General features: G+C 35.5%; 10 protein-coding genes and 3 long non-coding RNA genes across 19 annotated transcripts; 4 read left to right on the top strand and 9 right to left on the bottom strand.

Annotated features, from left to right (window-relative positions):
• The first annotated feature begins 43,455 nt into the window (after window positions 1-43,455).
• Window positions 43,456-45,230, top strand: LOC110937045 (protein FAR1-RELATED SEQUENCE 5-like). Its single transcript, XM_022179456.2, has 3 exons — window positions 43,456-43,729; window positions 43,811-44,380; window positions 44,469-45,230. The coding sequence occupies exons 1-3, from the start codon at window positions 43,478-43,480 to the stop codon at window positions 45,126-45,128; spliced, it is 1,482 nt and encodes a 493-aa protein (XP_022035148.2). The 5' UTR covers window positions 43,456-43,477; the 3' UTR covers window positions 45,129-45,230.
• Window positions 45,231-50,217: 4,987 nt separating this feature from the next.
• On the bottom strand, window positions 50,218-50,860 carry LOC118490386. Its single transcript, XM_035987995.1, has 2 exons — window positions 50,615-50,860; window positions 50,218-50,529 (listed from the first exon to the last, which is right to left on the bottom strand). Exons 1-2 carry the CDS (start codon window positions 50,834-50,836, stop codon window positions 50,218-50,220), a joined length of 534 nt encoding a protein of 177 aa, XP_035843888.1. The 5' UTR covers window positions 50,837-50,860.
• A 764-nt stretch (window positions 50,861-51,624) lies between these two features.
• Window positions 51,625-52,032, bottom strand: LOC110937054. Its single transcript, XR_002590515.2, has 3 exons — window positions 51,962-52,032; window positions 51,834-51,872; window positions 51,625-51,737 (listed from the first exon to the last, which is right to left on the bottom strand). It is a non-coding gene; the product is annotated as an uncharacterized LOC110937054 (long non-coding RNA).
• A 13,749-nt stretch (window positions 52,033-65,781) lies between these two features.
• LOC110909935 lies at window positions 65,782-66,869 on the top strand. Its single transcript, XM_022154688.1, has 3 exons — window positions 65,782-65,794; window positions 65,887-65,949; window positions 66,505-66,869. Exons 1-3 carry the CDS (start codon window positions 65,782-65,784, stop codon window positions 66,867-66,869), a joined length of 441 nt encoding a protein of 146 aa, XP_022010380.1.
• A 4,619-nt stretch (window positions 66,870-71,488) lies between these two features.
• Window positions 71,489-74,831, bottom strand: LOC110869042 (protein FAR1-RELATED SEQUENCE 5-like). Its single transcript, XM_022118344.2, has 5 exons — window positions 74,608-74,831; window positions 73,524-74,319; window positions 73,170-73,428; window positions 72,328-72,885; window positions 71,489-72,169 (listed from the first exon to the last, which is right to left on the bottom strand). Exons 1-5 carry the CDS (start codon window positions 74,627-74,629, stop codon window positions 71,540-71,542), a joined length of 2,265 nt encoding a protein of 754 aa, XP_021974036.2. The 5' UTR covers window positions 74,630-74,831; the 3' UTR covers window positions 71,489-71,539.
• A 2,480-nt stretch (window positions 74,832-77,311) lies between these two features.
• On the top strand, window positions 77,312-79,913 carry LOC110869063 (zinc transporter 6, chloroplastic). The gene is made up of 3 exons (XM_022118359.2): window positions 77,312-77,879; window positions 78,712-79,019; window positions 79,303-79,913. Exons 1-3 carry the CDS (start codon window positions 77,474-77,476, stop codon window positions 79,615-79,617), a joined length of 1,029 nt encoding a protein of 342 aa, XP_021974051.1. The 5' UTR covers window positions 77,312-77,473; the 3' UTR covers window positions 79,618-79,913.
• A 2,731-nt stretch (window positions 79,914-82,644) lies between these two features.
• Window positions 82,645-93,781, bottom strand: LOC110869072 (6-phosphofructo-2-kinase/fructose-2,6-bisphosphatase). Its single transcript, XM_022118370.2, has 22 exons — window positions 93,417-93,781; window positions 93,260-93,323; window positions 92,044-92,336; window positions 89,200-89,364; window positions 88,801-89,016; window positions 88,625-88,720; window positions 87,942-88,040; window positions 87,824-87,853; window positions 87,672-87,725; window positions 87,386-87,439; window positions 86,199-86,276; window positions 85,996-86,087; window positions 85,867-85,924; window positions 85,688-85,762; window positions 84,636-84,683; window positions 84,429-84,526; window positions 83,788-83,863; window positions 83,618-83,680; window positions 83,453-83,544; window positions 83,162-83,294; window positions 83,010-83,075; window positions 82,645-82,884 (listed from the first exon to the last, which is right to left on the bottom strand). Exons 1-22 carry the CDS (start codon window positions 93,594-93,596, stop codon window positions 82,807-82,809), a joined length of 2,208 nt encoding a protein of 735 aa, XP_021974062.1. The 5' UTR covers window positions 93,597-93,781; the 3' UTR covers window positions 82,645-82,806.
• Window positions 93,782-102,431: 8,650 nt separating this feature from the next.
• On the top strand, window positions 102,432-102,829 carry LOC110869087. The gene is made up of 2 exons (XR_002552924.2): window positions 102,432-102,554; window positions 102,624-102,829. It is a non-coding gene; the product is annotated as an uncharacterized LOC110869087 (long non-coding RNA).
• A 2,134-nt stretch (window positions 102,830-104,963) lies between these two features.
• Window positions 104,964-109,772, bottom strand: LOC110869095. Of its 7 annotated transcripts, XR_004866213.1 has the most exons (8): window positions 109,638-109,772; window positions 109,039-109,150; window positions 108,840-108,932; window positions 108,560-108,774; window positions 107,971-108,082; window positions 106,828-106,941; window positions 105,523-106,452; window positions 104,964-105,431 (listed from the first exon to the last, which is right to left on the bottom strand). It is a non-coding gene; the product is annotated as an uncharacterized LOC110869095 (long non-coding RNA). The 7 variants fall into 7 exon arrangements; XR_004866196.1 differs by having other exon boundaries at window positions 107,971-108,774; XR_002552930.2 differs by having other exon boundaries at window positions 105,523-105,571; window positions 106,220-106,452; window positions 107,971-108,774; window positions 109,039-109,737.
• A 695-nt stretch (window positions 109,773-110,467) lies between these two features.
• On the bottom strand, window positions 110,468-112,226 carry LOC110937061 (gamma-interferon-responsive lysosomal thiol protein). The gene is made up of 5 exons (XM_022179471.2): window positions 111,864-112,226; window positions 111,134-111,199; window positions 110,925-111,065; window positions 110,747-110,839; window positions 110,468-110,638 (listed from the first exon to the last, which is right to left on the bottom strand). The coding sequence occupies exons 1-5, from the start codon at window positions 112,137-112,139 to the stop codon at window positions 110,474-110,476; spliced, it is 741 nt and encodes a 246-aa protein (XP_022035163.1). The 5' UTR covers window positions 112,140-112,226; the 3' UTR covers window positions 110,468-110,473.
• Window positions 112,227-123,526: 11,300 nt separating this feature from the next.
• LOC110910029 (transcription factor asR4-like) lies at window positions 123,527-124,020 on the bottom strand. Its single transcript, XM_022154771.1, has 2 exons — window positions 124,012-124,020; window positions 123,527-123,937 (listed from the first exon to the last, which is right to left on the bottom strand). Exons 1-2 carry the CDS (start codon window positions 124,018-124,020, stop codon window positions 123,527-123,529), a joined length of 420 nt encoding a protein of 139 aa, XP_022010463.1.
• Window positions 124,021-125,671: 1,651 nt separating this feature from the next.
• On the bottom strand, window positions 125,672-126,849 carry LOC110937069 (gamma-interferon-responsive lysosomal thiol protein). The gene is made up of 5 exons (XM_022179480.2): window positions 126,566-126,849; window positions 126,386-126,448; window positions 126,171-126,311; window positions 125,995-126,087; window positions 125,672-125,917 (listed from the first exon to the last, which is right to left on the bottom strand). The coding sequence occupies exons 1-5, from the start codon at window positions 126,830-126,832 to the stop codon at window positions 125,747-125,749; spliced, it is 735 nt and encodes a 244-aa protein (XP_022035172.1). The 5' UTR covers window positions 126,833-126,849; the 3' UTR covers window positions 125,672-125,746.
• Window positions 126,850-140,024: 13,175 nt separating this feature from the next.
• LOC110869119 (ran-binding protein 1 homolog a) lies at window positions 140,025-142,290 on the bottom strand. The gene is made up of 4 exons (XM_022118411.2): window positions 142,023-142,290; window positions 141,766-141,917; window positions 141,531-141,656; window positions 140,025-140,530 (listed from the first exon to the last, which is right to left on the bottom strand). Exons 1-4 carry the CDS (start codon window positions 142,169-142,171, stop codon window positions 140,301-140,303), a joined length of 657 nt encoding a protein of 218 aa, XP_021974103.1. The 5' UTR covers window positions 142,172-142,290; the 3' UTR covers window positions 140,025-140,300.
• Between the last annotated feature and the right edge of the window lie 1,889 nt (window positions 142,291-144,179).

The raw sequence follows: 144,179 nt of genomic DNA, 5'->3' as shown, positions 1-144,179 counted from the left end.
ACAGAAGTTTTAATAGCTTCAATGATCGAAGGTATGACATTCGATATTTCTTGAGCTATTATATTTTCTATAGTGTTTCTATCAAAAGAGTTTCCATTACTATTCTTAATTTCTTGATCACATGCCATTTCATTCGACATTTGTATTATAACATGTTCAGATATAATTATCACAGAACTAAGCAGTTATACCAGCATATTTTGTTTAATATCATTATGGGCATAGCTATCAGTATTATGTGATGATAATTAAGGTACAAATATACATGTTATATCTTAACATTTTCTCTTACTATATATCTTATCAAAATATAAGGAAAACGTATATCTTATATATGTTGTTTCTTCCTTTGGTATAATAGCTTTTATATTGCCTTAATTTATTTATATTTCCAGGGCTTATGGCTGGATAGATATATAAAGATAAAAGCTTTATATGAAATTCTGGGATTTTCCGTCTTTTGACCCATTTATTAAGAGATGGTGCTAATACAGATATCCTTAAGGTATCTTTTAAATTAAAGTTGGGTATCAAAATAGATCTTAAGTAAACATGTTGGTTTGTTTCTTCTGTTATATAAAAGTTTGTCCTTCTACAGAAGACATTGGATTATTATACTGTATATATATTATCAAGAAAATTGTGTCTTGTATATATATATATATATATATATATATATACGTATAAATATAAAGTTTTTGAAATTTCCTTTATAATATTAACTTATAAAAATCTAGTTACATAATTAATTGTATTAGATATCCTGTTTATTTTCATAACCTTGATATTAATCAAATAAATTTCTATCAAATTTATTGAAGATAATATTTTAGAATAAAAGAATTCATCAAAAGGAATAAATTTAATAGAGATAAAATTTTCTGGGTTCTTTTAGAGAATTTCAAATCTTGACAGGTTAACTAAATTTTGGTTATAACATAATTATAATTTAATTCAAATTCTACTTATGTAATAATCAATACAAAGTCTGGTGTTTCTAAATTCGATTCTTAATATATTAAGAAATATTAAGAATGAAGTATTATCATAATATATATATATATATATATATATATATATATATACATATGAATTAAATATAATTTAAGAATAGGAATCGAACTTATCAAATAGTAAAAAGTGTTTCCTTTAGAAATATATGTATATATATTTTAAATCATCTCGTTATATCGTACTAGATAATAATTTTTTTTGTACATATTTTACTTCATGGATGAAATATTAATTATAATATTGATACAAATCGTAGATATAAAATATACATACATTTGACTTACAAATAAATTTTAAGTTATTTCCTGTGGACACATAGGTATTATGTATTTAAAATTATTTAATTACGCAGTATCAAGTTGTCGTACGTATTTTGGTTTCATAAATATTGTTTTATAAAACATTTTATATTTTCTGTGGTATACGTATATGTGTTTAAATTTTAAAATTGTCGAACTATGTTTATTATAAAATCCTTTCTAATATAACTTTATTCAAGAGCCAATTATCTTGTTCTTCCAAAAATATTATTATTATTATTATTAGTTTAATTCAAAACAGAATATAAATAATGGTGATAATAGCTGCATATCTTAAAAATTTTTCTTTAGAGAGCAATTTTTTTTAATATTTTAATTATCATAAATATTGACTTTACACATAATTTTTGAATATTACGTAATTTATCAAAATTTTAATATTTAATAATGCGATAAAGAATTATAAAGTGATTTACAAAGTATTTCAAATTATTGTATTTAAATAATATTATATTTTGACAAAATATATGTGTTATCAAAACTTTGCTAAATACACATCTTTAAATTAAGTAAGATATCTTTCTTTCAGTGAACAACATTTTATATTATGATATTTTAGTGATATCGTACCTAAAGGTATTATTTTACATATCTGGTTAAGATATTAATATTAATATCATAATAATATATTGGTATGGCATATATCACAAAAAAATTTGAATATTAATTTATGAATAACTTTTCTTTTTATAACTTGACACATTGTAAAATATAATAGGAATTACATATCCTGAGGATTTTAAATGATATAAGATCATTTAAAAACATTACATATTATCTAAATATTTATATCATGATATTTACAAAGTATCATATCTGAATTGCGTTTATTTTATATTAATATTAAAATATTAATATTAACGTTGTATTACTACTATGAAATTTATTATGTTTCCATCTATACATATGGATATAATAGATACATCAGATATTATAAAATTTACTTTAAGACATGATATTATTATATATCATTTATATATATACTATAGCATAAGTGTAAATACAAATATGGGTAACACATATTGCAATTTAAGATTCGTCAACTGGCATAAAAATCATAATAAACATATTAAGATTTTTATGTTCACATAATAACACATAAAATAATAATTTCCTAACACAAATGGTTAAGGGTTTAGGTATTGGAAGAACACCTAAAGGGCTTAAACCAGTGGCATGGCTCTGATACCACCTTCTGTCACAACCCCCGACCCCTATCCCAGGGAGCGGGCGGCCGTGAGCCAGTTTTAGTGGTATTGGTGTTTATCAATTTGGCAGCGGAAATTTCATCAGGACCGTAGTTAGGAAATATTTTTATCAGAGTTAAACACCAAATATATTTAAATTAAAGAAAATGGGATAAACCCAGCTTTCTTTGATAATACATTTATAAGTGGGACAAAACCCGATTTTCATTTTGATACATCTATAGGGAATGATCCCAATTATTGAAAACAATTCTCATTTTTAATTAGGTAACTTTTATTGCCACTTTTCTAAGCCTTCAGTGCTCTCCAGCTGGCTTTTATTGGCTTCACACTAAGTTACCTGAAACACGTGTTTAAAACATTTTATCAGCAGGAAATACTGGTGAGTGAATCCCAGTTTAATCAAGTTTTAAATAAACAGTCACAGTGAACAGTATTGAGGACGCATCCGCAATTACATTTGTTTCCAAGTTATATTAATTACCACCACATGGTATTGTCGTTCCGACTTATGGTCATGTTACTCCTTTACCAGTGGTAACAAATTTTGTATACAAAACCCCAAATCTACCATCTGTAATTGTATTCTTACAAATACTCAATAACTGCTATTCGCATGGAAAAGTATTTAAGGTTTTGTGAAAACAGTTAACAAAAAGAGGATTACTCACATTGCTATTAAGGGTCTTTCCTTTGTGACTTCCTGGTTATAATCTAATTAAATAAACAATGCACACGTGTTAGTATAATAACCCATTTTAACATTAGTAATACCCTCCCCGAGACGGCATTCAAACGACTACGTCAGGCAGAACCACGACAGCCGTTACGGAACCCTAGATCAATCAGGCATAGTATCTAATACGTATCCAGGGGTTATGATACTTACAACGAGGCAGAGCTTCGCTAATTAGGGGGTACTATACCCGAGTATAGTGCCTACTATAAGAAAATTGAGAGAGAAAGTTGAAATTTGAACGAACAGACTGAAGGCCCGATGCGTTCAATTTATAGGGCTGATCTTTGGATTCGTCGCGCCCCGCGTAGACCATACTAAGGTCTTACGCGTTCCGCGTGGGATGGTAGGGCGGCACGGTGTTGCTGAGTCATCGACACGTGGCGGCTTGTGATGTTTTCCGGATATTGAGCTGTCGCGGCCCGCGTAAGTCCAAGACATAGTCTTCGCGGCCCGCGAGCGCCCCTCAGAAATTGTTTTTATTTTATTTTTAATTATGTCAAGGTATTCGGGCCCATTTTTCGTATACGGGGTGTATTTTAGGACATATAGGGGTATTCTAAATATATTAGGGGTGTCGGGAATATTTTTGGAGGGTTGATATATCTTGGTATAACTCCTGGATTAAAATAATGCACTCACATTAAGTATAGTAACCCAATTCCACTTTATTCCTACGTCACGAGACAGAACCCCAACGAATCTAGGCAGAGCCTTGACATACGTTACGAGGCCCTACGTCAGTCGGACATGGTATCGGTGATCAAGGGTTAAAACACTTAAAACGAGGCAGAGCTTTGAAATTTATAAGGGTAAATTACTATACAAAAATAGAGCATGTAGAGTAACATGGAGGAAGGATTTTTGAGATGAACTTATGAAAATACTCCATCATATATATAGTGGATGTAGTGTGTGGAGAACACGAAAAGTTTAGGCACGTCTTCAATACTTCTCTTGCAAGTAAAAATTTTATTATTATTTTATAACGTTCATGTACAATGCATACGTACATATGCACTTTTAAATTGTAAGTTTTATATTTTATTATTATACATATTATAATTAATTTAACTACTTCACTTATCTGACGCGTATAATTTCTAAAATATGACGTTTTATAAAATAATGAATATGTCATTAGAATGAGAATAATCTTATCTACATTTTGAACCATGTTTCATTAAAAATAGAGTAGGTTCAATTATAATGTATTTTTATTAAACGGTTCCCACGTTTGCCAAAATACTTTCTATTGGTCAGCTTACCCATGACTTATTCGTATAGAAATTTTATTTTAAATTTAAAAATTTTGGGAATGTTATAGCATTGGTCGATCGTATCAACCATCTAACGGTGGGACTGGAAGGGTGTCTCCGAGAAGTAAACCTCTTGCACCAGAGGATAAACCTTCTCGCCTCTCCTCCTTTGGTACCTATAATAACCCAAAGGGCATGGAACGTGGTCCCCGAAGTCATCATACCGCCGAATGGTACGCCATACACCCGGAGCCTCCGCAAGGGATAGTGCAAGGAGTCCCGGTGGGTGTTCCCCCTCCTCCGCGAGATGTTGAGGAAAATGAAGCCACCTTCTTCCTCCCAAGGGAGATAGAAGAATGGCTTTAACAACATCTAGGAAGAAAACCATCGGCCAAGAGTCCTACTACATCGGGAAACTATTCCCGAAATTTTCTCAACAAAAAAAAAGAAAAAAAAGTAGAACTCTTTATGATAACTTTTATGTACCTCCTGACCTATCTAGTTAAGATTTTTCGCTTTTATTTCTTTTTACTTTTTCTAGGAACTTGTGTAGTTCTCTCTATGAATGAAATGATAGTTTTAAGGTTTGGATGGTGTTGTAATAAATAAAACACACTCGGGATGGTCAAGGATAACAAGGGAAACGAGAAACATGGCCCCATGCACGAAAACAGGGCCATCCGACAACAATTTCTTCATTACAGTAAGCTCAGCACGGGCCGTGTCCAGCCAACACGGCCCCGTGCTGAAAATCCTGCAGAAAATTGCCCAGTTCAGGTAACTGGACACGGGCCGTGTTCACTGAACACGCCCCCGTGTCCAGGCTTCTGTTTCTTTTCTTTAATTTTTGTTACTGGCACCTGAACAGGGGGCCGTGCCCGGTCACCACGGGGCCGTGTCCAGACTGCCAGTAACATAAAATCATGCTTTTAACACCATTTTACACATTCAATCAACCTAAAATCTTATTTTTGGAACACATTGAGGACAATGTGTAATTTAAGTGTGGGGGGGGGGGGATGCTAAAACCTTGAATTTTGCAAGTCAAGTCCTAATAACAAGCCTTACACAAAACTCTATTGGAACCGCTAGTCATCCCAAATTTTTTTCAAAAATTTTCAATTTTTTTTACTTGTCTAAGTATAAGTTGGGAATTCTAATTCTAACCAGGTTATATTTTTATAAGTTTACAACTGATAGCGTTGTGATAAAAAGAACCAACATAAGAAAATTATGAAACGGCATGACAAGCTTAGTTAAAATTTGATTATATATACTTGATCACATAAAAACTCATTCCCACAAAAGTGAGTTTTGAGCCTTTATTGAGCATAGAAATATACATCTTTACACTAAATGCTCATTTTTCGTTTCTTGTGTGAATAGCCGCTTGGTTCTTACGACTCTAGAACTTGCCATGACAATTCATTCATGGTCCTTACCAACTTAAACCCAAGTAAGTAAATGATGGAGGTATTAGGACTAACCCTTTTTCTTTCAACACCATTATTTTCATTTTTTTTACCTACCCAAAAATCCCCCTAGTCAACCCCTTTGAGCCTAAACCTTTTCATTTCTTAACCCAAAACCCTTTTACCCACCAAAACCCTTTTTTTTATTTTTAACCCTTTATTTTAGTAACAAAGTTCGGTTTTCATGTGACTTCCTTGAAAAAATATATATATTTGATGATGAAGTTGGAAATAAACAAACAAAGCTCCTCAAACAAAGGCTTGTTTGAATAAATACTTCACTAAAAATAAAAAGTCACAAAAACAAAATGTTTTACGAAACCGACGCTTTTTACGCCTTTCGCCCTTTTCTACTAACCACTAACCCAACCACCCACCTTTAGCCCAAGCCTAACCCTTCACCCAAAAAGTCCTCTTGATATTTACAAAGGTATAAAGTTAAAAAGGAGGAGGATTGATTGCTTGGCAAGCTTATGGTAGAAGTAAGTTCCATGCCGCTCTCGAGTGATTCATTAAAAATACACTTTCGGCCGAGTGTGAGTGATTTCTCCCGTGAGGTATGTGAACTTGTATATAAATGGAATTTTAAAGAGGTATGTTATGCCTTAATAAATAATTTATCTTATAAAATGTTTTTAATAAATCATGACGAATAACATTGTAAATAAATAAAAATAAAACCTAAATGATCTTGGAAAATCCCGACACTCTATGGTGCTGTTTGTTTTTTCTGCACGAAAACCTCTTCTGCTGCAGGCCACATCTGCAGACATCTGCAGGAGAAGAGGTGGACCAAATGTCTGCAGTCTGCAAGGAGAAGAGGGTTTGTTTTTTTTATATAAAACCTCTTCACCAACACACACACAACACACTGGATCTCTCTCTACTCTCTCTCTACAATCTGCACCACCGCCATCATCATCACCGCCACCACTTCACCACCGCCACCACTTCACCACCGTCATCATCACCACCGCCGTCATCACCACCACTCTCTCTCTACTCTCTCTCTAACAAATCTGTCTCTACTCTCTCTCTAACAGATCTGTCTCGGCGGAGGTGGGGGTTTCGGAGGTGGAGGCGGAGGTGGGGGTTTCGTTTCTGATCGTTTTGGGGTGTTTCGATTTAGGGTTTCGGCGGAGGTGGGGGTTTCGGAGGTGGAGGCGGAGGTGGGGGTTTCGGAGGTGGAGGCGGAGGTGGGGGTTTCGGAGGTGGTGGCGGAGCAGTGGTGGTGGTGGCGGAGCAGGGGTGGTGATGATGATGATGACGGTGGCGGAGCAGGGGTGGTGGTGGCGGAGCAGTGGTGGTGGTGGCAGAGCAGGGGTGGTGATGATGGTGGCGGAGCAGTGGTGGTGGTGGCGGAGCAGGGGCGGAGCAGGGGTGGAGGTGGAGGTGGTGCCAAGAAGAGGTAAACCTCTGCTTGGAGAAGCTTACCTCTCATCTCTTCCCCAAAAAGAGGTTGGGAAGAGGTTAAAAGCACTTCTCGAAAAAAAAAAACAAACACTCTTCTGAGGCTAAACCTCTTCCCGCGTCTGCACGGTGCAGACAGAAGAGGCCAGGAAGCTCTTCTTCCAAAAAACAAACACCACCTATGACAAGCCCAAAAACCATCTCTTCTACCCATTCCATTTGGGAGTGAATAAAGCCACATTATAAAGAGTTTTGCTTGAGGACAAGCAAAGATTCAAGTGTGGGGGTATTTGATACGCACAAAATGCAACATATAAATTATATCAATTGTGGCATAAAACTAACCCTTTTTTAGTACTAATGTTGGAAAAAGTATGCTTTTGTCTTCCTTTTGTATTTTCAGGATTAAATGAGCTCAAATTAACAAAAGAAGCAAAAAGACAGCAAAATCTAACATAAATACAAGAAAAGAAACAAAAGTGGATTGCCCGACCCCTCGACAGCATCCTCCCAAGCAAAACAAAGAAGACAGAAGACTGAACACGCCCCGTGCTCAGCGAGCACGGGGCCGTGCCCAAGAAGCAGCAGAAAAGACAAACCTATAGAAGCTTCTATTGCCCACCACGGGGTCGTGCCCAGCGGACACGGGGGCGTGGTCAGAGTGCTGCAGGCGCATTTATTGTAATTGCGAATTACAATTAATGAAGAGATAGAGTGTCAGACAGGCACGGGGCCGTGCCCAGCAGGCACGGGGCAGTGCGCAGGCTTCTGTTCAGCCAATAAATAGGAGTGCTTGGAGCCATTTCTACTCATCCCTTGGCACACCACCTCTCTCACACTTCACCCACCACCATCACAACACCAGCATCCACCACCATCATCCATTGTCCATCATAGAGTGTGTGAGTCGTCTCGGGATCCAAGATTGATCGTAAGAGTTCTTGACAATCAAGGCCATGTTTGCCTAAGTCTCTTACATCACTTGGTGAAGACAAGTGTCTAGTGTAATACTTTTTATTTTTAATCTTTTCGCACTTTTTAATTGGTTTTGTATTAATGACTTTAATAACTAGTTTCTTATGTTGAAGGTGATTCTTCCTTATCGTTTGTCCGTGGTGTCTTGGCATTATATTACTATCTATATAAAATAAAAGATTTTCACCATTCATATCTCCACGATCTATATGGAGGTATGTTGGCTACCTGGTAGGGGGTTAAGGGAACGGTTTGGTAAGAGTCTTGCCGCTGTCCAGCGTTTAGAGATCCTGCAAGGGACCTGGGTCAAATTTAGTAGGACCTCCTTCAATACCCAAAGGTATTGGATGGCGGGGGTCCAAACTCTTTGACCCCCTCATAAGTTAAACTACTATTAATACTATAACCCGGCTACTTAGGACTGTATCCCTGCTGACTCAGACTACTTAGTCGAGGGTAACACCACCTTCAAAAGAGGGGCCTACCATAATTTGCATTAATAACTTAATTAATTATCTTTCAATAATCTGACCCTTTAGGATTGTATCCTTGCTGACTCAAACTACTGGGTTGAGGGTAACATCACCTTCACAAGAGGGGCCTACTACAATAACTAAGATAATCTCTTAAACAAGTGCAAAAGTGCGAAATAATCAAAGGTTACACTATACACGAGTCGGATCCAAGTGATTCATCTTGTCTATCTGTTTTTATTTTTATTTTATTTTTCAGCATTTTAGTTAGTTTTATTTTCTTAGTTTTAAAATCTTTTCTAACATTTTGTTTTGATTAGGCGTTGAGGATAAACTGGTACTAAAAGCTCTTGTGTCCTTGGACGACCTCGGTATCTTACCAACACTATACTACGTCCACGATGGGTGCACTTGCCCAAATGTGTGTTTAGTGTTAGTAAATATCGTGTTTTATAAATTTAAAACTTGGCTAAAAAGTGTAAAAAAGGGCTTAAAATATATACCTAAGTCATATACACACTGACACGCATCAGTGTGTAGTGGTGATGGTGTTCGGCCGAAGACAAGCAAGAGGGAAGAGAGGAGGGTGAGTTTGCTATGTGTGTTGGTGGAATGAAGTTCTTAATCCCATGAGTTTACTTATTATCCAACTCCACTATTAACCATCATACAACGTGTCATCTAGATATCAAACAAGAGTGATTAAAATAATCAAGAAACAAGGGTGTGTCCCCACCCTTGGGGAACCGTCGATATGAGGGGGGGGGGTAAGGGTTGGGTGGTGTAATGGTTAGTTAAGTTCTAGTTGAAATCCGATGGTTTAGTTAGTAGGTTAAGTATGCTATCTAATATAAAGGGTGTTAGGGTGTTCGGGGACCCTAACTAGCTCAGAAAAGTGAAAACTATGTCTTTGGCAACATTTTTATGTTCTGGGTAAAGTCCGGTTGTTCGGTTGGATATTGATCCGTTAAAGTGTTAAGTGAAGCTATAAAGTGTCATTTATATTGTTTTTAGTGACACAATAAATTACCAACACTTTGGAAAGTGTCTAGAATTATTTTACCAAGTTTTTGCACTCTACTAGTTATGTTAAACGCTGAATTTTTGCATGTAGTGCAGAATTTTGTAATTAAAGCATGTTTTAGGCACTTCCGATCACTATAACTATCACCTAGTGACATTGTTCTATGGTCCTCACCTCCCTACACTCCTTACTAGTGTAGTAATCTATTCCCGGCTCATACTGGCCTCGGAGACAATTTCTGTCTAGTGCTGCAATGTCAGCATGTTTACTGGGTTATCCGCTCACTGTGCTAACTGTGCTTTTGTGCATCAAGTTTGTCACTAATGTTTTGTGTGTAATAAATGAAGTGACAGAAATTAAGTATGATGCATGAGTATGTATGTATCAGAAGACAGAAAGCAGTTTATTCATAATTGTAATCAAGCACAGTAATTAAGCACTAATTAAATAGTAATTAATTTGTACGGATACCTGGATTTGTGAGGGTTGTCACATTCTCCCCCCGTTAAGAAAATTTCGTCCCGAAATTTTAAGTTCTGCTTCTGGTTGCAGGGGTCTTAGGAAATAGATGGGGGTACTTTTCTTTCATTCGATCCTCACGTTCCCAGGTGAATTCTGGACCATGTCTGGCATTCCAACGAACTTTGACGAGTTTGACACTACTCCTGCGTGTCTTGTTTATCTTCTAATCCGTAACCTCAACTGGTTCTTCAACAAAGTGGAGCGTGTTGTCAATATGAATCTCGTCTGCCGAAATGATAACAGTTTCTTGTGTTGCACTCTTCTTCAAGTTTGATACATGGAATGTATCATGAACACCATTGAGTTCGGTAGGTAAGTCCAACTTGTATGCTACTAAACCAACCCTTTTCAGAATCTTGAATGGACCAATATAACGCGGATTCAACTTCCCACGCTTTCCACAGCGTGCCTGTTGGTGCACTACATCTGTCGACTTCGTCTTGGATCGAGTCATACATTGTATTGTATAGATTAGGGTACGTTTTACGAGAAAACATGAGATTGTATGTGTTTAGAGTGTTAGTTTCGCTCATATGGACATAGGGTGAAGGTTCCGCTTATTTGTACTCATGTAGTTTCGCTTATATGGACATGTCCATATAAGCGAAACCATCTGGTCTATAAATAGAGTCCATTTGAGCGAAACCAGGTAGAATGAATGCCTTGTATTCCACACCGAAGTGCTGCCGATGTGAAGAACTGCGTGTAATCGAGTGATAATCAATACAATCAGCAGTTTTAGTGAAGATTCAGCTGTTTCTACCTACATTTCTTGTAATTCCGCACCTGAAACGTAGTTGAACGCCTCTGAACGACTCAATCGGGTTAGAACATGATCCTACAAGTGGTATCAGAGCTTGGGGGGAGGAGTTCTACAGAGATTAGCTGGATTTCATCATCATTTCTTTCTTCTACACCTTCTTTCATCAATTCAGAAAATTTTATCGGTCGGAATTCGCTCAAATTTTCACAGACTGTGCGCAATTGAACATACACAAATCCTGGAAAGTTTCGGACCTAAATACGGACTAAAAATGGATCAAATGACCTTCGGACTTGGTTTTGCTTATTCGGAAACCTGATAGTTTCGCTTATTTGGTCAATTAGTTTCGCTCCTGTGTCACATATTTGAGAGGTTTCGCTCCAAACTGCATATTGTAGTTCCGCTTTTGTGTACAAAATAAAGGTTCCGCTCCAAAGTGTTTGATAGTTCCGCTCATAAGGTTCCGTTTGTAAGGACTTATTTAGGGTTTCGCTTATTTGAACTAAGGAGTTTCGCTTTTAAGGACATCTAGGGTTTCGCTCATTTGATCATCAACAGTTTCGCTCTTGTGTACAATTCAGACATCTGGTTTCGCTTATTTGTCACAGTTTTTGAAATATGTGTCAAGTCATCATGGATACCGAGTTCTATAACGCGTTCGCAACACCGTCTGGTCCAGCCGCCGTTGTTCAAACCATAAATATAGAAAACGAGACGGGAACCACTCAAAAACCCCCGAAATTGATGAGTATCAAAGAATACTATGGGTGGAAAGACAGATTCGAGAACTGGGTTCAGGCAAACCATCTTAGGTCGTGGGAATGTATCTTGAAGAAATACGTGTTGCCTCGAACAGAATTGCAGACTACCAAAAATCTGTCAGAATTCACGGAGCAGGAACGGGTTATGTACAAAGCTGAGAAAATGATGATAAGTCTGCTTCAGCAAGCGATCAAAGAAGACATCTTCATTTTGCTACAGCACGACAAAACTGCAAAGTCTATCTGGGATGCACTTAAAGTCAAATTTGAGGGAAGCGAGAACATGATAAAGAGCAAGAAAGCACTGCTTAAGAAAGAGTTTGATCTGTTCAGCAGTATACCGGGTGAAGATACAAAGAAGCTGATTGAGAGATACTGTCACCTTGTGCAATCAATGTCGATGTTAAGTATTGAAAAAGATCGTGAAGAGTGGGTAGACAAGCTTGCTGATGCACTACCACAGAAAGAATGGGGAACATATTTGATGATACTGAAGAATACGGGTGTTTATGATGGGTTAACGATTTCTCAGTTCATCGAAAAGATCGAGAGTCAGGATCTGGAACAGCAGAAGATCGCCAGGATGAACAGTCCGAGTGGTCAACAGGATGTGAAGATGTACTACAAGGGTAGCATTCCAGTTCCAGAATCTGAGAGAAGTCCGAAAATCCAAACTGCATTCAGTGCTGGAGATTCATCAGAAAAAGCTGATCAGAGTTCAACCAAAAGCAGCAGCGGATTCTCATCATTTCCAAGTGTCAATCCTAAAGAGTCAAACACAAGCTTTCAGTTTCAAAGCACGAAAACTGGAAATGGTTATGTGATTCAGTGCAACATAGCTCTAAATCTTCCAGAAGGTCAAAGTTTTTCTAAGGAAACTGCGAAAGACCACATGGCTCTACTTGGTTCTGTATTGTTATCTTATGAGGGTCTTATAGCTGGTCGGATCGGAAATCCTATGCTTACCAAAGAGGATTATGACCAAATAGACGCCGAAGAAATAGAACTGATAGATATCAAATGGTGTCTTGCAAGTGTACCCAGACGTGCTGAAAAGTTCAAAACAATTACCGGGAGAAATGACTTTCTTGATGCTCATGTATCTACTTTAGGTTTTGATAAATCTAAAGTTACTTGCTTTCGATGCAGGGAGAAAGGCCATTTCAAGCGAGAGTGCAAGGGTAGAGAAGCTAATGGTGCTCAGAATCCGTTCGGAAAAGATGATTACTACCGGAAAGCCATTTATCAGCAGGTTGGTCAATCACAAGATTCACAGACGGCTCATGGTGGGAAGATTGAGGATTCGAAGAGAGCATGTTTGGTGGATTTTAATTGGAGCAACTACATATCTCTTGATAGCAAAGCCTATTTAGTTGATCAAGATGATGAAAGTCTACCTGAAGGCTTCAGCTGGGATATGTTTGTTGATGAAAAGGGAGAGTTCAAAGCTTTCATTGCCAAGATTGTCAGAGAACCAGACATGTTTACCACCTGGATGAAATCTATTGGTGTGACTGTAGAAAGTGTGGAGGAACAGTCTGTTACATCTGACGAAAGCTCAGAAAGTGCTGATGAAAGTTTACAGAGTGCTGATGAGAGTGTTTAGAATGATGTTACTTCAGAAAAGGAAGTTGTTTTTGATCAAACACCGTCTGATTCTGGTGTTTCAGATGTTGATTCTGAAAAATCTGTACAGTTTGATCAATCACCAGTTGATAGTAACAGTGATGATGAGGAAGAGAAACATATAAATATTGCTAAAACTCATCTTTCTCCTGAAAGCTTTCATTTCTATTTTGCAGAACGCATGGAGAAACTGAAGGAGAAACGAGCTGCTAAAGAACAACAACAAATAAAATCTGAAGATTTTGTTCAAAACAGGAGTGTTGAAAGTGTTGCTGAGAAGAATGTAGAGAGTGAACAAGTGAAAGAAGAAGAAAAGATGTCTGAAGCTGAGAAGGTAATAAAGACAGAATAGGTGGTTGAAGTAGTGAAAATAATCGAAGTTGAAAAGATTGTTGAAGTTGTAAAGCCTTGTGAGAAGTGTTTGGAAGCTTGCAAGGGATGTGCAGCAAAAGATGACATAATTGCTGAATATGAGAAGAAAAAGGAGCAGTTACTGTTCAATCTCAACTATGTAAAAGAATCTTATGATGTCTTGAACAAAACAGTAACTAGCCTCCAAAAGACAAACTCAGAAAGAGATCAAGCACTAACGATGATGAATGTTGTGATGATGACAAAGCAGAAAGCCATCAACTTCTACATCGAAGAAAGTGCTAAATGGAAACAAGAGTTGGAGACAGAGAAAATTGAGAATGAGAGAATTAGACGTTTGTTACAAAGTTATTCTAGTTCTGATTATCTCATTGATCGTATTTACCCAACTGTTGCAGGTATGGAAGCTTTTCAATACGAGAAGCCAAAGAAGAAGAAAGATTGTGGTAAGAAACCGACTGTTAGCTATAACAAGTGTCCGCCTCCAATTTGGGAAGGTTACTCTCCTAGAAAACCAAACGAGGAGCAACTTGAAAAAGCTGTCAATATAAAGCTAAAAACCGACAATACTGACGTTTTACCAGATAACATTGATGTCACTTTTACCTCGTCCGATACTGATCATGAGTCTGAGTTAATCAAAAAGGTGGTCGATCAGGTGTTGGATACTGATGAGGAGTCCGAGTCAAAGTCTGAGTCTGAAGGGTCAAATTCGTCGGTCAACAGTGAAAATTCGTCGGTTAAACGGTCTTACAGTAAAGAGTTTTTGTTATCAAAAGCCAATTTGGATGATGAAATATTTGAAGTCGCATACACTTTAAATGATTCGGACAAATTATACTATGACAATGTATTTCCAATAAGAAGTGTTCGTTTTGATATGATCAAAAAGGTTTTCAAAATGACATAAATTAATATTTCTGAAATAAAAGATTTAAATCTTACTGAAAAATCTAAAAAATACACTTCAAGAGTTCAACAACGTCTAAACAAGAAAAAGGGTTACAATTCTGGTTCTGGTTTTCAAAAGAAATCTAACCAAAATCGTAGCTACAAAAAGAAAGGTTTAGGATTTGTTCCACCAGAAAATCATAAAAATGAGAAAAAATCTAAAACAAAAACAGAATTTGTGTCAGGTGGAAGCTCAGAAGATGAACAGAAGAAACCATTCTGGAGACAGTCAAATCAAGAGTTTCTTGCTGAGAAGAGAAAGAATGGAACTGAAGTGTATCATTCAAAGGAAATTCGTACCTGTTACAAGTGCAATGAAGCTGGTCACATTGCATGGAACTGTCAGAAAAATGCCAAAACAAAACAGGGAGTTTCTAGGAAATTGAAAGAAAAGATTGTTGATGTTGAACCACCAACCGAAAAACTTAAAGTTTTTGAAACTCAACTTATGAGGTTGGTGAGTGTTCAAAGAAGAGTTTTTACAAAAAGAAAGAAAAAGACAATCAAGTGTGGGTTGCTAAGAAGGTTGATGTGAATGTCGGCGATGAATCTGGTTCCACAAAGCCAGAAGAGCCACAGGTTGAGGAGAAAATTTCAGTGAATGATGATGAATTTCCATCACTGAAGTTTAAAGAGGTTAAAAAGAATGTTGGCAAGATTGATATCTCGAATCAGTTTTACACAGAGAAAACTAAATTTAATGTCGAGAAAACATTTAATGGAAGTGTAAAGAAAATTTTTGGAAAAATGTTAAATGGGAAAGCAAAAGGGGTTAAAGACTTTTATGCAACTAAAAAGGCAACATACAACCCCACAGCGCAAGAATTAAAAGCCATCAAGTCTGAGAAGACTTGGATGGAAGTCTGTTTCCCATGGAGCCTTAGGACTACACCGGAGATCCCAAGTTTATATCGTGGATTAGGAATCGGCATCATTCTAGTGTTTGTAAAGTTTGATTGAAAGATTTTGAATGTGTTTAAATTGTACAGGTGAAAGGACTATGCCGGAGCTTCCAGGTTGGTAAAGCGCGAAGCAGGAATCAGCATCCTGATTGGTAAAATGATGCATGTAGACGTAATATTCCTACAAGTGGTATTTGGTTAGTCATACTTTCAAGTGGTATTGATTGTGATCTTACAAGTGGTTATTTTTACAAGTAGGTACAGAGGTTGCTTAATTGCAAATGGTAAATCAGGGACATTAAATTGTACTTGATTTACTATATATCTGGTTGAAAAACAAGATGATGAACCATTTCCCCATACTTTACAAGTGGTAATCTCACAAGTGATAACAACAAACTCATTTTCCAGAAAAATCATTTCGATTAAAACAAACTTAAGTGTTTTGAAATCTGAATGAGAAAATGGTTTGTTGATAGGGGGAGTTCTGATTGTTTATGCATAGTGAATGGCGATTTGATGTGATTCGATGTCAGTTGTCAATTTTGTACAGTTTGTGTGTGTTCAAGTGGGTCTAGAGCTTAGTTGTTTTCAAATTGTTTTAATGTGTTTGCATTTTAGGGGGAGTAGAAAATTTTCAGAAAATCCAAAAACATTAGAAAATTTGAAAAATACAAAAACATGATAAAATCAAAAATGAGTTTTGTTGTGAAAAGAGGAAATGATAGTACATCAGTAGACTGTCACAACATGCTAAAGAATTGGAAAGTTAAAATGTGATAAACAATCTCACTGCGGATATGCCAGTAGGTTTTCGCACATTTAGTAGAATGTGACGAGATATAAACTAAATTTTCAAACTTGCCTGTTCTGTGGGTTAACAACAACTTGAATATATAGGTAACCCCTGAAATCTTGTTTGAAAGATCCCTTATTCTGAGATACTAGGTCTTTATGCTCAGTGATATCTGGGGTATTATCCCGGGACTTCTGCTGTATGGAAGTACTGACCTAGTCCCCGGATAATGCTTTCCACAAATGCTTGAAACATAGCATCGCCCTCAGCATGCTGATGAAACAATAAAATTGATAGTCGCTGCTATTGTAAACAAAAGATTCTCTAAAGGGGACACACCAAAAAGTCGAAGCCGTCATCTCTCTGCGTATACGGAAGTATCGACCTGAGCTCTCACGGCCCTCGCATCTACCCCTGAACAGATATCATCTGTGGTATACTCACCTGTAAGACTGAATATTGGGATCTGGATACGAGAGTATATTCAAGTAGTAGGACACACGAATAAGTTTAAGTGTTTAAAACATTAATTTGTATCTCGAAGCAGTTGAAATTTGTGTGAAAATTTAAGTGGACAAACATACTGACAATCTAGGTGAATTGTTTAGAACTTAAAATGCAATACAGCTTAACGGTGTTAGTGACTTGTTTCATAACTGATATGATCCTCTTACACAAACTCACAAAAATATTGTTTGTAATTATTTCTGCATCTTGTTTTTACAATTGGTGTCAATCTTAGTCTTTACAAGTAGTGTCATTTACTTTCTTTCAGAAAATCCAAAAAGATTTTGTGTGTGTTTTAGCATAAATTTTTTTGAAAAAGTCAAAAAGATTTTCGACAACTGAAGTTGGAAAGCAGATTTTCAAAATTCCAAAGTGCTAAACATGATGATTTTGTTGTGAGGGAGAGTATGTCTTAATTGTCAAAATATGCTTTTAAATCAACAAGTGATTCATCATATATGTGTGAATTGAGAAAGAGTGATAGTTGGTGCATATGTTATGAGAGGAAGTCATCTGACTATGTCAGAATTTGGTGCAGTACAAATGGTTAAATTTAAAAGATTTACTTCTGGATTAAGTATATGCAGGTTTATCCAAGTTTCGATCCTGGAAATTGAAGACTTTGAAGTTTGAGCCAGGTTTTGATCTTGGAACATGAAGAGTCAGACAATGATTCTGAAGCAGATGTTGCTGAAGAACAAAGGAATGCCAACAAATCGAGAGGGGGAGTCTGAAGATAGAGAGAGAGAAAAGCCCAGAGACTGATCAAGACTGAAGATGTGAAGACACAGCATTGTCGTGACTCGATGGACGACTCTGTCAACATCTGAGGGGGAGTCTGTTGGTGCACTACATCTGTCGACTTCGTCTTGGATCGAGTCATACATTGTATTGTATAGATTAGGGTACGTTTTACGAGAAAACATGAGATTGTATGTGTTTAGAGTGTTAGTTTCGCTCATATGGACATAGGGTGAAGGTTCCGCTTATTTGTACTCATGTAGTTTCGCTTATATGGACATGTCCATATAAGCGAAACCATCTGGTCTATAAATAGAGTCCATTTGAGTGAAACCAGGTAGAATGAATGCCTTGTATTCCACACCGAAGTGCTGCCGGTGTGAAAAACTGCGTGTAATCGAGTGATAATCAATACAATCAGCAGTTTTAGTGAAGATTCAGCTGTTTCTACCTACATTTCTTGTAATTCCGCACCTGAAACGTAGTTGAACGCCTCTGAACGACTCAATCGGGTTAGAACACGATCCTATAGTGCCACACCCTTCCAGGGTGAAACCTTCAACAAGACCATGTCTCCTACCTCAAACTCCAGAGGTTTCCTTCTTCGGTCCGCATAACACTTTTGACGATCGCGAGCCGCCTTGATGCGATCTCGGATCTGTGCAATCTTGTCTGTGGTTTCCTGGACCACTTCTGGACCAACTAACTGTCTATCTCCTGCGTCAGACCAACATATTGGTGATCAACATTTGCGTCCGTATAGAGCTTCGAACGGTGCGGCTTGAATACTTGCGTGATAACTATTATTGTATGAAAATTTGACCAATGGTAGGTAAGTATCCCAACTCCCACCTAAGTCCATAACGCAAGCTCGCAGCATATCTTCTAATGTCTGGATTGTTCGTTCGCTCTGTCCATCAGTTTGTGGGTGAAAAGCTGTACTCAGGTTCAACTGAGATCCGAATGCTTCTTGAAAGGACTGCCAAATCCTTGACACAAACCTTCCGTCTCTATCAGAGATGATTGAGAGAGGCGCTCCATGACGTGCAACGATCTCTCTCATGTATATTTCAACTAATTTGCTCATGTTATCCTTCTCTCTGATTGGCAAGAAATGTGCAGATTTCGTTAACCCGTCTACTATTACCCAAATAGTATCGTGACCTTTTGGCGTTCTTGGCAACTTTGTTATGAAATCCATTGAAAGCTGTTCCCATTTCCATTTGGGAATCTCATGTTGCTGCAGAAGTCCTGAAGGCTTCTGGTATTCGGCTTTTACTTTGGCGCATGTTAAACACTTGCTAACATAAACAGCAACATCGCCTTTCATTCTAGGCCACCAATAATAATCCTTAAGATCTTGGTACATCTTATCCGCTCCTGGATGGATAGAGTACCGTGATTTGTGAGCTTCATCAAAGATAACCTTTCTTAAACCACCAAACAGAGGAACCCAAATCCGTTTCATGAAACATAACGTTCCTTCCTCGTTTGGTACTAATTTCTTCTCCATTCCACGGAGATATTCCTCTTCAATGTTCCTTTCTTTAAGAGCTTCTTTTTGCGCGGCGCGAATGCGCAGGGAAAGATCCGTCTGGATAATCATTTCTAGAGCCCTAACCCTTCTGGGCTTAATCCTTTCCTTACGACTTAGGGCATCGGCGACCACATTCGCCTTCCCTGGATGATACTTGATCTCGCAGTCATAGTCGTTCAGCAATTCGACCCAGCGTCTTTGTCTCATGTTTAGCTCCTTCTGGTCGAATATGTGTTGCCAGCTCGTATGATCCGTGAAGATTGTACACTTCGTACCGTATAAATAATGTCGCCAAATCTTTAGCGCAAATATCACTACGCCTAACTCTAAGTCGTGCGTGGTATAATTCTTCTCATGAACCTTCAACTGGCGTGGCGCGTAAGCTATGACTTTCTGGCGCTGCATTAACACGCAACCCAAACCTTGACGCGAGGCGTCACAATATACCACAAAATCATCAGTTCCTTCTGGCAACGACAAAATCGGTGCGTTGTAGAGCTTGTTCTTCAGCAACTGAAACACTTCTTCTTGTTTGATTCCCCAATCAAACTTCTTATCCTTCTGCGTGAGGGAAGTCAAGGGTTGAGCGATTTTCGAAAAATCCTCAATGAATCTTCGATAATAACCAGCCAAACCTAAGAATTGGCGAATCTCAGTTGCCGTCTTTGGAGTCTCCAATTCTTGATCGCTTAGATCTTTGTGGGATGCACGTGGATTCTGTCTCCATTAACCACATGTCTAAGAAATTGGACTTCGCGTAGCCAAAACTCGCACTTTGAGAATTTGGCATACAACTTTTCCTTTTTCAGTAGCTCCAAAATAGCCCTTAAATGCTGTTCGTGCTCATCCTTCGTCTTCGAATAGATCAAGATATCGTCTATGAACACAATCACAAACTTGTCGAGATACGGCTTACAAACTCTGTTCATTAAATCCATAAAAACAGCTGGCACATTTGTCAACCCAAAAGGCATCACTAGAAACTCGTAATGTCCCTATCGAGTTCTAAAAGCAGTCTTGGGAATACTTTCCTCTTGTATTCTCAGCTGATGATAACCTGATCGCAAATCGATCTTCGAGTAGTAACTTGAACCTTGAAGTTGGTCGAATAGGTCATCAATTCTTGGCAAAGGATATCTATTCTTGATCGTTAACTTGTTCAACTCTCGGTAGTCAATGCACATACGAAAACTAACGTCTTTCTTCTTGACAAATAGAATTGGAGCTCCCCAAGGTGAGAAGCTTGGTCTGATAAATCCCTTGTCTAGCAACTCTTGAAGTTGTATCGACAATTCCTGCATCTCAGACGAGGCAAGTCGATAAGGTGCCTTAGCCACAAGCGCGGCGCCTGGAACTAAGTCAATGTGGAACTCCACTTGCCTTTAGGGTGGCAATCCTGGCAAGTCTTCTGGAAAGACCTCAGGATATTCCTTTACTACAGTGATGTCTTCGATCTTCGGCTCGGCAGCTTCTTTATCCATGATGTGTGCCAAGAAGGCAACACATCCCCTCTGCAAACACTTTCGAGCTTTCAGACAGATGATGATTCTCAGAGGCGTATCGTGCTTCTCTCCGTGAACCACGATCGTTTCTCCATCTTCTGTTGGGATGCGAATGATCTTTTCGTGGAAAATTATCTCAGCCTTGTTGCTCGACAACCAATCCATCCCTACTACCACGTCGAAGCTTCCCAACTTGACTGGTAGTAGATCTAAAGTGAACTCGCGCTCTCCCAGCTCGATTACACAACCTCTGATAACTTCATTCGCTTCAACTAGCTTTCCATTAGCTAGTTCAATTGAGTACGGAATATCTAATTTACTAGCAGCTAACCCAAGCATACTCTTAAATTGTAACGACATAAAGCTATAATCGGCACCGGTATCAATCAGGACAGATGCAAAGCGTTGATTTATAGGGAACGTACCAGTGACAACGTTGGGATCCTGGCGCGCTTCCCTCGCTCCGATGTTAAACACTCTTCCACGGGTCTGGTTCAGCTTTGGCATTCTTTCTTGAAGTGCCCAACTTCTCCACAATTAAAACATCCTGGTCCGTGACCATTTCCATCTCCGTTCCCAGCTTGAGCGTTGTGTTGGTTGCGATTCATATTCCCGGCTTGATTTGCATTGTTCCCACGGTTTCCATTTCCGCCATTTCCTCCCTGCTGGCGGTTCCCATTACCATTCCCATATCCTCGATTCCCAGTACGCCCAACACCAGTTCTGGCCCAGCACGCATCCTTCGTGTGGCTGTTCCTTCCACAAGAATCACACTTCCTCAATCTGCATTGGCCATGATGATGGCGCTGGCACGTATTGCACTTGGGCATAGTACCCATATAACCTTTCCCTTTATTTTCAAGGGGAATTGGCCTGTAATAATCCCACCTAACCCTTATTGGCCATTAATAATCCCACCTCAGAATATTCCCCCCACCAGTCCCACTTTTCACCTATTTTTCCTACAATGGTCCCCCGTTAAAAAAACTTAACGGAGTTAAGCTTTTTTCCAAATTACGAACAGATCTTTTAGGGCTTTTGATCAGAACGATGATACGAGTCCATTGATGTAAAACTTTCTTCGAAATGGTACTCCAAGTGACTTAATTTTGGTTAATTGGAAATTTAAACACCCGAATTGAAGCGTCGTTTTCATCGTTTGGGGCACCGTTTCAAGGCAAGTTTTACGTCAATGGACTCGTATTGTCGTTCTGATCAAAAGCCCTAAAAAATATGTTTGTAATTTGGAAAAAAGCTTAACTCCGTTAATTTTTTTTAACGGGGGACCATTGTAGGAAAAATAGGTGAAAGGTGGGACTGGTGGGGGGAATATTCTGAGGTGGGATTATTAATGGCCAATAAAGTCTAGGTGGGATTATTACAGGCCAATTTCCCTATTTTCAACACCGGTTGCAGCTCGGCCCGGTGTGCTTGCTTCACCTTTCTTGATCGCATTGCTTGTACCCTGCTTAAAGTTCGAGAATTTCCTTTTATTTTCACCAAACGATTCCACGTGAGTCTCTTTCTTCTTCTGCTCAAAAGTCGAAAACTTGTTCAACCGAATGGCTTCCTCAGTAAGAGCCACACTAAGATCTATGGCTTCTGTGATAGTCGAGGGCTTGGAAGTTGTCACGGCCCCCGACCCGGTTTGACCCGTTTCAGGAGCCGCGGGACAGAAATCCCGTGATATTTATTTATGTGATTTTAGCAGCGGAATTTGTATCATCAGGATCGTTTTAAAGCTAAAAACTTTTCCCGATTATTTTATTTCACAACTCGGGATAAAACCCTGGTAATTTACAATAACATGGTTTTACTGAGAAATCTTTATTTTTACAAAACATATTTCTTTATTTTAATATGAGCCACTATTTTAAGCTTGCAATGCTCCTCAGCACTTTTCCTGAATTACAATAGATCACCTGAAACATGTTTGAAAAAGGTTTTGTCAGCGGGAAATACTGAGTGAATCATTCTATTTATTAAAATGACTCATTTATTATAATTTACAGTATTAAGAGTTTTTACATATGTTTCAGATATCTACCAACTACCCACAGTATTTGTCACTCGACCGGATCTGTGACTGTGGTCATATCACCATTGGCTGCCCCAATGAATGACGTATATCACTTAATTTTAGGTTCGCCCACCTAATGTGATTAAAACAGTAGTAATGTGCATAATACCCCACATACTGGCTGTAATTTGGTGATTACATAAACTTAATCACTGTAATTTATAATTCTGAAAATAATTTGGAGTATTGTAAAACAGTTGATAAAAAGAGAATGACTCACAAACTGTGAGAAAAGAGAATGACTCACATTGCAGATTTAGTACGGACAGAATATGGATTAGCCTTGTTAACCTAATTTAAATAATAATGCACACAAAACCGGGTTAGTGACCAATACAGCAGTTACGATAACTCACGAGATCAAATTCTCACAACGAACGACAAAGTGCGATACTTAAACATCCATCGATTTAACGACGAACGACAAAGTATCACCCTAATGTAGGCGGCACTTAAACATCCATTGGATATATTGATCGGTCGGAAAATGAATCGTAATAGCGATCGAGTTATTACCCTGTTTTGTGGCAGCAATTCGATATTAGTGTGTGTTTTGGGACTGGTTATGCTATAACTCAACGTACAATTCGAATTTGAACGTCGAACTGAAGCCAGGAATCAAGTCCCAAGCCCCTGTATTTATACCCTAAATTTGCACCTCCCGCGTGTCGCGGAAGATGTCCCTGGTCCTGTCGCGACTCGCCTGGGGTAACAATCTACCCTAGGGTAGCCTTGTGTCCCAGTTAGGCTTGCTGAGTTGGTTTCGTGATATTTCGAATTTTTTGACAACGTTTTTGGTAGATAACTATAACTAGGGTTTAACCCCCCTTAGTTATAGGGGCCCTAATCCTGATTCCAAATGTTCTGAAAATTTTAGGGTTAGTGCAGAATTACTTGGGTGTCTCAATTAGGGTTTCCTTAATAGATAGTTAACCTACTAAGTATTAATTTTAGTGAGAGTTGTTACATCCTCCCCACCTTAAGAAAAATCTCGTCCTCGAGATTCATTGAAATAGATGAGGGTATTTTTGCTTCAATTCTGACTCCAGTTCCCAAGTATATTCTGGTCCCCTCTTTGAATTCCATTTGACTTTTACCAGTACTAGTCGCTTGTGTTTGAGAAACTTGACCTTCCGGTCTTCTATTTGTAAGGGTTTCTCTATGAATTTCAGCTTTTCATTTACCTCCACATCTTGAAGAGGTACTACCAGGGATTCGTCTGATAGACATTTCTTGAGATTAGATACATGAAATACATCATGTACTCCAGCTAGTTCTTCTGGTAGTTGTAAGCGATAAGCTACTGGTCCTATTCGTTGGATCACTGGGAATGGTCCAACATATCTTGGACTCAGTTTTCCTTTCTTACTGAATCATACTACTCCTTTCCAAGGAGAAACTTTCAATAGTACATTGTCTCTTATCTGGAATTCTAGTGGCTTGCGGCGATTGTCTGCATAGCTTTTCTGGCGATCTCTGGCTGTTTTCAATCTTTCCTTGATTTGGGTTATCTTGTCAGTGGTTTCTTGTACGATCTCTGGACCTGATAATTGACTTTCTCCTATTTCTGCCCAACAAACGGGAGTTCTGCACTTGCGTCCATACAGTGCTTCGAATGGAGCGGCTTCGATGCTTGAGTGATAACTATTATTATAGGAGAATTCGATTAATGGTAAATGGTTATCCCAATTACCACCAAAGTCAATTACACATGCTCGGAGCATGTCTTCTAGAGTTTGGATTATCCTTTCACTTTGTCCGTCCGTCTGTGGATGATATGCAGTACTTAGATTAAGTCGGGTTCCCATTGCTTCTTGGAAGCTTGTCCAGAAACGGGAAGTGAAACGACTATCTCTATCCGATACAATGGAGAGTGGGACTCCATGTAAGGATACTATTTCATCTACGTACAACTTGGCTAACCTTTCCATGCTAAAGGTTTCTTTCATAGGTAGAAAATGAGCAGATTTGGTTAACCGATCCACAATTACCCAAATAGCATCATTACCTTTTCTGGTTTTGGGTAACTTAGTAACAAAGTCCATTGTTATGAGTTCCCATTTCCATACAGGCATTTCTAACTGTTGTAGTAGACCTGAAGGTTTCTGGTGTTCTGCCTTAACTTGTGAACAAGTTAGACACTTAGATACGTATTCGGCTATATCCTTTTTCGTTCCTATCCACCAGAAATTCTTTCTTAAATCTTGGTACATTTTATTATTTCCTGGATGTACTGTATACCTAGATTTATGAGCTTCCTCTAAAATCTTTGATCTTAAATTTCCCTGTTTAGGTACCCAAATTCTGTTTTTGTGGAATTTCCAAATTCCATTATTTCCTTGTTCCAATTCTTTTAGGTAACCTTTCATTCCTTCGGCATCGTCTTTGATTGCCGTTTCCTGAATTTCCTTTAATTGTTCCATTAAATCTACTTGTAGATTTATTCTAAGAGCACGGACTCGCCTTTGCTTCTCATGATACTTACGACTTAAGGCATCTGCGACTACGTTTGCCTTTCCTTCGTGATATTGAATATCACAGTCGTAATCACTCAGGATTTCCATCCATCTTCTTTGCCTCATATTTAACTCTTTTTGCCCAAATATATATCTTAAACTTTTATGATCTGTATAAACAGTAAACTTACTTCCATACAGATAATGTCTCCATATCTTAAGGGCAAAAACTATAGCTCCTAATTCTAAGTCATGAGTCGTATAGTTTTCCTCGTGTTTTTTCAATTGTCTGGAAGCATACACAATTACCTTCTTGCGTTGCATTAACACACATCCGTATCCTAATTTTGAAGCATCACAATATACTTCAAAATCTTCTGTTCCTTCTGGTAAGGCTAAGATTGGAGCATTGGTTAATTTCTGCTTCAAGATTCTAAAGGCTTCTTCTTGTTTAGGTCCCCATTCAAACTTAATGGCTTTACAGGTTAGCTTAGTTAATGGTACAGCTATCTTGGAAAAATCCTTAATAAACCATCTATAATACCCGGCTAAACCTATAAAACTTCTAATTTCCATTGCGGTTTGCGGAACCTTCCAATTGGTAATTGCTTCTATCTTAGCAGGATCTACGTGAATACCTTCATGATTCACCATGTGTCCTAAGAATTGCACTTCTTGTAGCCAAAATTCACACTTCGAGAATTTGGCATACAACTTTTCTTTTCTTAACAAAGTTAAGAGTGCATGCAAGTGCTGACAATGTTCGTCCTGACTTTTTGAATAAATAAGTATATCGTCTATGAAAACAATTACAAATTTATCCAAATATGGTTTACAGATCCTGTTCATCATGTCCATGAATGCTGCAGGTGCATTAGTTAATCCGAAGGGCATGACTGTAAACTCATAGTGTCCATACCTAGTTCTAAAAGCAGTTTTAGGTATGTCCTCTTCTTGAACCTTTAATTGATGATATCCGGAGCGCAAGTCTATCTTAGAAAAGTATTTAGCGCCTTGTAATTGATCAAAAAGATCATCAATCCTAGGTAATGGGTATCGATTCTTAATTGTAACCTTATTCAACTCTCTATAATCGATACACATTCTCATCGATCCATCTTTCTTTTTCACAAACAACACTGGTGCACCCCAAGGGGATGAACTAGGTTGTATAAATCCTTTGCTTAGTAATTCATCTAACTGCTTCTATAATTCTAGCATTTCGGTAGGAGCTAATCGATAAGGTGCCTTGGCTATCGGTGTAGTTCCTGGAATTAGATGAATCCTAAATTCTACCTCCCTATCTGGTGGTAACCCAGGTAAATCTTCTGGAAAAATATCTGGGTATTCTGAGACTACAGGAATTTCCTTAAGTTCTTTACCTTTAGTGCTAATGATTACTGAAATCATATATACTATTCCTTGCTTTCGTTCATAATTAGCAACTTTCATTACTGATATGAACTTTAGTGGCTTGCGAGGTTTATCTCCTGTAATCATGATTACTTCTCCAGTAGGTGCTTGAATTTCTATAGAGTTTTTATCACAAATGATTTGAGCATGGTTGGCTATTAATCAATCCATTCCTAACACAACATCAAATTCAGCTAATTTAATAGGTAATAGGTTTGCAGCAAATTTATGACCTAAAAGTTCTATTTCTACTTTTTGCAAAACCTGATTGATTTTTACTGAATTCCCTTCTGCGGTTTCGACTGTAAAAATCTGCCTAATGGTAGTTAAGGGTAACTTAAGAGCTTGGCAGAATGAAGTATTTATAAAACTTTGGTTTGCACCAGAGTCAAACAATACTTTTGCATAAACGTCGTGAACTAAAAACGTACCGGCTATGACGTCCGGGATCAGTTCAGCTTCCTGTGTAGTTAGCTGGAATGCTCTGGCATTCTTCTTAGTAGCTCCTTCGGTCGCCTTGGGTTTGTTGTCTACTGGTTTGTCTAACTTAGGACATTCTGTTTTGAAATGTCCAGCCTCTCCACAATTGTAACAAATTATGGATTTCTTTCTGCAGTTTTCTTCACGATGTCCTATCGTTTTGCAAAAATTGCAAATTCTATTACATTTTCCAAAATGTTTCTTTTTGCAAATTTTGCAGAATGGCTGAGTTGAAGATTGCCCTGCTCCTCTTTTCTTGAAATTACTACTATTACCCACTCTAAATCCTTGGGTAATTTTCTGAGCTAGTTCCTTCTTCCTGTCTTCATCTCTTGTGCGTATCAGTTCATCAGTTAGGGTGTTAGCTAATTCTACTGCATCGTCAATAGTGCGAGGTCTCGCAGCCTTAACGATATTGCGAATTTCGCTAATTAATCCCCAAATATAGCGAGAAATGAGTACCGGTTCTGGCGAAGCCAGTGTTGGTACCACTCTAGCATATTCAATAACCACGACAATCCACACCTAACATCCGATGATTTAGGAACTTATTTGTCATTTGTTCCTTCTCATACTCAGGACAGAATTTTCTTTCTACAATATTCTTAAATTCCTCCCAAGTATAGCATAAGCCCTATCTCTTCCTTTAGCTTGTAACACAGTGTTCCACCATTCGAGTGCTCCTTCTTTAAACAGATTTGACGCGTACATGACCTGATCATCTTTGGCACACTTACTTATTGCAATTACTGCTTTGGTTTTCTCTAACCAACGCAGTGATGCAGTTGCCCCTTCATTGCCTGCAAATTCAGTGGGTTTACAAGCAAGGAATTCTTTGAAAGTGCAACCAGATGTTGCAGCTTTCAGTTTCTTAGAGAGCGGCGTCTGCTGGGATTCATTATCATGATTAACATGATTATTATCCCCGTTTATACTATTACTGAAGTTATCTTCAGAAGTACATTTACTAGGAACGATATGTTGCGGTTCGAATTGGACTTTTTACAGCAGCAATGAATGCTGGAATAGCATTGGCTATCCCTTGAGCAACAATATTTTCAATATCTTGTCTAGTCATATATTGATCCCCTGGATGTTGCTCCGACTGATTAACCTCATTTACTGGTTCATTACCAATGTTTGCCATCTGATAATATATATATAGTTTTTATTAGTATCTGATAAATAGCAATTATACAAAAACAATCAGATAATTTACAATACACGTATAGTCAAAACTATCAATTTCTCGATTCCATTTTATATCTGTTATAGTATGCATCAATACACACCAATATCTTACAAAGTTTTATTCGTAGTTATGTTACAGACTGATTTCACTATTACTATTACACAACTATAATTTTACCATCCTTCTATCTCTCGTCACTTGTCGTCCTAAAAACGAAGTTCCCTTTCATCATACTTCCAGGCAATTTGTCCCCCTATCTCCCTGATTCTATTTCCTGCATCCATCAATTCTTCACCATAATGGCGAAGTTCAGCCATATTTTCGTTACTCATTGGTGGATTAGGTAGGGGTTCTGCATCGAATTGTGGAAGAAAGGAATAAGGGTCGTTGACAATATTTTGAAATTGCCAATCATTCGTCCACCATTCGTCCATTCCTACAGGTTGGGAGTGGACTATTGGTTCTGGGATTGCTGGTTCAAAATTCATAGGGAGTGGATTTTCAATAGGATAGGTAAAAACATTAGTATTGACAGGTTGAATAGTCTCACAGCTTTCCAATAGAAAATCTATTTCCTCTTGAAAAGTTGTTCCCTGGTTTCGGTTGGAGCTCTCTCCGATTTCTATCTGAGTTGGTCTAGAACCTTGTCCTACTTCCATTTCTATTTCTTTAGAGTATTCCTCAAACTGTATTTCCATTTGCCTAGAATCTTTCTTAACTTCAGTTTCCATCTCTTGCTGTTTGGAACTTTCTTTGATTACAATTCCTTTTCCTTTTTCTAGAGGGTTGTTTATTTTAGGAAGTTTTGGAACTAGCTTTTTCCTACGTATATGACTCCCCCACATATAATTCTTTCTTTTCTTTCGTTTTGGCTTTGTCAAAGGTGGAGCCTTGAATTCTACAGGTTGTTCCACATCAGCAAAGTATCCAGTTAAATCTTTGGAAACTTCTATATTCACCGGGTACAGATTGAGGTTCTGAAAGGCTTCAGATATCTCATTCATACTGTGTAGCATATATGTAAAAATGCACAAAATACTAAGTTAAAACTTTGGAACAAAGTTTAACAAATAAACATTGAAGTTTTATTGCACACTATTTGTACAAAATAACAGGAAAGAACACACTCGGTTTTATTTATTTATTTACTGGGAATTACTAGATTTTTAGGGTATTTAAATATCTGCATGTTCTGCTACAGTAGCTAGCATATACAAATTTGCCCATTTCTCATCTAGCTTGTCTTCCCAAGGTGATTTATTGATTAATTCCTGGGTTTCTCTTTTAATCTTCTTTTCTCGAATTTGCTCCTTACTTTTCTTAATAATCATACTCCTTTTTCTAGGAGAAAGCGGTTTCTCATATTGTGCCTTTCGCACAAATATTCCTTCTTCAGGAATTGTAGGGAGTTTAGAAGATTTGTTTCGGGATGAACTTCCCTCTTCGTAGACTGACCTATCTAATTTAAGATAGATATTTTGCAGCTTTTGCTTACCCATACTGTAACTAACAAATAATCAGTTTAATAAAAAACATAATCACATAATAGTAATCAGGAAAAATTAAGTATCTCTAAATACTTAATTAGCTTAACTTAGTGGCTCTGCTACCACCTCATTTCTGTCACGGCCCCCGACCCGGTTTGACCTGTTTCAGGAGCCGCGGGACAGAAATCTCGTGATATTTATTTATGTGATTTTAGCAGCGGAATTTGTATCATCAGGATTGTTTTAAAGCTAAAAACTTTTCCCGATTATTTTATTTCACAACTCGGGATAAAACCCTGGTAATTTATAATAACATGGTTTTACTGAGAAATCCTTATTTTTACAAAACATATTTCTTTATTTTAATATGAGCCACTATTTTAAGCTTGCAATGCTCCTCAGCACTTTTCCTGAATTACAATAGATCACCTGAAACATGTTTGAAAAAGGTTTTGTCAGCGGGAAATACTGAGTGAATCATTCTATTTATTAAAATGACTCATTTATTATAATTTACAGTATTAAGAGTTTTTACATATGTTTCAGATATCTACCAACTACCCACAGTATTTGTCACTCGACCGGATCTGTGACTGTGGTCATATCACCATTGGCTGCCCCAATGAATGACGTATATCACTTAATTTTAGGTTCGCCCACCTAAGGTGATTAAAACAGTAGTAATGTGCACAATACCCCACATACTGGCTGTAATTTGGAGATTACATAAACTTAATCACTGTAATTTATAATTCTGAAAATAATTTGGAGTATTGTAAAACAGTTGATAAAAAGAGAATGACTCACAAACTGTGAGAAAAGAGAATGACTCACATTGCAGATTTAGTACGGACAGAATATGGATTAGCCTTGTTTACCTAATTTAAATAATAATGCACACAAAACCGGGTTAGTGATCAATACAGCAGTTACGATAACTCTAACTCACGAGATCAAATTCTCACAACGAACGACAAAGTGCGATACTTAAACATCCATCGATTTAACGACGAACGACAAAGTATCACCCTAATGTAGGCGGCACTTAAACATCCATTGGATATATCGATCGGTCGGAAAATGAATCGTAATAGCGATCGAGTTATTACCCTGTTTTGCGGCAGCAATTCGATATTAGTGTGTGTTTTGGGACTGTTTATGCTATAACTCAACGTACAATTCGAATTTGAACGTCGAACTGAAGCCAGGAATCAAGTCCCAAGCCCCTGTATTTATACCCTAAATTTGCACCTCCCGCGTGTCGCGGAAGATGTCCCTGGTCCTGTCGCGACTCGCCTGGGGTAACAATCTACCCTAGGGTAGCCTTGTGTCCCAGTTAGGCTTGCTGAGTTGGTTTCGTGATATTTCGAATTTTTTGACAACGTTTTTGGTAGATAACTCTAACTAGGGTTTAACCCCCCTTAGTTTTAGGGGCCCTAATCCTGATTCCAAATGTTCTGAAAATTTTAGGGTTAGTGCAGAATTACTTGGGTGTCTCAATTAGGATTTCCTTAATAGATAATTAACCTACTAAGTATTAATTTTAGTGAGAGTTGTTACAGAAGTAGTAACCATACTCATAATCTGAGGTGCCAATCCCCAGATAAAGCGCTCGATTCGTTTGAACTCCGGTGTAACCATGTACGGCACTACATGGGACAAATCGTGGAATCTCTGAACATACTCCGCAATCTTGGGACCTTCCATCTTGAGATGCCAGAACTCAGTCTCCAACTTCTGAATTTCAGCACGTGAGCAGTACTTCCTTCGCATGAGCTCCTTCAGCTCATTCCATGACATCGCATAAGCAGCAGCTTCCCCAAGAGTTTGCACTTGCAAATTCCACCAAGATAGGGCTCCATCCAGAAATAACCCTGAGATGTAGGTCACTAGTTGCTCGGGAGCGCATTTGCTCATTCGAAGAACAGACTCAGTCTTCTCAGCCCATCTTACAAATGCAACAGCACCTCCTGTGCCGTCGAAGTTCACGGGCTTGCAATCGAGGAATTGCATGTAAGTGCACCCTGCACATACGTTAGGATTTACAAATGGTATTAGCGAACGTGCTATAAATATCCAAATGTATCATAGTATATCTCAAACGACTTAACATTACCATTAGGTGGATTGTTATTGCCGTGGTTTTGAGAGATATTCCCGTTGGTTTCTGCATGCGAAGCAGCGTACTGCGCAATAGCGGCAGCAATGATTCCTTGAAGTTCTGCCTCATTGGTAGGCATGCGTGGATCACGTCTCGGTGGCATCTTCTAAAAGATGTTTCACGTTGGTCAGGCCAAAATAAGTAAATGAACTATACATATACCATTTATCAAACACATAACATCTCATGTTACAAATTATTCAGGCACATAACATCACATGTTATAGAATATGAACAATCAATCTAACATCACAAATAATGAGAATACTGCGATTGCGCTATCATAAATCAAGACCACAATGTAAGGTTTACAAGTTCATAACTGTATCGTACGTCATCAGTGACTAAGGGCCACATCGCCCTAGTCCAAACTATCTAATCAGTGACAACAACAACCAATATACAAAACATCAAAAGTCATAACATCCAAAATGCGGTCTCCAAATGCTGTATAATCTGCACAATCGCGGTCGTCTCACCAAAAGTCTGCCTGTGTCGAATCAAAACGCCTAGGCTGATGGCGGAGGAGGAGGAAAATGAGAGTAGAGCAAACGACGTATATGCAACCAATCCTGCTCTAGAGCGCGACAGACGCGCAACAGATAAGCTATCTACTGCTCAGAGGTCATGAAACGGACGTCTGAGTCAGGTGAAAGTGGACGCGGAGGATGTGATGCTGAAAATGGGGTCTGACAACGGCAAGGTGGTCGCTGAGCTCTCTCCAAATCCTGTATGCGACGTGTCAGTGCCTCCTGTTGTATCATCAACGAAGTAAGGATGTCCTCTGTAGAATACCTAACATGGTATGGGTGATACAGATCGGTCAGGGGCATGATCAGGGGCGTAGTCCATAGAAATGGGTCGCTCGATGGCAAAAACGATGGTGCTGAAGGTGGTGCAACAGAAGGAATCTGTGATCCAAATAGAAAAGGAGATGACAACATAGGTGGAATAGGGATAGGCGGCTGCCTAGACGACCCTTCTCCAGGACGCGGTGGCGGTATGTCCTAAAGAAACGTAATAGGTAGGTCGGTGCGGTGAGCATCTGTGATGTGTGTGGAGAGCAAAGGAACATCAACGGGAGCTGAAACAGGGGCTAAAACGGGGGCTACAAGGGGTATAACCGGGAACACGAATGGTGGGTAATCATCGTCATCGTCTATCCACCCATTGCGGGTGTCAGCGTAACGTGGATCAATATGGGTAGCATAAGGTGCACGGTCGAACATCACTGGCACTGGATCAGGAAGTGGTGCAATAACAGGATCCTCTATCAAAAGTGGAGCATCAGCAGGAACGTCAGCAACATGATTATCCACCAACGGTGGAGCAACAACAAGATGATCGGCAATGGGTATATCATCAACAAAAGGAGCAACAGCGGGTGCATCGTCATGATCAGGGTCATGCTCTAATGTAGGGTCAGGAGCAATGACTGGCTCTGGGGCCACAACAGACTCCGGGTCAACAAAATCCATATCAAAATCAGCTGGATCATCAAACAAATGATCGATAGGGGCTACAGGCTCCTCTAGGGGCTGATCTAAGTGAATGAACTCAATATCCTGGTTAGGATCAAAACCAAGGGGAAAGACAGGATCATCATTAACATCGTGATCAAACTCAAAGTCATGTGCGAGAGCAGGTGCAGCTGATGACGCCATGTCAGGGTCGGCGTCGTGAGAGTGATGCTGCTCTCCCTGAGTGTGCAATGATGCGGACACCACAGACTCAAATGAGTCCGGGACAGGTGAATGAACAGGAGCCTCCTCTGCAGGAGCATCAGCAATGGGTAAGATGACATCAGCATCGATAGGGGCCCCGCCCTCATGGTCTGCCTCAGGTGGGTCCTCCTCAAATAGGTCGACGTCGTCGTCAGAAACAACATCGAGTGGCATGTCAACAACTGGATATGCAGCAAGGGGTACAGGAGCAGGGATCACCGCAAGTGATAAGTCCCTGACAGGATGGCCATCAACAGGCTCTACTACGACATCAGGTAGCGCAAATGGCTGGAAGTCGTCATCATCGGTACTGATAGTGTCGGAAGTGTAGACCTCGTGCTCCGATGGAATCTCATCATCTGATACTATCGCCATGGGATCTAAAGTATCTGAAACTCCAGTGTCTTATGAAGAAGGCATGATGTCTGTAATACAATCACACATATGCTCAAACAATCAATCATATAATCAAATAAACATGTTAGTCACCAATAAGCAAACAAATAATCATCCTAGTCTCACTAGACTAACCTCCCAGCCTCTCAGACTGAACCTCCTAGTCTCTCAGACTAACTCCCTGGTCTCACAGACCAAAACCTCTCCAATCTTAAAGTTGGCCCCTCAGTCTCCATGACTGAACCTCTCAGCCTTTAGGGCTGAACTCCCTCAGTCACCACGACTGAACCATAAATTTGAAAAAGTGCTCAAACTTTTGTTTGTAAAAATGTTTTGTATCCTGGATCTGGACGTAATGTATGCAATGTAAAAATGTTTTCGTGAGAGCCCTAGTGATCATAGTCTAGACTCAAGAAGGAATCCTAGTTCGCTATGATCAAAGCTCTGATACCAAGCTGTCACACCCTGGCTTTGCGGAAGCGTGGGTTTATTTGGTGTGACTTCTTAATACCATAGCTTAATCACCACAAAGCTATATGAAAGTAAAACCATGATGATCATCCATTTAATTCAAGTTTTAAAAATAAAATACGACAACATTGTTTTTAAAAGTCAACCCATGCAGCGGATTATAACACGACATAATAAAAATATTGTTCATACGACATGAAATAAACATAGTTTAAGACTTATGACTCGTCCAGGCAAAAGTCACAATCCCTAAAATTGGATGACATCATCTCTCTTATGCAGCTTGACAACATAGCACACCTTGCCAGATCCCTAATTCCCTGAAATACATGCAGTTTGAAAAATCAACAAAAGTTGAGCGAGTTCATGTAAAAGTGAGTATGAGTAAACCTTTGAAGTATGTATACAAATCCCTGGTATGTAGCAATAAGGAAAAAGAGATCACCAATGGGTTGCAAATCCACTGGTATGTGTGAGAAAGTGCAGGGAAACTCAAACCTAGCAAATTTGTACCGGGCTCCCGGCTGTAAGACACAGTCACCTCTATGGGCCTCCCTGGCCTCACGGGTGTGGGCTCGCTACACCCAAATAGATCTATCACTCTTGTGTCCCTCGGTCCTAACAAAGAGGATTAATGGCCTCGAGCGTTATACCCACCCCTCACAAGATCTAGTTGTAGTAAAAACCCTCCCTACGCTAACCATACCATGTAATAAAAGTTGTAATAGTTGTCGCATGTATTTCACCCCCGAAGTATAACACTGAAAACAATAAAGGGAAAAGGGGGACATGAACTCACAGAAGTGCGTCTCGAAATAGTCGGTCCCAAATCAACCTGCTGCGTGACGACCTACACGTACTAACTTCTATTAGACGGACGACCGTGCCTTGGCTTAAGGTTTAACGTTTTTGGGAAATAGTTAGACAACTATTTCGTATTTACACTTCTAAATTATTTTATAAGTATATTCCTTCCCAAGGATGGGGGTATTAATACATGGGTGTTTTATAATTCCGAAAATATATTTTTAAGTCTCACTTGAAAATATATTTTAATTACTTTGTCTAAAATGTTTTAATTTCCAAAATATATATATTTTTCCCAAAAATATTATATTTTATTTCATAAGTTTTCCCAAAATAATATTTTCATAAAAATGTACAAATAGGAGTATTTCTTCGAAAAATACATAAGTTACATTTTTAAAGTTCGCGTTTTATTGCGATACTTATATAACTTAAATATTTATTTTTGTGAGAACGTTGATATTATTTTGGAAGTCGTATTTTCATGATATTTCAAGTTATATTATTTTTAACCCTAAAAATAATATATATCTAGTTCACAAAATAATCACATAGTCACACAAGCGTTTTATTATAAAATATATATTCTAAATATGTATTTAACAAGTTTTATTTATGAAAATCCACCTCCGGTACTTGGTTATTTTTCGTATTAAAAATCATGGCGAAGTTTATTTTTGAAGAACAAGTTAAAAATATTTATGTAAACACTTACTAGAAAAATATTTTCTAAGTGTTATATTTCTGGAAAAATTTCGCTAGAGTTTCCTCTGTAAATGGAGGTGTCCATGCTTTTAGCATATCATTTTCTTTTTATAAAAATCACCAAACAATTTACCAATCAACAATATACAATATCTATTCATCAACTAGACAAAATATGAATAAATCTTAAACTCATGAACTTGAAGTTTTTGTAAAAATATGTAGTAAATCACCAACACATTTTGTAGGTTTTGTTAACTCTAAAAACATGATTAGTTTCTTGTAAACTCCATTTTTAAAGGACTTGAAGTTTAACAACTTTTAGTCAAGATTTACAAAAAAATATTTCTTTATGAAATTTTATTGTTACACAAGTGTTTACACACTTGTTTAGTTACTATAAATGCTTCTTGTTTATAAAATATCCGGGTTTTAACAAAACTAGCATTTTCCGCTTGGTTCTTCCGAAAAAACCACTTGTAGATCTTTAGATCCACAAGTTTACAACTTCATTTTACAAGAAAAATTATGTTTATTCAAGCTTCAAGTTCATGGTGGATGGTTTCATCATCTTTTCATATCTCTAACACTAACATACTACTAGTTCATGTTCTTGAACATGATCTAGTATGGTTAGATGATGATCCATCTCACTTTTAGTAACAAACAACATCAAGTAATCACAACTAAACAAGATTTACATGATTTACACAACTAGCTTCTCTTTATCCAACTTATTCATCTTATGTTCAAGACTTTATGTTATGTTCTTTAGTGTTTCAAAATTTTAACCATTAAATCACATATTAACCACCATAAACAAGATCAAGATGATGATTAGAGACACTTACTACTAGCTCAAGGCTAGGGAAGAAACAAGGTATAAATGTGGTGGATAAAAGAGATCTAGAGCGGTTCTTGCACTTTCAAGATCACCGGCCTTGTTTGTATGACTCCTTGCTTCTATGGATGTATGTGAAATGGTTGAACCAAAGCTTGATGATGGGTGTGTAGTGGTGATGGTGTTCGGCCGAAGACAAGCAAGAGGGAAGAGAGGAGGGTGAGTTTGCTAAGTGTGTTGGTGGAATGAAGTTCTTAATCCCATGAGTTTACTTATTATCCAACTCCACTATTAACCATCATACAATGTGTCATCTAGATATCAAACAAGAGTGATTAAAATAATCAAGAAACAAGGGTGTGTCCCCACCCTTGGGGAACCGTCGAGATGAGGGGGGGTAAGGGTTGGGTGGTGTAATGGTTAGTTATGTTCTAGTTGAAATCCAATGGTTTAGTTAGTAGGTTAAGTATGCTATCTAATATAAAGGGTGTTAGGGTGTTCGGGGACCCTAACTAGCTCAGAAACGTGAAAACTATGTCTTTGGCAACATTTTTATGTTCCAGGTAAAGTCCGGTTGTTCGGTTGGATATTGATCCGTTAAAGTGTTAAGTGAAGCTATAAAGTGTCATTTATTTTTAGTGACATAATAAATTACCAACACTTTGGAAAGTGTCTAGAATTATTTTTACCAAGTTTTTGCACTCTACTAGTTATGTTAAATGCTGAATTTTTGCATGTAGTGCAGAATTTTGTAATTAAAGCATGTTTTAGGCACTTCCGGTCACTATAACTATCACCTAGTGACACTGTTCTATGGTCCTCACCTCGTGACACTCCTTACTAGTGTAGTAATCTATTCCCGGCTCATACTGGCCTCAGAGACAGTGTCTGTCTAGTGCTGGCAATGTCAGCATGTTTACTGGGTTATCCGCTCACTGTGCTAACTGTGCTTTTGTGCATCAAGTTTGTCACTAATGTTTTGTGTGTAATAAATGAAGTGATAGAAATAAAGTATGATGCATGAGTATGTATGTATCAGAAAACAGAAAGCAGTTTATTCATAATTGTAATTAAGCACAGTAATTAAGCACTAATTAAATAGTAATTAATTTGTACGGATACCTGGATTTGTGAGGGTTGTCACACAAAAACCCCAAACGCCTTATTTAATATATGCCATTCGTCTGATAAAACACCAGAAAACCCAAATATCAAATATATTGTTGTCAATAAAATGTAGCTGTATGGGGTGGACAACATTGTCAGTTATCTTTCTTAACTGAGGATTAACAATGTTATACATCACCATACAGCAACACTTTATTGATTTTAGCATGATCAAATTTACAGTTTTAAGATGGTTTATTTTGTGGCGTTCTTTTTCTCGGTAAAACGCCAAAGAAGATAACATTTGGCTGAAAGGGTGTAAACTCACTAACATTTTGCTGCATGAGATGAACAAAAATTATAGAAAAAGAGGTTGATTTCAGACTTTGGGTTTCCAAATGGCGACAAAAAAACTACTTCAAAAAACAAAAATAAAAAAAATCATACAAAAGTCGAAACAGCCAGTGAAGATGCTTCAAAAGAAGAAAGAGACTGGTGACAGAGAAGATTTAGAAGATCAATATTTATTTTGTTTTATTTTCTTTTTCAGTTGATAGTTATATAGAAACATGCCATATCTAATAAAAATGCCAAAAAGCCAAATGTCTTACGCCTTTGGCGTTTATCAAACCATCATAAATTTACTTTGGACAAGTATTATAAAAAACCAAAAAAATAAAAAATAAATAAAATAATAAAATAAATAAATAACAAACTTGAAAATGTTACTAGAAACAGTAACTACAAATCAGTAATACTGAAGGTAGGGAAAATTTATTAATATAGAATCTAAAACGCCAAACTTGAAAGATAGGACGTGTTACAGACTTCAGAGACAAAGTTTCTCAAAAACAATAATTACAAACAGTAACTGAAAAGACTAATACTTTATTATAATAACGCACCACCTAACTTAGACGCCAAAAAGAGATCCTATAAAATGATACGTCTCAAGAACTTCCATTGATCAAATCAAAAAAACAAACGCCAATACTACTAAATATCACTCACTGTAAAACGCCAAAAAAAAAATCAAAGATGGCTAATGTGCTTTCTTGGATATTCAGAATTGTTATTCGTGAAGTTTCACTGAATGAATTGTTAGCGGAGGCGAGTAACTCAGAAAGATTTTGCTGCATGAGATGGACAAAAATTCAAGAAAAAGATACTGATGCCAGTCATATGGCATTTTGTATTTTTTGTTCTTGAAGAAGGCTTGGATGAGGAGAAGAGATCAATGACACTGAAGAGTGGGATGATTATAAAGATGAAGATCAACATGAAGAAAAAGCGAAAAAACCACCCACACGTCATAAATCTATGTCCCCAAACATCCACAAAAAAGCCACTTCAACAGACGAGCAGGCAAAATAACCAAACCGATGGGTTTGTTAAGTTTTACATAAAACGCCATATTTTTTGTGACAGTTCTTGTACTATTAAAGAACAGAGAGACTGATGACAGTGAAGATTGTGAACAGAGAACCGATTAGGATTTTTAATTTATTTTCTTCGCTTGTATTTTTTTTAATGTGGCTGAAATATAATCTAACAATTGTAAAACGCCAAGATACCACAAACGCCAAAATGTTTATAAAAAATAATAGAACAGCGGGCCATCTTTTTAAAACGCCTTGAAAAACGCCATTCAGATAGATCTCCTGACCACCCTAGGGTTCAATGGCATACGATTTGAATAAACGCCATAAACGCCAAAATGTTAATACGATGAAACCATTAAACGCCATTAATTATTGAATTTGGTTAACGCCAAAAATCATAAACCCCAAAAATTAAAACAACATTCGGAAAAGCGGAACTGGAAAAGCAGAAGATGAAAGGACAAAAAGCCCCTCCGCCCTTCTCTATACCGCATGACACGTGTTGGGCCAGGATGCGTTCTCACCGTTCTCACACTTTTGAGCGTTTTCTCCTAATCTCGTTTCTATATATATAGGGGAAGGCCTAAATGAGAACGCTAAATATCGCGAGAACCGTGAGAACGCATCAAAAAACATGAGAACTTTGTCAAAAACAATTCAAATTCTAAATTTTTTTACACTTATCATTATTATTCGAATACAATGTTATAAATTTCATTTATACATTTAAATTTATGTGAATTCGTAAATAAAGAAAATTTACACATGTGTAAGTTTTCCATTTACATATGTATAAATTTGTTATATTTACACATGTGTAAAAATTCTAATAAAAGTGATTTTGAGAGGAGAAATGAATTATTTATTGTTGTAAATTCTTTTTTTGATGTTGTATTTTAATTACAGTGAGGTTTATATTAAAAAAATGTGGCTTTGATTGTTTTTTTATTCGTTCTCATGGTTCTCGCAATATTTAGCGTTCTCAAAATAACCCTCCCCTATATATATATATATATAGGGGAAGGATGTATAGAAAACCCACTTTAATTTAGAAAACCCGGGAAACTCAAAGCTCCCGATGTTTTTTTTTCTTGAAAAAATTTACACATGTTATATACATGTTTTTTTTTCTTGAAAAAATTTACACATGTTATATACATGTTTTTAAGGGTTTACACATATATATATAGGGGAAGGTTCTATGCAGAACACTAAATATTGCGAGAACACACAGAACAAAATGAATCACTCATTTTTTCAATCCTAAAAACCTAAAAAGTAAATGAAAATGTTATAAATGTAAGATTTATTGTTTCTCACACTAGAATTTGAAACAACATATGAAAAATCTTCAGTTTTTAAATAACCTACACACATGTAGGTTATGTGTAGGCTAAATTACCTACATGTATGTAGACTATGTGTAGAGAAAAATATATGATTTTCTTATGTATAAGAAATACATATATGAATGTAAGAAACATAAAATTTAAGAAATGTGAACCTTAAATCCCAAAATTTAGTGATTTAGAGTTGTTCTTTTTGTTCTTGCAATAATTAGTGTTGTGTAATGATCCTTATCCTATATATATATATATATATATATATATAGGCTAATTATAAGGAGAAAACCCACTCCAGTTGACTAAACCCTGAAAACTCTCACATGTGGATCAGATTTAGCCACGTTGCTTGTTAGTTGTGAGGAGACAAGGGCAATTTTGACATTTTCTTTCTTTTACCTTTTGAGAATTGGGTGACCCTTTTCATTTGTAAGTCTGCACACGCAGACCTTTCAACATTGCTTTTCTTGTCATGCTTTCCATTAATTACTTGTGTACTTGTAAAGCTTCTCTCACATGCTCCTAACACCTTTCAACAAATGTTCTCACATCTCATTTATTTCGAACCAGAGCTTGCAGTGAAAGAAAGAAACCATACTCACCCCCCATACTCACCATTGAAGGGTATTTGCATTTATCATGGCTGATTCGAACAGCCAACCCCCTCGGACCGTTGCCGGTGGTACGGAGACACTCATTGATCATCCTGGTTCACCCTTAAATGTTGTTCCACATAATCTTTCACCTGTTTTTGCATTTAATGAAGATGAAGATGCATTGTTTGAGGTTAGGGTTGTTGAAGAACCTGAACCTATTTCTTCAGCGTTTCCAGGTGAGTTTTTTTCTGTTGTATTAAATGTTCAGCTTTAAATGCATATGAGTACTTTTGCAAATTAAGGATTTCTTTGTTTAGTTTTTCATTGGATTGTTCTTGATTCATTTTCTTTGTTTTTTTATTTTAATGCGTAGCATCAGTTCTAAATCAAAATTCCACAAATGATGATGAAGATGGTGTTCAGAATTGTACTTTTACACAGTTGCTATCAACAGGTGATTTTTGTTTTATGTGAAACCATGATTTTTTTTTCTATAGTGTTATTGTAACATACCCTTAGTTTTAATTTTCCTAGTTTTTTATTATTATTATTTATTTTATTTCTTTTTTTGGTAGAGGAGGAAATGTGTGGTTAGACTTATATATTTATTTTTGATGAAACAAGCTTTTATATTTTGCAGAAGGTAAAAAATGTGTGGCTACACTTGTATTAACTTTTTATGAAACAAGATTATATATTTTGTAGGAGGTAAAAACATGTGTGGTTGCACTTGTATTAAGTTTTTATGAAACAAGCTTATATATTTTGTAGGAGGTAAAAACATGCGTGGTTGGACTTGTATGAAGTTTTTATATTTTTATTGGAAGGGGAAAAACAAGTTGGGGAAAACATTCGAGTTTAAATTTTTTGGGCTACATAAAAAATTCCACCAGCATCTACACTTTTTGGTGACATAAAAAAATGTACTACCATGTTTTTTTTTTTTTGCATTTTTAGTGAAACGTGTTAAACTTGTTTTTTGAGAATACAATGTTACATGTAAAAAAGTTTTCAACCTATAGGTGTTAGATTTTTATTAAACAATACAATGTTTTCTAAGACTCGTGACCTTTTTCGTAGGTATTCATGCGAACGAGGAGTTTTATGTTCACCACACACCCAATGGCACTAGAATGTGGTGTCCTAATGTTCCTATTGTTTTAAAGCCTGTTGTTGGTTCTGTATATGAAACGTGGAACGACGTGTTCAGTATGTACAAGGACTATGCTGTTTATTCTGGGTTTTCTATTTGTAAGGGGCAAACCAAGATATGGAAGGGTTTTGTCACTCACCAGTACATAAGGTGTACTAAATATTCAAAACCATAAATTAGGCGTAAAACTGATACCTTGGAGGAGTCAACCTTGACTATTAGGCAAAGTAATTTCACAGTGACGGATTGCAAGGCTAGTATACTTGTTAAGTTTACTGAGGGCAGCTCTATGTGCACAGTGGTAGGGTTCCATGAGCACCACAATCATCCCTTTGTTGAGCGTTTTAATCGTGATCTAAGTAGGATTTCAAGGAAACTACCCTTTACATCCAAACAGTTTATCCATAACATGAGTTTGAACAGAATTGGTCCAATTGTTTCTCACAGAGTTTTAGTGTCCCTAATGGGTGGACATCACAACGTACGTGGGACGCCAACTGACTTTAAGAACTGGAGCCAGTCGGTTAGGCTTTATATTGGTGACCGTGATGCGCAACTTGTTATAGATCGTTTGAAAGAAAGATCGGAGAGCTTACCAGACTTTTACTATGAGTTTGTGGTTGAGAAAGGGCAATTGAGGTCGATTTTTTGGGCAGATGAAATTTCCAGGATAAACTACGAGGTGTTTGGTGATGTGTTAGCTTTTGATGCGACTTATCACACTAACAAGTAAGGTTTTGCAAACTGGCACTTTTTCCCCCTTTAACATATTATTACCTTTTGTTTTTTTTTCTTTGTCATGCAGGTACAACATGATTTTTGTTCCTTTCACTGGTGTTGACAATCATAAACAATGTGTGACATTTGGTGTTGGCTTGTTATTCAATGAAACCACCGAGTCTTACAAGTGGTTACTTGAATCATTTCTGAAGGCACACAAGAAGCAACCAAAGTTAGTTCTGACGGACCAGGACCCTTCAATGAAAGCTCCCATTTCAGAGGTTTTCACAGACGCTCGGCACCGCCTTTGCATGTGGCATATTATGAAAAAACTTCCAACCAAGGTTTTATTAATTTATCAATCTTGTTTGAGAATTTTTTATTTTGTTACTTCTTTTAACAGCTTGGGGTCCTATTATTTATAGATTCATGGAGACCTATTACAAAACTCTGAGTTAAGGGCATTGATGCATCGTTTGGTGTGGAGTATTCACATGAAACCATCTACATTTGAGACGCGTTGGCAACTTTTGATGGAGGAATATGGGTTACAAGATCACGACTGGTTGAATGATATGTACTCAATTAGGGACCAATGGGTACCTGCCTACTTCTGTGATATCCCAATGTGTTGTCTGATGAGGACCACATCAAGATGTGAAAGCTCTAACTTAAGCTTCAAGGTCAACTCTACTAGTGCTAACACACTAGTTCAGTTCATGCTATGTTATGAAACTAGGATAGACAATCAGCGTTACAGGCAACGTGTTGCAGAGTTTAAAACCTCATCTAGTGTATTCATGGATAGTACTGATTTAGCTATCGAGAAGCACGCTTTTGAGCTGTACACACATGCAATTTTCACAGAGGTAAGAAAAGAGATATACAAGGGGAAGTTGTTTTGTTACATTATAAACATGGAGGATTGTGATGATGTTCGTGTTTACTATGTGAATCAGTTGGACAAGCGAAGCAGTGCAACCAACACATTCACGGTAAATGTGCTGTATCCTTTTGATGACATCTTTTGTTTAAGCTTTCATTATGCTTTTTTTCACAGAAGTTTATTTGGTGTTTTTGTAGGTTAAACTTGAGTTGAGAAATCAGTCGGTCTCTTGTTCATGCAACAACTTCATTCGTATTGGATATCTGTGTAGGCACATCTTTTGTGTTTACCGGGTAAACAATATTGAAAAAATCCCTGCCCAGTTTGTTGTTAAGCGTTGGACTAGGGACGTGCTTCCCAAAAGTATATTTTCTATTGAACGTCGATATGGCGTTGACACCCGTCCACAAGCTGCTGCGAGAAGTCAGATTCTTGAGATTGTAACCGAATGCGTAGACGCATTAAGAAGTGATGTTGGAGGACTTTCTACTTTTGCTGAGCAGATAAAGGAACTGAAATCGAAGTTACTAAATGGAGGACCAGTTGATGACGAAGCCAAGAATGATAACTATGCTGCTGTTGAAGAATTGCTTGGTGTTTCTTTAGATGGGGACGTAACTCTCAACAATCCAGATGGGATCAGGAACAAAGGATGTGGCAAACGTCGACGAGTGTCTAGAGCACCGCAGGATGGAACGAGCAACTCTGCTGTCAAACCTCCCAAAACACCAAGGCTTTGCCGAACATGTATGAAGTACGTGACTGGGCATGATTCAAGAAATTGCAAGAAAAAGAAGAAGAATAAATCGGGTAACGAGGATGAGGACTCAAGCTCTGCGAGTCAGGAGTCCACTTGATTTGGTATTTATTTTGATGTGCGTGCTGTGCGTGTTTTGAAAACTTGTATGACGCCAGCTTTTTGGTCTCCATTTTAGTGGAGCGGAACTAAACTTTGATCATCCCTTTTGTATTTTTTGGGCTGCCTTTTTGTAGATGCACATGTTTGCATGTGTAGATTATCTGAAAATGGATGCACATGCATATGTTTGCATGTTAGGATGTATGTGGGTTTGGTATGTAGGACGGTTTTCGGTTTAATGACTATGGTTTAATTGATCAGTTTGCATTATGAAATGATATGCACAATGTTTGCGTGAAAACTAAACGTTGTTTGTTCATTTTTTTTTTTGCCATTTTTTGTCGACATTTTTGCTTGAAGCTGAGAATTTTCTATGTTTATTTATTTATTTTTTTTTTTTTGTTTTCACCATGTTACATTTTTCTTTCCCTGAGTTTTTTGTAGATTTTTGCTGTGTTGAATCTAAGAATTTTCTATCTTATGGATTTTCTGATTTTGTTTTTATTCCAACTTATATATATATAATTAGTCAGAAAATGACCCATTTCGTTACAAAAAATAGTAATCAAATAAAAAAATTTAAACACATATAGTATTTTGTAGTTTTTTTTCGTTTTTTGTGTTTTTTACTTTATAAAACACAAGCCGTTTTTTTCTTAAAGAGCTAATATTTTTTGGATGAAGGCTGGATGAATATTACTTGTTTTTGTAACAAATTTTATATATTATACATAAAGTAACATCTTTTTATATGGTCAAGTTGTAGATACAAATTTTATATAAAATACATACAACAAGATTGGCTGCCCCAACAAGATGTATCTTTTTGTTACTTTCTCCTTTTTCTCTGGTGATGCATTTAATTTGTCATTTATTTTCATATCTAATCACCACCATCCACCCCCAAAAGTTTACTTTTTCATTATAAATAGTTTCAGCATACATAATATGTACATCCACAAACCATTGTTAACTACTAATCACACCCAAAGCATAACAATGCACAAGAGGCCATCCGCGGGATACAAAGTCCCGGATGCCGAGGTTATCGATCTCAATCTTGGGAAAAATGAGTTCATTAATGTCGGGAAGAGACTTCGAAAGTATGCATCGACTCCAGTTAGTGTTGGCGATATGCATGCAACCCCTTTAGTGCCTATGTCCACACACACGCTTAGGGAGATTTTTACCATTGATGGGCACCCCCGCGGAAAGAGGAGTAGCTTTTGTTCGACCCCAAAGGTGGAACCCGAGGTGAAGCCTATGGCTCGAGCAATACCGAAAAACATGCATAGTGTTAAGCCTACAGTTAAGTTGGAGCCAAATGTAGTGCCCAAGGGTGAACCCTTTGGCTTTGATACACACACTACCGTTGATGCGATGCCTAACGATGAGCCTACAATATACCCAATAAAGAGACATGTTGATGATTCCAAAAACAGCGATTGGGTTGATGATGTCTCGTGGATGAGTGAAATTGAGTGGGATTCATATTTCCCAATAAACATATCAGTTTCCCCCGTGCCACCAACCCCATGCAAGTGCAAAAAGTGGTTCACATGAAGGAGCTCAAGTAGAAATAAGGTGTTGTTGTTTGTGTTTTTCTAATTATGTTTGTTTTTGAAGATGTGTGTTTTTAGGTTAATTAGAAATTAGGTGAAGTATTAGGTTATGAACATTAACTAAGGAGTAATTTATGTGTCTAATGATGTTGTAATTTTTTGTGGTGTAATATATAATGAAAAAAAAAACTCTCTAGTTTCTGTTGGTTATACAAGTACAAATGTGGTCGTAAAATCTTTCTATGGGTAGGCCACATGCTAACAAAAGAAAAAGGTAATAAAAAGTAGAAAAAGAAAGAAGTGTATGGATGTGGGTAATGACAAAAGAATATGTTTATAATCGGGCCCACAAATCCTTAGTACATATCTTTTGTTCTAGATGGATGTCATAGATCATCATTCCAACTATAGGTCTCCAACTATCTCCATATACAACTACTCTAACTAGGCTACCCACTCTAACTATATTCAAATAAATCATTTTCTTATCTCTCTATTTTCTTTACAATTCATCTATCTAAGCCTCATCTACCCCTCAAAAAAACATGAAAAGGTGTTCATGTGGGAGGATTGCTACCATCCGGACATCATGGACAGATGACAACCCAGGAAGAAGGTTCTATTCATGTCCGTTTAAGGTAAAAAATTCGAACCCTGTTTTAATAAGTAAATGTATGTTCTAATCGGGTTTTATGCTCATTTATTTTTAATGTAGCCTAGCAACTGCCCTTTCATTGGTTGGGTCGACCCACCGATGTGCCTAAGGTCAACTAGGATCATACCAGGTCTTTTGAGGAACATCAATAACCTACAAGCTGAACTCTTTGCCCGTGAGCAAGAAATCCGGAAGAAGAAGAGGGTTATATGGTTACTGATATTAGCGTTAGTGATTGGCAGCTTACTTGTTAGCATTGTTTGTTGAGGGTTTTGCCATTATTTGTTGACTCTAAGAAATATGTGGTACTTAGTTGGATTATCCTGTGTAATATGTACTTATTTGATGTTTTGTTGAACACGAGAATCTTCTACGTGATGGATTTGTTGCGTTTTGGGTTTACCATGTTACAGTTTTTTTTTCTCTTTGATTTTTGTAGATTTTTCCTTTGTCGAAAGAAATAATCTGGTTGTTTTGACCATGTTACATTTTGTTTTTCTCTGAGTTTTTTGTACATTTTTTATGTACGTGTGTGATCATGTGCTTACGTACCGTGTTACATTTTTTTTTTCTCTGAGATTTTTGTACATTTTTGTTTGTATTTGTGCACGTGCTTACGTACCGTGTTACATTTTTTTTTCTCTAAGGTTTTTGTACATTTTTGCTGTATGTGTGTTTTTGATTATGTGCTTTTGTTGACGGTTGCTTGAATCTCTTTTTTAGATTTGATCATGTTACTCTTTTTCATTTATTATTTTTTTCCTAAAGGGTGTAACCTATGTAAGTTTTTTTTTATGTTTAGAAGTCAGTATTTGTTGAAATCATATAATAATGACACGATTTTTTTAATAACATAGATTGAAAACATAGATTTAACAGAATAGTTCAGTAGTCCTAGTTGAGTACATAATAACTTAAACACTAGATATGGTAAAGTACATTGGATAACATGGGATAAGGAAAGTAGCCCCTATATATTAGAGGGAAAATGGGGGTACTTTCTTTTTCACACACATACTAGTAAGTTCACATAAACACCACTATTTAGTCAAGAAACGATCTTGGTGTGCCATACTCAATTTCAGCGCTAAGTGGTTCTGGGCTAAGCTCACTCTCCCACGGGTTGTGGTTGGCCCACGAGATAAGGGTGTTTTGAGAGTAACAAGAGTAATCATCATCTATAGGATCATCTTCAAGATCATCGATAGTCTTTGGATCAACTGCCGGGGAGGTCTCCTGGGTGGCGTTGACTGGTTTTGCTTGGTCTGCGAGCACCACAGATGAAGAGTTTTTGACAGGGGTAACTTGTGTGGTGAAGTAAAATGATCCCCAGTCAACATCCAAAAGTGCATCATCTAGCGACATCTCATCATGTGTTGTTACTTCAGGTTTAGTGTTAGTAAGGAGATCACTTATAAGCTTAGCATCGATATCCAGATTTTCTTCAACAGTTTGCGGCGTTGACGGAATGGAAGGGGTTTTTGTGATTTGAGAACACTCTGGGTTGCAATCCGATTTTGGAGTTTGGAGTTCGAATGAAAGAGTTCTCCGTAATCGTTTGGTAACCCGTTTTGAGTTAGCTGGTGATGATGGACTAGACATAATAAGGTTGTTTTTTTTTAGTTCTTTATGGTGAACAAGTGATGAAACTAATGTTTTACATTTCACCTTAATTTATAGACAATCAAATGATGTTAGGTGGAAAAATTAATTAGATTGTTTACATCAACATTAAATGTACTACACTGACCAACATAGAAGTTAATTATTTTTTTGATTTAAGGAGTTACAATTTTCTTTAAAGATTTGAACTTTTGATTTTTCCCTCGTTTTTTGTTTACCCAAATGTGATAGGTGTATATATATATTTTATATTTTTATTATTACACGCAAAGAGTCAATTTGGAATTTATTAGATGCGTGTACTATAGTTATCAAATCATGACAGAGATACATTAACAATGAATATAGTTAGAGATAGAAGTAGTCATTTATTCCTTTTTTAATTGGACATAAGATAGAGATAGAAGTACACATATTTTTCCTTTTTATTATTTATGAGACTGTACTTTTATATATTTCTTGGATATAGTGTTCGATATGTATGTACTTCTTATGCAGATTAGTCACTTCCAAGTTGGCACAACTACTTTGTAAGACTTCACTTTTTTTTTCTTTATAAAAATACTATAAGAGTATTACAATTGAGATAAGATATAAGTACAACGTTTCCCATAAGTACAATTGAGAACTGTCCTTGCTTTTTGTCCATCTTAGATTCCCCATAATGTGGCATTTATATGAGATTGTACTTTATATATATTATTATAATAATGGGTACTATCATATATTTTTTGGATATGGTTTGGGTACATGCGTGTACTTTTTTTGCAGATTTGACAATTCAAAGCTGGCATTTATGAAAATATATTATAATGAGTAGTTAGCTTTGCATAGCAAGTAACTCGCCCCTCAATTTAATTCTTGTTACATTTATTTTGGTACTGTTTGTTGTACAAAGAAAGGTATTTTTTTGTAACAAAGTAATTTGTAATGATAGTTATGGCCGCTTGACTAACGCTAATTATTATAGCAAAGAACACACATATTGATTAAAAAAGTTATTAGACGGAAATATTGCTTTGTAATGATAGTTATGGCCGCTTGTCAAACTTTCCAGTAGTTTACTTATGCTTCACCAAAATGTAACACTAGACGTACACATAAATTGTTTAAGTTGTCCGGATCAACGACAGACATTAATAGTTAGATACATATAGGCAACTGACAAAGTACGAGTTTAAATTGTTTAAGTTGTACACAATAGGCCCATCCACAAAAAACATAACATTACCATACGGAGCAGCAACTTACACTGATAATGCAGCATCGCGAACCTTTCCCTTCATTACATTCACATCACAGAGTAGTATGCGTGTAGCGAATTTTTTTCGGAGGGTAAGAATCTGTTTTTGCTTTTGCTTCCAGTTGCTACTAAAACCACATTCAAAGTGTTTACTAATGCCGTTAAAATTCTGCATGTGGTGCATAAGGAATACTGCACTATCCATTGGATGTGCACTTGTCGCCCAATGGATATCACACCTCTTAATCTTGGCTGGCGCAATTTTATCCTTTAACGGATGTTTGCAATGCTCCAAATAATTGTCCAGCATATGCTTCTGTAAAAAAACGATAAACTAATCAGTTTTTGTATGAGTTGCTGTTTTTCATCCTAATGTTTTATGGGAAAAGAAAATGACTAACCACTTTGTATGGTGTATCTTTTTTGTAGTAGTCTTGATGATCCCTAATGCCAGCTAAGGATGTGCGATCAGGCTTGTGGTCTATGACGGTTATTTCACCGTTTTCCAGATCGAAAACAATCATGTAATATTCATCATTCTCCAGGATTGGAAAGAAACCCATTTTGATCCCAATGAAATCATATGCGCCGCCTACGACCATCCTTTCGCCGAACGTTTGCATACGTTCATCATCATCACAAGTAGAATCCGTCAATAACCAGTTGTCCTGTTTTTTTTCCAAATAAGTTGTGTCAATAAGTTGGTGCAAGCCCCGAATTACAATAATTCAAAAGATGCATTTAGATAGACATACTTACAACGTTCCCAAAGACTTAATAAATCCAAAATCACAGACAAAGATCAAGTAATATAGTATGAATACTTACTATCACAGTTGTGCTAAAATAAACCCGCGTCGGGCAGCCGTCGGTTCTGTCAAGTTCTTCATAATTCATCACATCTACCCAAGCATCAACTACATCAGAGCAGACCTTCACTTCCTCCCTCAAAGTGCGCATCAGCGTTTTTGTGAGTTCCAAGCCGTATATACTCTCGAAGATAACATCTCTGCGTAAGACAATGTTAGATATGTAAATTAGATTCTGGATATCAAGAAACTAGGACTATTATGTTTTACATATATCTTTTATAGCTGAACTTACCCAGCAGATTGACCAAATTTTTTTGTTACCCCGCTAGACAAGGAGATGACCATTCCCCGTGTCCTGTTTTGTGAAAAATCATATGCAGTTATACATTTAAAACATAATAGACTATTTTTTTAAAAAAAAAAAAAAACATACTATTTGGAGCAAAAACATTCCATAATCTATCAGAGGACCAAAGTTTTGCATAATGTAACAAGTAATATTTTTAATATTTTTAAACTGAAGCTTACATTGAGTACTTCACATCGAATAGAAACTCCCAAATACGCTATTCTTCCGTTGTAATGTCTATTCCCATTTCGTGTTCATGGTCATCACATGAGCGGTTGAACCTACCAACTGGTTTTCTTCGTCTTGATTCAAGTTCCTTTATCCAAGCATTACGTGTGATATCATTTTCAGCCGTTCCCTTCCCTGCTCAATTTTAGTTTTTGTTCGTTAGTATTTAATAAAAAAAATGCCAAGTTTATTATAATCTTCGAAAGAAGTAAAAAAACATGTAGAACTCACCTTCTTGATTTTTGTCATGCGTATCATCGACATCATCACCTGCAATTTTTTTTGGTTTTGATAAGTCGGATTATCTGTTGTGTACAGAAATAACACATGTTCATTTTTTTTTGGGAATCATGAGTCACCTAATTCGGTGTCTTGTGTGAGCAGGTGAAAGGTAGGCGCATCAAACAATCCTTGCATGTTTTGTGTTTCGCTGTTCTTGTCTATTTATATTCATTCACATGTACACAGACACATACGTGTTAGTTTGTTTTGTGTATGATCGGGTTTTCTTGATTTTTCTACACTTGTGACGGGTTATATGTAAGATGTAAAACTTACTTGTTGTTGTAGTTATAGTCTCTTGATGTTTTGCCTCATTTTCTTCGTTGCCTATGACTCCACATGTAGCACTTTTTTTTTGTAGTGGCATCTCCGCACCTTTCTCCATCTATCATCTCTTGTGTTTTGTCAGCCTTACCCCCGTCTATTTAGTTTAATGTGATCACATACACACATGTTACGCTTAGTTTGCAATTTAGGACATACATTTGGTGGTTTACTTTATTGTTAGTTAAACATTTTATATTTTTTCATCTGTAGAGAAATGTAACATTGATGTCATTATTTTTTTTTATTATTTTTCTATCTACAATTACTGCACGTGTATGTTGTCGTGTATGTTTCTATAGTGGAGTTTCTATTTCAAATAAAGAAATTAAAGTTAGCTTTTCCTCACATAACGTTTTTGTTAGGATTGTCATCACTAAAGTTACCTTTTGCTGACACATCATTCTTCATTCGCTTACCATCACCATTCCCCCGATCATTGCCAGATGCTATATACGTTTAAAAAAAATAGTATCAGTTTATTATCACACGCGCGTGTATTATATTTTTTTTGCACCTTACCTTTTTTCAGTAAATTATCAGTCGCTGCACTGCGTTTTTTATTTCGCACTTCCACATGATTATGTTTATTCGAATCTGTCAATTATCATTATTTTGTGTTAGAAATGATTGGTTTTAAAGAGTCAGTACATGATCATGATACATTAAATGTACCCTAAGTTTTTGAACTACTATACATAGGCGTTTTTAATGGTACTGTTATTTTTTCGGGGAAATGTAATCAAAATGGAGCTTGTTAATCCATCTTTTAAATAAAATTTTAACGTGTAGGAGTAAATTGATTGAATACGAAGAACGTAAAAAGCAGTTTATGGCTCAACGAATCTGAACGAAGTACGATAAGTACATTCTTGTTCCAGTAAGTCTTACCAAAAAAGTTATCTCGCACTCTATATTTTTGAGCTACAAATACATATGAATACTTTTTTCGTGTAAACGATTATTTGCAAATAAAAAAAGCTAAATATGTTTTGTAAAAAAGGTCATACCATTGATCTTTGCCACTTCAGCCGCGTTTACCACATCATCTTCAGGGTCTGCATTTAAAAAAAATATTCAAATTAGTTACAGCTTGTAGAAAAAACTGAATACATATTCAATGAAGTGATATATATCCGTTACCCGTTGTACCTTCTGTGTAATCATTATCTGGGTTTTGGACTGTCTTGTTAAGAGACATGAGGACCCCAGCAATTTTTTTCCTTGGGGAATCAGGGCACAGCCATATCCTTGTTTTTTTTTAGTGTACAATTTTCTCAAATCATTGTATCAATTTTTTAACTTGCTCGTTGTCTGGATGAGCATTGAACACTACTTCCAATTTTTTTTCCACCGTAACTCTTTTCGCCTCCATCACGTCCAAATGTTTTTCTATCAATGCAATCTCATTCTACAAACAAAGTTATAAAATACGTTTTTAACTAATTTTCGAAAGAACATAATTATTTTGTAATTGGTTATAATTATTAATCTTACACTCAGAACTTCATCATTAGCATGTAACTCAGTTTTTCTTGGATCCCGTCTAACCACACCAACTTCATGCAAATCCTCTCCACCAAAGCCACCTCTTTTTATCTCCAACCGTTCTCTTTTTTTCAATTCGTATTTGTTCCAGAATACGATTGGGTATATTGTCCGGTCAACTGGAAATCCTGTGCATATAACTCTGTCGACATATAGCAACTGTGTAACGGCGAAAAAAAAACAAAAAAAAAAACAACAAGCGGTAAGATAACAAAACAAATGTTGTATGCCTATATTGTTAGTAAGTTTTGTTAAACAGAACACTTACAGCCAAAAGTGTGAGTGGTCCAGAAAATGGAGATTCAGGATCACAACTCTTCCAGCCATCTTTACATGATTTGATTTGTTGGATCAGATAGGCACACCAATTGATTTTACTGAAATCTGTGTCTCCAGTAAAAGTTTTCAAAATCCACTCTTTCATTCGCCCATTTTTGTTACACTCAACCATGACGGTTAAGAATAACATCAGGAAGTCCAGTCGGAAATGAAAACTGTTGGCTTCATCACTTGTGAGTATAGATTGTGCCAGGTTCGTTGGTGCCACAAATCGTTTACGATATCGTTTTCTCCATGCTTCAACAGCAACATCAAGCTTTGAATATGCTCGTACATTTTGCATGTCTATGCCCTTCTTAGGAATCCCTAGAAGTTCATGGACAGACTCAACATCAACATCTATTGACCCACATGGCATTTCAATAGCCATTTCTTCTGGGTTAAAGTGGTCCACAACATAGTGGGCAATTTTTAGAGGTATCCCACTGATGTTGAATGACAACATTTTTCCAAAACCCATCCTATTAACGTCTTCTTGTTGGTTCCTCGTTAGAGACTTGATGCATTTGAACAACTGCATAGGTGACGAACGTGTTTTTAATTTAGGCCACTTATGCGTCGTTTTTGCGTGTTTGCCACTTCGGGTTTCCACCCGATCATGTTTTACTTTTTTTGTTTTTTTTACAACAATTGCATCCTGTTTTGGCAGAGCTGTATCTGCAGTCATCTGTGAGTCACCATCTGCTGAAACTAAGATAACAACTTTTGGTTATGATTTTCATATTTTATAAAGAAGGAAAGTAGTAGTGGGGTGTGTTTACGTACTTATTAGTTTCCTTTTGACATTTTTCTTTGGTTTGCTATCCTCACGCCATCGCTGAGCTGTAAATATACATTTTTTTGTAAACAATTAGCATTAAAGTACCTAAGCCAAGTATTGAAACATATATTTATTTTATTTAGACTCTCAAAGATCATGTCTAGTACAGTTTTGTACCTCCTCTTGTACGTGTTGCCGGCCCGTCCTGATCGCCGTCGCCTTACAAATGTTTTACAAAGTCATGTACACATAAATATTAGATTCAAGAAGAATGTAACCAAAGCTTCCATACATTAAAAAATGTACCTTTATTTCTTTTCTCAATGTTTTCCATGGGAGTGTCCAAGTCACTATCTGGTAAAACTGAGGCACCATATTTGTTTTATTATTTATATAAAACATAACTATTAGACAATCGAAAGAAAAAAAATGCTTTTTTACGTACTTATTAGCTTTCTTCTGCGTACCTTCTCTTCACAATGTGCTTCCTTAACTACATTTGTACAAGTTTTATATAGATCACGAACTACTAACAACCTTTACAAAATATTTCTTAACAAAAAAAAGACTAAATTTAAACCTTTTTTAGCCCCCCTTGTCCGCATTGCTGGTCCGCATGTATTAGTATCCGGTGTCACTGTTTTTAGAAAGCTTATGGAAATTAGACATAACATGACAACAAACATGTAATGAATTAAAAGTAGTTACGTACATATTTGTTGCCTGTTTTTGCGCTTCTCAAGCACCGGGGTATCACGAACCTTTTTAGCTGCATTTTTTATTTGTAATCAACATCAATAAAGACAAAATGGATTTTAATCTGTAAGCATAGTTGATCACAGTTTTTGTAATTTATAAGCACATGTGGTCATTTTTTTTGGTTGGATTTGTTTTGCTATCCTTAGCTGTTACAACGGATTCCTGCAAAAGTATGAGATAAAGAGGTAGTCAATATATGGTCCACATGACTTTTCTAACAGACACATATCACCAGTAGATAACAAATATAAGACCCCAATCACCAGTAGATCACTATGGCCCAGATCAATTTATAGCAAGCAGAGTTTTTTTTCCTCAGAATGAACAAGTACACACTATCAGTGTAATTTTTTTTTCTCAATCAAAATTAACCCACAAACCACAACCCCCCCCCCCAAATTGATCATGTGTTCATCCCCAAAAACCCCTAATGCTACCCTGTCATTAACAAAAAGCCAGATGTATGAAGAAACCAAGCACTTTGAAAACTGTTTAAAAGTTTATATTCTTTATTTTCACACATCCCAGATCTGTATCTCTAAAAGAAAATTCATAACTACCTAAAATTTTCAACTTTCTTTTTAACAAGTGAGATTATTTAAAACAAACAAAAACCCCTAATGGTACCTGTAATTAAGAAAAACCCAAATGGGTATAAAGCAATCCAGCATTTTCAAAAGTCTTAAAAAACCCTATAATCTCTATTATAAAACTCCCTAATTCTGAATAGCTAAAACAAAGTTGATGATTTTAGTCAACCAAGAAGCGACGCACCTGAACCCCTCTCGTTTTTAGCCTGATTTTTTTCTTCCGGTGACCGTTGAAATTCTACGGTGATTGTTGAATATCTTCGTCGATGAAGTTATACGCTTGATGAAGATGATGAGAGAGAGAGTGACTCTCCGGTGAAGATGATGAGAGAGAGTGACTCTCCGGTGATTTTGGGGTTAATTTGAGAGGGGTTGTTGAAGAGTATGAGAGAGTTATGTGAGTCTCTGGTAATATTTTGTGGTTTTTGAAATTGTAGACTGATGTAGGGTTTTTAGGATTAGCGGGTAATGCTGCAGCTGATTGATGTAAAGCTTCTTACACCCATGCAGACTTTTGTCTCTTCTACGAGACTATATTAAGCTTTTCCCATATTGCCCTCTAGGTACATGATTTATATTAAAAAATAGTCACAAAGGAATTCAAATTTCACTAGTTGCCCAAAATGAATCTCAACCATCCATCAAGCTTAATCAATGGTGGTTAATGGGTTTTCAGGGTTTAGTCAACTCAAGCGGGTTTTCGATTTATCCTTGCCCTATATTATATATATATATATATAGGGAGCCGTTAGAATGAAAACCACCTCGAGTTGTAAGAACCGCGAGAACTACACCCCACGGAGTGCCGTTCGCCATGATTTTTTTTTTACAAGTAGATGTGTATATTATAAACACAGCCGTAAAAAATCATGGCGAACGGCGCTCCGTGTGGTGTAGTTTTTTACACCACAAGTTTGGTGAAAGAAAAAAGAAAAAAAATTAAAAACACCAAACTTGTGGTGTAAAAAACTACACCCCACGGAGCGCCGTTCGCCATGATTTTTTACGGCTGTGTTTATAATACACACATCTACTTGTAAAAAAAATCATGGCGAACGGCGCTCCGTGGGGTGTAGTTCTCGCGGTTCTTACAACTCGGGGTGGTTTTCATTCTAGCAGCCCTCTCTCTCTCTCTCTCTATATATATATATATATATATATATATATATACATATATATATATATATATAGGGTAATGATAGTGTAAAAAGAGCCTAAAGTGTGAGAAGTGTATTATAACACTATATATAATACTATATAACACCATATAAATACCGTATAACAATATGTAACACCATATAATACCATATAACACTATGTAACACTATATAACATTATATAACAAATATAACACTATACATCTATCATAGACATGCTACCAGACAACCTATAGTGTTATATTTGTTATATAATGATATATAGTGTTACATAGTGTTATATGTTATTATATGGTGTTACATATTGTTATACGGTGTTTATATGGTGTTATATAGTATTATATATAGTGTTATAATACACTTCTCACACTTTGAACATTTTTTACAGGATTCTCTACCTATATATATATAGTGCTGGGTTCGGCTAAAAATGCCCAAAACTGTGGAAATGCTAGAAACGATTCTCAGTCATAAAATCTAGTGATTTGTAGTTAAGATTGATGCAGTGGCATTTTTGTAAATACTGAGAACCTTAGAACAACCAGGTGGGGTAGAATGGGTTTTTTATAGCGTTTTCAACTGAGTGTTTATATCGTTTTTATTTAACTGGGTGTTTTTATATCGTTTTCAACTTAGTTTTTCATGATGTTTTTTTTTTTAATTTAATGTTTATATAGCGTTTTCAACTTAACATTTTATGATGTTTTTTCTAAATTCTTTCTTTTATGCCGTTTTCAACTGACATATTATTGTGTTTTTCTAAATTAAGTTTTATGATGACGTTTTTAAATTGAAGTGTGTTTCTGAATTGGATCTTTTATGTCATTTTTAATTGGATTTGAATTTAACAGTACAATATAACATGAATTGCTGAACCTATTAGAAAACCACATATACATAGTTTTGAATATTTAAATAAAGGGATTTTTACATATTTCCTTCTCCTAAGAAGCTTTATTACATACTAGGTTAGAACCCCGTGTATTACACGGGTTGAATAAATGTAATCATATATATTAAATAATAAAAAAGTTATATCTTTGAGAACCCCATGTATTGTACAGGTTGAGTAAATTTAATTTTATATATTAAATAATAAAAAATATTACATTTTTAAGAATCTCATGTGCTATACGGGTTGAGCACATGTAATTTATATACCAAACAATAAAAAGTTATATCTTTATAAACCCTATGTATTATATGGATTGAATAAATCTAATTTTATATACTACATAATAAAAAGTTATATTTTTTAAAAACCCCGTATATTGAATAAATCTACTTTTATATACTACATAATAAAAAAGTTATATTTAAAAAAAAACCCTGTGTATTACACGAGTTGCATAAATGTAATTTTATGTAGTAATATAAACTAACGGATATACTCGATATACGATGGATGGGGTGATTGCGGTGATGGTTCTTATAAATATCACGTAAAAATAGTGATTACCGTATTTGAGTTGAGAATTGAACACGGAAATAAAAGTATAGAACCAATAAACATTGATTATATTTTTGTTTACCCCTTATAAACATTTTTGAAACAGGTTCTACTCTTAACTACTTTAGTTTGATAAAATAAATAAATAATTTACATTATATTAATTTATATCGAAGGGATTAGTTCAAGCGTTATGTGATGTGTTAACCATATGAAAACGCACGTTTTGACGTATCCGATTGAACTCAATATATCATATACTTGCATTGCGATTTGATCAAAACGTAACATAAATCGAATTTAAATCATACAATCATAACGTATTATACGCGACCCGACTAACTCGAATTTATATCGTCGAGGCAAAAACTCTTGAGGGGGTCAAAGTGGCATTTACAAAGTTTATAAAAAGTTAAGTGGTTAAAAAATGCATTTCCTGAACTTAAGGGCTAAGAAAGGGTAAAGATAAAATTTGATAAAGTTTTGGGGTAAGAAGGAAACTATAACAAAGTTATAAATATTATAAAATATTATATTATCTCCTATAGAAATTGTTTAAATTTATATTAATTTTAATTTTATAATTATTTTTTAATTAATATTAATTATCTATAAAAATAGATGGCTTCAATGAATGATATGTGTCCCTTTATTGGTTTCTTTTATTATATAGTATAGATTTCCTCAATCCATAAATTTAATTATATATTTCCCCTTTCTAAAGAAGTCTTATTACATATTTCCCCAATCTCTAATTTTTTATTACATATTTCCACAATCTCTAAATTTAATTACATATTTCACCTTTCTAAACCCCATATATTACATATTTATCCATTTCATTAAAAGTACTCTTATAGAATTACTATTTTACCCCTAATGAGTTTACTAAATAAATAACTACAATATATTTCCTAACTTCTTGCAATAATTATAAATTTAAAAGTAACAACTTGAATAATATTTTTAAATCTTTGTATGTGTTTCCAGTAAAAAAAATGACTTCTCTTATTTCCAGTAAAAAGTTCATATTGATAGACATAGGTAATTATATATAAAAATCCCATCAATTATATATATTATGTCAAAGATCAAGCATCCTACATCGACGCGGTTCATAAAGCCTCCCTTCATACGTAATTACACATCTCCGCTGAAAATATGACGTCAAAGTTTTGATTCATATTTAGACAACCAACATATTTAAAAAATAAATAATAATAATAATAATAATAATAATAATAATAATAATAATAATCAGTTTTATATATTTACTCGTTGAAAACTCACATAATATCCATATTATTGAGTAGGGATTTTTACATACAAAGATTTAAAAATATTATTCAAGTTGTTACTTTTAAATTTATAATTATTGCAGGAAGCTAGTAAATATATTGTAGTTATTTATTTAATAAACTCATAAGGGGTAAAATAGTAATTCTATAAGAGTATTTTTAATTAAATGGATAAATATGTAATATATGGGGTTTAGAAAGGTAAAATATGTAATTAAATTTAGAGATTGAGGAAATATGTAATAAAAGTTTAGAGATTTGGGAAATATGTAATAAGGCTTCTTTAGAAAGGGGAAATATGTAATTAAATTTATGGGTTGGGGAAATATGTAATAAAACTTCTTAGGATGTGGAAATATGTAAAAATCCCTTATTTAAAACTAGTAAATAATGGATAGTTGACGAGAGACGGCTGCAACCATTGATAACTAGTGTCTTTCACATCGCTCGCCGCTCGTCGCTCGTTTGTTCGGAACTCGTTCGATTTGATACCAGGTTGTAAACGAGCCGCTCTGCTCGGTTCGGTTTGTAAATGAATCAAGCATGAGTAAAGGTCCGCTCAGCTCAGTTCGACTCGAATTATTATTACTTTTAATTAGTATATGTATACATATATATATACACATACCTATATAGTGGAGAGTTCAAATGAGAAGAAATTTTTTGTAAGAAGAAAAAAGAAGAAATTTCAACCAATAAAAATGCTTTATTTTACTTCATTTAATAAGGGTACATTGGTAAATCTACATAGGTCATTAATTTGTAGTCTTCCTCTTTAATAGCTAACTACATTAAATAAATTGTAACTTATCTTCAAAATATATATTTTTTCAAAAAAATAAAATAAAATAATTTAAAGTGTAGGATAAATTACGAGTTGCGTAGGATAAATTTCAACGTCTAGGATGAGTTTCGAAACATGTAGGATAAGTTTTGATGTGTGTAGTCAAAAAAAGTTAGTGCGGAGGATAATAGTCATTATGACTAATTAATTAGTAAAAAAAATGATAATAAATGAGATAACTGAAAAAACTATTTAATATTTTACAAAATTACCCTTTGTTATTTTTCTTCTCAATTAAATTTTCTTCTCAAATGAACCTTCCCCAACATATATAAACATGTATATACACATATATATACACACACACCTATAATATATACACACATACATATATACTTAAATAAAAATTAAATTTATAGTTCTATATATACCACTCTATTAGATTTTGGTCTATTATATACAAATTTACAACTATATCTCTACGTACTAGCCCAATCACGCCAATAAAAAGTTAATATTAAATCTAAAAGTTACACCCTAAACCGATAACGACAATTTGCTCATCACCTCAATTTTTCATGTCGTTACCCTAAGTCGATTGGCTACTTCTCTCGACATCATTGTTCGTGCAATATGATCATCACCTCGTCGGCAACAACATTGTTATTCATAAAAAAATAATTATGCCATGAAATGTGTCAGTTTTTAAAGACATAAAAACTTAAGACACAATATTGTCACTATCTCTCTCAGCAAATTTAAATCGGGTGACACGGTTGTCCAAATCGCTCGGAAATGCTCGCTTGATTTGAGACTCGGTTTTAAATGAGCCGCTCTGGTCGGTTCGATTTGTAAACGAGCCATGCACGAGCAAAGGTCCGTTCAGTCAGTGGCGGACCCATAAATTATTTGTTGGGGGTGCGGATGAGGTGTTCAATCATATTTTCAAGGGGTGCGGTCGGGTTTTTTGCTCAAAATATACACTAAATTTCTTTTTTCAAGGGGTGCGGCTGTTCAGGGGCGGATCTACTTTAAAAGAACGGGTTCCCAGGAACCCATTCGATTTATAATTTTTAGCGAAAACCTATATAAAAAATATGGTAGGAACCCATAAATAAATTATGGGTGAACCCATAACAAAAGATGTCCAGTGGTAAATGTGTTTTTCCCAACATTTAGTTCCCGAGATCGATTCCCTCTTCCTGCGTTTTTTTAAATTTTTGTTCTTCTTTTAATGTAATTGTAACATCCATATAAGGATTAAGCCGTTTTGAGAATGACTGACTAAAATTGTTTTTCAGACTGCTTATCTAACCATATGAGTGTGTTTTTGAAAATAAGATTAAAGTTGCTTATTTCAAAACTACATCAGTGATCGTTGCTTGTTCAAAGATTAAGTAATCTTGAGTTCAATGGTGGTTTGAATGCAACAAGTGAATTTGTTATCTACACGTCTTTGATCCTAATCTATATGTGAGTTATATTAGGTAATTATAGATTTAGAAACACAGGTAATTATACATTGTGAAAGAGGCACCTATTGAAGGCTTGGGGCAACACATGTTGGCTGTGGAATACCGTGCTATCCTTAGATACCGATTGATGATTCCTTTGTTCCCAGTTGACGAGCCATGTCCGGTATGCCGCAAAGCGTGTTTGGATTCTTTCGGCGAGCACGCGATCCACTGTAAAGAGCTACCAGGATTTAAATATCGGCATGATTGGGTGAGAGATGTGTTATGTGATGTTCTTAAGCGGGCCGGGATCTCTGCCAAAAAGGAGGCTCCAGTAAATTTCCTGACTGACCCCTTAGAGGGGAGGTCCATTTTACGCCCGGCGGACATCCTTGTGTTTGGATGGAAAGGGGGGAAACACGCTTGTGTAGATCTAACTGGAGTCTCCCCCCTTGTCGGGCTCAAGGACAAGGGCAAGCGGTGCTCAAGGCAGAGGCGAGCAAAGTGGCAAAACATGAGAAAGCTTGCCGGGAGAATCAACATGTGTTTGTCCTGTTTGCGTTTGATACCTTTGGTGGTCTCGCTCCTGACACTGTGCGACTCTTGAATCGGGTTCAAAAAGTCGTTAATAGTAATTCTTCGTCGCTAAAGGTTTCAAACTTTGTATTTAGTAGAATTGGTTTTTCTATTCAAAAGGGGGTGGCGGCACAACTTGTTGCCCGATTACCTGTCATTGATTTGTAATTGCCCTTTTTTGTGTGGAATGATATGGAATTAATGCTTGTTAGGATAACTTTTGACATAATACAATCAAAATGAGAACAATAAGGTTAGTAAAGATTGTTGACATATTTCTTTCTTATTTTCTTTATTCATTAAGGTGTGTGTTTATATATGACTCGAGTTTAATAAAGTAGCTATAGGATTATAGGAAGTTCTGGGAGAATGTTAGGAAGTTTGTAAAGATGTGATGCATCGAGGGAGGACACTGGAAATCATGATCGAATAACTTAAGTCGTCTAAAAGCCAAGATTTGTGGTATGTGTTTCCATAAAATATTTTAGATTTTTATTAAAACATGTTGGCAAGTATTACTTATACCAATACTTATATAGTCTAATTATTTTGAAGTGCCCTACAATTAGCTAAAACAACGTCCCACAAAGGAATATAAGATATTTTTCTTTTCAGAATTTGAATTTTTTACTTCGCTTTGAGCCCCAAAAATGGTTGAGTCACCCCTCGTGACTATGAATCAGTTCATAGCAACAACGGTTCGACCATGAAATGTTGGACCCAAACCGAACCAAAAAAAATGAACCCATAGGAAAAAAATCCTGGATCCGTCACTGCGGCTGTTCACCTTGGCCAAAGGGTGGGTCCGCCCCTACGTTCAGTTCGATTCAACTCGTGAACAACCCTTTTATATTGATAACGAAGATAGTTACTATGAATCACCATCAAGCCTAACCCTATAATCCTATATATTTCCGTTTGCTTTACATTTAACTTTTTCAGTATTTATTAAAACAACAATACTAAAACATTTTATTCACACGACGGGTCTCGTCTAATATAATAATGTATGTGTTTGACAACGTGTGTTTTCACTGGTTTGTGTGGTGTGTGCTAGTGTGTTTATGTTGCGTGTGCATGTGGTGTGTGTGCGAGGGAAGAAAGATGCAACACATAGACACATGGCATTCCAAGTTAGTTGCTTTTTTATTATTAAATTAAATTCCCGTCATTAAAGTTAACATAATTAAATAATCCTTGATAACGTTATACCCATTTGATTTTATTTAGTAATTAAATTATATTTATCTATAATTTATATAATAATAGAAAAAAGGTTTGATAAGTTTGTAATGGGAATATTTTTAAATTTTCAGTTATTTTTGTTTGAAATAATGAAATTTATTTTTGAACGACAAAGAATCTCACGTTTAAACCCATCTTGTTCGGGGCTATGTCCAAGGTCGACTTATTGACCACCATGAGACCGTACCCACTAATGTGAAATATACTATTAGAAAATTATTTGTGATTATTTATATATAACGTTAATAATTATAACAATAAATACTTGTAGTCAATAATAGAAAAGAGTTTGGCGTAAAATAAAGTACTTGAGAAAGGAAAAGGGTTAAATGAAAAAGAACATGCCCGAGGGAAAGAGCTAGTCATGACTCATGAGGCACTGCAACTCACCTTTATTAACTGCATAACAATAACAGCCCCTATTGTTTGTTTCATATGACAAATACTTCCCTCACTACGAAGAATTTGCATAAATGTTCATCAAACGTTGCTTTTATCACATTTCTACGAGTAATGCACTCATTGTAAACGGACATGAACAAAGTCTTGTTCTTCTTCATGGTTATTCATTAAGGGAATGAAAGCATTGGTTATGTCATATGATAATACGTTAAACAAACACATTTATTAAAATAATAATCAATATTTTTAATCTTAATATTAACTAGGTTTATCGCGCTGCAGCAAACTTCTTTTGTTATTTAGTTTATGTTTACATGTGTTTTGAAATCACAACAAGTGCGTTGCGCACGGAACTGCTGACAAGAATAAAAAGAAAAATGTAGAAATAAAACACTAAAAGATAACCAAAAGAAAAAAAATCAATAAAAAAGTTTTGTGGTAATGATGTTGTTCGTATGAAACCCATGGTCAGAGATAAGCAAATGGTACTGCGTACCGGTACCGAATTTCCCAAACCGAAAGATCTTAAGTACCAATTCGGTACCGACTTTTGACGTTCCTGGTATCGGTTCGCTACAAGTTTTTACCTTCATATACTGGTACCATAACTGGTATTTTCGGTACCAGTATCGGTTAGCACCGGACTTATCCCTAGCCCTGAAACAAAAAACAGAAATCATTAAAAGTTAAAAAAATCAAAAAAAAAGTCATGCGATACTGTTGTTGTTCGTACGGAACCCGTGATAAAAAAAAAGTCATTAAAGTTAAGAAAAATAATAAAGAAAATAATTATTATTATAATATTAAATTAAACTAATTGAATTGTTAAAAAAAAAAACTTTATATATTATTATAATAATAAAAAAACACTATACATTATGTTTGTGTATTAATATATAGGGGGCGGTTCCCCTAAGAAGCCTATTTTGCCTAAGTTGCCTAAGAAGCAATCTACACCATGTTTTTAAACAACCAATGGACCAGATTAAATCCCTAATATTAAACTAGATAAGTAAACAATTAAAACGCGCGGGGGTATTTTCGCCATAAACATAAAATAGTACTGGACAAAAAGAAAAGCAGTTATTGACGATTCAAAACAGTTCTTCTTCACTCTCTCTCAAAACTTCCCAATGGGTAAGAAACGTCCCCTAAAATCGACAATAAGAGAGACGAAAATCAAACAAACAACAACAAAAACAGCATCAACGATGGATTCAGAGAGTACGTTCCATTTTTTTTTTTGCATTTTGGTGTATTCGTTTCAATTTTGTACGGTTTTTCTAAGTTTCTTCGAAATCAAATCGATTACACAGGTTCTAAGAGATCTACAAGAAGCCAGAAGCATAAAGAAACAAAACCTGATGGCGATTTCGAAGGTTTGTTAAGGATCTGTAAACGAACAGATTTCTAGGGTTTTAATATGTCTAAACTGATTCATGTTCTGCATTTTATAAAACAGATCCATCGTTGTGTTTTAATGAAATAGTGCTGGTTTATTTTTTGTGTTGGTTTATTTTATGTGCTGGTTTAACCTATGTGCTAGTTTAGTGTTTTAGAAATATCTAGCACAAAGTTGTGGTTGGTTTTCTGGTTTTGAAATCGGTGCTAGTTTAACTTCCGTGCTAGTTTAGTGTTTTTTAGGAAACTAGCACAAAGTTCTAGTTGGTTTTTTGGGTTCCAAATATGTGCTGGTTTACTATCTGTGCTAGTTTATTGCTTTAGAAGAAACTAGCACAAAGGGTTTAGTGTTTTCTAGTAAACTAGCACAAATTCTAGTTGCTTTACCGTCTGTGCTACTTTAGTGTTTTAGAAGAAACTAGCACAAGTGGTTTTTTGGGTTCCAAATCTGTGCTGGTTTACCGACTGTGCTACTTTTAAATTCAGGAGATAAGTAATATAAGTTTCAGTTGCTTTTTTGTGTGTGAAAACAGAGCTGTACAATCCCAAACCACTACAAATTGTACAACCAGGAGAACCAATCCCTACTTTTGATAATGAACCTTTGCATCCCATTCCACTAAAAGTTGTAAGACCAACAAAAAAGGAATATTATATGAGTCCGAAATTTTGGAATGAAGTAGCAATCTGGGGGCCAAGCTATACCAATAATCCTACTTCTGGTGGTGAACCTTCAGATCCCATAAAAGAAGAGATTGATGAGAAACCTGAAATCTCAGTTGTACAACCCAAAAAAGAAGAAGATGATGAAAAACAAAAGATCCCCATCCTACAACCTAAACATGAAGAAGATGAGGAAAAACCTATAATCTCAGTCAAGAATTTTGGAAGGAAGTAGCAATCTAGCCAGCTCCTGCTATGATCATCATGTTTATGTTGTTTGTTTTAGTTTGCTAATGTTATCAATGTTGTTATGTATTATGATCATGTTTTTCTGAACCTTATGTAACAATGATGTTTTGAATTATAAAAATCATGGTTTATTATGTATTAAATGATCAAAATGGTACTGGTTATTGTTTTTTTAATATATAGTACACTTTATAACTTGTGCTGGTTACTATGTTTCTTCTGAAATTACTTGCAGGCTCATCAGACAGTGACTTCGAACAACCGGAAAAGAAACAAAAAACAGCACTAAAAGCTGTTGCCACAAACGTTGAACCTATACGATCAACACTTTTCAAGGAATTTGATAAGAAAAAAAGAATTAGAATCAGGAACAGCCCAAAAAACCTTGCTGAATTCATGCAAGTGTTATCTGACGAACAGAAAGCAGAAGTAGATAACATGGGATTTGAAAGCATGAAGAACTTTGATATAACAAAAATACCAACTGATCTGGGATACTGGCTCACTAACAATTATGAACCTACAATCAACACACTGAATCTAGGTACACATAATGTAGTGATAACACCAAACCTAGTACAAGAAGTTCTTGGCATACCAATGGGTAAAGTGAAGGTTAAGGAGTTGAGTAAACCATCAATGAGTGATCCAGTTGTTGCAGAGTTTAGAAATCAATTTGAAATTGATGATGAACTGCCAAAAATGCATCATATTATTCATGTTGTGAAAGAACAGAAGGAGAGTGGAAGGCTATTTCAACTGAACTTTCTTGTAATGTTCAACTCAATAATGGCAGAGCTCACACACGGTGGCAACGTCAACATGAAATTCCTTACAACATTGCAACCTGATGTAGATATTAAGGATGTTGACTGGTGCAGCTACGTGATCGACTGCTTGAACAGAAAGACAACAAGCTGGTTCCAATCTAAAGCAGCACATTACATCGGACCGATAACATTTCTAGTGGTATGTTGTAGTTATCTAAAAATGATTTATATTTATTGTTTTTTATCAAACATAATAACAAAAACTAACTTGTAAATCAATCAGTTGGTTTATGCGCATGATACATACCAAAGAACAAATCCAACACAGAAGATGATACCAGCTGTAATGTATCATAAAAATGATACAATTAAAAAGCTTGGTCCGGTGGTGAAAAGCAATAAAAGAAAGAGAAGTGAAAAAGATGGGAAACCAGCACAGAAACTCACCTTGACAACACAAACACCTACTCAAAAGGTGGTGAAGAGTAAGAAGAAAACAAGTTTGAAAGCAGCAACAACTGGTGAAAAACGAAAGAATTTGAAGGTAAAACTGAAGATAAAGAAAAAAGCACCAGCTGAACAACCTCTATCCACATATCAACAAATCTCAAAGGAAACTGATGAAGCTAGAAATCATTACTTTAGTGACTTCCCAGAATCTCTAGACATTACACAAAGTTTGGACATTCCACAATCCCAGGAAAAACTCTCACAAATTCCACCTACAAATCCAACAAGTGGAGTGGTAATTTCTATTTTATTGTGTTTATTACTGAAAAAAGTGCTGGTTTAGATGGTTATTGTGAAATTGTGCTACTTTTATGACATTTAGTGTTTGGAATGTTAAATTGTGCTAGTTTATACCTAGTATATGTTAGTTTAATGTTAGAATTTGGAATGTGAAATTGTGCTGATTTATGTGCTAAAGTGTGCTGGTTTAAATGGATTATAAAACTGTGCTAGTTTGAAATGTGCTACTTTTATTGTAAACTTTTATCATGTGTATGTAAAAATAAAAATGGAAAATGTGCTACTTTTACAATTTGTGCTACTTTATAAAAAGAATGTGCTACTTTTACAATTTGTGCTACTTTATAAAAAGAATGTGCTGGTTATCTTTTCAGGAATGGATTTGTCTGATAAAATCCAAAACAAAAGAGCTGGACATGCATGTCAAAGAAACACACGAAATGATTGCAGAATGTTTAACAAAGTACAAAGGTGAGGAGGTTGTGGATGCTGTGGATGAGTGGAGAAAAAGATTGGTAGTATATGGTGAAAAGTACAATTTCGAGAAGCAAAAATCAGAAGCAGGGAATGAAGAAAAGAAAAAAGGAGGAAGTGGAGAGAAGACAGAAGGAGGAAATGAAAAGGAAGAAGGGAATGAAGTTAAACTTACCCAATCACAAAAAAAAATGGTGGTCTCACAATTTGATTCAACTCCTTTCAGAATCACCAGTTCAATGTGGCCAGAGATTATAAAAGAAATAGAAAAGGCAGAACAGGTAGCAAGCAGCAAAAAAGATGGTGCTGATCATGGAGTTGGTGGTGAAGAAGAAAAGGATGCAGGTGGAGAAAAGGTTAAAGATGGTAAACCTGATGGGGAAACAACAAAGAAAGGAGGTGAAGATGCTAATGAACCACCAAAGAAAGAAGGAAATGAAGCTGCTGGTCAACCAGCACAGCAAGGAGAGGTTTTTAAAACACCAGAAAATGAAACCAAAAAAGACAGTGAAAAACAAGAATTCATAGGTGAAGAAGAAAAGGATGCAGGTGGAGAAAAGGTTAAAGATGGTAAACCTGATGGGGAAACAACAAAGAAAGGAGGTGAAGATGCTAATGAACCACCAAAGGGAGAAAGTGACACTGCTGGCCACCCAGCAAAGAAAGAAGGAAATGAGGCTGCTGGTCAACCAGCACAGCAAGGAGAGGTTTTTAAAACACCAGAAAAGGAACCCAAAACAGACAGTGAAAAACAAGAATTCATAGGTGAAGACCTAAACGCCGGAGACCAGAAGAAAAGCAAACGTACAACTCACCCTGCCGAACCTTTATGTTCACCATATATGCAGCGAGTTGTACAAATAAAAACAAAAACTGAAAAAATTGAAGTAAGGATAGCCGAATGGATGTTCTCGACAGTTGACGACCCCTGGTAAGTATAAAAACCAACAAAATCTTAATTGGATAAAAATAAGTATTTAAACTAATGTGTAGGTATTACAACAATGCAGGGTGTTTATCTTTGAGACAGCATTTAACACAAACCTTTCAAGGGTATGTCTGGAGTCGCTTCACCCGAACTTATACATACATGTCCAAGTCCTAACAGCTTGGTCATTGGTACTAAACAGTGAAGAGGTCTACAGAAGCAAAGGTTCGCCGGCAAGAGTTTTATGCCCATGCAACATGCTGGTATGTTTTCTAATATGTGCTGGTTTTAATAACAGATTAGAAAAAGCACATTTAACAAAATGTGCTGGATTATTACACATTGTGCTGGTTTTGAAATATTAATGTTTTATTAATAGCTGGTTAGTCTAATATATGAAATGCTATTATTGTGCTGGTTCATAACACATTGTGCTGGTGCTGGTTTATAACACATTGTGCTGGTTTCTGTGCAGGGAGAAAACAACTTCAAACCAAAACTGAACAAAAAGACCTGCACACAAAATTTCAGAGAAAACATTGCCGCGACATTGATGACTACCGAGTTTGGAACTATTAGGAAAGTGGACATGTTGTTCATTCCAATACTACAACACAAGCACTACTACATTGTATGTTTTGATTTCAAGGGAGAAGCCATCAAGATTATAGACAACATGAAAGGGAAAGCAAAAGCACAAAAAATGGCACGTGCTAAAAGAGTGGTAATATATTGATGCCCACTAATTCTGTGCTGTTTATTTTAATTACATTTGTGATGCTTAGGGATTTTGATTTTGAAAATTTTCAAATTACAGAAAGAAATTGTATGTGATTACCTTGAAGTTGAATACCCAACAATGCACACAAAGATGTCACCCTTGGAACCAGAAATAATGAAAATGTCGTGGCAAACGGAAAAGAACTTTGTAGATTGTGGTGTCTTTGCAATGAGACACATGGAGACATACACAGGGAATCATGTGAGCAAGAAGGAATGGGATAGTGGGCTGTCGAAAGAGTCACCGGAACAAGACAAAGAGTTGGTTGAACTGAGATACAAGTATTTAAGCAAAATACTTTTATCCGACATCAACTTAGCGAAAGGTGAAATGATGGAACTGTTAGAGAAGTATGAGAAGATGGAGCCTGAAAAGAAAGAGGAATGCAAGAAAAATGCGGAAACGAAAATCAATGACAGATTGAACCAGAAATATTGATTGTGTTGGTTGAACAATATAACATTAGTTTGGTAGTTGTCTGTAATATTTTGTGCTGGTTTAACAATTAACATGGTGCTGGTTTAACAATTACATTGTACTGCTTTAACAGTTATATTAGGAAAGTTAATTTTATGCTGGTTTTACAATTAATATTGTGCTGGTTTCACTATTACAATATGTGCTGGTTTCATAGAAGAATTTTAAAATTGTGCTGGTTTTAAAGAACAAAGTTTAAAATTGTGCTGGTTTTATAATTGTGCTGGTTTTAAAGAACAAAGTTTAAAATTGTGCTGGTTTCACTATGACAATATGTGATGGTTTCATAGAAGAAGTTTAAAATTGTGCTGGTTTTATAATTGTGCTGGTTTTAAAGAACAAAGTTTAAAATTGTGCTGGTTTTAAAGAACAAAGTTTAAAATTGTGCTGGTTGAATGTTGTAAAGAAATCCAAGAAATCCAAACTGAAATGAAAAAAATAACAAATCCAAATATCATGATTTCCAAGACACACGACTAACTACTCTTCTGGGAATCAGCAACAGTAGTCTTCATCTTACAAGTCCGACTATTATGTCCATGACCTCCACATATCAAACAACCTCTAGTTTTAGTTTTCTTTGATACTCTTGAAGATGATACCTCACGAAAAGACTTTAAGCGTTTGTTTGAACCACACCCCTTGTTTCTAATACCACTAGGTGGAAGAATGGTAGCAGAAGACGATGAACATGGCTGATCAGCATGAAGAATATTAGCTAATCTTGCATTCTTGTCAAGTGATTCTGCAGGAAGGTCAGCAGAATCAACCTTCAACTTCGACTCGATCACTTGGTCTCTATACAACGATAACAGGTCAATATTTGTAACAAGACGGTTAACAATATGTTCAGTTGCAGTCATTATCTCACGCACAATGCTGGAAGCACGTTCAACTTGATTACCAGCAGCATTTTGATCAAAACTCGAAACTTTTGTCTTTTTTGGAACAACATCTCTTGTCCAACGCCTCATAACATATTTTTTAGGGAACTCCTTTATACCACAAAGACGAAGAACACAAAAGGCATGCCTACATAGCAAACCATACTGCTCATATCGGTTGCAGCTGCATTTAATTACCATATCCTTAGGAGTAAAAAGAACCTACACAAATAACAAATGCTTATATTGTGCTAGTTTATAACAAAAGTGTGCTGGTTTATATATGTAAAATTCTAATTGTAAATATAAATCACTGTGCTACTTAAAATGTATTGTAAAAAGCAGAACATGTTTGTGCTACTAAAGGTATAAATAAATACCTCATGAAGGCCAGGAAGATTGACCTGTAGAATATAAAACTTAATTGAATCACCAACTTCTTCTTCACGCCTGCACATACAATTCTTGCAAGCAAGTCGAATTTCTTCTTGAACATCAAAAAATATCCCCCGAGTATAAATCTTTGCAGCTTCCAGTTCCAATTCATAATTGGTTTTCATGCGAGGTTGTGTGTATCTGGTATCATGATCACGTTTGCTGCGCTTAAACCTCTGAGATTCCATTGCAGTATCAAAATGGCTCAAAAACTCAACTAATGACAATTTTGTGTTGGTTAATTGACCAAAAAAATGATTTTCACTCTCAGACCTAGATGTTGTACGCATAAGACCGGACATATGTTCATGACGATAGTATGCAGGAATCCAATCTGATCTGAGGTTGTACATATCAGACAGCCAGCTGTTACTAGTAAGGTTGTACTTAATCATTAAATCACACCATTGTGTCTCAAACTGTGCTGGTTCAAGAGCATCAGTCCATACAACATCACATATATCTTCTTTAAAAACCTCATCTTGTGATAGCTCAGTACCAACCTATAACAAAAAAAAAATAATTAGTATATTAAAACAACAAACAAATACTAAAATGTGCTGGTTTATATGTTAAAGTGTGCTAGTTGATGTATAAACTTAAACTATGATGCTTAAACTGTGATGGTTTAAAGAAAGTGTGCTGGTTTAAAAGTGTGCTGAGTTATATGCCAAAGTGTGCTGGTTTAAAAGTGTGCCGGTTTATATGCTAAAGTGTGCTGGTTTAAATGGATTGTTTAAAGTGTGCTGGTTTATATGCTAAAAGTGTGCTGGTTTAAGAAAGTTACCTTTTCAGAAACTTTGATCATTATATGCCACATACACAAACGATGTCTGGTATCTGGGAAAACATCTCGGATGGCAATTTTCATTGCAGCGTCCTGATCAATCACAACCACCTTAGGTGCAACACCAAAAGCCTTCAAAAAACTTTGAAGAAGCCATTTATATGATTCAGCAGTTTCAGATGCTAACAAAGAACCAGCAAACGTGACATTGTGATGATGATTATCGATTCCAGTGAACGGAACAAATACCAAGTCATACCTAAAAATTGAATTGATTATATTACAACTGCTTGCTGAATTGTGCTAGTTTAATAAAAATATGAATAAATGATCTACAAAAAGTGAATAAAATACCTGTTCGTACGGAACGTAGCATCAAAAGACATAACATCCCCAAAGACCTCATAATTCAGTTTCATTTCTTCATCAGCCCAAAATAATCCAGCAAGAGCACCTTTTTCATCACAATAAAATTCACAAGAAAAATTCGGCAAATACAGCTTCTTCTTCATAAGACGTTGGACAGCCATGTCCACATCAAACTCTCCAATGAACAAATTAATATCTCTTTTAAAATTTTTACAATCAGTAGACGTCACTCCAACCTTATCAAATCCACCACGAATCTTTCTCATAAGGTTGAATGCCCTAACTGGACCAATATTCATCTCAGAAAAATCAGAAAGCAGTTGCTCTTCAGTGAATGTCAACTTTCTAGACGAAGCTAAAAGATGATAATCCTCTTCATCAACAAAAGAATGATTATGCTCCTCAAATACATGAGAAATTCTATAAGTATTTTTTGGAGTTAAAGACAAATGGATGTGTGCCTTACATCCGGTACGTTTAGAAGGTCTCCTCCTTCGGTCATTTAACTTTTTATCAGCACCAACACTATCATTTACCGTGTCAACAGCACAGGATGTCGCTGAACCCTCTTTCGCACAAACAAAGTACTTTCTAATCACAACACCATTTTTTGAAGATTGAGTATGCTTTCGAGCCTCAAACCCAGATAACTTAGCATACTTCTTATAGAAATTAAAGGCAGAATCAATTGACTGGAAATGCATACCAACTACAGGTTTGGAAGAATCTGGAACAATAGGAGTATAATACTGATTACCAGTAGTTGGACAGATACGAACTCCTGAACAAATCAAAAAACCAGAACAAATAAAAGATATCAGCACAAACTTTACAATAAACCAGCACAAAAAACAAGCACAACTTTACCAGACAAACTAGCACAAAATAAAGATATCAGCACAACTTTACAAACCTACACTTTAAAATATGATGTAATATAAAAAAACCAGCACAACTTCAAAAAACCAGCACAACTTCAGAACTACACTTTTAAATAAAAACCAGCACAACTTAGATCAAAACTAAAAACCTAAAAAGTAGATGAAATTAAAACTACAAGGTATTTTACCATCGACAGTAGTAGACATCATTAAAATAGACGAGGATAAATCAGCAAATCAATGAATGAACAGAGGAGCTAGGGTTCCAGCAAATCGATGAAAACGATGAACGATTCAGCAGGATTGATCTCAATCTCGCAGGTACCGGCAAATCGATGAAAACGATCAACGATTCAGCAGGATTGAGATTGAGATTTGCGATTGATTTAGATGAAAACGATCTCGATGAAATTGGTAAGCTCAATAAATGAATGAATGAAAAATATGAAAGAAGGAATGAAAATCGTGTGATTAAAACTAAGTACAGATCTGTTTGAAATTTGCATTTTCCAATATTACCCTTTCATCTAAATTAATGAGATTGCCACATGTAAGCTCAAGATTGCTTTTTAGGAAACTTAGAGAAGATTAAATTCTTAGTTGAACCTCTACCTTAATATATATCTAAATACCTAAATATAGTGTTTCTTGTCCTTGCTCAATATAAAAAATATTAGTGTTTGTCTACAACTAACAAGGAAAATCGACATTAGTAATGAAATGATTAATAAAATACAATTATTATAATAAATAGGCTTGGTTTTGAGTTATTGAAAATCAGCAAATAAAGTTGGAACTTGGAAGTGTTTTTTTTTTTTATTTTAACGGCCAACAAACTCAATCCCGAGCACTCTCGGGGCACACACTGGACAAACGGAGTACTCCGAGAGTAACCCGAGTCCACCACCACTTCCGGGGAAAACCCAATAACCCATCCGCCCGTAGGCACGACGGTGAAATTACCGGTAAAACCCGTTTGGCTCAAGGATCCAACCCAGGTTTCCCTAGGTCTCCTATCATTGTCCACCAGTGTCTCACTCTGCAACAAGTGGGAGTCGAACCTGCATCTCTTAAGAAAAATGCAAACCCTCCACCACTTGATCTAAAGATCATTGGCGGAACTTGGAAGTGTTCTAAAATATGAAGATTAAACTTACGAATTCTTCTAGGCTAGCTAATCACCAAAAAATGTCAATCTTAAAACCATGGTTGCAAAAGTCGCTAGGCGCTCCCTAGTCGGTCGACCGGGGAGTTGAGAGTACTCGGCCTAGGGAGAGAGTACACGGGGAGTACTCGGACATGCCAAATTATAAAGAAATTAGTTTTCGGAAATTAAATATATGTCAAATAACATAAATTTACTAATATTTATAACAAAATACGTGAAACTGATATTCATTCTTTAATATGATAGGCATAGAACTTATGTTTTATTTTATTTTAAGTCAAACTCGGCCTGAGTTGACCTACTAGATCCGATTTTGGCCGATGTTGACCGCATTTGATCGATTCTGAGTAATTAGTCGGAGTTGAAGAAAGTCGCCTCGGCAACCTACCTTGTAGCGACTACTCGGAGAGTAGTCGGCCTTGAAGACCTTGTTTTACAACCATGCTTAAAACTAGAAACGAGCTTTTTTTAGAAATCACAAAGGTGTTTAAAATAAATATTGAGGTGATTAATTATGTGAGAAGTTCATATATGCCCTTCTAAACTTTCTAAATATATTTTTTTATTAAAGAAAATGGAACAAACATGTTCTAGTTTCTCTTTTTTTTTTTTGCCATTTAGACCATGTGTGGTAGTAGTTGACATCCCATCTTTTGGCGTTTTGCGTCATGTGGCAGTTCAGTCAGCAATGGAACATTATGGGGCGTTTTCTAAAATGGGTGTAGTGAGGATGTGGGCATTGTCGGGCATTATGTTTGTAATAAAATTAAATAGAAAAAACATCAAATAATCTCATTGGACAAACAAAAAGGAAAATCAAGGTGATTGGAGAAAAGGAATGAAGCTGGGCGTGGAAAAAACAACGCCAAACAGCCAAAATTCAAAAAAAAAAAAACCCCCCGGGGGGCCGTTGCCGGGCTTATTTGGGCGTTATTGGGCATAAAAACACGCCATAAAGTGACGACTACGCACGGTCTTAGTGGGAGACGAGTTTGATAGCTTGAGTCTCGAAAGAACTTCATCAACAAAGTGTTGTGGCACAAGAAAACCATGTCCAACTTAATTCACTCATTAAATCATATTCATACCATAGAGTGTAATAAAGAAATATATATAAAAGACTATTTTTAACAATAGATATTGAACTCCATTTCAATCACCAATGCACTCTTTAAATCATACAATTCGAAAGGAGGTAGGAGACAACACTAGTCTAAAAAGGCACCTCATGGTCACCAATTGCAATTGCAGTCACCAATCAAAGAAGTTATTGTAGTGTTAAAGTATGTAAGACTTGGCGAAGCACACTAGTGTTTCTACTTTCTAGCAATCTTTAACTTAAGAGTTTCTGTATTAGACGTTAAATAACATACCTATATTACTATTCCTTTACATTTTTATCAATAAGTACATATTTTTTTAAACAAATAATCACAACTACATTAACAAGAAATCAACTACAATAAATACACATATACGCTCACATAAACAAACGAATATAAATAAATCTTAATAAACAAACATTCATGAACGTAAGTATGTAACTAGCCACACGAAACATATATGTTTGTTCATTTATTAAATAAACAAGCTTCCTACAAACCGATCAATTCACATTGCTAAGAACGTTTCGCTGAACGACCGGTTCGTTTCAAGTTTCAACTATCATCTTGGTGACTAACAGTAATTTATAAAAAGATAAAGGACTAATCATGAACAATCCTAAAGTTGGTGGAATTCATGTTCAGATTACACTCTTTCCTCATTGTCTGATTGCTCAACCATTTTTCCACACATTAAAACACAATAAAACCCTCAGAAACATTTAATGGAATCCTGACTTAGAATCCAACACTCAAAATCCCAAAAAAAAAAAAAAAAACATCATGACTTTATGCGCCGCCGTAGACTCCGCTAGAACCCTCGCATGCCGCGACGGCGCCGCGGCGGCGACACTCAAATTCATCTCAATGTTCGTCATATTCTTCACAAGCGTCATCGGAATATCCGCTCCAGTGCTACTCGCGCGTCTGTTTCACGGCAAACCGCTGTACGATAAAGCAATTTTAATCATCAAATGTTTCGCCGCCGGCGTAATATTATCCACTTCACTCGTTCACGTGCTTCCCGACGCGTATGATGCACTCGCCGATTGCCAGGTGTCATCTCATCATCCTTGGAAAGACTTCCCGTTCTCTGGATTGATTACTTTAATCGGAGTGTTGACGGCGCTGTTAGTGGACTTAACGGCGACGTCACACGTTGACGGTTACAGTCACGGACATGCTCACGGTAACACGCCTCACATGAGATTAAACATGTTTTTTATAGTTTAATAAAAAGTACACTATGTAATTTTATAGCCAAAGGGGAAACCAGGTTCAAATTTTGTTGCCACCGAATTTCTCCTGAAAATTAATTCAGATTGTTTAACGAGCCGGTTGGTTTCCTCCTAGAACGTTGTGGCACCATCCTCGAGCGTCAAACTAACAATGGAAGCAGTGGCGGATCTAAAAAATCCGCATGGGTTAACGTTTAAAAAATGGGTAATGAAATCGAAAAAAACGTTAAATTTTTTCAAAATTTACACTACCAGTGTGTTCCCGAGTTAAGTTAAGAAGAAAAAGAAATGATTCTTTCATTTTGTTTTCTCTCTCTCTGGTTCTTTCCAAATTGGAAAGATTAATTTTAAGCAAAAATAACGCTCTTTTTCTCTTTTTTTCTTAGCTTTAATGAAACTTTGGAATACAACTAAAAATGATTTCTTTTTAAATATTTTCTTTTCTCTCATTTAATGAAACTCGGGAACTAAGCGTACCGTCGGAGTGTCAACGAAAAACGGTGGTTACCCCCTCGTAACACTATAGGTCCGCCCCTAAATGTACGGTTGTAATTCTGTCTGAAACTGGTGCCATCCTCGAACGTCAAACTAATAGATAATTGTAATTCCGTCTTAAGTATAATTACTAGTATATATTTATAAAAAAAATAATTAAAATTAGAAGCCTAGTATTCGTCATTTCTTCCTTTGTGATACATCAAATATATAAAAAAAAAGTTATATATTTGTGTTCATCGTGTAATTTGTAAAACCTGTTTAACACGATTAGACCTGTTTTGTCAGGTGGCGGAAACAAGGAGACTACCGGTTACACGCGGCTAGGGGAGGATGAGGAGATGAAGAAGACGGTGGTGGAGATAGAGACGGTGGAGGCGGAGGAGGAGCGGCGGCGCGAGAAGGAGGAGGAGATGGTGAAACTGAAACAAAGGATGGTGTCACAAGTGTTGGAAATTGGGATTATATTTCATTCAGTGATTATTGGAGTAACGATGGGGATGTCGCAAAACCAGTGTACGATAAAGCCGTTAGTGGCGGCGTTAGCGTTTCATCAGATTTTTGAAGGGATGGGTCTCGGCGGTTGTATTGCTCAGGTAACCACCGTTATTAATATGTTGATAGATACGTTTTAATCTGAACCGTTCATTTTGCATTGATTTCTGAAGTAGAGGGTGTTTAGAGCCCACGTATATGTTATGTTTGTCAAATATGTCACGTGACTGGTTTCTGTCCTTATTAACACTTGATTTTATGAAAGCCACATAAATATATATACACTTTTTTTTGGAATGTTTAAAAATATTCTGCGCACCTTGTTGTGTTTAGTAATTGCTAGTCGCCAGTCAGGTAAGTTATATTGAATTTATTTATGTGTAGGCGGGATTCAAATTCGGAACAACGGCTTACATGTGCATAATGTTTTCTGTCACGACACCGATGGGAATAGCGTTGGGGATGATACTGTTCTCGATGACAGGGTACGATGATAGCAACCCGAACGCGTTGATCATGGAAGGGCTTTTGGGGTCATTGTCATCAGGGATACTTATATACATGGGTCTTGTGGACCTAATTGCTCTTGATTTCTTTCATAACAAGTTGATGAGTTCCGAAACTTGGTTAAAAAAGATATCTTTTGTGGCCCTTGTGCTTGGCTCTACCTCCATGTCTATTCTTGCTCTTTGGGCTTGAAAGTTGTGCAAACACTTTTATGTAAGATTGTGTGTTCTCGTTTGGAGTGGTTTGATTACTCTTGTGAACGAGAAAACAAGTGTTGTTTTGTACAATGTAAATGATATATTTTACATCATAAACGTGTGTGAGACGGGAGAGACAAGGTTATAATGGGTTCGAGTTGAAAAGAATCTATAATCTAGGTTGAAACGGGCCCTAGAATGTGTAATCCAGGTTGAAATGGGCCCGACTTGGTTGACTATTTGACTTGTTATTGTTATGAATAATTATTTGTTATAATAACTTAGAAAGTTCATACAAATTCCTTATCCGAATTCCAAACTGATTTTTTTTATTTTATTTGTACACGCTTGAATGATTCATAACGTATATTTAATAGGTAGGTCAAACTTAGGGTTGTAAATGAACCGAAAATTTGGCAAATAGTTCGTAAATCGTTCGGCGGAATTTCGTTTATGTTCGTTTGTTTAATAAATGAACAAACAAGAACAAGAAATTCCGTTTGATTAGTTAATTGAACAAACATGAACACAGGTCTCGTTCGTTCAGTTGTGTTCGGTAAAGTGTTCATGAATATTTGTTCATTTTCGTTTGTTCATGTTCATTTGTTTTTGTTGTTCATTAGAGATTTTTGTACATTTATTTATTATATTTAAACTTTTTTTATTCTTTATACCCTAACAAATAAAATAAGAAACTTTATTCTCACCTTGTCTATGCATCACTCCCCTTTCCTTCTCTTATTTACATCGACGAATACGATCAACCTGCTTTCCATCTCCAGCCTCCGCTGCTTTCGCTGATTTTATTTTTGTTTGTTTGTGTTCGTGAACACATTCATGTCCTTAATGAACGAACACGAACAGAAAATCTCGTTCGATAAGTGTTCATGAACCGTTCGTGAACACATTATTTCCTTAACGAACGAACACGAACAAGACCTTATTCATGTTCGTTCGGTTCGTTTACAACCCTAATCACACTAATAGAAAACTATCAAATAGTAGATAATATTTTTTTATCTCTTCCACTATTTTTTTCTATCTTACTCTACTTGGTGTAATACATCTCTTTGCTCAGATTTAAGCTACCGTCTAAGAGACATCTCTTCGCTATTAGCTTTTATTTAGACAAATTGGATTTAAATAATCTCAACTTGCTCAATTTGGCCGATAATAATCCCAACTCAGTTATTGGTCGATAATAATCTGAACTGGTCCACTTTTGGCCGACAATAGTCCGCCGTTAAAAATAGCTTAACGGAGTTAAACTTTTTTCGGAATTACAAACCGACGTTTTATGGTTTTTGATCAGAACGAGGATACGATTCGATTTATGTAAAACTTACCTCGAAACGGTGCTTCAAACCACTTGATTTTTGTTAATTGGAAGTTTAAACACCCGAATTGTAACACCGTCTTCGTCGTTTGGGACAATATTTCGAGGTAAATTTTATATCAATCAATTCGTATCATCGTTCTGATCAAAATCCATAAAACATCGGTTTGTAATTCAGACAAAAGCTTAACTCCGTTAAGCTATTTCTAACGGCGAACTATTATCGGCCAAAAGTGCATCAGTTCGGATTATTATCGGCCAATAACTGAGTTGGGATTATTATCGACCAAATTGAGCAAGTTGAGATTATTTAAATCTAATTTGCCTCTTATTTATAAGTATCAATATAAATAAATTAACCATACGAATATTATGTAACTTTTTAGTATTATGTTTTTATTAGAATAAAATACTAAACAATCATTTCACATTAATTTAACATACTTTTTAACTTGAGTAAATTACGATTTTAACCCTTGTGTTTGTTCCAATTTAACTCTATCAGCCCAAAAAAGAATCTTTTAACATTTTGAGACTCCAACGTCATGTTTTCTAACCATTTTAGCCTCTATCACTAACCCCATCCATATGTTTGGTTGAAAAGTGATCATGTGCCCCTCACATGAAGGGTATTTATGTCAATTCACATGTTACAACAATAAGTATCCTATTTAAAGTCCATTTAATCAAAACAATTTGTTTTTTTTTTAACAGTTGATATGGTACACAAACACAACCAGATAACTAGCCATCTATACATTCACACCATCTCTTCCATGTAGTAACCATGACCATGCATAGCACCCCTTCTCTTTTCTTTCTCCCCACCGGCAACTTCGAGGCAAAGGAAAGCACCTCCTTTACTCCCAAACAATTATGCAGACCTTTTAAATGAGTTTATCAAATTATAAACCATTGAAATGTCTATCATTGACCAAGAAAAAAACAAATGCAGTACATCATGAAACCTATAACAAGAAATTACCAACCACCACCACTACCACCGCCACCCCACTGCCATCAACGGCGACTTCTAGATCTAAGGTTTTCAGAACTTCGTGATTTATGGTTTCACCATATCCAACAATAGCGGCGACTGTGGGATGCGATTAAGGTTCTGGCAAACTCTGGTAAGCTTAAACTCGTGTGTATGCCCGTTTTGGTGTAGATCAGCATACTCGAAAGGCTTGAAACATGACCGGTTGTGTTGGGTTGCGTGTCAAAAGCAATTGTTGCGAATCGATGATTATGAAAGTGTGATGAAGGTAGAGGTGGTGGCGGCTGAGTGGTGGTGGTGTGTTTTGGGGTTTAGAGAATCTTCAAATGAAAAGATGAAGATGGGATGATGCAATTTTTTTTATTAAGGAATTTATAAGTGGAGGATGAATTGACATAAATGCCCCTCATGTGAGGGGCACATGATCACTTTTTAACCAAGTAAATAGATGGGGTTAATGATAGAGGCCAAAAGGGTTAGAAAACATGACATTGGGGTCTCAAATTTTAAAAGATTATTTTTTGAGCTGATAGGGTTAAAGTGGAACAATCACAAGGGCCAACATCGTAATTTACTCTTTTAACTTTATTTAGTTTAAAGAATCAAACGTGTTTTTTTATTGAACAAAAGTGAAAACTGAGGAAAAAATATATCAAACTTGTGGTACAACCTACCACAGAACATCCATGTATTCAATATATTTTTCATTAATGACAATTACAATGTTTAGTAACCAATGTTTTGTGTAATGTTTGATGTCATTTAGGGGAATTAGAAGTTGAATAAACGTTTATCGCGAGTGTGTTAGAAAGTTACAAGCAAATAACGCCTCCTCGGTGCGCAATAGTATCTCAATCCATGAGCTTGTATCTTTTCTCTTGTACTCCTGTGACCCCCATTTGTATCTCTATTATTGTATGCAATGGCATCTGAAACCACAACACTAAATTCAGTATTATGCCTTTTGACCCGTTTCCCTTTTAGCTAAATTTTTTATTTGACCCGTTTGAGATAAACGGGTCGACATTGCAACTTTGAGAATGTGTGTGTTTACCTCTATGTGCGGAATTTCTTTCAAAGGTCTATCAGCAAAATATGCATATAATGCTCTCAAAACAGCCTGTACAAAAGCAAAAATCGATTGTTACTAATTTAAGGTTATTAATTTCTAAATACTACGATTTGGGATGAAGTACGAAGGTTAACCTGGTGAGATACTACTACGACAGGAGCTCGTTGCCGTTCAAGCTCGATTATCACGGGCTCCAACCTTTGTATCACATCCAAATAAGACTCTCCACGTGGATATCGATACCTCAATTTATCCTTCTTTCGCGACCTTCAATGATTTAAGTAAAAAAAAAAATTCTTCACTTAGAAGTAACACGACATGATATATAACTCATATCTATAATAAGGTAAATAACCTTAAAATGAACTATAGACTATTAAAATTAGCAAGTATAAATTTGTAGATTTGGGATAAAAAAAAAATACTCGTATTCCTCGGGCATGTTCTTTTTTATTTCTTCATATGTCATTCCATCACATACACCGGCATTTATCTCATCAAGTGCACGCCATTGTACCTAAATTAAAAATAAAATAAAATATATTTAATAAACTAAAAATGATATATGCAAATCTCGTATTCACACTAACCTTTGGGAACCCGACTATTTGATTTGCAGTCAAAATTGTTCTTTGCAACGTACTTGTCCATACCTACAAGTTCAAAGTTAAAAATGTTGTGAAAGATGAAAATAGTGAAATGTTATTACAAAATAACAAATAAAGCAAAAAAGGCAAGCGGAATGAATTAGAATTCTTACGGAAGCAGCTCGTTCGTTTTTGAGTCGTTTCTCTATAAAGTTGGCAAGTTTCTTTGCATAAAGCTCGCCTTTCTCACTGCTCAAAAGAAGTCAAATAAATTACAAAACAGACATAGCTTGGGTACTATGTAGCACGGTACTCCATTTATGTGGCCGTACCCGTCTTGGGTACTTGTCGGGGACGGAAACACCATGGGTACTCGTCGGGGACGTTTCCTAAACGTTTCCAATGTCGGGGACGTATCTGGTAGAAGTATCCAGCCCGTTTCCATTTATTTTTAGGGTTTTTACCCTTTCAAATTCCACAACCGGCCATTAAATAAATAGACTTATCATATTCGGCTTCTCTAATCTCTAAACTCTCAAGTCTCATCATCTCTAATTCTATATCGATTGTCAATCTCTCACTAGATGAACCGGAATTTGAAAATGATTTGATTATTGATAATTAGTTACCTTTGGAAGATGTAGTATTTTTGGAATTTGTTTAATGTATTTTTATTTTTTTATATTTTTTATTGCCGTACCCGTATCTTGGAATCTTGAGTTTTGCCGTTCCTCGTCCCCGTACCCCGATCCCGTACCCGTTCCAGTGCTACTTAGCAGTTGGGTACAAACACAAAGTAATTAGACGAACAAACCTTATAACCGTGTCACCGCCAATTCTTCCTCTGACGTTATCGCGACTCTCTCCATGCCTCGTAAGAAAAATCGGACGAGGTGTCAAATGAGTATTCACCTGAAAATCATCTTATATTCATATCAGCACATAATTAAGCCAAGTACAAGTTATGAAGCATATGTATGCATATAAATAGAGATGTATATTCATTTTTCCGATAACTTACCAAGAAAAACACAATACGTCCAGGGAGATATCCACTAATATTATTCACCTGTAAAATGTAAAATATATATGGGTCCGTGAGTTATATATGCATATGGTTCACTCACTTCTAAACCTATATATATTGCGAGAACAAAAAAACAACTCTAAATCACTAAATATTGGGATTTTGAGGTTCATATTTTTTAAATTTTATGTTTCTTACATTCATTTGTGTATTATATGTACATAAAAAAAACCATATATTTTTACCTACACATAACCTACATATGTGTAGGTCATATAAAGGCAAATTGGAAAATAATAATCCCATCTTTCTGAAATTGGCCGATAATAATCCCAAGTCAGTTATTAGCCAATAATAATCCGACCTCGTCCAATTTTTTTGTAAAATAGTCTGCCGTTAAAATAGCTTAACGGAGTTAAGTTTTTATCCGAATTACAAACCGATGTTTTAGGGCTTTTGATCAGAACGAGGATACGAGTCGATTGATGTAAAACTTACCTCAAAATACTGCCCCCAACCCACGAAAACGGTGCTTCAATTCGGGTGTTTAACTTCCAATTAACAAAATTCAAGCCATTTCGAACACAATTTCGAGGTAAGTTTTACATCAATCGACTCGTATCCTCGTTCTGATCAAAAGCCCTAAAACATCGGTTTGTAATTCGGATAAAAACTTAACTCCGTTAAGCTTATTTTAACGGCGGTCTATTTTACAAAAAAATTGGACGAGGTCGGATTATTATTGGCTAATAACTGACTTGGGATTATTATCAGCCAATTTCAGAAAGATGGGATTATTATTTTCCAATTTGCCTCATATAAAAATTGAATTTTTTTTCTATAATTTGTTTTGAATTCTAGTGTGAGAAACAATAAATCTTACATTTGTAACACTTTCATTTACTTTTTAGGTTTTTAGGATTGAAAAAATGGGTGATTCATAAATATTGCGAGAACACGCGGAACAAAATGAATCACCCATTTTTTCAATCCTAAAAAGTAAATTTAGTTGGGAATTTCTTGTCGCCGAATATATATAAACTTACTTGTATCTGGCCGCCTTTCCCACTAGCCATGTCAATCATTTTAATATACGAACCTTCATTCACCGGCTCGTACACCTAGAGAAAAGAGCGGGAAAATTACGATCCATTCATTTTCGCAAATTATTTCCGTTTTATGTTATTTATGAAATAAGAACGGGACCCACAATTCAAAAGACTACCTTTTCATAATTATCAAGTCGCATTTTGAAGTCCTGATATCCAGCTTCAAAATCCGTCCTGTAGATATATACACTTTAACTTTACATCCACAAATTTTTAACCGAAATAACATGAGCGAGTGAGGTTACTCTTCTGCATAATCAGGACTCTGTTGAACCTTGAGCCTTATGTTTCTTTCAATAATCTTCGGATCATTACATATTGTTTCCAAAAAGATTATCTGTATTGACAATCATTCAAGAGATCATAAGTTATATGATCCTTATGGTCTTTTCTTTGTCGCTTCAATATTTTAAATAAATAAAATATTAGTTTGGCTTCAACAACACACCTTGCATTTGCCTTCAGCCATCTTCATAAGCATATTCCTTCGATTGCTAGTACTGTTTGTGGCATCAAATATTCCTACCTGCATGCAAACATAACGTTTCTCAGTAATATACGCTAGTAAATTTTCCCGCGTGTTGCGGCGGCGGCGAAACGTGAAGTAACTCGAATTTATAGCGTCTAATAAAAACGTAATATATTTGACCTGACTTGTTTCCAAACAAAATTTACTTCAAGCGTAGACCAACTGAAAACGTACATTTTGCGAAAACGCATTATATTTGACCTAACTTATTTGCAAAAGAGATTTACATTGAAACGTTAACCAACTTGAATTTATACGACCCAATTTATTTGCGAAAAAAAAAACATCATCGAAACACTGACCAACTTGAATTTATACCGACACGGCGACACGTACATAAAAATAAGCACATAAGAAAATATGTTATTAAGTAATGGTACGGCACGTTGTGGCGGCATCGAAACGTAAAGGAACTCGAATTTATACCGTCTAATGAAAACGTATTATATTTGACCCGACTCGTTTTAGAATAAAATTAATATCAAAACGTAGACCACCTGAAATGTACATATATTTAAGTACGGAAAACTTATTATTCCTGAGCCTACTCATTTGCACAAAAAAAAAATACGTCGAAACGTAAATCAACTTGAACGTACATGACAATAAGCATGTAAAACTCGAGTACAAAGTCTTTATAAAGTTGAGGGGTTGTAAGTGCCAATGCTGAAAGTTGAAGGGTAAAAGTAAAAATAAAAAATAAAAAACAAAAAGACAACAAAAGAAAAAAAGAAAAAAAAAAGTGGCCAATCAGTTGAAGCAACAGTAGACGCAACATTCTATTGTAGTTATATATATATATATATATATATATATATATATATATATATATATATATATATATATATATATATATATATATATATATATATATATATATATATATGTCCCAAATTTGTATGTGTCAAAATGGGCGGGTCAAAAGGTAATCGCTTGGTATGTGTAGAAGCGGGTCGGACCAGGATTACTTGAAATACTTTCTCCAAATTTTTTTAATGAGGGGTGTGTCAACGGATGAACGTCAGAAATTCACACACACACGTGACACGCCCATTCTAGTCTTTGATCGGTTTTATATATTCTAATATATAACATAAAAGACTTACTTGGCCACCTTCTTGCATCCACGCGGTCATGTCATCCATTGCCAAAGCAGCTACCTAGTGGCACGTGATGTATTAAAACTATTTGCAAAGAAACATGTCAATACATTGTACCATACCATGTTAAAATATTAATTTAATTTTGTTGAGAATTCGGTACCGTCATTTTTATTAATTTTTTAAGTTATGTGCACTATAGCTTACTTCTAATAATATAGCGAAGTCCCTAACTATGATCGATTCAAAAAAACGAAACAAATATGTTACAACGCTTTTGATCGGCATTCACCTCATTCCGGGCCTCCATGCCTTCCGGATTGTCAACTCGGAAAAAATCAGCACTCTGCATCAGTATTACGGTTCTATTATAAATACAAAAAGACAACAAAAATGGATAAATTTTTAAACCAAGGTCAAAAAAGAATCATATATTATATATACCAGACTAGCTCCGTGTTTAAGCCGTCGATACTGCAAAGCGAGAAAAATGATTTTAAACTATATACTTAATTTCATAGGCTCTAGTGGATAGTTGAATATGTAGTGAGAAAGCCATTACCTTTCCGACATTGAAATGTTTAGTGTCGTGACCTAACCAACGAAGATACCTAGTAAGTTTAGCAGCGGTAAAGGTTTTGCCACGTGCCGGCAAGCCCACCTACGAAACCATCAAACTTTTTAGATTTTTTTTTTGTTAAATTCATCATAAAAAGTCGAGGTGGCAATTTTTGAACCATATACTTATGAATGGGTTGATTTATGGATCAAATAAAGATTGAAACGGGTCATGGGTCAAATAAAAAAATGGATACAATGGAAACAGGTCGAAAGCCGCTTAAAGTGTATTCTTGTAACGAAATTCAACCTGACTCGATCCGTCTGACCCGTACTAAAACATGTTTTGCGCTGAACCCGTTTTAACACATTACCCGACCCGCCCATTTTGCCACCTCTCATTTAAAAAAAAAAAATTAACTGCCATTTTCGTCCATGTGGTTTGTCCAATCATGCAAGTCCAAGCAAAATTTCAAATTTGTAGCAATTCCGTCCCCGACATTCTCAAAACATGCCAGTTCCGTCCAAAAAACTAACGTCTGTTAAGATTTGGACGGAACTGACATGTTTCGAGAATGTCAGCGACGGAATTGGTACAAATTTGAAATTTGGCCTGGACTTGCATAATTGGACAAACCACATGGACGAAAATGGCAGTTAACTTTAAAAAAATTACTGTGGGCCCACCAAGACAATTGCGAGATGCATATCTTCTTTGGGTCCAAGCATTTGATCAGCAACAGCAGCAGCAGCAACAGCTCCAGCAGCAGCCGGCATTGAGTTCTAAATAGTTTCATATCTAACAACGTAAAAAAGACGAAAAACACCCTAAAGATAGTTTTACATCGTCAATTTGTACAAACCTTGGATTCCGAATCAGGTAAGCTAGTTACACTTGCGGATTTAGCTAACCGATAAGATCCCACACCTCTATCCACAAAAAGTCCTTTGTCATTATATTGTTTCTGTACTGGCGAAAACGTGCCCACAGATTTTGACTCAACCATGCCAGTAGAATGGTTCATTTTAGCACGATCCGGGCCCACAGCTTCTTTTCCGGGGTCCACAACTTCGGGTTCCTATTCAAATGCCATAAGCACATGTAAAAAATCTTGGTTCACCGAGTTACAAACGCTTTGATTCATTTTATGTTTTATCTTCAACGGGTCAAAAGGATATAATAATAAATAAAGTAGCTAAAAGGAAAACGGTTAAACCTGTTTAGAACAACGTAGGATTAATATATGATTAAAAAAAAAAACCTTTATAGTTGGGGGAGGATTGGTGAGTTCCGCACCGTTGTCTGAAGCGTCATATTTTAAAGATCTTGGATTTTCGGTCAAATTAGCTGCGTATACTACAGAAGTAGGTGGAGCGGGGATGACGTATTGTTCAAGATCAAGATCCAAACTTGCTGATAAACCATTCTGAGTAAGATTGCAAATAAATAAGATTTTATTATATGATAATCACCTATCCAATTTAACAACCCACTTGTTCTAATCAAAGATGTTCTAATAGGGGTGTTCAGAATCCGATTCGGATTTGAAAACTTCGAAATTTGACTCAGTTTGATTCGATTATCAAGAATTTGAATTCTGGTCCGATAAATCGAATACGAATTTATAATTTTAAATTCGATTTGAAAATCGAATTCAAATTATATTTATATATAATACACACAGTGGCGGAGCTTGACCAAAAGTTTTGGGGGGGAAGTCATGAGACTAAATTTTTTTTCCTACCGCTATGTTTCGGGTTGTATGTTCGGGTCGGGTCAAATAATAATAACTCCAAATAAAACTACATAATCTTCATTCATTCAAATGGCGCGTTCTTACACATAAAACTAAAAAAGCTAAATATTGTTTAGCAAAAATAAAGACCAAAATATTTATAAATTATAATGATGCGAGATAAATGGTGAGTACCTAGACGAAGAATTACAGCTCAGCCCGACAACCTTTAAGATAAATGATAAGTGCCTTTAAGAGTAAAGTCCTTTTTGAGTCCCTGTGGTTTGTGCATTTTAACTATTTGAATCCAAAAACTAAACATGTCTTGATTTGAGTCCCTGTGGTTTGTATTTTTAACCCTTTGAATCCAAAATGAAACCTCATCCAACCCTTTGAGTCCCTATGGTTTGTATTTTTAACCTTTTGAATCCAACCCTTTTAGTCCATGATTTGGATGAGGTTTGCATTTTGGATTCAAAGGGTTAAAAATACAAACCACAGGGACTCAAATCAAGACAAGTTTGGTTTTTGGATTCAAATAGTTAAAATGCACAAACCACAGGGACTCAAAAATGACTTTACTCTATATATAAAGTAGTAACAAAATTTACTTAAAGTTTATAAACAGTTATAACTTACTCATAGCCCGTTCTTCACATTTTTTAAACTCAATACGAAAATATGTATAAATATTTTGGACAATAAACTTGGTAGGGGCAAGGGATTTTTAGGCAAAATAATTGGTGGGGCGGACCTATATGATTTTAAATTTTTCGGACGAAAAACCGGAAATATTACACTTCTAACATAAACATTCGGGGAGCGGGTGCACCCCCAGTCCCTTAAAAGCTATGTCCCTGAATACACACATATAACTTTATTTTGGGCTATAGTATAAACTAATCTATAAATTTAATCTTAGTCCTAAAATAGCCCATTACCAAGCCCAGATAGCCCATAACGAATTTACATATTTTAAATAAATTTGAATCAAAACGAATTTATCTGAATTCAATTCGAATCGACCAGATTTTAATTGAATTCGACTCAGATTCAAATTCAAGCAAAAAAAAGTGTTCGGCCAAATTCATCATCATCATCATCATCATAATCAGTAAATCCCACCAATAGCAAAGCTAAGGTAGGGTCTGAGGAGGGTAAGATGTAGACAGCCTTACCTCTACCCCGTAGGAACAGAGAGGCCGATTCCAGTTAGACCCCGGCTCGATTCGGGTAATTCGAAAATTCGTTATTTGAATCGATTCAATGAACACCCCTAAGTTCTAAAACGAAAAAAAAACGACATACAATTATTCAGATTATCATCATTCCCATTATAGTGTGTTTAAGGGGCTGTTTGGATGTGCATTTGAAGGTGATGTTGAATAATTATAATTAGATAATCAACTATGAGAAAATGTAATGTTACAGAGTGTTTGAATATGCTTTTGCTATTTGAAGTAGAAATAATGACTTTCGATGGTGGTAAGTGTTTGGAAAATGAAGGCGTTTTGATAATTGTCAGTACATTAGCGTACCCACACGACCTTCATTTAGATCTAATTTTACTCGATTTCACCCCTTCCATAATCATTTTCTATATATTAACCCAATCTATGATATTTTTTATTATTTTTTGTTATAAGCAGTGGCGAAGCTTGAGATTTCCAACCGGGGGGTCGAAAAGGTATATACCCAAAAATTTCTATAAAACAGGGGGTCGAAAAGGTATATACCCAAAAATTTCTATACGAAAACTACATACTCTCCACTACTGAGCGAAAAGTTCGGGGGGTCAGCCGCCCCCACTATGCTTCGCCAATGGTTATAAGTTTATGACACACAGGACAACAATTGAGTTCTAATAAAGAGAGGAGGTAACCGATAAAAATAAGGGTATATAAGCAACTTTTCTCATTTAATAATCATAATCAAATGTAGGTTACCCAAACACTAGGAAATGATTATTGTGACTAGATGTGAATATGAAATAAACATATAATCACTTTTACAACACATTCTCCTGCTTGAAGAAGTAAAAAGAACTAGTAATGGTGCGCTAAGTGTTTGGCCAATTCTGATTATATGGGAAGTAACATATAAAAAAAGTGTATAAAAGCGACTTCTAAATAATCCATTGTTAATCATAAACAAAAGTAGATTTCCCAAAAAAACAAAATATTGATTATTGCAACATAAAGTGTAACAATTAGGTAATCATTTTTAAAACATGTATATGCATATATTAATTAACATGCACCTTGTGAAGAACATTAGGATCACAACATAATGGTTTAGTCTAGATAAACTATATAAAAAGCATCTTTTTTGCAATATAAATTATTATTATTATAGGTGCAAATTGCATACCTCGCCACCCTCATGTGATGAATTGATACTAACGTCAGAAATCCCACGAACTGTTGAGGGTTCAAGATTTTCTTGATAAGCTCTCCAACTAGCAGCAAGATCAAAGGGCGAAACCCTATCGGCTTTGATACAAACCCTATATTCAAGAACCACATCCGCATTTAGCTTAAACTGAGCCAACCTTGTGATGCCTTGCAGAGCCCCGCGCATGAACTGCCTGGCGGGACCCTCCTCCACTATGCATGGTTGAGTGTTATCCTTTGACTTCAATAAGAACTTGAAGTCCAATGTTTCTAATAACATAACAAGAAAGTGATTATATGATATTCAATTATCTGAAGCATATTTAACAAAACGTGTTTGTAAGTCTAATCAGTTCCCATTTGCTTTTGATACTTTTGGTTTCCTTGTGCCAGAGCCTGTGGACCAACTTAGGGGCTGTTTGGCAACATCTGAATGGTTAAGTGTTGAACCAGCAAGAGGTCTGAACCATTAAGTGGTCTGAACCATTAAGAGCCTGTATAATGCTTAACCGTTCAGAAGCAAATGTCTGACCAATTCAGATTAGAGGTCTTAACCATTCAGACTTTGTATAGATCTTAACCATTCAGAGGCAAATGTCTGAACTATTCAGACATCTGCTCGTGAAGCAAACAGTCTAAACCATTAAGTGCTGAACCAGTAAGAGGTCTGAACCATTAAGAGCCCCATTAAGTGGTAAACAAATAGCCCCTTAGTCGAATCCGAAGGGTCATGCACGGTAATGTTATGACCCCGAGATCGATGGATGTAGTTTTTAAAAGACTTGGTTTTGCTATTTCAAAAAGGGGTGGCGGAGCAGCTTGTTGCCCGTTTACCTTCTATTTCGATGTAATTTCATAATGGAAAGTTAATGAAAAGGATATTTCACACAAAAAAGTGTTACTAATGATTCTTCTATCAAACAACTATCCTCCGGTTCATAATGAAGCGTTTAAAACAATCGATCAATTATTAAGTTCAACTTCATATCCACTCAAAAACACACATCACAGTAACTTCAAAAACTGGCAAACTGACTGATCAGTGATCTCTATTTATGAAGCAACCAATGAATTAATCAACTATTAACCTTAAAGTCATCAACTTTCCTAAAGAGAAAACTAGAGAAATCAAATTGGGGGTCTGGTTAAAACCAATAACAGAAACAAAACCCAGATGGGAAATCAAACAATACCATGATTAGGAGAGACAACAAAGCTTAATTGCCACATAGAGCTCGATTCACGCTCCATTGGAAGCTAAATCAACAAAACAGATATCAGTAAAACAAGACAAATCATTATTATTAACATAATGAATCAAACAGAAAGAAAGAAAGAAAGATGAGTTACAGCTTTAGATGGGTCCCAAGAACCAACAAGAGGAACAGAACCAAAGACATGAGGAAAAAGGTCTCCTTTTGGGGTGTAATCTTCCATCTTCAGAGACACATAGAGTTGACCGCCGGCATCATCGTTTCCGGTATGGGATGTGGTGTCACTGTCAAGGTTTATTGATGAACCAGTTCCCATTTTGATCAGCAATCTTGAAGTAAACAGATATAGGTGGTGGTGGTGGTGGTTGTGATGGGAATAAATTGAGTTGGTGGTGGTGGAGTTGGCGGTGGTTCCAAATGGGATGTGAAGAAGGGGCTGTGTGTGTTTGAAACTTTATGTTATATCAGAAGATGGCGTGCGTTTTCTTGGGCCTTCACATCATGTATTGTCCATTATCCGGAAAATATAAAAGGGTTTGAAAAATATTATGAAAAAAAGTCAAAACTTTTGAATAAATAAAAAGTTATATAGTGATTTTGATTATTATAATTTATATAGATATAGATGTGTATTTATAGTCATTGATGAAAATAACTAATATGCAAGGGTTTATCTAAATAAAAACTTTAAGGACAATTACACCAAAATAGACGGTAAGCGGGCAACAAGCTGCGCCGCTACCCCTTTTTGAATAGCGAAACCTAACCTAGTAAAAACGAAACCCCGATCTCTAGGAGACGAAATGTTGCTGTGAACAACCCGTTGGACCCGTTCAAGAAATCTGATGGCTTCTGGGGCTAGCGAGCCAAAGGTATCAAAGGCAAAAAAGGATAAAGGAATGTTGATTATCCTCGCAGGCTTTTGCATGTTTGTCCATTTTCTTCGCTGCCGCTTTTGCAATTGCCTGACCAGGGACAAAACCTGTATCCCGTAAGCCTACAAGGGGGGAAACCCCGGTAAGATCGACACACGCGTGTTTACCTGCATCCCACCCGAAAACTAAAACGTCCGCGGGGCGCAATGTGGATCTTCCTTCCCTCGGATCTGTCAAAAAGTTTACGGGGGCTTCTTTCTTTACCGAGATCCCCGCCCGTTTGAGGATGTCCCCCAAGACATCCCGCACCCAATCGTGCCTATACTTAAAATCTGGCAGTTCTTTACAGTGCAGAGCATGCTCCCCAAATTGGTCTAAGCAAGCTTTCCGGCAAATCGGGCATTGCTCATCGTCAGGGAACATAGGAATCATGAGCCGATATTTTAAGATAGCACGGTATTCAACGGCTGACATCTTTTGGCCTAAGCCCTCGATGGGAATGACCGATAGAAAATCTTGGGCGTGGGCCCCCCGCAAACATTTTAGGACGGCGTTCTGCCGAGGGGTCGTACAGAAATCTGATCCAATATTCTGAGCGATACGACAAAACAGAGCACTCGCCAAAGTCTTCTGGGTCTTCGGTGGGGCGGTGTCCCTGTTAGCGAAACCGCCAATATCCAAATCCGGGAGGTGTCTATGCAACTCCCCCAGAGCCATGTCATAATCCCCATCCATCCCAACAACCCCACTCTCGCGCAAGATGTGATCTTGCAGCCCCCACGATTGAGCTCGCGAGGCAACAAAACCGTAAATCGAGACATCCGTGGCCGATATAAGCCCCAGCCCCCTCATCTTACAGGGCAGAGAAGCAACCCGCCACTGAAAATCCCCGAAAAATGAGCCCCCCATCTAAATGAGTTATGAATTTGTGTTTTTTTCTAAGGGAATGTGTGTTGGTTGAAGATGTATGAGTGAAAAGTTAATAATATACGGTTTATTTTCGAGTATCATGATTTTTTTTTTGCATGAGTTTATAGAAATGAAGTGTGATAGATGAGCAAAAGTGGATATACAACTACGAAGTTGCATATCACATGTTATTTATTTTATGCATTTATGTTATTATTTATTTCAAATGCGTCTTTACATCTAAAGTCTTGAAATACGTGAATTTTTATGTATCTAGTTTATATTTACGCATCACTCGTAAATGCATTGCAATGTACAAATTGAGCCCACATTTATTTTGTGTATTTATACGGAAAATTGATGTCGTATTTTATTATTCAAGTATCTACTTTCTTTTTACTTTTTTAATGTGTTTGTTTATACGTTGCAAAGAAATTATAACACATAAAGACTTGGTAGATATTTGAATAACAAATCTTATAGATGTATAACTAGGTTATAACCCCGTGTATTATACGGGTTGAGAAAATAAAATATCAAATAGTTAATAACAAAGATTTAACAATTATAAAACCATATTTTAAGACACTTTTCTGATATCCGAACAAAATTTTGTTTTATGTATGATCAAAACTTTCGATGTTTGTCAAGTTTATAAATATAAAAACATTTGAACCATCGATTAGAAGACAAACTGTATCATCGACTTTCTCACGACATGAACCCAAGTTTTATTTAAATAACAGTGTTCTTAATTTATTAGTTCTAAAAATATTGTTAAAATGTTTAGACAATACATATAGCAATTAGCCATTAGATAAACTTATATTACAAAATAATATTATAATTAATTAGATAAGTATAAATTATCGGTAATTATTAAGTTATATAACTTTAAAATTTAAACACATCGACTTGAGTTGCATCTTAAAAAGATGGTTGTTTTTGGATAAATTTATTAGTATGATAAATGTAGTTATTATTTTTCTTGTATTTTAAATATATTAAATAAATAAATTATTTGTTAAGCAAGAAAATCGTTCCCTCCCCCCTCGTTATGAAAATGCTCGATATTTGTTTCGGTTATTAAGATATAATTTCTAATCTAGTAATTAATATAAGAAGAAAATCGTTCCCTCCACCCTCATTATGAAAATACTCGATATTTGTTTTAATTATTAAGATAAAATTTCTAACCTAGTAATTAATATAAATAAATAATAAGATAATTTATGGAACTTTATCCATAATTTCTTAACATGTGAGTCCCCAACGTTTTTTTTCTAACCCTTTTAGCCCCTAACACTAACCCCATCCAATAAATGTTAGGGACTAAAAGGGTTAGAAAAAAGACGTTAGGGGCCAAAAAGATTAAAAAAAGACGTTGGGGCTCATATGTTAAAAATTCTTTTTGGCCTAAAAGAGTAAAAGTGCTATAACCACAGGGGCCAAAATCGTAATTTACTCTATTAGTTAAACTAGAATTACGACCCGCCGCAATGCGGCGGGGATTCTTTAGTTATAACTAAGTCGATTTATGACGCGCACGTCATGTTGAACCTGTCAAACGGGGGAAAATAGAAGAAACGTAAAAACGTTAAACCAAAGACGCACGTTGCGATGTGTTAAGTCACAAAATTTAGAACGAAGCATAAAGCGAAAAATTTGCGGAAAACAAAAGCTATAAAGGACCAAAGCTGAAAGTAAAAAAAAAAGTTGTGAGGATATATTGCAAAAGATAAAAAGTTTTGTGGTAAAAGTAAAAAAAAAACAAATAGTTTTGGGTTAAAAGTAATTTATGAAATACTTTTGGGTGAAAAGTAAAAAAACATTTTTTTTAAAAACCCCCAAAAGCCAACGTTTTAACAACCATATGCATAACCATTTTTTTTTTTTGAAAAACCCCCAAAGCCAAAATTACCACACATAAGTAAAAAAAATCAAAGTGGTTAAATTGCAAAAGATGGAAACTTTTGAATTAGTAGTGAAAAATCAAATTAATCAAAGGAGTTAAATCATATAAGATAGAAACTTTTGAATTAGAAAGGAAAAATCAAATTAATCAAAAGGGTTAAATTACCAAAGATTAAAACTTTAAACTTAAATTATCAAAGATTAAAAGTTTAGGGTTAAAAAGGAAACAAAGATTAAACTTAAAACTTAAATTGTTAGACTTTAAAACTTTAAGGTTGAAAAGGAAAATTTTTATTTTTTTTTTGAAAAACTCCCTAAGCTTACATTACAACACATGTATGCATAGTTAGGTTAGTTCTTTATAAGAATAAAATAAATAAATGAGAAGAAGATTAAACTAAATAATAATTATCCATAAAAAATTAAACTAAATGATATTTAGTAGGAGAGTTATCTATAATTAATTAGAAAATATTAAACTAAAATAATACTTATCTATAAAATATGGCCTAATATGATGACAAGTGTCCCAAAAATGGTTTCTTTTATTATATAGTATAGATTTGGCGTCACCTATTAACATATAAATTGTACTAATAATGTTAAATTTTATGATTTTCTCTAAAGTATGTTTGATGGGTTTTGTTTGTATGGGTTGAGATCCTGTACAAACAGTGCTAATTATAAGAACCGTAAGAACAGATCTGAACCATTGTTAATTTAAATCAAGGGTTGATATTGATTATAAATAAAACTCTTATAATTAAAAATTACTACTAACAAATTAGGGGTAATTTTGTAAAATTGCTAGTCATTTGACCATTTTCTATTAAATACAAATTCCACCAAGGTTTTTTAAACTAAAATAACTTTTATATACTTCATTATTTTTTTTAAAAATATATACCATAAAATCAAGTATTTTTTTATCTTTAATATGAGTACCATATTGCTATACCTTTTTGTATTTATAAAAGTGTTTTTTAAAAAAAGTTAACAAAAGGTGTTTTATATTTGTGCTAATAAGGTGCTGATTATGTGTTAATTACAAAATAATACAAACAAACACCAAAAGTAGATATAATCAGCACATCTGGTGTGCTGATAATGGAGAACGATTGAAGATGTTGTGCTAATGTCGTTTATGTTGATAATGGAGAACGATTCGAGGACGATGTGCTGATAATGAAGAACGATTAATGATGTTGTGCTAATTATATAGTGTTGTGCTGATTATATTTTTTGTAATTATTTTTAATTAGTTATAAATAAATATGGTCAAAAAGTCTAAATTACCCCTAAACTAATTTTTTATTGATGGACACTTGTCAATTATGTATTGGTTCTTATGGTTCTTACAAACTTAAGTGTTTGTATTTGATCTCATTCCTTGTTTGTATATCAAATATCAGATAATATACGTGACTAGGTTTATATTCATAACCTAATCTAGTTTTTGGTGTTGTGGCATGTTAAATGTTTGTTCAGACATATCGGCTGACGATTGACGGGGAAGTGATAACATAACATAGAATTTTATGTGGACCAAATTGTTTTTGAGAGGGCCAAATTAGTTAAGTAAAATTGGTTTGCTTAATAAATATATAACTATGTACTTATATTTACTTTATATATAACCGATATAAATATTTTTCAAAATTAAAAAGATAACTATGTGCTTATATCTATATCTATACTATATAATAAAAGAAACCATTTTGGGGACACTTGTTATCATATTAGGCCATGTTTTATAGATAAGTATTATTTTAGTTTAATCTTTTCTAATTAATTATAGATAATCCTCCTATTAAATATTATTTAGTTTAATTTCTTATGGATAATTATTATTTAGTTTAATCTCCTTCTCATTTATAATATTATTTATTTAACTAATAGAGTAAATTGCCCCTGTGGTTATATTACTTTTACTTTTTTAGCTCAAAAAGAATTTTTAACATCTGAGCCCTAACGTCTTTTTTTCTAATCTTTTTGGCCCCTTACGTCTTTTTTCTAACCCTTTTGTCCCCTAACATTTAATGGATGGGGTTAGTGTTAGGGGCTAAAAGGGTTAGAAAAAAAAAACGTTGGGGGTTCAGATGTTAAAAAATTCTTTTTTTGGGCTAAAAGGGTAAAAGTGATATAACCACAATGGCCAAAATCGTAATTTACTCTAACTAATATTATTTATCATTTATACATTTACGGAGTTTTAAATAATGTGTTAAATTTATTGAGACTTTGTTAAAAAATTTTGCTACAACAAAATAATCTATTTATATCAATCTAAATTTTTATCTATACTATACTATATAATATACTATACTATATAATAAAACATTAATGGGTGACACATGTCGTTCATTGTAGGTATTTATTTTTTGATTTTCTCGCCTCACTTCCAAACTTATCTTATATTAATTAAATAAATAAATGAATAATGAGCTAATATTAAATTTTATCCTGCTTTAAAATTCGAATACCATTCTTCTATTTTTCTAATAAAATATTATCTGAAATTGTTAATTTAAAACATTTTAAACAAAACAAATTATTTATCACGAAAACCAAACTTTGTATTAATATATTAAATATTTTTAATTTCACTATACAAAATTACATTTACTAACTTTTTATCATTTGGTATATAAAATTACATTTATTTAACTCGTGTAATAAATGAGGTTTTTTAAAGATGTATTATTTTATTATTTGGCAAACAATATTACATTTATTCAACCCGTGTAATACATGTGGTTTTAAAGATATATTTTTTTTTATTTGGTATATAAAATTACATTAATTCAACTCGTACAACATGGTTTTATATGTATATATAACTTTTTATTATTTAATATAAAAAATTATATGTGTTCAACCCGTGCCATAAAGGAAGTTTTTAAAGATATAATGTTTTATTATTTAGTATATAAATTTATTTACTCAACCCGTGTAATACACGGGGTTATAACCTAGTTTACTTTATATATAACTGATATAAATATTTTTCAAAATTAAAAAGAACAATAAATACACCTGAAAAACATAATTCATGCATATATGCTAAAGTTTAGAATACGGGTATATTCTTTTAATGGTAAATTTGATCCAAAACTTGATAAAGAATAAAATAATTTGTTTTTTAAAGTGTGGAATGTGGAAGACGTTGAATTTCATGGCATGCCATAACACCATAGATTGTGGATAAGAAGAGATCCATACAAGATTCGGTGCTTTTCCATGGCTTTAAAATGAGAGTGAATGAAGCTAACATTATAACAAGTATTCCATGCCAACAAGAAAGCTTCATGGAGTAGTGGCATCACCACCATGTGTTGCTAGATGAATTTCTTACTAAAAATAACATGATAATGAGTTAAAGTTAATAAATCTAATATAGTTCATTTATTCATTAAGTTGGCATGAACCCATGAAACACTTTTGTTTTAGTTTAAACTAATTTACCTTATATTTACAAATACTAATAAATTCGCTAAATACTCAATTAAATCGTGACCAACCTCTTTTAGGATTCTATTCATAATAAACAAGTAACTGATTACGCTATGTGTTATTGCAAGTGTCTTCTCATACAGTGATCTGACTAGCAATAACTATAATGTTTGGCGTGCATGGTAGATCTTCCTAGAAAAGAACTAGGCAATGTTTTAAATATCGGTATGAACCGGCCGGTTATACCGGTTAAATCGGATGCCAGACACGGGCCCGGTATGATAAAGGCCGGTAAAACCCAAATACGGTATGTCTTATGTACCGGCGGTAAATCCGGTTATACCGGTTCAAACCATTGAACCGGTTTGCATTATCTTAAAATTTGATTTTTTAATTATAATAAATACGATATTAAGGTAATACCGATCTTTCATATTTATGGTAATTAACCTAGTGTCTTTCTTTCCAATATTTCATCGCTATTGAAACTTTTACCCAAACATCATCCAGTGTAATATTGTTTATAAGTAATAAAAATGCTCTTAAAATGCGTCATATTTTACAAGGAAATAATTGTTTTTAGATAAAATCGTGTTCAGTTGCATAAATCTTGATTGAGGTTGGGTTATTTTTTAGATGAATTTGTATTTTGTGGAAGTATAGGGTTAACTAGTAACCTGGTTAAACTGGCTAGTTCAACCGGTTAAACCATTTCAAAGTCTAACCCAATACGAATAAAAAACCGGTTTTGAAAACATTGGAACTAGGACTTCAATTGTAATGCTTATAGCATCCACAATATGGTGCTTTTAACAAGGACCTCCATTTTATTGTGGCGCTCGTCGGGTTCGTCTCAAGTGAGTAGGTCCAGGCCTCCATCGAACTTTTCTTTGGTGGGTCATATCTCATCCATTTTATTCATATTAATTTAAAATACATACTTTAAATACAAAAAATACATAAACTTTAAAATATAAATTTTATTATATTATGAGCTAGTTAGTTTGAAAAATTAAGTAAGCTAGACTTATAAAATAGAAAAAGCAGTTGCGTTTTTTAATAAAAAAGTACAATAAAATTTAGAAACAAGTAAAATAAAATTACAACAAAATGAAAACTTTAGATATACAAACACGTAATATTAAACCTATTTAAAGATAACTAAACCCTTGTCTCTAATTAAAGATGGAATCAAATGAGCAGTCAAGAGATTGAATTATAATAAGAACACCAAAAAATAAAAACTAAATCAAACAATGACGTTCTACAAATATGTAATCTTTTAAAATTTTCACATCAAATGTTCTAATATTTTAAGAGCTTTCTTTCGTATTTTGTTTTCTTAACTACTAGTACTACTATTATTATATCACAATTCATATAATAAACATTGAATATGTTTTTAGGAAATAAATTTAATTTACTTTGAATAGATAAGTATCTTTAGTTTTATATAGAACATTTTTGTCTAGTAAATAGTTATATTTACATTATCAACATTCGTAAAAGAAATAGAACTAAAAGGTACGTCAATATCTCTTGATGATTAGACAAAAAATCTGGTATTGAACCAAAGAACCGGTTCCTAACTTAGCTCCCTACTATCAGACACAAACATGTTTGGGCTAAGCCACAAACAAGTTTGTGTTTTCTATGTGTCGAATCAGTTTCAACCCGAACCCGTTTGGGCAGAACAAGTTCTGAACCCAATCAAACCAATTTCTTTTAGGTCAACCGAGTTTCAAACCTGATCCAAATCCATTTGAGTGAGTCAAGGTATTCCGTTGTAAAATTGGTTCTTAAACCGAACTGGTTTGGACCAAATTGGTTCGAGCTCCACCGAAAAAAAGTGGTATTGAACCAAAAACTGGCCTGGTTTATCAATCAAACCGGTTTGGGCCCAAACCGGGTTTACACCTCTGTTGGTGATTTAGAAATTTTGGGCCTGGCTATTCTGGACCGAGCCCATTTTCAGCCCATATGAGCATAAAAATTAGGGTTTCACTATAAAATCTGTTCATCGCCATATCCATCGAAGTTACCAAACCTCCACAACTAAACGGCGCCTACAGCTTCTGCCTTCTGGTACATCGAAAACTTCTGTCGTCAACATGAGAGCTAAGGTAATCTGCCTATCAATCAATCTGTTATTTAATCTTCTGATCTAAAATTCGATTAACGTTGTTGTACAGTGGAAGAAGAAGAGAATGAGGAGATTGAAGAGGAAGCGCCGAAAGATGAGACAGAGATCTAAGTAACTGTCTTATGTTGCCGTTTTGGCAGGTTTTTGAGTTATCAGGTTTTGTTGGAACAATTGTCTGTCATTTTGTTTTCGGATATTATGAATTATGATCCTTTAATTTACAATTTTAATTTACTTTTTTCTTGTGGGTTTTAATTGTTGCTGAATCTTTACTGTTCAGTGAAATTGGTTAAGTTTTCTGTGTGGTAAATTTGTTTATGATGTGGTGTCTTCTGATTAAGTTTTAGGTTTTGGATGTTGATTTGTTGAATGATAACATTGAACAATGCTGGTTTTTGTTTTAAATTATTTCGTGTAATATTTATTATAATAGGGATTGAAATGAAAATTTTTTTTGGAAACGGATGGTGTAAGTAAATTCAAATTTTATCATAGATGTTAGTTCAAGTAGATGTGTACATATAATCAGTTTATCTGAGCACAAGGAGTATTTCTATTTTTTACAACACGAATTAAAAAAAATACCCTTTGTTTGTTTACAACAGAAATTATGTCCCAACTGTTATTGCACACAAAGAGTACACATAACACCCGATAAATCGTTTAGTTTTAGTTTGTGCAACAAGAGTGTATGTGTGAAATGTGTAAGCCACCCTTAGGAGGGGGACGGGGCACTTTCAAGGGTACCCTTTTTGGGTAGTGTTTTGTGCCACAACACCGCTACCACTTACGAGGGTAGGCTAGGCGGCTTGGTTTTAAAAAGCGAGAGGCGCACACAAAAGCGCTGAGGTCTAAAACTGAGGCGCCAAGTGCAAAAGCGGAGAGCTTTTTGTACCCTAGGCGCAAGCTGATTAGATATATAATTTTATATATTCCATAGGGTTTTAGCTTTTCTTGTTCAATAAATAGGTATAAATATGGGTTTTCTATGATTTTAGCTGCATGTACAAGCCAAAAAACATAAGGTACAACAGTTAGATGCCTAAAGCCGTCTAGTGTACAAGAGACCGCATGCTTCGGGCCAAAAAAAGCCCAGAAAAATCCCAAAACCACATCTTTTTGGCTGTTTTTGTAATTACTTTTGCTCTGAGCGAAAATCTTCAGGGCACACTCCTTGTTGCGCCTCTCGCTTAAGCGCGCTTTTTAAAACCAAGCTAGGCGGGTTGATTGTGCCGGGAGGAGAACCCGTCCAAGGGTAAGAGAGAAGGGGTTTTAGGTGGTGTTAGACTGGAGCCTATGATTCAAGGGTACATTGTTAAGGCAAGGTTAGGACGTCGTCAGTGTTGTGTTTGTGAGTTAAGAGTAGTTTCTAAGAATTTTGCCATGGTGGGATTTGATTGGTTGGGGCAAGGGTAGTACGCTCGGATGCGCTTTTTGCTTTGTTGGCATCTGACATCTCATGGAATTTTAATTACACACTTTTCACATTATTGATATGAATTTGAATGATCCCTAGAAGTTTAATCCCAAGGATTAATTTGAGTATGATATAAATACGTGATTTGGTAATAACTACTGCTGAATGTTGATTACTGGTGCACTAAGCGTTGCGGTTCTTGGGCGCCAACCCATCACAACTGAAATAAATATGATAAGTGCATAATTTATATGTTGTATATAAAAAACTTGTAATCAATCATAAGCCCTAATAAAAATTAAAATAACTGTGAGTGGTGATAAGCAAAATAAGTCGAGTTGTACTTTATACCCAACTCGTTATGTTTGTGTATGTTGTGGTTGCTATTTTTGGAGACGTACAAAACCAGTTTAGGCCCAAACCAGTCCAACTAGTTTAATACCCGTCCGGTGGACGGGTTACGCTAACAACGTAACAAACAAAGATAATGTATATTGATGGTGTTTCGGTTTGTTTCTCCTTTTCCATCTCCTATTTGAAAAAGTTACAACCATCTAACTTTTGATGAAATTTTAGCATGCACTCCGATGAAGATATTCTTGTCGTTCTTGCATTTGGTGACAAATAACACACCCGTAAAACAAATAAATTGTTCATAGCCATACACATTTTTTAGATATCATTGTTTACGTCACATTCATTGATTTTTTTTTTCTAAATGTCTTGTTAATTTAAAAGGTTAAAAGCTTTAGTAAAATGATAATGTGTTCTGACGTAACCTTTTTGAAGTTGGACCAAAATCATAGTTTGGCTACATGAACCATTTGTATGATAAATTCTTTATATTACGATTACAGGACAACATTATTATAATAACAAAGCAAGTTCAAGATTTCGCTTATAATCGGTAATCGATCTCTCAAGCATTTATAAGAATGATATTTCAAAAATTGATCACTCAAAGCTACTACATAAAAATAATGAATCAAACATAGTATAAAAGATCTCATATACCCCCTCCCACAAAGAACAAAAAAATGTTTTTTTTCTAATACTGGTATATAGATAACTTCCTCCATATTTTGATGGAATTACTTATACACAAGAGGTTCTTCTATCTACAAACTATGTCACAAAAGAATATGTGATTTACCAGACCCACGAGAACACAACTTCGTCCCAGTTTTGCTATTAGCACAAACACATATTTCAAAAGAAGATCATAGTCTTCTTCCCAATACAAAAGAGAAGCTTTTTCAGGGTTATCTAGAAGCATCTTAGATGTCAAATATCCAACAATTTTTCAAGTTCGGTACAGTCTCGATTGCTTCCCTATAAGTTTACAGCTTCTGGTGGCGTAATATTCAAGCCAGTGATCGGCATACAGTCTATTTTCAGCAAAAGATCTTGCTAGTTCTATTCTTCCCATCTTGATGCAGGCTAATGTAAAGTAAAACACCCAAGTAACATTAAAAGAAAAAAATATCATTTTTAACGAAATGTTTACAAAAAGGAACACAGTGAAAATTACCTGCCATGGCAGAGTTGACCAAGATCTGCCATTGTGATACCAACATGATCTGTAATTAGTCGAGAAACTGCTATAATTTGATATAACATAGTACTAAAGGTCAAACGGGTCAAATAAGTTGAAAGGGTTAAACAGGTATAAAGCCTCTACTATTTTAATAAACTATTACAATTATTACTACATAATATAATTTTCAAATCATATTGGACATACTAGTTATCTGTAACAAAATTTAAGCTGTTTTAACAGTATTTAAAACTTTTAGACAAAATACCGGTTTAACACTAATCCATTTGACCCATTACCCTTGACCCAGCCATTTTCCACCTCTACATTATATGCATGATTTGGTTATGTCTAACCTTTATTGGGTCAAATAGCTTCTAAGAGTCAAATGTAAAGAAGTAGCCCAAAGGGTATTTTTTTACTATAAAACCTCCAAAACTAAGTGAACCACCCAACGAAAGTGAGTCGATAGGTTTGGTTCACTATTCCATTTTGGTAGTTTAACAACCCGGTTGACAGTTACGTGGACAGGACTAAATTAAAGATAGAGAGGGCACTTTTAGTCAAGTTACGTTAAAATCAGTTACATGGACTATATTATATGCCAAACGGGTCAAGCAGTAAAATAAAAAAAAATAACTAAATAAGAAACATGTCAAAATGATTAAAAGTCGCTTCAAGTATACTCAACTCAAGTGTTGAGTCGAGAAAATCTAAACCGAGCTGTTTTGACCCATTAGCAAACATATCCAGCCCACCCATTTTGCGAGAGGATAAATATCTTAGAAGCACTTGCATTGGCAGCCTGTAGATTTGACATGCCTTGAAATGGTAACTTGTGTATGAGCTCCCACAATATAATTACAATACTGTAGGCAACTACTTTGTGATAATGTTTTTTTCCCCATGCCTGCCTGGGTAAAGCTACATAAACACCATTACATTTTTAGTTTATGATGCAGAATCAATTGGAAAAGATTTACCTAAAAATACATTTGATTTGGGTTATATTTAGTCTCTAATAGGATAAATGAAGAAAATAAAAGAAAGTAGCAAAAAAATAGTTGATATCAAATAAGTTGAACATGTTAAAAATCTATTGACCAAAATGAATTTAAGTTCTTACACGCTTTTTCAGATGGCTACATTTATACGATATAGCTTCCATAATCATAGTACATAATCCATTAATATAATTCTATATCAAAGACGAATAAGTGCTTATGCCTTATGGTTCAACCAACCCAGCCCGTTTCAACTTAAAGTTACCTTGACAAGTTAACCCGATTTACTAATTACCTTAGGAGCCATCCAGCGATAGGTCCCAGTTTCTGCAGACATCATCTCCGTTAATGATTCTTCTCTTTCCATAGAAAAATCAGCAAGTTACTGATTTATGATCAACGGTAATTTCTGAAAAAAAAAATATAGTCAGAGTGACACATTATTGTTATCTTTGCTATAGTTGAGTTTGTCCTTCGAATGCATTTATAGTTTATGTACTGTTTGATCGCCTCAAATGCATTATACACAGTTTCAGAACAAAAGGATACGATCTCGTACGATTTTTACTCTACAACTCATTAATGCATGCAAGTACAATCCAAACCATGTAGGTCCATATTTGTTTGGAGTATGCCACAAAGAAAGAAGATGGCTGGACATGCAAAGAACAAAAGCACAGGACAACCATAGGTGCTAATGAGGATACCATACATATCTGTAAATAGACACTTTGATCAACATAATTGGGTCAATTATTCATAATCCAATATATTGTATTTTGTCTTGGTACTCACCATATCTGCACATGGCCTACATCCTTACCAACCTTTATTGGTATATATTCATATTGTTTAAAACTTCATGTCTTGATTAGAGTTCAAGAAAAGAATAACTTAACACAATATATATAAGCAAAATAGGTTAACTATAAAGGGAAGCGTCATACTACTTTCATTAAAGTAACCAACTTTGTATATCATAATGTTCATGTTAGCTTTCTCCTTCTTTATATTAACTTTCTTGAAAATATATATTTATATATCTATTTCCGAATTTATCAATTATGATCAACAATTCCCACAGCAGAGAAGATAATGTGTATTATCATAAATTAAGGCATTGAGCTGACATTCACAAAAACAATTAAAAACCAATAATGCCAGGAGAGAGTTGATGAGCCTGCTGGCACATAAGTGACTTTAAATATATATTTCCTGCATACATGAATGTCTATGCAATTACAGAAAGCGGTTCATTAAATTTCTAGTTTTTCTTGATGCAAGTTGAGCATAAAAATGTAACCGAATAATGGCGCTATTAATTCAAGCAATTGAAACTTATATCACACAGATGAAAAGAAAATAACCTAATTTTCTTTAATACTCCATAACACAGTTTGCTTAAAATAAACGTTAGAAACCGGAAATGAACATGTACCTCGGCATCTAAACCCAAAGGGTTCCTCCTGATGACATCCTTTAGATGTGCCCTCTCCAAAGATCAGGATCATTATGCTCGTTGAAAGGATCAAGATTAAATCTCACAGTCCCTTTACAAAGAATGTCGTCAGTTACCATATCCAAATAAAAATAAAGTAGTAGCTTTGAAGGAAACATCTCAAATGGATAAAACGGGTCAAAACTCCCCCAAAGGGTATTTAAATGCATAATACCTCCTAAATAGCTTTTAGTAAAAAAAAATCTATTATTATAGTATAAAAGAATAGAAGTTTAGTTAGTAAGTAAAGAAGATAAAGGAATAAAAAGAAAGTCAATTTCATTACTATATTTATTAGATTATTGAAGTTTTGGTTGAAAATATTACAACTTTAATCCAAGGTAGGTCACCAAACACAGGTTTAGAAATTTTTAGAATTTTCTAAAGACATTGATATCTTAGTAGACTCTAAACTAATAAGAATGAATTGACTTCTTAACTAAAGATTACCAGCAACAAATTAATTATGAACAAACAAACCACAATTAAATACACATTTTGAAAAGGATTATTAATCAATAATCGTTACCGCCTTGCGAAAACACCCCATAGCTTCCCATGACTAATGGTCTCCTGCAACTTCTTCGCACCATTAATCTCCATTTCCACAAGCTTTTGCAAATACACCAAACCACCCGAATCAACAATCTGTTTGCGGCATTTCTTCGAATGGGTCAACGACATTAAAATCGAAACAGGGTATTGAAGTAACCTTTTGCAGATGCGGAAACTTTTCATTTGCACCTATATATGCATATGAGCATGTTAATAACAGGTTAACCTTGTTGAACATTAAACTGGTCACTTACGTTGTGTGAAGGCCTTCATCTGGATTGGGTCATCAACTACAACATCAAAGTCCTTGCTCCTCGATCTCTACCTCATCTTGTTCTGTACTTACCCTGTTGATACATGGGTGAAAATAAGATGGCTAGAAAGTGGATAAATAAAACAACAGAAACAAAATCTAAAAAATTGAATCGTAACCGGAATGGAATGAGGGGAAACCTAAAGAGGACAAGGGGGTTTGAGGAAACGATTTCCATGCCTTGCCTTGGCTTTGGAAAGAGCCATTTTGGTTTCTTCTGCTCCAGACGGTTTCAAATTTCTCTGGTCAAACCTGCACATGCCACAAAAACAACCCCAACGAAACTAAAAATCACTAATTTCATTTACAGTTATTAGATCATCAATCAACAATTCAATCCATATGGTATAAAACTCAATTGCAACAGAAGCAAGATTTGGGGCTATGATAACTTAAAAGGAATTGGCCATTGATCATCTGGTTATCTCATTTACAAACGTTAAGAATCACACAGATGAAAAGAAATAGTGATCGTTGTAGAATTACGCATGAACCCTAGTTTTTCCAATTTGGAAATGGATGATTCTATGCTTTCACAATTGGAAGAATGAACGATTAAGGAGGTGAAGAGTTTACGAAGGGTAATTAAAAAGATGAATGTTTTGATGTGGATGCTTGTATTTGCAAATTGGGGATTGAACAACCATGGGATGACTCTTGATGGAGAATCTGTTCACTGCTTGAAATGGTTCTTCAATTCTTTTTTTTTTTCAAAGATTATATAAGAACAGTAGAATACCCATCAACTGAATTGACACCACTATCCAAGTTGGTAGGAGCTTAGTCGTGGAGAGTTGTGGAGATAATGGGCAAGAAAAACCAGGATAAAACCATCCACTAAGGTAACTGTTCTAAACTGCTACTACAGTAGTTATTTTAATGAGTTTAAAAGGTTGAGATTTAATCTCAGCATGATCCAATGGTGGATATTGATTTGGAAGGTGGTTAGACTTAATGGTTCCATATATATATATAATTCGTAAACCAACTCAGTATTTTCTCATCATAGGCTCAAACCTGTTCGGTTTATGAATTGATTTTAGACTTGGAAATCTGAATCTATCCGAATCATTTTGGGTCGAGTTCAAAACTGGTTCGGGCTCAAACATATTCCCAATCCTATTCTCAACAGATCTGGCCCAAACCGGTTCGGTTTATGAATCGATTTTAGGTTGAAATACTAGACTCTTCCCAAACCCCCAGGTTAGGTCAGGCACAAACCGTTTCTTTTACACCTCTATGTTTGTGTATGTTGTGGTTGTTATTTTAGTTTTCTTTTTTAAGGTCATTGTTGGTTATAACATGTGTTGTTGCTAGTGATTATCAAGAAATAGAAACGGAACAATAAACATCAACTAATTATGTATAACAAATTCCACATAAGAAAGCCTTTAAACCAGGATTAATAGAAGAATTAACCAAAGAAAAATTGTACAGCAACTCAAGTAACTATACTGATTTTATATATGTCTAGTTTGACAGCATAAAATACTTTTGTCATTGATATTATATGGATTCATAATCTTTATTACATGTTTTTATAACATCAATGTGGAATAATGCCCCACATTAGCTTTACATAGATTCCAAAACCTTTGACTTAGCATTGTTGTCTTCTTTGTAGCACACATTATTGAAAGGTTTTGCACTGTCTTTCTTGAGAGATAACCCACGGCAAGCTTGGGGAACCTTAGATCCTTTATAAGCTTTACACACATAGCTCACAAAATTTGCAAAATCCTATAACTCAAAACAAATGTCATTTCTCTAATCTAATCTAGATTTGACAAATGACAATGTTATTACAAACTTTAAGATTCTTGAAGATAATAAATACACTATGCTTACCTCTTTGAGTGGTTTCCCGTCCACTACGACCCATGGCACATACTCATGGGGAGGTTTAAGAGCGCCTATTTCATCCGCATATTGTAGCTCGAGCTGCATAATAGATGTGTAAATATATATGATGCATCACGCGTAACTGCTTAAGTTCAAAACGCAACCATTGGCCAAGAAAACTAACCTTGTGACCAAGCTCACCGGTGAAGCATTCAGTAACTTGTTTTGGGTCTAACTTTAATTTCTTAAAACAAGTTTTCCACTCTCTATACTTGCCATCATCACTTAAACTCTCCACACAATGGATAAATTTGAAGTGGTCATTCTGCATCAATCAAGATTTTGTGTTAGAAACAAAGAATAAAATGATCATTTCACATTGTTGAATCTTACCACATTAGGCCATGTATTGATTGCACAGGCCCCGACGGTATTTAGCTTGCATTCCCATTCACCATGCTGCAACATGAAATCCATCGTCTTAGTATGTTTGTTTCAAACTTTCAATCATGATCGTTAGCTGTTTAAGGATTAACATAGGGTCCTGCTTTCGAACTTTATTTCTAAAGCTCGAGCTTGACTCGAAGGTAATTTTTCAAGCTCGAGCTCGACTCGTTTAGTATTTATTAATTAATTTACATTAACTATAATTATTATTATACATATAATTTAGTTATTTTTTTATATTTATTTAAATGGTAATTATTATTATTATATAAATATATGTTTAGTATATTAATAAAAAATATATAAACAGAAAGCTCGTTTATGCTCGTGAGCCGGCTCAAGCTCGATAAGCGAAGCTCGGGCTCGAGCTCATTTACTAAACGAGTTTGTTTTTAGGCTCGGCCTCGAGCTCGAGCTCGTTTAAGCTCGGCTCATTCGAGCTTTTTTTTCGAGCCGAGCTCGAGTAGCTCGCGAGTAGCTCGGCTCGTTTGCACCTCCTGCTATATACACGCCACCCACTGACAAACTAATTCCACAACGTTTTTAAACAACCATTTGAAGGTTAGGGCTCGCGTCATATATAGCCCACATACCTTTAAACGGCCGTTTGAGTTTGGGGTGGCGTAGGATTAGTAGGGCCCATATATATGCTATATGACAAAAGGTGACAACAAACCTGACAGACAATGGTGCCATTGGAACTAATCTTAGCATTTCCATAGGGACTTAGCTTGAGATCAACGATATCAATCAGCCCGTTATCGAATATCTTGGATAGATCGTTGAGAATAAAATATGTACAGCCGGGACATAGAGCTTCGTAGTATAAAGCCAGCTTCACTTTCTCTCCAGCGACCGGCGTTGCAGATGACTGCACTAGAGTTGCAGCTAAAGAGACGCTTAGAACAAGAAGAACAATAACATTTTTTGATCGGTGAAGATGGGCCTCCATGTTTTTTTGTTATTTACTACTTCACTGTCACTGTGAATGAATATTTGATAACTTTAGTGTTTGATTATGCTTTTTTATAATGATTTTGTAGTACAAATTAGTCTTCATATCTTGTTTATTTACATTGCTGCCATTATGTGTTCATCTCGTCTTTGGCATTTGCTTTGCTTTGCTTTGCTTTGCTTTGCGTGGATAGATTAATGAAGTGCCAAAAGGGTTAAATCGTTTAGTTTCGTGATTATTATAAAATTAAAATATCCTACTTATGGACTTCATACTAAAAATAGCATATGAGATAGTTTAATTAATGTAAACCCACTTTTTATTTTTATCACAACATGAAACATTGCTTGTATGTGTGGGAGGCTGTTTCCGAGATTTCGGATGACATCTACAAGCTACTAAAAATGTTTTTTTTTTTTTTTTTAAATCAGAAATTTATATACAACACAAAATTTACTAGCTCGGGATCGGCTTGAAGTCTAACCGAGTCGAACCTCGAATCGATACGATTACATAAAAAAGAAAGGGCAACATTCTTGTGTCCTTCACATCAAGTATTAGCTATCTTTTACAGTTTTACGCCTTAGATTACTAAAAAACCATAAATTAATAGATTGTTTTTAATAACAACGTTTGCTCCTACTCTATTACACCAATAATTCTATATTATTCACCATTGACCAGGTTTGAAACTAGAACTTCTCCTCGTGTCTCTACCAAGTGGGCTAGCCCCACATTGACCAAATTAATATAGATATATGTATAAACGTTTTTTTTCTTGTCAATGTGGGGCTAGCCCCACATTGACCAAAAAAATTGTGAGAGATGTGGTGGTGATGGTGGCTAGTATACGTTGATAGTGTATATGATGCTAAGTCATTATGACTCATTTTAAATTTACACATTCTATAAAATGATCAGGCTTATTTAAAACTATTGATACTTAGATATCACCGAAATCTATTCATTATGTAACTTTAGTAGATCCAAAACAACAGATTTTTTTAAACCTAATTGCATGAAAATGCTTTTACATTGCTTGACTCTTCAACTTATTTAGATTGCTACCATTATGTATTTATCTTCTTTTTTGGACTTTGGGTGAATGTGTTAATGAACTATCAAAAGGGGTAAATCGCCCACTTGTGTGATTTTTATAAAAATTAGAATGTCTAATTTGTTGACAAAGCTACAAAAAGGCTAACTTAATTACGTGAGAATATTAAATTTGTGATAAACACGTAAGTAGTGGCCCTGATGGCACCAACAACTGCGATTGTGGTGGTTGTGCTTGCGGCAAATGTGGAAGTGGTGACGGTGACTGGTAGTGTCAGCGACACGCTGATGGTAAGTGGTGCTCAATCATTTTGGTTCGTTTTTTACTAATTAGTTTTATAAAAGTTATCAATTTTTAACCATTGATAATTAGATAGGAAAATGAATTCATTGTGTAATTTATGTAACTTTGAGAGATCCAAAACAGCCAGTAAACAATTTTCTGAACCTAACTACCTAAGTAATATCATTTGATTAAGTTGTTTAATTACATGAAATTGGTTTTACATTGTTGATTTTGTAAGTTATTTAGATTGGTGCCATTACGTAGATGGATTAATGAACTACCAAAAGAGTTAAATAGTCCATTTTCATGATTTATATAAAAATTTAAATATGTCATATTTGTTCACTAAGCTAAAAAAAGGGTAACAGGTAACTCACTTACATGAGAATATTAAATCAAGATAACTTATGATTAGAGAAAGCAATTCTTGTGATAACACAAAACATGAAATACCATTTATGTGTTTATTAAATCATTAAAACAACTGTTTTTTTATAACTTTATATTCATGTAGAAAAACCCAGTCATATAGCTTAATAGCTATGATATACATGACTCACATTATCAATTTTTCTCTTGTAGCAAATTTTCTTTCCATAAAAAATCTTAAATTCATTTGACACGTGACCCCGACAATCGCATATCAGTTTTCACTCACTTATCTTCCTCGTGTGACCCTTCGGTTGTCTACATTGATTTAGTACATGATCGACTTTTTTTGTTTTGCTAGTTGGTGTCAATGTTTTAAAAACCGGTTTTTAAATCAAACCGGATTAGGCTAAAAAATGGTTCAACCGTGTTAAAACAATATCTATTAATTCATACTGCATGTTATTGGGCTTTATTGTTTCGGTTATATTGTTCTAGTTGTTATTGGGTTATTGGGCCGGTACAAGGTCAAATTTGTGCAGATAGAAAGTGCAAGGTGCAAAGTGTATATTTCAAGGGGATTTAGTGTAACTTTGGTATGGCTGGATATAAAAGAGGAGAGAGACAGTCAGTTTATTGATTCACCTCCCATCTTCTTCGAGACTGTTCTTAGGGTTTTCTTTGGTTTATAATTAAGCAGCTTCTTTCATTCTTGTTAAGCACACTCTCATCTTCTTCGTAGTGGTGAATCAGTCTGTTTTCAGTGATTGTTCATTCGTTCCAGTTGATGTTCAAGACTGTTGATGATATGATGAAGATCTACTGAAGAATCTTCGTTTGTTTCAGTTGTATCGCAGATTATGTGGATCTTCATATCAGGTTGTATTGTTTCGTTTAATCAGCCGGTTGTTACCAGTTGATTTCGTACTTTGTATTGGTTGATTTCTGATCTTACATTTTGTAAGATCTTTGGGAGGTTGGGTGTTCTTCCGGGTTGGTTAAATAATAAAATTTTACGTCACCGTTTTGTCGCTTCTCGTGTTTTATATTGTTTCCGTCTTGTTTCTTTGTATTGAGTGTTAAACAATCATACCATTTGACATGGTATCAGAGCCTAGTGCTCTTGATACGTTTATTTCTACAAAATCTTGCGAATTAGGGTTTGCATATGTATTTGGGGCTAGATCCGGGGTTCTATAGTAGATGTCTATTTTAGTCTGTGCGTGTGATATATGGAGGTCAGAATCTGTATATCAGCCTTTGTGTTTTGTATGGTTGTTCAAGATTAGATTCTTATTTGTATTGATATTAGCTTCCGCTGGTCTTATTTGATGTTCTATCATTCTAAATTTCTGAGGGCTTTTGTTTCTCTTAAGTGAAAGGGTGTGTCTATTAGTTTTAAAAAAATGGTTATTCAAGATTTGACCCTTGTTTGTTGTATTTCTGTTATTTGATTGTTTTAAGTGTTTTCAGTCTATATATCTTCTGTTGTTCGATTTGTCTTCCTGGTATTTCCATATGTATGTGGTTTATGCGAGTCTTGTTTTTACTAGTCTAAATCTTGATGTTATTATGTTGATATCTGTGATTTGGTCCAAGGTTTCATACCAAGACATATCTCTGACTTGCTATGTCTTGGGTTCTTCATCGGGTTCTTGGGGAAGGAGTATCGCCTTCAGCTGCTACCGATCTAATTGCAAGGTAGAGCAGTCTAATGTTGCCGTGAAAGAACATTTCGGCAAGTTAACTTGGTGGCAGATTCCAACTGGAACCCTAAGTCAAGGGATCTGGTACTGTTTGGATTGGATCTGGTACTGTTTGGATTGGGCTTCTTGAAGACATCATAACTCTAAGTGAATGTTCCTGGTGTTCTCAGTCTTAATAACTGTCTATAACTCACTGTAAGATTCCCGAACTTTTATCACTGCTGGAGTTCTGTAAGTTTTCTTTATCCTATCTTTTTTATTTCTTGTCACACGTTTATTGCTGTGGCTTGACATGTATTGGCCGGGTTAGGGGAAGCGGCCGCTTGCTTACAGGGAGAGCCACACCCTGTCTATTTGTGCATTTTTTTCGTGTGCCTTTGGTTTTTGGTTAACAAAGATCTCTCACTGAAACTTGAAGGTAATCTGTGTTAGTTTTACTGTTTAGACCTGTTTAAGTTTTTTTTTTTTAATATCTAGTGAAAATAGTTGGTTTCACATACTGGACATGGGTTAAAATTTTATGATCAGGTCTTTGTTACGTTTGACAACCCCTAAATATAGTGTAAAAGAGATTGTTATGGAAGAGGTGTTGTAAACGAATCTTGCGAAAATTTTGAAATTGTATACTTGGTTTTTTATCAGTGGTGATAGTTGATAGTTTTTCTTTAAAAAATATAGGCTCTAATCAAGTTTGTTAAATGCACTATTTGTTGTGTGTTCATTGTTAACTATTGTTAACGGCTGATGGCCAGTGATTTCTTTAAAATTAGTTGTTAGCTATGTGAACCGAGATTGTAATGTCATCTTGTTTGTGTTGATGTGTTTTTAAAAGGTTCATGGGTTTTATCTTAATGGTGACATGTATTTGGGTGTCTAAGTTTTTTGATTCCCCCGGGTATTGTTAATAAAGTTGTCCAAAATATTTTTTCTTCACATAATCTCTTTTTCTATCTAATTCACTGGACAACTAGAGTTTTCTCTAGTTCTTGTATTATAGCCGCTCTCTCATTCATTCGAGGATTTGAACACTGGTTGCTCGTTTATCTGTTAGATTGTGAATTAGAGGATATAGGTCATCATGTTTTTAATCTAATAGATTAGTTGCGTGTGGTTTGTTGAGAGTTTTGTGTTTTTTTTTTTGAACAATTCTGATCTTGTGGTTTGTGTGGATCTTGCTTGGTGTTTTCTGTGTGTTCATATGTTTTTTGTATATCTTCTCGTTGTCTTGATGAGAAAATTGTTTGTACAAGTTGTGTTCTTGTATTTAGATTAGTTGTTTGTTTCCTTCTTCTCGTCTGTTCTGTTTTGTTTTTTAAGTGGTTGCAGGTATAGATCTTGTTAGATCTGTTTGGATATTGCAAGATCTGCAAGATCTTGTAACATCAGTTTAGTGTTGAAGAAGGAGGTCTTCTGTCGATTGCGTATTGAAGGCCTGTGTTGGTCTCTAAAACCCTAGAAGGTTCAGGGCAAACTAACCGGGTGTGCTTGATTGTGGCTTGGCCAGATTGGGTAGTTCTTGAAAGCTACAATTTTAGTCTCTTTAGGAGTTAAACGCACTCTCTGTGAGATCTTTCTAATTTTGTCCTGCTTTATTTTTGTTGATTATATTAGTTGAAGTCGGGGTAGTGAGGACCGGCATCTACTTGATTGGTCATTTGTTCAGCGTTCTTGTCTGTCTGTCATCTGTATTTTTTCTGTGGAGATTCTTTTTTCATTGATTGTGTTCACAGTTGTTGTATAGGTTATGTGTCTTAGATTGTGGCTCCTGAGTAAAGGCATGTCCAGGCACCTTAGAGTGATGAACCTGGAATCTTGTCCCTGACTCAGCTTCGCCTTAGAGTTGTTCTCTATTTGTTTTGTGGTTGTTTATCTGCTTCTTTTGTTGGGTTGTTCTGTAAAATTTCTGTCTGTTCAGGTACTTTTTTAAGTGTGATTGTATGGTTTTAGACTAGTATATTATAATCTTGTTATACTTATCAAGATTTGAAATGTTTGTGCAGTAATGGGCTTGTTTCTTGTAGATTTTGTATAGATTATCGTGTGGTAATCTGTAGGGTTGTCTTGTGGGAGTTTGATGTTGTATTTGATTAGAGATTTGTTGTATTTGAGTATCATTTCTTGCTTCTTAAAGTTAAGGTTGGTTAATGTTGTTGGATGCTCATGTTTTCTAGTCTTGTCTTGTCTTAGAAGTCGTATGACTTTATGTTTATCAGATGTGTGGTCTGTTAGTGTTATGTATTCATATGCTTTTGTGATAATAAGTATATTTGGTCATTGAATCTTGTGATTCTGTATTCTGGTTGTGTAACGCCTCGTTTTTTTCGCATCCTTAGTTTAGAAAATAAACATTTGTATCATAATTCGAGGCGTTAAAACATAATAAAAATATATGTATATATATATATATTATTAATCGTTATACGTACAGTCAATCATTTAAATATATATATATACACACACACAACTCGGTGCGTTTCTTTTCTCAATTGCGCGATCAACGTCAAATACCGATCCTTTCGACATATGTTGGTCTTAAAGCAATAATATACGATAATTTACGAAGTTCGGGAACAAAACGGGTTTTAGAAATACGTTTGGGACGCATGAAGACTACGCACACGTTGATGGACTTTGGGCCCAACCCACTCAAAACCCTAGACATATATAAGGATCCTAAGCTCTTTCACCCTCATTCTAACCCTCCCCCCCCAATCGACCTCTCTGCTCTCTCTCTGAACTCCGGTGACCGGAGTAATTCCTGCCGGCAAACAAACACCATGCAACGACCACCCTCCTCCTCCCTCTTTCACACACGCCCACACCCTCGTCCGTCTCTCTCACCCACTCTCGCTCGTCTCCTTCCCTCTCGGTTCAGCAAACGCCCGACACCACTCGGTGGTGGCGGCGCAGGGCAGTGACGGTGGTGTGGCCGACAACGACAGTGGTTCACGATGGCTCGGTTCTGGTTCGGGTTGAACCGATTTGGGTTTATGGTGTGGATTTGTGTTCGGTTCAAGTTCTATTCGGGTTTGGATTGGGTTTGTTTCCGGTTCAGTCGCGGGTTTAGGTTTGGGTTAGCTCGGGTTCACGTCGATTCAGTCTTGGTTATGTTCACCTTCTTTTGATTCGGATTTCAGCTTCAGTTTGGTTCAGGTTGTTTTGGACGGATTCAGATTCATGGCTCGGGTCTCGACATCAGGTGGTTCAAGTTTCAGTTTGGTTCATTCCAGTTTGGGTTGTTTGATTCGTATGCGGTTATCTTGGTTCGAGTTTCGTTTTGGACAGATCTCGGTTCGGTCATGGCTCAACACGGTTCTAGTCAGCTCTAGCCGACCGTAGTAGACATCGGACATGGTTCAGATCAGGTTCGGGACTGTTGAGTATGTCCACGCAATCGGTCTTGTTTGTTCTCGGTTCAAGTCTCAGGTTCAAGAACGGTTCGGGTCACCGTGTTTCCGGCGACCAGTGACGATAGTGGTGTTGGTCGTGTTTGGTTCAAGTCGGGTGCACGTCGGTTCAGTTACGAGTCTCGATTTTGGTTCGAGTTTTGATCGTGTTATGATGTCTTAATATCTAGGATACTTTCTCTCGTTCGTTCGGTTTCTCAAATCTTTACTTGTGCGTACTTCAAGGGATCACAAACGCAATCACTGTGAGCATACTCGATCCCTTTTTACGCTTTATGCACTTTTTCGGCGTAACATGTATTAATTAACAAATCCACTTGTACACTCAAACCTACGCAACTATGCATTCCAACAAACACGTTATTCATTATACTTAGGATGTTTATACATGATAGCTTCAACTTGTTTTTCCGTGCTATTCGTCGTGTTTAGATTTTTTTATGCATGTCAGTTTTAATTTGTGTATACGTGCTATTCGTTATGTTTAGATTGTCTATGTATGCTAGTTAGGACGTGAATACAAGTTGCCATGTTAGATTGAAACAAACTTTTGTACTTATAATTTTATTCAAACTTGTATGCTTGCCAGTGCTTTTGTACTGATCCATGCTTTTAATACATGTTGCAGGATTGAGACAGATGAATCCAGTAGGGTTGCCTAGAAACGCATTTAAACTTATTGCTCGTTGCATTGTAATTTACTTTCAATCCTGTTGTATTCTGGTTCCAATACTTGTAATAATTCATTATTAATGAAATGAAATATAATTATTTGAATACTTATTGTTCATTATTTATTTTAAATTTGTTATATTCTAGATCAAACCATGTAAAATGTAAACATTAAATACTTGACACAAATTGCGTTATGAAGTCTCGAGCAATCTACGCACTTCGTCTCATCCCGATGTTTCCGCCATCGGTTGGGGTGTGACAGGTTGAGTTGGTCAGAATGTTGTATCTTTGTATGTGTATCGTCTTGAGCTTTCGTTAAGTTTTGACCTGAAAATGTTGTTGATTTTTGTGGTGTGAATCTTTATCTTGGATCATGTGATTCAACTCTGTTTTTTGGTCTGACGAAGTGTTTTCTGTGCGTTGTCTATATGTCTCAATGTCTTTTTGTTGTATGATTAGTCAAACCGTGTGGTTTGAGTGTTCTCTAATCAGTTGTTTCGCCAAGGTTGTCCTTGATGTCTATGTCTGCTTGTCTATAGTCTTGTTTGTATGGTTAGTTGTACTGTGTGGTTCATGTTTAACCAATGTTTTTGACAAGATTATTTTGTATATGTGACAGTCTTGTATGTTTTCTCTTGTGAGAAATATTGTTCTGATTGCAAATTGTATAACTTCGTGTTAATCAGAATTTGTTTGGCTGCATCTTATTCTCTTGCGTATGTCTCTTTATTCTTAGCCTTGTGTGTGGACATTAAATCATGTGATTTTGTGTTTCTTTTTTGTTTAGGATAGAATTGTTGTCTGATATAGAAGTGTATAATTCTCATATATCAGTGTTGTATGAATCTTGTGATTCGTGGCTGTTGTGATGTTAGCCTTGTATTTTATCTCTTGTGCAAGAGATGTGTTTCTGGTTGTATATTTTGCCAGAGTCTGTATTGGCTATCATTGTTGTCTGGTGTTCTTTGTCATAACAGTTTATCTGGTTAACTGTCTGTCTGTTATAGGGATTTCTTTGATTTGTTGTTGTGTATATGGCTCGGTTGCAAGTAATTCGAGTTATATTTTGCATTGTATAAATATCTGGTGTTACTATAATACACCTGTTCAAAACTAGTAAAAGTGTCATATCTGTTGGTATGAATCCTGGAAAAACTGGCACTGGAGATCAGTTGGCGGACTTCATACTGCATGTTATTGAGTTGTGTTCAGCATGATTTGTTGTGGTTTGAGTTAGATCTAGTTGATATGTTTGCAGTATGAATCATGGGGGGATGTTAAAACAATATCTATTAATTCATACTGCATGTTATTGGGCTTTATTGTTTCGGTTCTATTGTTCTAGTTGTTATTGGGTTGTTGGGCCGGTACAAGGTCAAATTTGTGCAGATAGAAAGTGCAAGGTGCAAAGTGTATATTTCAAGGGGATTTAGTGTAACTTTGGTATGGCTGGATATAAAAGAGGAGAGAGACAGTCAGTTTATTGATTCACCTCCCATCTTCTTCGAGACTGTTCTTAGGGTTTTCTCTGGTTTATATTTAAGCAGCTTCTTTCGTTCTTGTTAAGCACACTCTCATCTTCTTCGTAGTGGTGAATCAGTCTGTTTTCAGTGATTGTTCATTCGTTCCAGTTGATGTTCAAGACTGTTGATGATATGATGAAGATCTACTGAAGAATCTTCGTTTGTTTCAGTTGTATCGCAGATTATGTGGATCTTCATATCAGGTTGTATTGTTTCGTTTAATCAGCCGGTTGTTACCAATTGATTTCGTACTTTGTATTGGTTGATTTCTGATCTTACATTTTGTAAGATCTTTGGGAGGTTGGGTTTTTTTCCGGGTTGGTTAAATAATAAAATTTTACGTCACCGTTTTGTCGCTTCTCGTGTTTTATATTGTTTCTGTCTTGTTTCTTTGTATTGAGTGTTAAACAATCATACCATTTGACAAACCGGTTGAACCAGGTTGTATCGAGCGATTCAATCGGGTTTACTAGCTAATTCTATAATTTCATAAATGAGAACATCAACTCAAAAGTTAATCCAAAAATGCATGATTACATATTAAAAGATGATCCAAAAGTAAATCCATAACAAAAAATAATCCAAAAGATAATCGAAAACCATTCAATTTTCGAACAAACTCTTTTAAATGAAAGTGTACAATATGTTTAAGTCATTTGAGTGTTGAATACATCAACTATTTTCGTTTCATACAATATTAAATAAGAACTTTTAGTTACGAATAATTATAATATATAAATTTACGTAAGATAAGTAACATATATAATAAAAATAAGTAACAACCCAAACTAAAATAATCCTGGGCCGGTACCGGTATTACGTTTCAAACCGGTATACCGGATTTCCGCCGGTCCAAACCTTATGTCATTTTACTTATGTACCGGAGTGTTTCGTACCGGATTTACATCTGGAAACGGTAATACTGGTATAACCGGCCGGTATTTACCGGTTTTTAAAACATTGCTTAACATGTGTTAGAGATTCAATTAGGCTTAGTTATACAAATTATATTAATGTTTAACAAAGAATTATTTTTTATATTTGAAAATTTATAAGTTTCTAGTTTGCTTTTTATTAAGGGCTTAATTTTGAAATTTCATGGTGGTCGGTTTTAAAAGTTTACGGGGCGATTGTAAAATTTTATGAGAGACAATCAGGATTTTTAACACGTATATAACACTAATTTTAGTTAAAGGTTGGCGGATGTTCCCCAGGGGTATAGAGCGACAGAAGTTTTGAGAATTCAAGAGAAGGTCATGACAAGACGAGCCATTTATCATTACAATAGGTGTCAAGTGGAAGTGCAATGATGTATGCAGCTGAGACATCCTAACAGACCGGTAGACTTGAACCTTGTTCCTACATGACCTGATCAATTCGATCAGACACTCCCCATCTATTTTCATTGTTCAACTATTTAACAACACGGAAAAACCATTGTTCAATTCTTTGACAACATGAAAAACCAAAAACTCTGCCCTCCCATAGATCCGCCCATGAACCACTACTTGCTTATCTTAAAAAACCGTGCGACATATAATAAAGGAAATGTAAACTGAAAAATGCAAATAGAAGACATGGATACATCACATGATAACGTGGGATACATGGCTACATGCCATCACAACAAGGAAAAACACATGTGGAAACCAATTTTTTTTAACTTTTAAGGACGACTTATCGTTCCTATAGGTCTTTTTAACCCATGGGAACGACATATGGTATCACATCTTTTGTTTCTATAGGCCCCTCCCTACAGGATGGTCCCTATTGGTGTTGTCCCCGTAGATCAACTATTAGAGACCAAAAGTCGTCCCTATAGAGTTAAAAAAAAAAACCGGTTTAAAGTTTTCGATACCAAAAGTCGTTCCTATAGAGTTAAAATAAAAAAAATGGTTTAAACTTTTAGAGGCCAAAAGTCGTCCCTATAAAGTTAAAATAAAAAAATAAAAAAATTGGTTTAAAGTTTTAGAGACCAAAAGTCGTCCCTATAGAGTTAAAATAAAAAAATTGGTTTAAACTTTTAGAGATCAAAAGTCGTCCATATAAAGTTAAAATAAAAAAAATTGGTTTAAATGTATAGGGACGATATGTGGTTCCACCAAGTTCAAAATCATTTTTTTCTATTTTTTTCTATAGGGACAATATGTCGTCCCTACAGATTATTATTTTTAATGCGTTTTTTTACAATTATTAACCTGCTTTTTTAAACTGAATTTAAACATGAAATTTCAAAACTACATATTATACTAAAGATTCAAAATACAAAATATTCGTCATAGTTATCAAGTCCAAGCTTCAAAATAAACATTAGTTATCGAGTACAAACTTCAAATTAAAAGTTTAATGCAAATATCTAATTCTAATCATCATCTTCATCATCTTCGTCAACTTGACGCATTTTTCGTTTCAATTCATTAAGTCGGCATTGAAATTGTGCTTCCATTTGTTGCATTTGAAACGCATGTTGTTGTTGTAGTTCCATTATTGCTTGGTTTGAGAATGGTTGCACTTGCACTTGTTGTTGTTGTTGTTGTTGTCGCATTTCTTGTATTTCTTGTCGCATTTGTTGCATTTCTTCCAATTGTTGTTGTTGTCGTGGCGGGGGGTTTGAGCTCGATATTTCGTGGGTGACATTTTTAACAACACGACCAACACCGCGTACGTGCCCATTCCTATGACCCAAGGCACTTTTGAGTACCTCGAGTTCATCAACTGGTGAAGTATCATCCACATCTCTCAACACTCTAGCTAACTCGTCTTGAATTTTACCCTACATTAAAAGATACATTAGATTTTTTTACTAAAATTCGACAGCATAACTGCATTAAAATCGATAAAACTAACCTGTTCCATCATTAATAATAAAGAATAACAACTCATTTAGTAGAGAAGTTAAGGGGCATCGGTGATAAAACTAACCTGTTCCATCCTAAAAATTGTGTCCCTAAAATTGTTTTTTCTTGTAGTGCATGGCATGGAAGCAGGTACGTATCAATTGTCTAGCATAATGATTTGAATTTTTTGCAGAAATAAGTGGTCTAGACAAAAAAAGAGTGTTATTAGGTGAAGTAGAATTATGTTTTCAGATTTAGGTAGGTTGTGAATTGAAATAGCGACCTTGTATCATTTTACTGCAAAAAAATCAGAAGTTCTGCCAAAAGCTGCAAAGCATGTACAAGATCGCAGATTGAAACAGCGACCTTGTGAAGGTCGCTGTTTGAAGTACCAATCTTCCTAAAGGTCGCAGTTTGATGTACAAACCATGTGAAGGTCGCTGTTTCATGTACAAACCTTCTTAAAGGTTGCTGTTTCATGTACAAACGTTGTTAAAGGTCGCAGATTCATGTACAAACCTTTTTAAAGGTCGCAGTTTGATGTCACAAATCCATATAAGGTCGCTGTTTTGTCTCACAAGCCTATATAAGGTCTCTGTTTTGAACCACAACTTTATTAAAGGTTGCAGATTCATATGGCAAGCTTAATAAAGGTTGTTGTTTCATACTACAAAGTTTATGAAGCTCGCAGAATGATATTAAATGTGTTCTGAAAATCTAAATTTGTAACACAACTACACATAACAGATGCACACCAAATTCGTGTGTTGTGAACATACTGTGTTTGTTAAAAAAATATCTCAACTCCTTTGCTTTATGTTCATATGTAAATACTTCACTCTGTGCCTCAATTTTCGAATTCATGGTGTTTGCAGAATTTTTCTTACACTACAGTTGGATTCTCTTACACACAACTATTCAAATTAGCAGGTTTTATTTCATATCATGTGAGAGCTAGGGTCAAGTCATATCACCTTCACATTTACCACTCACATTTCATGCAGCAAATGGACAAAAACCTCAAACAGGCACCTATACACTACCATCCGAAAGCTGAATAAATTCTGCAAACTTTGTCGTTATTTACAAAGACTGTACATGAATCTGCGGACCTTTAATAAAGTTGCGAGACAAATCTGCGACCTTTAATAAAGTTGTGGTTCAAAACAGAGACCTTATATAGGCTTGGGAGACAAAACAGCGACCTTATATAGGCTTGGGAGACAAAACTGCGACCTTTAAAAAGGTTGTGACATGAATCTGCAACCTTTAACAAGGTTTGTACATGAATCTGCGACCTTTAGGAAGGTTGTGACATGAATCTGCGACCTTTAGGAAGGTTTGTACATCAAACTGCGACCTTTAGGAAGATTGGTACTTCAAACAGCGACCTTCACAAGGTCGCTGTTTCAATCTGCGATCTTGTACATGCTTTGCAGCTTTTGGCAGAACTTCTAATTTTTTGCAGTAAAATGGTAGAAGGTCGCTATTTCAATTCACAACCTACCTAAATCTGAAAACATATTTCAACTTCACCTAATAACACTCTTTTTTTGTCTAGACCACTCATTTCTGCAAAAAATTCTAATGATTTACCCTTTTTTCCATAAAAACTCATGCAACTAAAGTAAAATGACAATATATATTATCTAGTTTAACAACATGAAATACTCTTGTCAAAACATTTCATATCTTTATTACATGTTTCTCAAAACATAGATGTGGAATCAAGCCCCACAATAGCTTTACAAAGATTTCAAAACCTTTGACTTTGATTTTGCATTGTTGTCTTCTTTGTAGCACACATGATTGAATGGTTTTGCACTGCGATTCGGGAGAGATAACTCATGGCAAGCTTGGGGCACTTTAGATCCTTTATAAGCGTTACATACATACCTCATGAAATATCGGGTATTCTGCAACTCAAAACAAATTTGACAAATAACAACGTTATTACAAATTTAGAGACTTAAAGATAACACACAATGCTTACCTCTTTGAGTGGTTGTCCGTCCACTACGACCCATGGCACATACTCATGAGGAGGTTTAAGAGCGCTTATTTCATCCGCATATTGTAGCTCGAGCTGCATAATAGATGTATACATATATAACGCATCACGCGTAAGTTCAAAACACAACCCTTAAATAACTAGCCACGAAAACTAACCTTGTGTCCAAGTCCACTGGTGACACAACCAGTAACATCTTTTGGGTCTAACTTTAATTTCTGAAAACAAGTTTCCCACTCACTATACTTGTCATGTAAACTTAAACTCTCCACACAATAGATAAACCTGAAGTGGTCACCCTGCATTAATCAAGACTTTGTGTTAGATTTTAGAAACATAGAAATATTGATCATTTAACATTGTTGAATCTTACCACAGGCCATGCATTGATTGCACAAGCCTCAACAGTATTTAGCCTGCATTCCCATTCACCATGCTGCAACATGAAATCGATTATCTTAGTTAGCGATTTAGTATGTTTGTTTGTTTGAACCATGATGTTTAAGGATTAATCATTAATATATGCTATTAACAAAAGGTGAAAATTACTAACTTGACAAAGAATGGTGCCATTGGAACCAAGCTTAGCATTTCCATAGGGACTGAGCTTGAGATCAACGATATCAATAAGGCCGTTATCGAATATCTTGGATAGATGGAAGTTTAGGAAAATCGCACTAGCATCACACAGAGCTTCGTAGTATAAAGCCAGCTTCACTTTTTGTGCCGTAACTGGATGCACTAGAGTTGCAGATAAAGAGACAATTAGAAAAAGGAGAACAATAACATTTTTCGATCGGTAATCAAGATGGGCCTCCATGTTGATTACTACACTGTCACTGTAAGTGAAAAGTTGAAGACTCTAGTGTTTATTTATGCTCTTTATATACTGATTTTCGCTCCACATTAGTCTTCATATCATGTTTATTTACATTGCTGCCATTATGTGTTCATCTCGTTTATGGCATTTGCGTGGATAGATTAATGAACTACCAAAAGGGTGAAATCGTTCAGTTTCGTGATTTATAAAATATTAAAGTATCCTTTTTATAGACTAGGTTACAATATTCTCAATTTTTCAGTTAAGTTCATACTTAACATAGTATATGTAATTATTTAACAAATGTAACTTGTTGATTCTGCAACTTATATGGATTGCCGTCATTATGTATTTATCTCCTTTTTGGCTTTTTCGTGGATGTATTAATGAACTATCAAAAGGGTTAAGTGCTTGTTTTATAAAAAAATTTAAACATGTCCTATTTCTTGACTAGGCTACAAAAACGGTTAACTTAATTACGTGAGAATATTATATCAAGATAATTTATTGATTATGGAATGCAATTCTTGTGACAACACGCAATATGAAATACATTATCATGGTGTTAAATATGTTTTTTTTAATCACTGAGGTTATAACTTTATAGTCATATTGTATCAAACTTTCTTCCTATCAAAACATGGTTAAATTCATGTGACACGTGACTACGGAAATCACGTATCAACTTTTCACTCGTGTATCTTCCTCATGTGACCCTCGTATGACCCTTTAGTAGCACTTTGTTGATATGTCTGTCGTAACAACACATATAAGGGTCCCCAATATAAATCTGTACGTAAGTATGCCCAGGTTTCATCCATGACATATCACATGTGTACACAAGGCATGAGATTTATATTCACGTTATATAAACAATTATTAGTAGGTAATTGCCCGCACTTTGCGACGGGTTGAAAAGTTGATAAAAATAAGCAAGCCGTATGGATTGGTATAAAATATAAAATTTTGTTGTTAGGTTTTAAAAAGTGAAAAGCTTATGGTGTGTTATTAAAGTTTAATGCTACATGATACAGAAAAAACATTAATATTTACTACAAAAAAAAAAAAGAAACTGTAGGATTTGTCCATTGAGTTAGTTATGGCGTTTAATCAAGACAGTCAACGAGAAAAAAATCCAGGATATATTACTGCAGTTGGATAATTAGAAAACGGGGTGAAATTTATCAGAAATTTATTGAAATGCATATAAATTCTATAAGTCAGCTTCATTTAAATTAACCTAAACAACTACAATAGTAATAAAACACTTGTAAATCATATTTTAATGCATTAACTATTGATAAGTTTATAAGAACGAATTTCGGCTAGCTAGCACAAAAACGTACTTGTTATTACAGGTGGCAATTCCAGACACCGAAAATAAATGGGCGAGGGTTGGGTCTAAACGGGTCATGTTCTGGTTAATGGGTTGTATGTCAAGATTTGGGCTGAGTTTTTTAAAACGATAAAAATAATAGGTAAGCAATCCGGACATGAACTGTCAATTTGCCACCCCTAATGACCCATTACACAATCCGATTATTTGCCACCCCTAGTAACAAGATTGCGAAACTTTACAAGAATGAACTGATATAAATGATTCACAATTGATAGGAAATTGCATATACCAAAGCACACATAACAATATTAATTGCTTCTTTGTCCCTTTTTGAGAACTGAAGACCAATGCATAATCACTGAGTAGTTTTGCATAAGAAATATCTTAGCTAAAATAATGAACAAAGGGTGATTAGGATTGCACATCAACAATCATTAATCATAAAACAACATCAGGTAAATGCAAGTATATTAAACAAACAAACAAGAAATAAACTTAAATATGTGGAATGGTTTTGCATAAAAGTAACTAATCATTAGACAGAATGTTAGATAACTCATTTCACTAGAATAAAAGTTAAGCATGCATAAGCAAAGAAAAAGTAAAAGCAGCTTAATTACCAATCTATTTGTAATGAAAGAATCTAAGCTAAGGAGTAGTAGTAGGCATTGTGATTACGTTTAAACCAATCAATGAACATGAAAAAAAAGCGTGTCCACATGAGACAAAAAATTTCATATATATCTGTCGTACCATATTAAGAGCTGCTTCATAAAAATGGCACCCTGGCTTAAATAATAAATAATGATGTAGCTGTCACAAACATACTACAAAAATACTAAAAAAAATCTTTACTATAGAAATAACTAACCTGTGATAGCAAATGCACCCAGCTGATGCGTGTTATAACGGACTCCCAATATTTGATTATGTCATGTACATTAGTAAAAAATAAGTAACTATTACCGATTAAGAGTTAAAGGAAATTATATATGTCATTAAATTATTTTTCAAATGCTTATTTTTTTTCAAACTCGTCATTCTTTGATGTTAATCAGCTATTGTTGAGTTATTATATTACAGATCTCCTTCTTCAATCTCATATTTTGTATTTCCATTAGTTTGAAGGCAATCACCCACTCAAGGCCTCGAGCAGTTGTCATGCACCGCTAAAAGGTGTTAGTAAATCAAGTTCTTTCTTGCTCTCCATTTGCTCTTTACACATGTTTTGATGGCGTTAGTTTTATCGCTTTAGATAGTGGTTAAATTTAGTATACTTATTCTAACATATCACTAACTAACCGTTTCCCGTGGTCCATTTGACCCATATTGACTTGTCCATATTATGCACCCGCTGACGAAAAATTCTGGATCTGCCACTGGTCGGTAGGATTTCCACCAGCGTGGAGAACATATGTGGGTGACGTGACACGTTCTGAGTGGACATGCGTAATAGCCGTTGTGTGTCAACCGGTAAGGTTTTTTTTTTAAAGTTACTTTTTAAAAATAAATAACTTCCTTTATATATACAGGGTCGGGATTTAGAGAAAACGGTAGAAAGTGTGAGAACGGTGAGAACGCTTATCGATCGTCCGATCAAAACAATCTATGGACTAGATTGGCGCGGTGGCGTTTTCGTAAATAACATCAATTTTATTATGTGGACGCGCTTCATTAAGAATAAAAGGGTCTTTTGACTTCTCCACACAAAACGCCATCTTATGAAATAACACCCCAAAAACAAAAATCACAGACCATACCCAGTAAAAACGTCATTATATATAAAACGCCAAACTTAATTAGGGTAAAATCCCGCCTAAGAAAAACCGCCAAAAAAACCTATATATACAACATCTCAGACCTTCAATAAAAAACACACACAAAAATCCAAACACCATATTTCATATATCTCATTCGCCTTAGAAACGCCAAAAAACCCAAACATCAAAAACCTTCTAACCCAAAACGTTTTTTTGAAATTCAGTTTGGTTGTCTGTAAAGATTTCGCTCAATGAAATGGACAAAATCCTTAAGAGAGGATGTTGTACATTTCATTGAGTAAAATCTTATTGACTAATCCTCAACTTCCATCCAATTTATAACGCCAAAACATACAAAAACATTATTGAGCTTTGTTGTCAATAAAGTTTAGCTGTATGGGGTGGACAACATGTCAGTTATCTTTCTTAACAGAGGATTAACAATGTTGTCCATCTCATACAGCAAAACATTATTGATTTTAGCATGATCAAAATTTGACGTTTAAGATGCTCTTATTTCATGGCATTCTTTTTATAGGTAAAACGCCAAAAAAGTTAAAAAATCAAACATTGTTCATTGTGAAATTCAAGATTGTTGGCTGAAAAAGGGTCTAAACTCAATAACATTTTGCTGCATGAGATGGACAAATCTTCAAGAAAAAGATGCTGATGTCAGACTGTGTGCTTCCAAACAGCGACACATAAAACTACTTGAAAAACAAAAAAACAAAATGAATCATATGAAAGTCGAACCAGCCAGTTAACATGATTCAAAAAAGAAGAAAGAGACTGGTGACAGTGAAGATTTCAAAGATCAATTGTTTATGTATTTTTTTTTATTTTCCTTTTCAGTTGATTGTTATATAATAAAAACGCCATAGATAATAAAAACGCCAAAACAACCAAATTGTTTGTTTAAACGATATCATCCCGTTAAACGCCACCAAAAACTCCCAAACTATAATAAAATTACTTTGAAAAACTATTATAAAAAACAAAAAATAAAATAAAAAATAAAAAACAAACTTGAAAATGTAACTAGAAACAAAAAATACAAATCAGTAATACTGAAGATAGGGAAAATTTATTATATTAGAATCTAAAACGCCAAACTTGAAAGATAGGACGTGTTACAGACTTCAGAGATAAAGCTTATCAAAAACAATAATTACAAACAGTAACTGAAAAGACGAATACTTTATTATAATAATGCACCGCCTAACTTAGGCGCCAAAAAGACATCCTATAAGATGATACGTCTCAGCAACTTCTATATTATCAAATAAAAAAAAAAACAAATGCCAATACTACTAAATACCACTCATTGAAAAACGCCAAAAAAAATCAAAGATGGGTAATATGCTTTCTTGGATATTCATAATTGTTCTTCGTGAAGTTTCACTGAATGAATTATTATCAGAAGAGAGTAACTCCGAAAGATTTTGCTGCATGAGATGGACAAAAATTTAAGAAAAAGATACTGATGCCAGCCATATGGCATTTTGTATTTTTTGTTCTTGAAGAAAGTTTGGATGACGAGAAGAGATCAATGACAATGAAGAGTGGGTTGATTATAAAGATGAAGATCAATATAAAGAAAAAGCGAAAAAACTCACTCACACGACATAGATCTATGCCCCCAAACATTCACAAAAAAAGCCAGATCAAACAGACGAGCAGGCAAAAATATCAAACCAATGGGTTTGTTAAGTTTTACATAAAACGCCATATATTTGGTGACAGTTCTAGTACTATTAAAGAAGAGAGAGACTGATGACAGTGAAGATTGGGAAGAGAGATCCGGTTAGGATTTTTAATTTATTTTCTTCGCTTGTATTTTTTTTCCTTTGGTTGAAATATAATATAACAATAGTAAAACGCCAAGATAACACAAACGCCAAAATGTTTATAAAAAAAATAATAGAACAATGGGCCATCTTGTTTAAAACGCCTTGGAAAACCCCATTCAAATAGATAATGGCATACGATTTGAATAAATTGCCATAAGCGCCAAAATGTTAATACAATGAAACCATTAAACGCCATTAAATATTGAATTTGGTTAACGCCAAAAATCTTAAAAACCAACAATATTGAGAAAAGCGGAACTGGAAAAGAAGAAGAAGAAGAAAGGACAAAAAAGCCCCTCCGCCCTTTTCTAAGCGGCGTGACACGTGTTAGGCCAGAAAGCATTCTCACCGTTCTCACAATTTTGAGCGTTTTCTCCTGATCCCGTTTCTATATATACAACCCCATTCTTCCTTTTTTTTACAAACACTCATAATTTATCTAAATTTCTCCCAACTTTCTACTCATTTCCACTTCAAAAATTTCAAAAAAAAAAATGGCAACGATTCCGTGGACCAAAGAAGAGGACATCGCGTTGTGTGAATCGTGGGTAGAAACGCTTACTTACTACACGCCTCATAATCGCTCAGGGGGGGGGGGTGTCCGTTTGGGGGCGTATTTTCCAGACCCAAATTGTGGATGCACATTCTTCACGTTCTAGGACTATCTGTTGGATGGTGAAAGATTTGAGACGGTGCACAACGCGGTGGAAAATGAGGATGGTAGCCTTGCGGAAGACGACATCTTACAAGTGGGTTTTTTTGCAGAAATCGTGCTGTTATGGAAAAACTTTTCACAAATAATGCCATGCTCAAAAAAAATCCACAAGTAATGCTATCTCTGTTGCAAATGGTGATTTTTCTTAAGAAGTAGACTTTGCCAGGAATGTTGCAGGGAATTTCAGCTTTAATCATTGGTTTCAGATAATCATTGGTACATCTCCATTAACAATGGCGATTTCTAGTAAAGTCTGGTACACATGCCATTATCAATGGCGATTTCTGAAGATGTAGCCATTCAAAATGGCGATTTCTGGTACTTTCTGGTACACACTGGCGATTTCTAAAGATGTAGCCATAAATGACTGATGACAAGTTATTGACATAAATTTCCTACCATTTCGAAAAATAACTCCTCATACTTTGTTATTTACGTGTATATATAACCCATTCAAAAAACTAAAGTCCAAAGCCCTGACATTAATTTGCAGAAATCTTCATTGTGAATTGAGTGTGTACCAGAAATCTCCATTGTAAATGGAGTGCGTACCAGAAAGTACCAGAAAACGCCATTTCGAATGGCTACATCTTCAGAAATCACCATTAATAATGGCATGTGTACCAGGCTTTATCTGAAATCGCCATTCACAATGGAGGTGTTGTCACGACCCGCGACTCGGCTTTATCCGTTTCAGGAGCCGCGGACAGAAACCCGTGGTATTTATATTTAATTTGGTAGCGGAAATTTTAACAGCATCTTTTAACTGAAAATGCCCGATTATTTATTTCACATTTTCGGGATAAACCCCATAATTTACAATAAAGGAATTTCTCGGGGAAATTCCCTGTTTACAAAAAACATGTTTATTTATTTATTAAGCCACATTCTTCAAGCTGGTTGTGCTACGCGGCACGTTTCCCTGATTCACAGTAAATCACCTGAAACATGTTTAAAAAGATTTTTATCAGCGGGGAAATACTGGCGAGTCATTCAATTTGCACAAAACACACATTGTTACACCTTTCAGAAGTATCAATACCGTCACATGAATCGTAAATGCATGAATGTGATGTACCAAAAAATCCGCGGTTCCTAATGGAATAGGTAACAAAGCTACCTTGCCACCCACTGCTACTAAATCACCGCCCCCCCAAGTTAAACTGGTGCTTGCTGTTGCACCAGGAGCCGTTGCACCAGGTGCTAAAGCGTGGGTGTTTTGTATCCATTGAGCAAAGACGGGTTGTAATTGGATAGCGGTATCTGAAAACATATCTTGAGGACGCCCTAAAGCGCTCATGGTATCATTATGAATATACAAACCAAAACTGTGAAAGCCTAGAAATATACGTACAGCATTAAGGGTTTTTATATTTGCCCCTATCTTATAATTAGCTGGTTCAGCTGTCACTCGACCGAATCTATGACTCTGGACATAATTAGGCCCGCCCACCTAAAGTGATAAATCGTTAGTAGTAATGTGCACAAAAACCCCCACATACTGCCAGTAATTAAAGATAAGCAAAGACTTAATCACTGCAAAGTGTAACTGGAAAACATTTAGGGTTTTGTAAAGCAATTTGATAAAAATAGAATGACTCACATTGCAAGTTTAGTTGGACAGAACTTTGCCTACTGATTTAGCCTTGTAACCTAGTTAAATAACAATGCACACGAAACTAGGTCAGTAACTTAATACAGCTTTTACGATAAACTCACGAAATCAAAACCCTCACGATGAATGACAAAGTATAGCCCCGATTCGGGCAGCACTTAAACATCCATCGGATCGGTTTCAATCGATCGGAAATTGTATCGTAGTAGTGATCGAGTTATTACCCTGTTGTCGCAGCAGAGGTTCGTGACTGTGTGTGTTTTTAGAACGGAAAAGTGTATAACTCAACGTACGAAACGAATTTTTATGTCGAAACAAGACAGCCATGCAAGTGCCAAACCCCTGCATTATATACTGAAATTTGGTCCCCCTCGCGTGGCGCGCCAGACCCACCTGGTCCTGGCGCGTGGCGCGACGGCTACCCCTTTAGGGTAGGGTAGCCTCGTGTCTTGTATAGCCTAAATGAGTCAACAAACTCGAAAACTACGTGTTTTGAATCCGTTTTAAACGGATAATGTCAATTAGGGGATACCCCCCTTGAGTTTTAGGGGGGCCTGATCCTAGTTTCGATTGTTCTGAAAATTATGGGTCATGCCAAACTACTTGGGGGTCTCAATTAGAGTTTCCTAATGGACATTAATAAAATAAGAAATTGTAATTTTGGCGAGAGTTGTTACAGGTGTACCTAAAATCGCCATTCATAATAGATTTTTGTACAATATTCCAATGATTAAAGCTGAAATTCCCTACAACATTCCTGGCAAAACCTACTTCTTAAGAAAAATCACCATTTGCAATGGAGATAGCATTACTTGTGAAATTTTTTTGAGCATGCATTATTTGTGAAAAGTTTTTTCCTAACAGCACTATTTCTGCAAAAAAAAAAAAAAAAACTCCTTACAAGTCGCCCTCATCAACTATAAGCACGCCTACAAACGTGACTTCAAACAAGTTTCGGCGTGGCTAAAAATTAAGTTTTTTGTTTAATCATGTTTAGGTTTAACGTTTACTTTTAATCATGTAGTATTTTTTTTTAAGTTTATTCCGTGTGTTTTTTTTATTTCGTTTTTAACTTATGTTATATTTCTTTTAATTATGTAATTTTTTTTAAATTATGTAATGTTTTTTAATGTTATTTTTTTAATTATTATTAATGTTAATTTTAGATTATATAGAATTTATAAAATTTTGAATAACCAAATAATAATAATAAAACGTGTGTCACGTTGAAGGGGTATGGTCCCAAAAAGCCGTGCAGACCATTCAGGTCGCGCGCTATACCATACTCCTTACTCAAAAAACTGATTAATCCATAGACTCGCGTGGGCTACTTACATAGAGCCTGAGCCTCGCGCAAGACCCAAACAAGAGATAACATAAGTTTTTACACTTAGTATTCTGAATAAGAGCACTCAACTCCTACAACCTTGTGCGCGATAGTTACGTGCACAACAAGGGTCGCGCAAGAGTTACGGTGCAGGGCCACTTCAGAAAGTACCAAAGGTACGAGTGGCAGAAGAATGAGCCAATCAGCGTCCACCCGACTGTGCTCTATCATGCTCCACGACTAACAGTTGTGCAGGAAACAGAGAGTACACAAGGACGCCTACGTGGAACCAATTAGGGGGCGGCGACAACTGCCCCATGATCTCCACTCACCTGCTGATGGCAGAAGGACAGCAAGGCCGACAACTCGGACACGTGGTTCCAATCAAGGTGCGCCAGCACCGAAGAGCTTCTAGAAACCATTAACGGTCGATACCTGTGAGACAAAGAGGATATTCCTTGTTGTAGCCTTCCGGCCCAAGGCCCGTCAGCCCATCTCCTCCTACACCACTCCGGCTATAAATAGGGACCTCCATACTCAAATTAAACATTCTGTTCTCTCTACTCTCACTCTTAACACACACTTAATTTCCTCAAAGCAATTACTTATTCTCACGTCGGAGTCTGGTTAAGAGGGAAACCCCCATATTCCCCTCTTAACGAGCTAACGGTGTTGCTGTTTTGCAGGAAGATTGGATCACATTGGAGCTTAGGAAAGATTAAGAAGATTAACCCTAATGTTTGAAACATAAACCCTACTAATAACCTAAAATTAGTTACGTGTTTTTTCACACGTGTTGAATAACGTCACCCTTTCACGCCCCGTCCCACTCCTCCTGTTTTTGCATCATGCCACTTTTCTGACGCGTGCTGACGCGTCGTCTACATATTGCACAGCGCCCACTTTTCGAGCCCCCCGGTATAGTGTTAGTTGTGATTATTAAGATGAGTTGGCCATCCTTTAAGTATAATTATTTGGTGATATTCGACCAAATATTTTATATTAATTCTCTGTAAGTTAAACAAGTTAAGTCGAGTCACAATCTCTATCTATTGAAATTCTCTGTAAGTTAAACAAGTTAAGCCGAGTCACAAACTCAACACGTTACTTATTCCAAAAGTAAAAAAAAATGGTTATTATACAACATTTGTTATTTTTCAATAAATTGTTGTTTTTGATTATCGTATATCGGAACAATACATTCAAAATTTTGTAAAACTTTAAATCTTAAAAAAATATAAGAGTAAAACAAAATATGTCCTTTATAATTTATAAACATTAAAATAACAAAAATAAATAAATAAAAAACAAAGCAACTTGAGTATTATTGAACCTTGAACGGGTAGAATGCTGCTACCACTAGGGGAAGAGCTCAATTCTCTTTAAAACTCCAATTCACAACATGTATATAATTAAAGATGGAGATGGTGGTATTGTCCATATTGAACACCATCTTTAATCTTTAATAATACTAGTAATTTTACCCGTCGTGCGTTGCGGCGGCGTAAAAAATGTACAATTCGAATGAAGCATATTATATTTGACCAAACCCGTTTTTAAACAAAATTATGAGACTTACTTTTTAAAAGAACACGATGTGCGATTAAAAAAAAAGTAAACTATAACATTGAGATTTACTTTTGTTAGTATATTAATGTTTTGCACGGGTCGTATGAGTTGGTGTTGTCAAATTATACTGACTGTATGACCATTTCACTTGTCACACGACCTGTATGATGACAACCTTGTGTATGTATATCAATTATAAAAAAAAACACCTTAAGACTTTTGTTAGTATATCAATTATAAAAAAAAGGCTGAATAGAGAGCATTGAGATGCGAGACCTTTCCATTCATGCTGTTGAAACCATACATCTAACTTCTATTAAGAAAACAAAGTTTTTATATCTGGAGGTCACCATTTTCATAAATCACACCTCAGTTTGCACCACACAAAATAAAATTAAAGATAGAGAAAGAGAGAGAGCCAGAGGTGGTCTATGATGACTGGCCATCCTCCGTTAGTGACGGTAGATATCAATCGAGTGAGGTGTATGGTGACTTCACCAGATTCGAACAAATGTCTTCTCTGGCGGTCGGAATCGGATTATCTTCTCCAGCTGCACGGAGGGTGGTAAATGACGTCATCATCGTCGCCGGTTGTAGTAGTATATGAAAAACGACGAAGACGTGACATCGGTTTTGGTAACGGCGGTGGCTTGGTGGGTGGTGTCCTCTGGTGCAGAAGGTGCGGCGATGGATGAGAGGAGAGGTAGTACCGGGCAGGAAGAGTGGACGTGAAGTGATGCAGACTTGCAGAGGGACCGAAACAAACTATAAACAAACCTGTAGGGTCTAGGAGTAAAAATAAGGAGGGACTAAACATGACATTGACACCGACATTTGTCTTTAATACTTATAGATAGATAATATATATATATACATGCACACACGTATATAACGGATGGTTGCACTTTGAAACATGTTAGATTGCAGGGTCCTAACGTGTTTGTTGGTAACAAGTGTCGCATTTGTTTGTAAGAAGTAGCGGGTCAGATTACATTACAGAGTAATGCATTGTTGGCAATTAGGCCAAGGGGTGTGGATCCCTTTCCCCACCTCACCACCTTCCCCTTCCCCTATTAAGGGGTGCGGTCTCCCCATTCATCATCTTCCAATAATATTAAGAAAGAGACAGAGAGAATAGTTGTTCGGGGAGCTCAGGGAAGAATAACCGTGGCACCGAAATATCTTTAGGGGGCGGTGTTTCCCTTGGCCACGTCACCTCCCCAAAGCTTTCCCCCATCCCACACCCCCTTGGCCTTAGGGTTGTAAAGGAACTGAAGCAAACGGAACCTTGTTAATGTTCATTCTTAGCATTAAACTTGTTCACGAACACGTATTCAACGAAATTTCTGTTCGTTCATTAAGGAATTAACTTGTTGACGAACGGTTCGAAAACATAAACGGACATATACCATTTAAAAAACATTCTTAATCTCAAGCATTAAACACAACTACCTTGTTAAACACTTGATAAAATAATCATAAAGATAATTATCCAAAAATAAAGGCCCAACTTAGACATAATAATCATAAACATAATTATCCCAAATTAATGCTTCAAATATCCAAGTTTCTAATGACCGAACATAAACTAAACAAAACAAAGGACCATGAGTGGCCTAAACGATAATAAACAAGCATATTATTGATAGTTCACGAACATAGTTAAACAAATGCGACCTTTGTTCGTGTTCGTCCTTTAATTAGTCGAACGGTTTGTCAAACGTTTGGTTCGTTATGTAACGGGTGGTAAAGGGTCAGATCGCAGGTTTGATTTTGTTGGTAACAACTGACATCACATTTGCGGATTATGTAGTGTTGGCGATACATCAGAATGTATGTGTACATGTACAAAACTCCTGCAGCATCGCGCAGCCTAACTCTCTAGTTAAATCCTAATACAAGTAAATTGATGAATAAATAAAATACAAGATCTAGAATTATTAATGCTAAATCAATTAAATTAATAAACAAAAAAATTAAAGATATTTTGATGTGCTTTCATAATTTCATACTTTAGACCAAAAAGTTCAGCTTGCCTAAATTTTATGCCGGACTGCTGGAAAGTAACTAGACCATATGCCACTATTTGAAGTACTCATATTCTTTAATTATTTTATTTTTTTCTCACATCTTCTTTCCAAACAACAAATATGGAGCTGTATCCTTCGTATAATGATGGATGAAGACTGTCTTCACTTTGCTATGGTTGCAAAACATGAAGGGTCACATTAAAAGGAAGAGAAGGTCGAAAAAATAACGGATGCAGGCCTTCTGCAAAAATATAATGAGAAGATAGATAGCCGGAGGGCCAATGGACCCCTCGTACCCTCTCTAGTTTCGTGGGTGGTCAAGAGAATTTAAAGACCATGTCGGTAGCCTCGGTGATGGATTCCAATTTCTTTTTGGTTGTTTTGTCGTCTATAAGCATTAACACGCCTCAGTTTTTATGATTGATGAAGAAAATAAACATGCTAATGACATGTTTGAGAATGTCAAAGATCTTCAAGCTAAAACAACAATTAATTCGTCAAATAACTTGGTCATAATCAAATACGGTGTTGTAACAACTTTATCATGTTCTACACTGTCATTGAATGTGATTTAGGCAATTCAACTATATATACAACTCTGATAAAAGGTTAACAATATAATTTAATTTGGTATTTGCTATCCTAGTAAAAAATTTTACCATGTTAGTGTACATATTTGTTTCCTGTGCACATAAATAATATTCAACTATTAGAATTCTTAAAAGTAAATAACAGCAAGCAGATTGCCACAATGTATAATTATCTTAAAAAAATAACTTTTTTTAACTTTTATGCCAGATTTTTTCAGCCCATCTTCAAGTCACAAATTTGAAATGAAACCCCAAATTGAGTGATTTTTTTATCCGGTTAATCAGATCATTTGTTTTATCAACTGACTAAGCCTATTGAGTTGAAATCTGCTTGAGCCATTTGGTGTTTTCTTATTTAAATATTCTTTTTGGCAGAAAAATAAAATAACAAGAAATAAAATATAACAAAACCAAATTAAATAATAAAAAACAACTCCAACCAGAGTAATAAAAACAAATAACAGTCTGTATGCAAATATGCATCAACCTGACACCCAAACTCCAACCAGATGCAGAAAATACCATCTGTAAAATCCATATATCTATACCCAACCCAGACTCTTATAACGCCCAAATTGGAACACAAACTGACCGACCCGACCCGTAACCATCACACAAACCAAAAAACCCAAACCCAATAGACTGACTCCACTCCTGGATGAAAAGCGCATCCTTACTCTTTCTTCTCGGAATCAGCTGGTTTGACTTCGTCAACCTTTTCAGCCGCATCCTCTTTGACTTCCTTGACTTCAACTTTCTCTTCCTCCTTTTTCTCTTCATCCTTTTTATCTTCAACACTTAACTTCTCAAGAAGACCAGCAGCATTTGTAGCATCTTTGTTCTCTTCCTTGCCTTTTTGAGACTCGGCCACTTCTTGAAACGTTTCCATAAACTTTTTGCAATCTGTAATTCAAAAAATAACAAAACAAATTACACAAAATATACAATATAAAACAAAATAAAGAACAATTCAAGATCGACTACAAACGCATGTTATAAACTAATGCAAAACAGAGGGATGATCAGCATTGAAACTGTGATCATGTGCAAGAAGTGGGATGGAAAATGAGACGTAGCAACGAGGGACATAAATATTGGGAGAAGTCTAAGTTAGCATTCAATGTTAGAATGCAACCCACGCCTTTTGTTACAACCCGACACCAAGATACAGAATACACAATGGTGTGTTGTTTGATATCGAAGAGGTTGCGAATGTCACAATGTCATAACTTTAACAAGGACAGGGGCCCTCTTCATGTTTTACCAACATCTACTTCCCATCACCAAATCTTGCTCAGACCTTTTACTTGCAACATCATTTCAATCCCAGTTTAGAAGATTAAATTTACCAAACACAAAGTATTTAAAAAACACATCAAAAGAGAACAACAATTTCAAAATAGTAGACGTAAAAACATAGGATCAGTGTTGCAAAAATCGAGATTCGGTAGGCTACCGATTGGATTTCAACTAATCAAACCAAATAATCAGCGGAGGTCAAAGTCGGTCCTAATATTTCCTAATCGGTTCAAGTCAGTACCTTGGTTTTAACTCAATCCATGAACTAACATGTTAATGTTTGAACTTTTAAGTACTTGATTTGCTATGTGTAAGTTTAATTGTTTATGTTTAAAATATACTATATTAACTTTGATGTATTTATGTTAACTTTTAAAGTATTATATTCATACAAAATTTAAAAATTACATATAAAATTTCCAATCCGGTTAATCCCTATTAATCGCCGGTCGGTACCCCATCGCCCGACTAGGACCTTCATAGGATTATTAATCTATTGTATTTATCAAACTAACAATCAAACACCTAACTTAAACTCACAAACACAGCTAAACAATACAAATCAAAAACTCAAAACACTATACAAAACCAAAAGCAAACTTACTCTCAACTGAAGCAAATCTGATACAAAACAGTTCATCCTTAAGTTCACCATCAGCAAAATCAGCAGCATGCCACACACATGACTTATCATTACCAGCATGCTCTTGAACAGACATAGTAGGAATAACTACAACATAACAACAACAACAACAACAACAACAAATTCAAATCAGATGCATAAAAACTTAGAAGCATTACAACTAACACAAGCATATAACTACACTATTCAACAATACCTAAATGATTAGCACAGATCTTTAGGGTTTTCGATTGACGCATAACCAAACGAACTTTTTCAGTCTTCTTATGCTTCAAAAACCTAACCGATCCAGCACCTCGTTCCTTCCACTGGTTTCCATCTTTATCAAACCGATACAACTTCGCTTTACTAAATCATATCATAATCAAAAGGTTAGAAACAATATTCGAAACAGTAAACTGGAAAACAAATAAAACTAGCATAAAAACTAGATCTGGAGTAGGATATTATTACAGATCTAGAATAGCGTCTTCGTCTTCTTCACCGGTACTGACGGCGACTTCTTCAAGCTTGATGATCGGAGCGACCTGAGCTCCGGTGTCTTCTTCTTCGGCGGCGGTGGTTTCCTCCTCCTCCTTGTGGTCTGGATCGTTGCTGGCCATTGGATTGAGAAGAGAGAGGATGATTAAGATGTGGATTGAACGGTGGAGAGAGAATGAGATCGGCGGTTATGGAGGAAACGGCGGCCAGATGTGTTGAGGGTTATGAGTGAATGAGGTGAAGGGGTTTTTGTATTATGAATTGGGCTTTGTTGGAAGCTTTGGGCCTTGGGGTGGTTTGGTTGAAATTGGTACATGGATACAAATACAATACAACCGGTTCCTAACCCGACCCGTTTACACTGCCAAGCCAGTTTGAGCCGAATTGGTTTTAACCCGACCCAAACTGGCAGTTTGTATAGCGGTTCCCCTTCTTGTCACCTAAACGGGTTTTAACCTGATCCAAAAAAAAAAAAAATTAAATACCGGTTATGGGTACCGGTTTAGGACTCAAACTGGTTTCAACCCGACCTAAACCGATTTGAATAGGGTTTGAATATTTTTCACCCAAACCAGTTTATGGCCCGAGTTGTCTTATCCTCAAACTGGTTTTGACCAAAGCTGACTAAACTGATTCGATTTATGATACAAACAGGTTTGGAAAAAAAAAAAGTGGTTTGTGCACCCCCCCTCCCCCCCCCCCCCCCCCGATATTAGTTTGGTTCAAGTCTAGTCAGGGGAGTAGGTTAGAAGGGGTCGGGGGGAGAGAACGACCCCCCGAACTTTTCGCTCAGTAGTATTATGTATGTAGCTTTTGTATAAATTTTTTTGTTATATACGTTGTCGACCCCCCGGTTCTGTAAAATTTTTGAGTATATACGTTTTCGACCCCCCCTCCCCCGTCGGAAATCTCAAGTTTCGCCACTGGTTATAGTGTCACTTTTGGGAAGTAGTAAATTTCATTTGTAGTTTATAGTTAGTATAGTCAATCGGTTTGATACTATTGGATCGTGTTTATTATTATATTGATTAACATGAATGGTTTTGTGTAGTTTGTATGTGAATATATTGTTGTTTGTGGGTTCTAGGTATGGCTTACATGTTGTGTGTTGGTTATAATAACGTAGAATATTATAATTGCTTAATTACTCAAATTTGTAATACTAGTAGGTTATAGGTTTAGGTGATCATGATCTATAGCAACTTAGCAAGTGCCTCTATTTAAAATATAGATATTGTATGAAGATTACTAGAAATGTTAAGAGTGCTATAGGATGATTTGTATTCATTGGATTCCTCTCAAGTACAACATTCACGCGTGGCGAGCAAAGATGCATCGGTTGCCAACTAGAATTGAGTTAGAAAAAAAAAGGAACATTAGCGTCGGGAATACGGCTTATGTCATGTGTGACGAAGCATGCAACTCGGTTAATCACATATTCACAATTTGCTCTAATGCTATGGAAGTTTGGTGGAGGATTGGATTATGGTGTAACCTTGTGCCTATCATCGCCTTCGACATTCAAGATTTGCTAAGCCAATACAAATCTACTTATTTATTTATTTATCAATCTCATAATAATTATAAGCAACAAATTAATGATAATATATTTCTTAAAACTATTTGTTAATATTTATTTATTCAACCCCATGTAATACACAGGGTTATAACCTAGTGTTTTAACAAATGAAACCCACTAGTCACATCTGGACCCCTCCTGTTTTTAGTTATGAGATATAATACTTATTAAATATTGTATGTGATAAGATCATAAATATTATTTATGATACAACTGAAATTTTCTAGTACAAACACGTTATTTAGGTAGTTCATAAAAAAGGGCAAGACGTCTGAGTTTGGGCCAACACGATGACCGGATAATAACATGCATTTTGGACCCACAAGCCCACAACTCGATGACCGGATAATAACATGCATACCTATATTTTGGACCCACAACCAACGAAATAAATGGAATGCAAGCTCGTACATATGGATTAAATGGAATATAAATATATAAACGTTAGAGAACCACTTAACTCTTTATCTACTTCTTTTTTTATCAGTAAACAATTTGTTTTGTAAATAACAATATGGCATGATAATTCGATTTGATGATCTAACGATCTA

This window comes from Helianthus annuus, chromosome 1 (assembly GCF_002127325.2).
Source record: "Helianthus annuus cultivar XRQ/B chromosome 1, HanXRQr2.0-SUNRISE, whole genome shotgun sequence".
Lineage (NCBI taxonomy): Eukaryota > Viridiplantae > Streptophyta > Magnoliopsida > Asterales > Asteraceae > Helianthus > Helianthus annuus.
Note: the sequence above shows the minus strand (reverse complement) of the source record. Positions and strands in the feature narration are given on the sequence as shown.

Excerpts from the sequence above, each read along its gene's own strand:
- LOC110937045 (XM_022179456.2), top strand. The coding sequence starts at position 43,478 with ATGATTTTTGTTCCTTTCACTGGTGTTGACAATCATAAACAATGTGTG. Across the intron at positions 43,730-43,810 it reads TGAAAAAACTTCCAACCAAG|ATTCATGGAGACCTATTACA; the intron begins GTTTTATTAATT and ends TATTATTTATAG. Across the intron at positions 44,381-44,468 it reads GTGCAACCAACACATTCACG|GTTAAACTTGAGTTGAGAAA; the intron begins GTAAATGTGCTG and ends GTGTTTTTGTAG.
- LOC118490386 (XM_035987995.1), bottom strand. The coding sequence starts at position 50,836 with ATGCAAACGTTCGGCGAAAGGATGGTCGTAGGCGGCGCATATGATTTC. Across the intron at positions 50,530-50,614 it reads AAGATACACCATACAAAGTG|AAGCATATGCTGGACAATTA; the intron begins GTTAGTCATTTT and ends GTTTTTTTACAG.
- LOC110909935 (XM_022154688.1), top strand. Across the intron at positions 65,950-66,504 it reads ACCTGATGGCGATTTCGAAG|AGCTGTACAATCCCAAACCA; the intron begins GTTTGTTAAGGA and ends GTGTGAAAACAG.
- LOC110869042 (XM_022118344.2), bottom strand. The coding sequence starts at position 74,629 with ATGATGTCTACTACTGTCGATG. Across the intron at positions 74,320-74,607 it reads GATGTCTACTACTGTCGATG|GAGTTCGTATCTGTCCAACT; the intron begins GTAAAATACCTT and ends TGATTTGTTCAG. Across the intron at positions 72,886-73,169 it reads TGATCAAAGTTTCTGAAAAG|GTTGGTACTGAGCTATCACA; the intron begins GTAACTTTCTTA and ends TTTTTGTTATAG.
- LOC110869063 (XM_022118359.2), top strand. The coding sequence starts at position 77,474 with ATGACTTTATGCGCCGCCGTAGACTCCGCTAGAACCCTCGCATGCCGC. Across the intron at positions 77,880-78,711 it reads CAGTCACGGACATGCTCACG|GTGGCGGAAACAAGGAGACT; the intron begins GTAACACGCCTC and ends CTGTTTTGTCAG. Across the intron at positions 79,020-79,302 it reads TCGGCGGTTGTATTGCTCAG|GCGGGATTCAAATTCGGAAC; the intron begins GTAACCACCGTT and ends ATTTATGTGTAG.
- LOC110869072 (XM_022118370.2), bottom strand. The coding sequence starts at position 93,596 with ATGGGAACTGGTTCATCAATAAACCTTGACAGTGACACCACATCCCAT. Across the intron at positions 88,721-88,800 it reads TACCTGATTCGGAATCCAAG|AACTCAATGCCGGCTGCTGC; the intron begins GTTTGTACAAAT and ends GAAACTATTTAG. Across the intron at positions 83,076-83,161 it reads TCGTAGTAGTATCTCACCAG|GCTGTTTTGAGAGCATTATA; the intron begins GTTAACCTTCGT and ends GCTTTTGTACAG.
- LOC110937061 (XM_022179471.2), bottom strand. The coding sequence starts at position 112,139 with ATGGAGGCCCATCTTCACCGATCAAAAAATGTTATTGTTCTTCTTGTT. Across the intron at positions 111,066-111,133 it reads TCAATACATGGCCTAATGTG|AATGACCACTTCAAATTTAT; the intron begins GTAAGATTCAAC and ends TGATTGATGCAG. Across the intron at positions 110,639-110,746 it reads ACGGGAAACCACTCAAAGAG|GATTTTGCAAATTTTGTGAG; the intron begins GTAAGCATAGTG and ends TTTGAGTTATAG.
- LOC110937069 (XM_022179480.2), bottom strand. The coding sequence starts at position 126,832 with ATGGAGGCCCATCTTGATTACCGATCGAAAAATGTTATTGTTCTCCTT. Across the intron at positions 126,088-126,170 it reads CCAGTGGACTTGGACACAAG|CTCGAGCTACAATATGCGGA; the intron begins GTTAGTTTTCGT and ends TCTATTATGCAG. Across the intron at positions 125,918-125,994 it reads ACGGACAACCACTCAAAGAG|AATACCCGATATTTCATGAG; the intron begins GTAAGCATTGTG and ends TTTGAGTTGCAG.
- LOC110869119 (XM_022118411.2), bottom strand. The coding sequence starts at position 142,171 with ATGGCCAGCAACGATCCAGACCACAAGGAGGAGGAGGAAACCACCGCC. Across the intron at positions 141,657-141,765 it reads GATCTGTGCTAATCATTTAG|TTATTCCTACTATGTCTGTT; the intron begins GTATTGTTGAAT and ends GTTATGTTGTAG. Across the intron at positions 140,531-141,530 it reads CAGATTTGCTTCAGTTGAGA|ATTGCAAAAAGTTTATGGAA; the intron begins GTAAGTTTGCTT and ends TTTGAATTACAG.